General features: G+C 46.0%; 2 protein-coding genes across 2 annotated transcripts; one reads left to right on the top strand and one right to left on the bottom strand.

Moving 5' to 3' along the window:
• Nucleotides 1-39,511: 39,511 nt before the first annotated feature.
• LOC143807803 (uncharacterized) lies at nt 39,512-62,610 on the bottom strand. Its single transcript, XM_077289739.1, has 4 exons — nt 62,545-62,610; nt 42,549-42,690; nt 41,863-42,167; nt 39,512-41,077 (listed from the first exon to the last, which is right to left on the bottom strand). The coding sequence occupies exons 1-4, from the start codon at nt 62,584-62,586 to the stop codon at nt 41,075-41,077; spliced, it is 492 nt and encodes a 163-aa protein (XP_077145854.1). The 5' UTR covers nt 62,587-62,610; the 3' UTR covers nt 39,512-41,074.
• On the top strand, nt 62,561-107,237 carry PM20D2 (peptidase M20 domain containing 2). The gene is made up of 7 exons (XM_077289738.1): nt 62,561-63,151; nt 77,362-77,510; nt 79,655-79,797; nt 84,312-84,466; nt 87,573-87,708; nt 102,550-102,657; nt 106,757-107,237. Exons 1-7 carry the CDS (start codon nt 62,615-62,617, stop codon nt 106,957-106,959), a joined length of 1,431 nt encoding a protein of 476 aa, XP_077145853.1. The 5' UTR covers nt 62,561-62,614; the 3' UTR covers nt 106,960-107,237.
• Nucleotides 107,238-119,021: the final 11,784 nt, after the last annotated feature.

The following is a 119,021-nucleotide window of genomic DNA, read 5'->3' as shown; positions in this document are numbered from 1 at the left end:
ACATGCTGCAGATGTGCTAGAAGTACAAAGGCTGGGGCCTGAGCAGGTGTGGGCCTGCCGCCTCCTGCTGTGCTCCGCCACCATAGGGCCCCAGTCACACATCAGTATCTCCAGTACGTGTGGTGACAGGTTTCTCAGGCATCGGAGACATTGACACAGAGACCTATTCAAATGAACAGGTCTATGCACATGTCGGCGTGTTTCACTTTATGAGGTTATAACTCTGGAACGCTTTAACGGATCCCGCTGATTCTGAGATTATTTTTTCCTGACATATTGTACTTCATGTTGGTGGTAAAATTTCTTTGATATTACTTGCAATTATTTATGAAGAAAAAGGAAAACATTTTGCAATTTTCAAACTTTGAATTTTTATGCCCTTAAATCAGAGAGATATGTCACACAAAATAGTTAATAAATAACATTTCCCACATGTCTACTTTATATCAGCACAATTTTGGAAAAATTTTTTTTTTGTTAGGAAGTTATAAGGGTTACAAGTTGACCAGCGATTTCTCATTTTTACTACAAAATTCTCAAAACCAGATTTTTAGGGACCATCTCAAATTTAAAGTCATTTTGAGGGGTGTACATGACAGAAAATACCAAACTTGATACCATTCTAAAAACTACACCCCTCAAGGTGCTCAAAACCACATTCAAAGAAGTTTATTAACCCTTGACGTGCTTCACAGGAACTGAAACAATGTGGAAGGAAAAAATGAACATTTAACTTTTTTTTGCAAACATCTTACTTCAGAACCAATTTTTTTAGTTTCACAAGTGTAAAAGTAGAAAATGAACCGCAAAATGTGTTGTTCAATTTCTCCTGAATATGCCGATACCCCATATGTGGGGGTAAACCACTGTTTGGGCGCACGGCAGGGCTTGGAAGAGAAGGAGCGCCGTTTGACTTTTTCAATGCAGAATTGGCTGGAATTGAGATCGGACGCAATGTTGCGTTTGGAGAGCCCCTGATGTGCCTAAACAGTGGAAACCCCCACAAGTGACACCATTTTGGAAACTAGACCCCTTAAGGAACTTATCTAGATGTGTGGTGAGCACTTTGAACCCCCAAGTGCTTCACAGAAGTTTATAATGTAAAGCCGTGAAAATAAAAAAATTGCATTTTTACACAAAAATGATCTTTTCGCCCACAAATTCTTATTTTCACAAGGGTAACAGGAGAAATTAGACCCCAAATTTGTTGTGCAATTTGTCCTGAGTACGCCAATACCCCATATGCGGAGGTAAACCACAGTTTGGGCACATGGCAGAGCTGGGAAGAGAAGGAGGGCCGTTTGACTTTTTCAATGCAGAATTGGCTGGAATTGAGATCAAACGCCATGTCGCGTTTGGAGAGCCCCTGATGTGCCTAAACAGTGGAAACCCCCCACAAGTGACACCATTTTGGAAACTAGACCCTTTAAGGAACTTGTCTAGATGAGTGGTGAGCACTTTAAACCCCCAGGTGCTTCACAGAAGTTTATAACTTAGAGCCTTGAAAATAAAAAAATCGCATTTTTTCTACAAAAATGATCTTTTCACCCCGAAATCTTTATTTTCACAAGAGTCACAGGAGAAATTAGACCAAAAAAGTTGTGCAATTTGTCCTGAGTGCGCCGATACCCCATATATGGGGGTAAACCACAGTTTGGGCGCATGGCAGAGCTTGGAAGAGAAGGATTTCCGTTTGACTTTTTCAATGCAGAATTGGCTGGAATTGAGATCGGACGCCATGTCGCGTTTGGAGAGCCGCTGATGTGACTAAACAGTAGAAAGCCCCCACAAGTAACCCCATTTTGGAAACTAGACCCCCCCAAGGAACTTATCTAGATGTGTGATGAGCACTTTGAACGCCCAAGTGCTTCACAGAACTTTATAATGCAGAGCAGTGAAAATATAAAATTAATGATTTTTTAGCTCGCAATTTGTTATTTTCTCAAGGGTAACAGGAGAAATTAGACCCCAAAATTTGTTGTCCAGTTTGTCCTCAGTACGCTGATAACCCATATGTGGGGGGGAACACTGTTTGGGCACACATCTGGGCTCGGAAGGGAAGTAGTAACGTTTTAAAATGCAGACTTTGATGGAATGGTCTGCGGGCGTCATGTTGTATTTGCAGAGCTCCTGCTGTACCTAAACACTAGAAACCCCCCACAAGTGACCCCACTTTAGAAACTAGACCCCCCAAAGCGCTTATCTAGATGTGTGGTGAGCACTATGAACCCCCAACTGCTTCACAGAAGTTTATAATGTAGAGCCATGAAAATAAAAAAAATCATATTTTTTTCCACAAATATGATCTTTTCACCCCCAGATTTTTACTTTCACAAGGGTAACAGGAGAAATTGGATCCCAAAATTTATTGTGCAATTTATGCTGAGTACGCTGATACCCCACATGTGGGGGGGACCACTGTTTGGGCGCATGGCAGAGCTCGGAAGGGAAGGCGCGTCGTTTTGGAATGCAGACTTTGATAGAATGGTCTGCGGGCATTATGTTGCGATTGCAGAGCCCCTGATGTACCTAAACAGTAGAAACCCCTCACAAGTGATCCCATTTTGGAAACTAGACCCCCCCAAGGAACTTATCTAGATGTGTGCTGAGCACTTTGAAGGCCCAAGTGCTTCAAGTAGTAGCTTCAAGAAGTTTATAATGCAGAGTCGTGAAAATATATTTTCTTTTTTCCACAAAAATTATTTTTTTAGCCCCCAATTTTTTATTTTCCCAAGGGTAACAGGAGAAATTGGACCCCAAAATTTGTTGTCCAATTTGTTCTAAGTATGCTGATATGCCATATGTGGGGGGACCACTGTTTGGGCACACATCAGGGCACGGAAGGGAAGTAGTGACGTTTTAAAATGCAGACTTTGACGGAATGGTCTGCGGGTGTCATGTTGCATTTTCAGAGCCCCTGATGTACCTAAACAGTAGAAACCCCCCACAAGTGACCCTATTTTGGAAACTAGACCCCCCATGGAACTTATCTAGATATGTGGTGAGCATTTTTAACGCCCAAGTGCCTCACAGAAGTTTGACGCAGAGCCATGAAAATAAAAAATCATTTTTCCCCCACAAAAATGATTTTTTTAGCCCTCAATTTTTTTTTATTTTTGCAAGAGTAACAGGAGAAACTGAACCCCAGAAGTTGTTGTCCAATCAGTCCTGAGTACACTGATACCCTATATGTGGGGGTAAACCACTGTTTGGCCGCACGGCAGAGCTCAGAAGGGAGGGAGCACCAACTGACATTTTGAACGCAAAATTGGCTGTCGCGTTTGCAGACCCCCTGATGTACCTAAACAGTGGAAACCCCCCAATTCTAACTCCAACCGTAATCCCAACACACCCCTAACGCTAATCCCAACCCAATCCATAACCCTAATCAAAACCCTAACCCAAAACACCCATAACCCTAATCCCAAACCTAACCATAGCCCTAATCACAACCCTAATGCCAAAACACCCCTAACTCTAATGCCAACCCTAACCAAATCCCTAAGCCCAACATACCCCTAATCTTAATCTCAACCCTAACCTCAAACCTAACCCCAACCCTAACCTTAACCCTAATCCCAAACCTAACCCTAATCCCAAACGTAACCCTAATGCCAACCTTAACCCTAATGCCAACCTGAACCCTAATCCCAACCATAACCCTAATCCCAACCCTAACTTTAGCCCCAACCCTAACCCTAACTTTAGCCCCAACCCTAGCCCTAACCCTAACTTTAGCCCCAACGCTAACCCTAACTTTAGCAACAACCCTAACCCTAACTTTAGCCCCAACCTAACCCTAGCCCTAACCTTAACCCTAGCCCTAACCCTAATTGGAAAATAGAAATACACACTTTTTTTTATTTTATCATTTTTTCCTAACTAAGGGGGTGATAAAGGGAGTTATTTACTATTTTTTTTATTTTGATCACTCTGATAGGATCTCACAGTGACCAAAATAAAACAAGACGAAGAATCTTCCTCTGCCGGCCGGCACATCACGGCGGGCGCACTGCACATGCGCCCGCCATTTTCTTCCCGGAGGAAGAAGCCGGCGGCCAGGAGGGGACGGAGGAGGACTTAGGGACACCGGTAAGTATGATAGGGTCCCCGAATCCCCCTATGGCTCTGTCCACTGATGTGCGATCACATCAGAGGACAGAGAATGACACGCCGTTTTTTTTTTCTTTTTGTGGTCGCTGGTAAACAGTTATTTACCGGCGATCACAAAACAGGGGTCGGTAAAAAACGACCCCGATCATGTCCTTTGGGGTTTCGGCTACCCCCGGCAGCGGAGACCCCAAAGATCTTCCGGGTGCCGACCGGTGGGCGCACTGCGCATGCGCCCGCCATTTTTTTTCCTGGACAAAGATGGCGGCGCCCATCGAGAGCCATGTGGAGAACCGGGGGAGATTGGTGAGTATCAGGGGGCTATCTTGGACCCCATTTCTCTGTCCTCTGATGTGCGATCGCGTTTTTTTTATTTACCGGCGATCGCAACCCGGGGGTCAGTAAAAACCAACCCGAATCATGTTCTCTGGGGTCTTGGCTACCCCCGGCAACCGAGGCCCCAGAGAAATTCCAACTCTGGGGGGCACTATACACTTTTTCCACAGCGCCGTTAATTAATGGTGCTGTGGTTTAAGTACCCTTAATTGCCGCCGTTAAATGGCATATCGGCGGTCGTTAAGGGGTTAAACCAACCCAGAAAAACTCACAGGTTTCTGTTCTTCCCACTTGCCCTGTAGTCCGGGCAAACGGGTAATGAGGGGTTAATGTCACCTTCCTATTGTAAGGTGACATTAAGCCAGCTTAGTAATGGAGAGGTGTCAATAAGACACCTATCCAATACTAATCCTATAGTTGGTAAAGGGTTCATTAAACAAACCACACAGTAAGAATAAAGTATTTTAATGAAATCATACACAACAAAGTTTCCCATGTTTATTAGTCCGGCGTCACAATCAGCGTAGGGAAATACGGTCTGTATTTTACAGGCGTAATGCTCAGAAATTATCCAAAAATAGTGATCCGTATGTCATCCGTAGGCAGGGTGTGGCTATGTATTTTGCGCATGTAAACCTCCGTATGTAATCCGTATGGCATCCGTACGGCGAGATTTTCTGCCAGCTTGCAAAATGGACATAGAATGGATCCATGGGCTCAAATATTCGTGAGAACATATATACAGTCTATATATACATACATATATCTATCTATATATATACACTCACCGGCCACTTTATTAGGTACACCATGCTAGTAACGGGTTGGACCCCCTTTTGCCTTCAGAACTGCCTCAATTCTTCGTGGCATAGATTCAACAAGGTGCTGGAAGCATTCCTCAGAGATTTTGGTCCATATTGACATGATGGCATCACACAGTTGCCGCAGATTTGTCGGCTGCACATCCCAAAGATGCTCCATACAAGGCAGGATGGATCCATGCTTTCATGTTGTTTACGCCAAATTCTGACCCTACCATCCGAATGTCGCAGCAGAAATCGAGACTCATCAGACCAAGCAACGTTTTTCCAATCTTCTACTGTCCAATTTCGATGAGCTTGTACAAATTGTAGCCTCAGTTTCCTGTTCTTAGCTGAAAGGAGTGGTACCCGGTGTGGTCTTCTGCTGCTGTAGCCCATCTGCCTCAAAGTTCGACGCACTGTGCGTTCAGAGATGCTCTTAGGCCTACCTTGGTTGTAACGGGTGGCGATTTGAGTCACTGTTGCCTTTCTATCAGCTCGAACCAGTCTGCCCATTCTCCTCTGACCTCTGGCATCAACAAGGCATTTCCGCCCACAGAACTGCTGCTCACTGGATTTTTTTTCTTTTTCGGACCATTCTCTGTATACCCTAGAGATGGTTGTGCGTGAAAATCCCAGTAGAGCAGCAGTTTCTGAAATACTCAGACCAGCCCTTCTGGCACCAACAACCATGCCACGTTCAAAGGCACTCAAATCACCTTTCTTCCCCATACTGATGCTCGGTTTGAACTGCAGGAGATTGTCTTGACCATGTCTACATGCCTAAATGCACTGAGTTGCCGCCATGTGATTGGCTGATTAGAAATTAAGTGTTAACAAGAAGTTGGACAGGTGTACCTAATAAAGTGGCCGGTGAGTGTATATATATATATATATATATATATATATATATATATATATATATATAGATATGTCATTGAGACACACACACACATAAATATATATATTTCATACAGCTCAAGATAGCAGAAAAGCCGGTAATTCAATTGCCGGCTTTTGCTATCTCCTTCCCAAACCCGACAGGATATGAGACATGGTTTACATACAGTAAACCATTTCATATCCCTTTTTTTTGCATATTCCTCACTACTAATGTTAGTAGAGTCTGTGTGCAAAATTTGGGGGCTCTAGCTGTTAAAATAAAGGGTTAATTCACGGAAAAAAATGGCGTGGGCTCCCGCGTAATTTTCTCCGCCAGAGTGGGAAAGCCAGTGACTGAGGGCAGTTATTAATAGCCTAGAAAGGGACCATGGTTATTGCCCCCCCCCACTGGCTAAAAACATCTGCCCCCAGCCATCTCAGAAAAGGCACATCTGTAAGATGCGCCTATTCTGGCACTTAGCCTCTCTCTTCCCACTGCCTTGTAGTGGTGGGATATGGGGTAATAATGGGTTAATGCCACCTTACAATAGCAAGGTGGCATTAACCCTTTATTACCCCATATCCCACCGCTACACGGGAGTGGGAAGAGAGTGGCTGTTTCTGGCGTGCTCAATGCAAGTTTATTGTGCAAGGCCAGAAACTATGTAGTTGGATTGTGGCCATTCCCGGCACCGCAGAATCCTCACCGCATACTGTGCGTGCACTGGGAGGATTCACATCTGCAATCACATACAGTGACTACAGACCCGTCATTTCAAATACATTGAATGTTAGAGTTAGAAGTTGGTTGTGGCCAGCATGTACACTACCGTTCAAAAGTTTAGGGTCACTTAGAAATTTCCATATTTTTGAAAGAAAAGCATAGTTTTTTCCAATGAAGCTAACATTAAATGATTCAGAAATACACTCTGTACATTGTTAATATGGTAAATGACTATTCTAGCTGAAAACGTCTGGTTTGTAATGCAATATCTTCATAGGTGTATAGAGGCCCATTTCCAACAACCATCACTCCAGTCTTCTTATGGTACTTTGTGTTTGCTAACTGTGTAAGAAGGCTAATGGATGTTAGAATACCGTTGAAAACCCTTGTGCAAGCATGTTAACACAGCTGAAATCAGTTTGGCTGATTAGAGAACCTTTATGTCATGGGGTTACCGCGACAGAGCAGAGCCAGAAGACCGCAGTGTCTGATGGCTCCTGCTTCGCCACTGAGAAGAAGCACTTCTCTGGTGTATTAAATGTGTTTGTTTTCTTTCAGCGGTACAAGGGTTATTCGGCCATGTGGAAATCCCTGCATTCTATTGTGCTCGGTTAACCACTCCTCTCTCCTATAAAAGCTAGGCCTGGTGGGCAGGTCCTTGTCTGAGTTAGCACTTGCTACAAAGATCTTGAGAGGGAGAAGCTGGTGTTTGGAGAGCTGGAGAAGTTTATTGTGCGACTGTTGCTTGGTTTGTTCGCTTGGAAATTCCTCGTCCTTACCTGCCTTATTTTCTTCCCCCCTTCCTACACACCCTGGTGAATACCTCTGTTATATGTGAGTGTATATTTTGTGTGTGTGGAGTTTTCTTTATACCCTTGTCTCCACTTGTCTTTCGGGTTGGTGTACTGTGGTACACAGTAGCGCCTCTGTTCCCCAAGTGGGGGAAGGGGACAGACGTAGGGCTGTTGTAGTAGATAAGGCAAGGGCAGAGGCCCCAACATCTTCACCATCTGAAGTATCACGGGGAACAGGGCGAGATAGGGCCCCCTCTTGTGTTAGGGCCAGGAAAGGTGCCCCCTGGTCCCAGGTCACTTGTCAGTTGAATTGTGACAGGCCTTTTTTAGAGCATACTAGAATACTGCAAAAAAAAAAGTCCCCAAACCGTTCTGCAGATCCTAAAAAATACTTTTTATTATACTCACAGACAGTGCGGTCTGGTCTGATGGGTGATTCTGGTCTTGACCTGGGTTCCTCCTCTCTGGTTGCAAATGCCGTCCTCCTTTCCTACTTCATCTGGATGACGCATCCTACATCATTCACACAGTGGCCCTTAATCGCGTTCCTGCCCAGGCACACATCTCTGCTGAGGGCAGAGCAAAGTACTATAGTGTGCATGTGCCTGTTTTACTTTCGGTTCATATGCATCCTTTGGCCTTCCCAGTACATGCATATTACTGTACTGTGCTCTGCCCTTGGCAGCTTGGCAGAGCAGAGAGAAGTACGCTTCAACAGCAGCACCAGTGGCGTATCCAGGGGGGGGCAGCCGGGGCATGTGCCCCGGGCGCAGCCGACAGGGGGGCGCCAGCGGGCCGCCTGATGATGCGGCGGTCCAAGGAGGGGATTGGCAGGGCCAGGGAGCGGGGGCTGTCTAATTATACTCACCTACTCCTGGCGCGGTCCCTGCAGGTCTCTGGCTGCCCGGCGCCCCGGCTTCTTCCTGAACTGAGCGGTCACATGGTACCCCTCATTACAATAATGAATATGCGGCTCCACCTCCCATAGGGGTGGAGCCGCATATTCATTACTGTAATGAGCGGTAACGGTGACCGCTCAGTACAGGAAGAAGCTGCAGCGCCGGGGAAGCAGGGACTGCACCGCGCCAGGAGCAGGTGAGTATACGGGGAGGGGAGCGCTGCGCTGCATGATATTCACTTGCTCCTCGTTGCAGCCGCCGGTCCGTCTTCTGCAGTGACGCTGATGTCAGAGGGTGCGATGACGTAGTTAGTGCGCGCCCTCTGCCTGACCGTCAGTGCAGAGGAGGCGGAAGATGGAGCGGCGGCTGGAACGAGGAGCAGGTGAATATTGAAAGTGCCGGGGGCCTGAGCGACGGAGAGGTGAGTATGTGATTTTTTTTTTTATCGCAGTAAGAGCAAATGGGGCAAATATCTGTATGGGGCATCTTATGGGGCCATAACATTTGTGCAGCGCTATATGGGGGCCATAACATTTGTGCAGCACTACATGGGGGCCATAATGTTTGTGCAGCACTATATGGGGGCCATAATGTTTGTGCAGCACTATATGGGGGCCATAATGTTTGTGCAGCACTATATGGGGGCCATAATGTTTGTGCAGCACTATATGGGGCCATAATGTTTGTGCAGCACTATATGGGGGCCATAATGTTTGTGCAGCATTATATGGGGGCCATAATGTTTGTGCAGCACTATATGGGGCCATAATGTTTGTGCAGCACTATATGGGGGCCATAATGTTTGTGCAGCACTATATGGGGGCCATAATGTTTGTGCAGCACTATATGGGGCCATAACGTTTGTGCAGCACTATATGGGGGCCATAACCTTTGTGCAGCACTATAACGGGGCAAGTGTCTGTATGGAGCATCTATGGGGCCATAACATTTGTGCAGCACTATAACGGGCCAAGTGTCTGTATGGAGCATCTTATGGGGCCATAACCTTTGTGCAGCACTATAACGGGGAAAGTATCTGTATAGAGCATCTTATGGGGCCATAACGTTTGTGCAGCACTATATGGGGCAAATGTGTCTATGGAGCATCTTATGGGGCCATTATTAACCTTTATGCAGGATTATATGGGGCTCCTTATTCAATATGGAAATTCAAAAACACTTAACCTACTGATGTCTCAATTAATATTACTTTTATTGGTATCTATTTTAACATTATGGAGATTCAGGAATGTACCTTGGCTTGGTCATACAGTTTCAATAGAGTTAAGGTTCAAATGAGGGAGGGTTTGGGGGGGGAGGGGGCGCCAAACTGATCCTTTGCCCCTGGTACTGGAAAGGCTAGATACACTTCTGAGCAGCACGATTGGGGGACACTGTGTGGGTAACAAAGGACACATCATCCACATGAAGCAGGGAACGACTGTGATCATATGAGACGAGGAGCCGATATCAAGCCCAGAGATGCACATCTGACCGGACCGCGCCTGAGACACCTGGTGACAGGTTCTCTTTAAGATAGGCCGACAATCATGAAGATTGGTGTCATGGCCGCTGCTCCCTCCGCTTCTGCCGCTACTTACCTCTCCAGGCGTCGCGCTGTCTTCGCTCCTGTCGCGGTCGCTCCTTCTGCTCCAGGGTCCGCTCTCCCGCTTCCTCCTCCCCGCTCTGGACGCCTCGCCGCCATCTCCGCTGCTGCAGTCTCTGCCGCCACTGTCCCCGGGGGTTATGCTCCGCCTCCTTCTTTCCAGCACCGCGCTCTTCCTCCGTCCTCCTTTGCAGCTACTAGGGGGCCTCAGCATGGTGCACGTCCCCATCCTTTCTCCCAACTTTTGTCTGCTCCTTGCAAACCCCTTAGGTCGCGGGCGCGCGCTCTTCCCTGCAGTTAACCCCTTTAGTTTCTTCCCAGCAGCCCTTGCCTCCCAATCAGCCTTCAGCACAGGATATATCAGGCTGTTCAGCCATTATGGCGGCGCCTGATTATCGTGTGCATTCCATACGTGCTTCTGGCCCGTTCCCTGTTTCGTCCTGTTTATTTGGCAGTGCTTGTATTCCTGTTCCTCTGTGACACTAGCATCGCTGTTACCCTGTCCTGTGCTTTTTCTCTCCTGAGCCGTCCCTCTTGGTTCCAGCTGTAGCGGCATCTGACTCCCTCAGGGCTGCACCTCACAGTCCCTGTATAGGGGTTGTTCGCAGGTTCACTCGTCCATTGGAGCCTCAGTGCCATGACCAAGAGGGTCCACTCTTGTTTCACATCTTCCCGACGTCATAATTGGTTTTAGTCATAAACTGCACAGGGGACTTGGGACTATTGTGTGTGGGATTTTTATTTGTGCAATTTCCTAAATCTTTGATTAAAACCAGCCACATACATTAGTTGGCTTTCAGGCATCTTTTCTCACTCTCAAACACACTTTAACCCTCGTTCGGCTAAGTACTTCTGTGTTCTCTATGAGAAATCACTGGCGACGGCTTATTTCCAAGAGAACAAAACAAACTGAAGATATGGAACTCTTTATACATCAAATGGCCAAGTTCTCCAAAAAATCTGACAAAGTGGTCATGGGAGATTTCAACTATCCAGACAATTATTGGGAATCTCAGGCAAAACTAACAGGTCATGCAAATTCTTATCCTCTCTTGCTGACAACTTTAGCTTTCAAAAGGTAGGGGAGAAAACAAAGGGATCTGCTACCTTGGATCTAATTCTTATAAACAGGGAGGAAATGGTTGGGGAGGCAAGAGTGGCTGGGACCCTAGGAGGTAGCGACCTTGCTATTTTAGAATTTTGGATAACTAGAGGAGACCTCTGAAGACTCAGACTTCAAGGTAAGATTTCAGAAAGGCAGATTTTAATGGACTCAGAAAGAGAATCAGAGGGATCCAATTTCTGGATATTCTTAAGGATGGGACATCTTGAAAAATGAGATTCTCAAAGCATAATCATTAACAATTCCAAAAAGAGGGAAGAATACGAAGCATTTAAGGAAACCAGGATGGATAAACACAGAACTTAAACACATGCTAAAAAGGAAGAAATAAATGTTTATCAAATGGAAAGAGGGAGGCATATCTAAACAGGAATATAATGATGTCTGCAGAACCTGCAGGGTAGGAATCATATTATCTAAAGCTGACAATGAATTAAGGCTTACAAGAGACGTTAAAAGCAATAAAAAGGATTTGGGGGATATGTCAAAAGTAATAGAAAAATCAAATATTCTATAGGATTTTTACAGGATGAAAATGATGAAATGGTAACAAAGGATGTTGAGAAGGCCGAACTTTTAAATTCCTATTTTGCACATGTTTTTTCTCAGAAAGGAAATGTAACATCAACTGATCTTCACTGTCCTATTAAAGAAATAGAAGAATCCAGGATATCTATAAACAGAAAGATAGTGAGGAAACACTTAGCTAACATAAATGAATTCTAGTCTCCAGGTCCAGATGAATTATACCCCAGTTTACTGAAGGAGATAGCAGAAGAAACTTTTGAACCACTCTGTTATGATCCCTAGTGGCTGAGGATCACAAATAGATAAGCAAGTGATTAATCTAAGGACGAGCTCTAGGGAGATGGTAACTGGACTGATCGCAAATCTGAACCTATCCAAAACAACTAGAGGTAGCCGGTGAACGTGCCTAAAAAAATTCCTAGACGTCTCGAGCCAGCCTGAGGAACTAGCTACCCCTAAAGAGAAAGAAAGACCTCGCTTGCCTCCAGAGAAATAATCCCCAAAGATATAGAAGCCCCCAACAAATATTAACGGTGAAGTAAGAAGAAGGCACATACATAGGGATGAAATCAGATTCAGCAAAAGAGGCCCACTAGTACTAGAAAGCAGAAAATAGAGCAGGGGTATATGCGATCAATAAAAAACCCTTACAAAATATCCATCCTGAGATTTCAAGAACCCACACACCAACTGACGGTGTGTGGGGAGAAACTCAGCCCACTAGAGGATGGACTGGGAGCAAGGTAGTCAGAAGGAATCTGAGTAGCACTGATTACATTGACAGCCGGCAACAAGTGAAAGAAAAACAGAGCTATATAGGAACCTCCCAGAGGATAACGAACCAGCTGATAGCCAGAGACCAGCAGGATAACAGACAAAGCCACCAGGGGGAGCCCAAAGCAAAAGTCACACCATACCACCAATGACCACAAGAGGGAGCCTGAACACAGAGTTCACAACAGTACCCCCCCCTTGAGGAGGGGTCACCGAACCCTCATGAAAACCACCAGGGCGATCAGGATGAGCCACATGGAAGGCACGAACCAAATCGGCTGCATGAACATCAGAGGCGACAACCCAAGAATTATCCTCCTGACCATAGCCCTTCCATTTAACCAAATACTGGAGCCTCCATCTAGAAATACGAGAATCCAAGATCTTCTCCACCACGTATTCCAATTCTCCCTCAACCAGCACCGGGGCAGGAGGCTCAACCGGAGGAACCACAGGCACCACATACCTCCGCAACAACGAGCGATGGAACACATTATGAATAGCAAATGATGCTGGGAGGTCCAGACGAAATGACACAGGGCCAAGGACTTCCAGAATCTTATAAGGACCGATAAACCGAGGCTTGAACTTAGGAGAGGAGACCTTCATAGGAACGAAGCGAGAAGACAACCACACCAAGTCCCCAACGCAAAGTCGGGGACCCACACAGCGACGGCGGTTGGCAAAGAGCTGAGCCTTCTCTTGAGACAGCTTCAAATTGTCCACCACATGATTCCAAATCTGATACAACCTATCAACCACAACATCCACTCCAGGACAGTCAGAAGGCTCCACCTGACCCGAGGAAAAATGAGGATGAAACCCCGAATTACAAAAGAAAGGAGAAACCAAAGTAGCAGAACTAGCCCGATTATTAAGGGCAAACTCGGCCAACGGCAAAAAAGTAACCCAGTCGTCCTGATCAGCAGAAACAAAACATCTTAAATAAGTCTCCAAGGTCTGATTAGTTCGCTCGGTTTGGCCATTCGTCTGAGGATGGAAGGCCGACGAAAAAGACAAATCAATGCCCAATTTAGCACAAAAGGTCCGCCAAAATCTAGACACAAACTGGGATCCTCTGTCAGAAACAATGTTCTCAGGAATCCCGTGCAAACGAACCACATTTTGAAAAAACAGTGGAACCAACTCGGAGGAGGAAGGCAACTTAGGCAAGGGCACCAAATGGACCATCTTAGAAAAATGATCACACACCACCCAGATGACAGACATTCTCTGAGAGACAGGGAGATCTGAAATAAAATCCATGGAAATGTGCGTCCAAGGCCTCTTCGGGACAGGCAAAGGTAACAGCAAACCACTGGCTCGAGAACAGCAAGGCTTAGCCCGAGCACAAATTCCACAAGACTGCACAAAGGAACGCACATCCCGCGACAAGGAAGGCCACCAAAAAGACCTGGCCACCAAGTCTCTGGTACCAAATATTCCAGGATGGCCCGCCAACACCGAAGAATGAACCTCGGAGATGACTCTGTTGGTCCATCTATCCGGGACAAACAGTCTCTCCGGTGGACAGCGATCAGGTCTATCCACCTGAAACTCTTGCAGCACACGTCGCAAATCTGGGGAGATGGCAGACAAAATCACCCCTTCTCTAAGAATACCAGCCGGCTCTGAATCTCCAGGAGAGTCAGGCACAAAACTCCTAGAAAGAGCATCCGCCTTCACATTCTTCGAACCAGGCAGGTACGAAACCACAAAATCAAAACGAGAGAAAAACAACGACCAACGAGCCTGTCTGGGATTCAGCCGCTTGGCCGACTCGAGATAGATCAAATTCTTGTGATCAGTCAAGACCACCACACGATGCTTAGCTCCCTCGAGCCAATGTCGCCACTCCTCAAATGCCCACTTCATAGCCAACAACTCCCGATTACCGACATCATAATTCCGCTCGGCAGGCGAAAACTTTCTTGAAAAGAAAGCACATGGCTTCATCACAGAGTCATCGGAGCTTCTCTGCGACAAAACAGCCCCTGCTCCAATCTCGGAAGCATCAACCTCCACCTGGAAGGGAAGTGAGACATCTGGCTGACATAAGACCGGAGCCGAAGAAAACCGGCGCTTCAGCTCCCGAAAGGCCTCCACAGCCGCAGAGGACCAATTAGTCACATCAGAACCTTTCTTGGTCAAATCCGTCAAAGGCTTAACAACACCAGAAAAATTAGCTATGAAGCGACGGTAAAAATTAGCAAAACCCAAGAACTTCTGAAGACTCTTAACCGATGTAGGCTGCGTCCAGTCATGAATAGCCTGAACCTTGACTGGGTCCATCTCAATAGTAGAAGGAGAAAAAATGAAACCCAAAAAAAAAATCTTCTGGACTCCAAAAAGACATTTTGAGCCCTTCACAAATAAAGCATTGTCACGCAGGACCTGAAAGACCATCCTGACCTGCTTAACATGAGACTCCCAATCATCCGAAAAAACCAGAATATCATCCAGATACACAATCATAAACTTATCCAGATATTCACGGAAGATGTCATGCATAAAGGACTGAAAGACTGAAGGAGCATTAGAAAGTCCAAAAGACATCACCAGGTACTCAAAATGGCCTTCAGGCGTATTAAATGCAGTTTTCCATTCATCACCCTGTTTTATACGCACAAGGTTATACGCACCACGAAGATCTATCTTGGTGAACCAACTAGACCCCCTAATGCGACCAAACAAATCAGTTAACAATGGCAAAGGATACTGAAATTTGACCGTGATTTTATTCAAAAGGCGATAATCAATACAAGGTCTCAGGGAACCATCCTTCTTAGCCACAAAAAAGAATCCCGCACCAAGAGGGGAAGAGGACGGGCGAATATGTCCCTTCTCCAAAGACTCCTTTATATAACTCCGCATGGCAGCATGCTCCGGCATAGATAAATTGAAAAGTCGTCCCTTAGGAAACTTACTACCAGGAATCAAATTTATAGCACAATCACAGTCCCTATGAGGAGGTAGAGAACTGAGCTTGGGCTCCTCAAATACATCCTGGTAGTCTTACAAAAACGTAGGGACTTCAGAAGGAGTGGATGAAGCAATTGACACCACAGGAGCGTCACCATGAATTCCCTGACCACCCCAACTTGACACAGACATAGCTTTCCAATCCAGGACTGGATTATGAGTCTGCAACCATGGTAGACCCAACACGACAACATCATGCAAATTATGCAATACAAGAAAGCGAATCACCTCCTGATGAACAGGAGTCATGCACATGGTCACTTGTGTCCAGTACTGAGGTCTATTCGTAGCCAATGGCGTAGAGTCAATTCCCCTTAGTGGAATAGGGAATTTTAAAGGCTCCAAATCAAAACCACAGCGCCTGGCAAATGACCAATCCATCAGACTCAGGGCAGCACCTGAATCTACAAAGGCATTAACCGGGTAAGATGACAGGGAACAAATCAGGGTAACAGACAAAATGAACTTAGGCTGTAAAGTACCAATGGTGACAGATTTATCAACCTTTTTTTTGCGCTTAGAGCATGCTGAGATAACATGAGCTGAGTCACCACCGTAAAACCACAACCCATTTTGCCGTCTATAATTTTGCCGTTCACTTCTGGTCAGAATTCTGTCACATTGCATAGATTCAGGTGTCTGTTCAGAAGACACCGCCAAATGGTGCACAGGTTTGCGCTCCCGCAACCGCCGATCAATCTGAATGGCCAGAGTCATTGACTCATTCAGACCTGCAGGCGTAGGGAACCCCACCATGACATTCTTAATGGTACACCTCCAAAGTGTGTGGAAACTTCCTGAAGAAGAAGCCATGAGCTTCGAAACGCGTTGAATAAACCACCCGAACACCTTATAACTATATCTGGATTCATTATTTGTCACAGCAGCGCAGATTTGATCCACATTCATCTATTATAACGTCTCTAAGAGGTCGCAGCGCCGACCTGTGGATCTGCAGCAGCTGACAAATTACACGCCTTTACTTTGCACCATCAGGTGAGCAGTTCTCTCATAATTCTTTAAGAGCAGTCCTGAGGATAAGACCCTATTTGCGCTTTTTTGTCTCCTATTTCTTCTATACTAAAAAAATTCCTAGACGTCTCGAGCCAGCCTGAGGAACTAGCTACCCCTAAAGAGAAAGAAAGACCTCGCTTGCCTCCAGAGAAATAATCCCCAAAGATATAGAAGCCCCCAACAAATATTAACGGTGAAGTAAGAAGAAGGCACATACATAGGGATGAAATCAGATTCAGCAAAAGAGGCCCACTAGTACTAGAAAGCAGAAAATAGAGCAGGGGTATATGCGATCAATAAAAAACCCTTACAAAATATCCATCCTGAGATTTCAAGAACCCACACACCAACTGACGGTGTGTGGGGAGAAACTCAGCCCACTAGAGCAACCAGCAAGCGAGGGAATTACATTTTAGCAAGCTGGAACAGAAAACATGATAAACACTGCTGATCAAAAAATGAGCAAACAAAACTTTGCTTATCCTGGATGGACTGGGAGCAAGGTAGTCAGAAGGAATCTGAGTAGCACTGATTACATTGACAGCCGGCAACAAGTGAAAGAAAAACAGAGCTATATAGGAACCTCCCAGAGGATAACGAACCAGCTGATAGCCAGAGACCAGCAGGATAACAGACAAAGCCACCAGGGGGAGCCCAAAGCAAAAGTCACACCATACCACCAATGACCACAAGAGGGAGCCTGAACACAGAGTTCACAACACCACTCTCCATAATCTTTGAAAATTATTGGAGAACAGTAGAAGTCCCAGAAGACTGGTAAAAAGCAAATGTTGTTCCTGTCTTTAAAAAGGGGAAGAAGGTGGACCCAGGGAACTATAGGCCAGTGAGTCTGACTTCTATACCAGGAAAGATCTTTGAACAAATTATTAAACACATGTATGTAAGTTCCTGGATAAGAATGAAGTGATTAACCAAAGTCAGCATGGGTTTGTAACTAATAAGTCATGTCAGACTAACCTAATTTCCTTCTATGACAGAATCACTGACTGGGTGGATCAGGGAAATGCTGTAGATATAGTATATCTTGACTTCAGCAAAGCATTTGACAAAGTATCTCACACCATCCTTATTGAAAAAAATGACTGTATAGAATGGACAAGGCAACTGTTAGGTGTTATCGTAATTGGCTTAGTGATCGGACCCAAAGAGTGTCCGTAAATGGCTGCACATCCAGTTGGAAGAATGTCTCAAGTGGGGATTGATTTAGATGAAAGAATTGAGGGTACACTGATTCAATTTGCTGATGACACAAAGCTAGGAGGGATAGCTAATATTAGAGGAGAGAGAGAGGATTGAAAAAGATACAAATAAACTGGAGCAGTGGGCAGCAACTAACAGAATGGTTTTTAACAGGGAAAAATGCAAAGTACTACATCTGGGCAATAAAAATGAAAAAACCATATACAGAATGGGAGGAATAGGGCTAATGAACAGCACATGTGAAAAAGACTTGGGTATATAATAGATCATAAACTGAACATGAGTCAACAGTGTGATGCAGCAGCAAAAAAGACAAGTGCAATTCTGGGATGTATTAAAAGAAGCATACATTCTAGATCATATGAAGTCATTATTGCCCTCTACTCCTCTTTGGTCAGACCTCATCTGGAATTCTGTGTCCAGTTGTGGGCACCACATTTTAAAAAATACATCAACAAACTGGAGCAAGTTCAGAGAAGAGCGACCAGAATGGTGACCGATCTGCAAACCATGTCCCATGAGGAGCCGTTACAGGATTTGGAATGTTTAGCTTGCAAAAAAGAAGGCTGAGAGGAGACTTAATAGCTATCTACAAATAACTCAAGGGCTGTCACATTGTAGAAGGATCATCTTTATTCTCATTTGCACAAGGACAGACTAGAAGCAATGGGATGAAACTGAATGGGAGGAGACACAGATTAGATATTAGAAAAAACTTTTTGACAGGGTGACCAATGAGTGGAACAGGCTGCCACGAGAGGTGGAGATTTCTCCTTCCATGGAAGTGGATCGCCATGGGGTACTCGGTACCGGGTCCTTCGGTTCTCAAGGGGGATGTCACGGTGGCTGACCCGGTCCGTGGCCCTAGGGACATCCGTTGAAAATGGGGAAAGGTCTTTAAAGGGATAATGTTCGTGACACCACCTGTGGTATTCAGTCAAGGTGACCGACGCTGCTTGGAGGGGTCCGCTGGGGTGATGGTATGGCAGCTAGATGGTATACCTTCCCACAGGTGAAGTGTATCCCCAGGGCTTCCCAGAGTGTAGATGGTGGATGGTGTAAGGCGCAGTGAAGAACGAGGACACAAGGTTGCAGTCTCTTTACCTTTACTGGATACTTCAGCATCCACAGTCCAGAGCACCAGATCACAGGGCAGACAGAGTCCGGCCGGTCTGAAGGCAAATCCAGAGTCCCCTTATCCAGGTGGAAATCAGTAGCCTTCCTCTAGCGCCTGGGAGTTGTAGTACCTTACTGCTGAGCCTCTCATAAGGTCCTCACAACTGTTGTAGATGTTCTAGATGTTATGTCTCTTTCTCTGTCCCCCAGATGGATAGGAATAAACCCGTATGACTGATGGCCTGAGACTTTTTACAGGACTCTAGCATGCCCCGGCCCCCACAAGCTGCCACCATGCCTCCTGGCTATAGTGCGGATCAGTAACTTGGAATTAGCTGTCCTGCCGGTCTCTGGAGCAAGGCATAGAGACTATTGCTCCCTCAGTGTTCCGGCTACCGGATCCTGCGCCTCAGAAGGAGGCAGCCTTTGCAGGGCAGAACTCCTTCTGGTTTCCTCTCCTTTTGCTATGACTTCGTTTCTCACCCTCTACAATACAATTCGTTGTTCATGTCTCTTTCTTAGGATGCTGCCGCACGTCGGGCAGGCGCAGCTCCGTGGCCTTCTGTTTAGGCCTCTGACAGGATCCCACCCCTGTCAGGGACCCACTCTGTCAGCAGCTATTCGATGTTCCTCCTTCCTCTCTGTCTGCCTGACAGGAACTGCCTAACTTCCTATTCCTATCCAGGCCACCAGTTTTACCTAATTGTGAAGAGTGCCCTAATAAATAGGAGCATAGCTCCCCCTGGTGGACTGGAGTGTGATGTGTGTTGCATGGTTTGTGATACCTGGTAAAGAGATCTCCTTTATTGCCTTCAAACATAACATCACTCCCCCCTAGAAGAGAATGACATTACTGCAACGACCAGGACCCTGGGGCGCTGCAGAAGTCTTCAAACAGAGGCTGGACAGACATCTGTTGGGGATGATTTAGAGAATCCTGCTTTGAGCAGGGGGTTGGACCAGATGACCCAGGAGGTCCCTTCCAACTCTACCATTCTATGATTCTATGATTGATTGGTAGTCCAAATTTGAACATGCCTGATCAACATCTCAGTTGTCTGGAGCCCCCATACACATTAGACTGTTGTGCAAAATGATCAATATCGGAGGGTTCACTACATTAATGTGTATGGGGTCCTTAAGACCAGACAGAGCAACTGAGATGAGACTGAAAAGTGCAGCATATGATTAGCATGTGATGTGCAATGACACCTAAGGTGTCACTGGTGCTGCCCAGGGGGCACGTGAATGAGCACAGGCAGGGCCGCCATCAAGGTATTACTGCCCTCACTGGTGTATGGGGCCCGGTGGGCAGAGGGGGCCCGCAGTGGGCCCCATCTCATCTGCTCACCAGGCCCCTACCGGCAGGCTAAATCGGGCCCTTAGCGGCGCTGCGGCAACAATATTCACATGCGAGCCCGCGCCCACACGTCAATAGTTAACAGCCGCCAGCTGTCATGATTCCCAATGGCAAGGGAAAGTCAGAGAACATAAATAACAGAACAGCTCTTGGGTGATGGAATCTCGAGCTGACCGTGAGCTAAACCTACCACACAACTAACAGTGGCCGGGTGGCGTACCTACGTTTTATCCCTAGACGCCTAGCGCCAGCCGGAGGACTAACTAACCCTAATAGAGGAAAAGACAGACCTGGCTTACCTCTAGGGAAATTCCCCCAAAAAGGAGACAGAAGCCCCCCACATATATTGACGGTGAGACATACGCAGTATGAAGGTAGGTTCAGCAAAGCGAGGTCCGCTTACTAGATAGCAAGAAGATACAATAGGGAACTTCACGGTCAGCTGAAAACCCTATTAAAATACCATCCCGAAATTACTTTAAGACTCATGTGTCAACTCATGACACCGGAGTGGCAATTTCGGCCCACAAGAGCTTCCAGCTACAGAAAAATAACATAACTGTGAACTGGAACAAAAATGCAAAACAAACTTAGGACTAAGAGTCCAACTTAGCTGATAGTAGTCTAGAAGCAGGAACATGCAACAGAAAGGCTCTGGTTACATTGATGGCCGGCACTAGAATAACTGAGCAGCAAGGCTAAATAGGATACTCCCCTATCCTGATGGAAACAGGTGAACAGAGAAAGTGAAGCACACAAGTCCAGTACCACCAGTGACCACCGGGGGAGCCCAAAAACCAAATTCACAACAGTACCCCCCCCTCAAGGAGGGGGCACCGAACCCTCACAAGAACCACCAGGGCGATCAGGATGAGCCCTATGAAAGGCACGGACCAAATCAGAGGCATGAACATCAGAGGCTGTCACCCAAGAATTATCCTCCTGACCGTAGCCCTTCCACTTGACCAGATACTGAAGTTTCCGTCTGGAAACACGGGAGTCCAAGATCTTCTCCACAACGTACTCCAATTCACCCTCAACCAACACCGGAGCGGGAGGCTCAACGGAAGGCACAACCGGTACCTCATACCTGCGCAATAATGACCGATGGAAGACATTATGGATAGAAAAAGATGCTGGGAGGTCCAATCGAAAGGACACAGGGTTAAGAATCTCCAAAATCTTATACGGGCCGATGAACCGAGGCTTAAACTTAGGAGAAGAAACCCTCATAGGGACAAAACGAGAAGACAACCACACCAAGTCCCCAACACGAAGACGAGGACCAACACGACGACGGCGGTTAGCAAAATGACGAGTCTTTTCCTGGGACAACTGCAAATTGTCCACCACCTGTCCCCAAATCCGATGCAACCTATCCACCACAGTATCCACTCCAGGACAATCCGAAGACTCCACCTGACCGGAAGAAAAACGAGGATGAAACCCCGAATTGCAAAAGAAAGGAGAAACCAAAGTGGCAGAACTAGCCCGATTATTGAGGGCAAACTCCGCCAACGGCAAAAAGGCAACCCAGTCATCCTGATCCGCAGACACAAAACACCTCAAATAAGTCTCCAAGGTCTGATTAGTTCACTCAGTCTGGCCATTAGTCTGAGGATGGAACGCAGACGAAAAAGACAAATCAATGCCCATCCTAGCACAGAACGCCTGCCAAAATCTAGATACGAACTGGGTCCCTCTGTCAGAAACGATATTCTCCGGAATACCATGCAAGCGAACCACATTTTGAAAAAACAGAGGAACCAACTCGGATGAGGAAGGCAACTTAGGCAAGGGCACCAAATGAACCATCTTTGAAAAACGGTCACACACCACCCAGATGACAGACATTTTCTGAGAAACAGGGAGATCAGAAATAAAATCCATAGAGATGTGAGTCCAAGGCCTCTTCGGAATAGGCAAAGATAACAACAATCCGCTAGCCCGAGAACAACAAGGTTTGGCCCGAGCACAAACATCACAAGACTGCACAAAAACTCGTACATCTCGAGACAGGGAAGGCCACCAGAAGGACCTAGCCACCAAATCCCTGGTACCAAAGATCCCGGGATGACCTGCCAACACAGAAGAATGAACCTCCGAGATGACTCTACTGGTCCAATCATCAGGAACAAACAGTCTACCAGGCGGGCAACGATCAGGTCTATCCGCCTGAAACTCCTGCAAAGCCCGTCGCAGGTCTGGGGAAACAGCAGATAATATCACCCCATCCTTAAGGATACCTGTAGGTTCAGAATCACCAGGGGAATCAGGCTCAAAACTCCTAGAAAGGGCATCCGCCTTCACATTTTTAGAACCTGGTAAGTATGAGACCACAAAATTAAACCGAGAGAAAAACAACGACCAGCGCGCCTGTCTAGGATTCAGGCGCCTGGCAGACTCAAGATAAATCAAATTCTTGTGATCGGACAATACCACCACCTGATGTCTAGCCCCCTCAAGCCAATGACGCCACTCCTCAAAAGCCCACTTCATAGCCAAAAGCTCCCGATTACCAATATCATAATTTCGCTCGGCGGGCGAAAATTTTCGAGAAAAGAACGCACAAGGTCTCATCACGGAGCAGTCGGAACTTTTCTGCGACAAGACCGCCCCAGCTCCGATCTCGGAAGCATCGACCTCAACCTGAAAAGGAAGAGTAACATCAGGCTGACGCAACACAGGGGCGGAAGAAAAGCGGCGCTTAAGCTCCCGAAAGGCCTCCACAGCAGCAGGGGACCAATCAGCAACATCAGCACCCTTTTTGGTCAAATCAGTCAAAGGTTTAGCAACATCAGAAAAACCAGTTATAAATCGACGATAAAAATTAGCAAAGCCCAAAAATTTCTGAAGGCTCTTAAGAGAAGAAGGTTGCGTCCAATCACAAATAGCCCGAACCTTGACAGGATCCATCTCAATGGAAGAGGGGGAAAAAATGTACCCCAAAAAAGAAATCTTTTGAACCCCAAAAATACACTTAGAACCCTTCACACACAAGGAATTAGCCCGCAAAACCTGAAAAACCCTCCTGACCTGTTGGACATGAGAATCCCAGTCATCCGAAAAAATCAAAATATCATCCAGATACACGATCATAAATTTATCCAAATATTCACGGAAAATGTCATGCATAAAGGACTGAAAAACTGAAGGGGCATTTGAAAGACCAAAAGGCATTACTAAATACTCAAAATGGCCCTCGGGCGTATTAAATGCGGTTTTCCACTCATCCCCCTGCTTAATTCGCACCAAATTATACGCCTCACGGAGATCAATCTTAGAGAACCACTTAGCCCCTTTTATTCGAGCAAACAAATCAGTAAGCAGTGGCAGAGGATACTGATATTTGACTGTAATTTTATTCAAGAGTCGATAATCAATACACGGCCTCAAAGAGCCATCTTTTTTAGATACAAAGAAAAAAACGGCTCCTAAGGGAGATGAAGAAGGACGAATATGTCCCTTTTCCAGGGACTCCTTAATATATTCTCGCATAGCAGCATGTTCAGGTACAGATAGATTAAATAAACGACCCTTTGGAAATTTACTGCCCGGAATCAGATCTATGGTACAATCGCAATCTCTGTGAGGAGGTAGTGAACCAAGCTTAGGCTCCTCAAAAACATCACGATAATCAGATAAAAATTCCGGAATCTCAGAGGGAATAGATGACGAAATGGAAACCAAAGGTACGTCCCCATGAGCCCCCTGACATCCCCAGCTTAACACAGACATTGCTTTCCAGTCAAGGACTGGGTTATGAGATTGTAACCATGGTAATCCGAGCACCAAAACGTCATGTAGATTGTACAACACAAGGAAGCGAATCATCTCCTGATGGTCTGGATTCATACGCATAGTCATTTGTGTCCAGTATTGTGGTTTATTACTAGCCAATGGTGTAGAGTCAATACCCTTCAGAGGTATAGGAACTTCCAGAGGCTCTAGATCAAACCCACAGCGCCTGGCAAAGGACCAATCCATTAGACTCAAAGCGGCGCCTGAGTCGACATAGGCATCCGCGGTAATTGACGATAATGAACAAATCAAGGTCACAGACAGAATAAACTTAGACTGTAAAGTGCCAATAGAAATAGACTTATCAACCTTTTTTGTACGTTTAGAGCATGCTGATATAACATGAGTTGAATCACCACAATAGAAGCACAACCCATTTTTTCGCCTAAAATTCTGCCGTTCGCTTCTGGACAGAATTCTATCACATTGCATATTTTCTGGAGCCTTCTCAGAAGACACCGCCAAATGGTGCACAGGTTTGCGCTCCCGCAAACGCCGATCAATCTGAATAGCCATTGTCATGGACTCATTCAGACCTGTAGGTGCAGGGAACCCCACCATAACATCTTTAATGGCATCAGAGAGACCCTCTCTGAAATTCGCCGCCAGGGCGCACTCATTCCACTGAGTAAGCACAGACCATTTACGAAATTTTTGGCAGTATATTTCAGCTTCATCTTGCCCTTGAGATAGGGCCATCAAGGCTTTTTCAGCCTGAATCTCTAAGTTAGGTTCCTCATAAAGCAACCCCAAAGCCAGAAAAAACGCATCCACATTGAGCAACGCAGGATCCCCGGGTGCTAATGCAAATGCCCAGTCTTGAGGGTCACCCCGCAGCAAGGAAATTACTATCCTAACCTGCTGTGCGGGATCTCCAGCGGAGCGAGATCTCAGGGAAAGAAATAATTTACAATTATTTTTGAAATTCAGGAAAAGAGATCTATCCCCGGAGAAAAATTCTGGTATAGGAATTCTAGGCTCAGATATAGGAGCATGAATAACAAAATCCTGTAAATTTTGAACCTTCGTAGCAAGATTATTCAAACCTGTAGCCAAACTCTGAGGATCCATTTTAATCAGGTGAGATCAGAGCCATTCAAGGATTAGAAGGAGAGAGAGAGAGAGGCTGCAATTAGAGCAGAAATGCAACTAAGTCAACTATAGAGCAAGCTCAGAGGGAAAAAAAAAAAAAAAGAATCTGCAGACTTCTTTTTCTCTCCTTTCTTCTGCCAACGGTTTTAACACTGGGCCGGCCATACTGTCATGATTCCCAATGGCAAGGGAAAGTCAGAGAACATAAATAACAGAACAGCTCTTGGGTGATGGAATCTCGAGCTGACCGTGAGCTAAACCTACCACACAACTAACAGTGGCCGGGTGGCGTACCTACGTTTTATCCCTAGACGCCTAGCGCCAGCCGGAGGACTAACTAACCCTAATAGAGGAAAAGACAGACCTGGCTTACCTCTAGGGAAATTCCCCCAAAAAGGAGACAGAAGCCCCCCACATATATTGACGGTGAGTTCAGAGGAAAAGACATACGCAGTATGAAGGTAGGTTCAGCAAAGCGAGGTCCGCTTACTAGATAGCAAGAAGATACAATAGGGAACTTCACGGTCAGCTGAAAACCCTATTAAAATACCATCCCGAAATTACTTTAAGACTCATGTGTCAACTCATGACACCGGAGTGGCAATTTCGGCCCACAAGAGCTTCCAGCTACAGAAAAATAACATAACTGTGAACTGGAACAAAAATGCAAAACAAACTTAGGACTAAGAGTCCAACTTAGCTGATAGTAGTCTAGAAGCAGGAACATGCAACAGAAAGGCTCTGGTTACATTGATGGCCGGCACTAGAATAACTGAGCAGCAAGGCTAAATAGGATACTCCCCTATCCTGATGGAAACAGGTGAACAGAGAAAGTGAAGCACACAAGTCCAGTACCACCAGTGACCACCGGGGGAGCCCAAAAACCAAATTCACAACAGCCAGCCAATCGGAGGCTGGCAGCTGACTTCAGTCGCAGCGCGCACTGGAGGCTGAATGCTGGACACACTGGGGGCAGAATGCTGGACACACTGGGGGCAGAATGCTGGACACACTAGGGGCAGAATGCTGGAGCACTGGGGGCAGAATGCTGGACACACTGGGGCTGAATGCTGGAGCACTGGGGGCAGAATGCTGGAGCACTGGAGGCAGAATGCTGGAGCACTGGGAGCAGAATGCTGGACACACTGGGGGCAGAATGCTGGACACAATGGGTGCAGAATGCTGGGTACACTGGGGGCAGAATGCTGGACACACTGGGGGCAGAATGCTGGACACAATGGGCGCAGAATGCTGGGTACACTGGGGGCAGAATGCTGGACACACTGGGGGCAGAATGCTGGACACAATGGGTGCAGAATGCTGGGTACACTGGGGGCAGAATGCTGGACACACTGGGGCAGAATGCTGGAGCACTGGGGGCAGAATACTGGAGCACTGGAGCAGAGTTGCTGTACACACTGGGGGCTGAATGCTGGAGCACTGGGGGCAGAATGCTGGACACACTGGGGCAGAATTCTGGAGCACTGGGGGCAGAATTCTGGACACGCTGGGGGCAGAATGCTGGACACACTGGGGGCAGAATGCTGGACACACTGGGGTAGAATGCTGGAGCACTGGGGACAGAATGCTGGAGCACTGGTGCAGAGAGGCTGTAATAATTATAGGGGATAACTCAGGAGACTCTGCGTGGAACAAGACAACTACAGGACACAGTTTTATAAGTGGAAAAGTCTATATTATCACACGGTGATTCAAACAGGTGCAGAGAGAAACTCAAGTCCACAACACTTGGTGTAAATATTAAACACAGCTTAGCAGTCTATAGGAAGCTTCAGAGGAAAATGCAATCAAGGAGAAAGTCTCTGAAGCACAGTTATTCTTGAGGATACTTGACACGAATAAATCCTTGTCTTAGTCCAAACACAGATAGATAAGCTTATAAGGCAGTTCAAATCATATCTTAGCTCAACCAGGGAGGCCTGGTTAATAGTCTCAGGTTTATGCAGAGCAGAAACAGCTTACATGTCCAGCAAATGCAGATGGAAGTAAACACGAGCAGAAGATGAAGGAGGATTACTGGAACTGGTGTATGCAGCAGATACTCAGAGCAGAGTAGCAGGATCACCACACAGGTTCACAGGAGGAGGTATATAGACAGGGGCAGAATGCTGGACACACTGGGGGCAGAATGCTGGAGCACTGGGGGCAGAATGCTGATGACACTGGGGGCACAATGGTGGACACACTGGGGGCAGAATGCTGGACACACTGGGGGCAGAATGCTGGAAACACTGGGGGCAGAATGCTGGAGCACTGGGGGCTGAATGCTGGACACACTGGGGCAGAATGCTGGACACACTGGGGCAGAATGCTGGATACACTGAGGCAGAATGCTGGAGCACTGGGGGCACAATGCTGGACACAGTGGGGCAGAATGCTGGACACACTGGGGCAGAATGCTGGTGCTCTGGGGGCAGAATGCTGGAGCACTGGGGGCAGAATGCTGGACACAATGGGGAAGAATGCTGGAGACACGGGGCAGAATACTGGAGACACTGGGGGCAGAATGCTGGAGACACTGGGGGCAGAATGCAGGAGACACTGGGGGCAGAATGCTGGAGACACTGTGGGTAGAATGCTGGATACTGGGGACAGAATGCTGGACACACTGAGGCAGAATGCTGGAGCACTGGGGGCAGGACTAGAGACACTGTGGGCAGAATGTGGGACACACTGGGGGAAGAATGCTGGACACACTGGGGCAGAATGCTGGACACACTGGGGCAGAATGCTGGAGCACTGGGGGCAGAATGCTGGACACACTGGGGCAGAATGCTGGAGCACTGGGGGCAGAATGCTGGACACACTGGGGGCTGAATGCTGGACACACTGGGGGCTGAATGCTGGACACACTGGGGGCAGAATGCTGGACACACTGGGAGCAGAATGCTGGACACACTGAGGGCAGAATGCTGGACACACTGGGGGCTGAATGCTGGACACACTGGGGGCTGAATGCTGGAGCACTGGTGGCAGAATGCTGGAGCACTGGGGCAGAGATGCTGTACACACTAGGTGCTGAATGCTGGAGCACTGGGGGCAGAATGCTGGACACACTGGGGCAGAATGCTGGAGCACTGGGGCAGAATGCTGGACACACTGGGGGCAGAATGCTGGACACACTGATGGCAGAATGCTGGACACACTGGGGGCAGAATGCTGGAGCACTGGGGGTAGAATGCTGGAGCACTGAGGGTTGAATGCTGGACACATTGGGGCAGAATGCTGGACACACTGGGGGCAGAATGCTGGAGCACTGGGGCAGAGATGCTGGAGACAATGGGTGCTGAATGCTGGAGCACTGGGGGCAGAATGCTGGACACACTGGGGCAGAATGCTGGAGCACTGGGGGCAGAATGCTGGACACACTGGGGGCAGAATGCTGGACACACTGGTGGCAGAATGCTGGACACACTGGGGGCAGAATGCTGGAGCACTGGGGGCAGAATGCTGGACACACTGGTGGCTGAATGCTGGACACACTGGGGCAGAATGCTGGAGCACTGGGGGCAGAATGTTGGAGCACTGGGGCAGAGATGCTGGACACACTGGGTGCTGAAAGCTGGAGCACTGGGGGCAGAATGCTGGACACACTGGGGCAGAATGCTGGAGCACTGGGGATAGAATGCTGGACACACTGAGGGCAGAATGCTGGACACACTGGGGGCAGAATGCTGGACACACTGGGGCAGAATGCTGGAGCACTGGGGGCAGAATGCTGGACACACTGGGGGCTGAATGCTGGACACACTGGGGCAGAATGCTGGACACACTGGGGCAGAATGCTGGACACACTGGGGCAGAATACTGGAGCACTGGGGGCAGAATGCTGGACACACTGGGGGCAGAATGCTGGACACACTGGGGGCTGAATGCTGGACACACTGGGGGCTGAATGCTGGAGCACTGGTGGCAGAATGCTGGAGCACTGGGGCAGAGATGCTGGACACACTAGGTGCTGAATGCTGGAGCACTGGGGGCAGAATGCTGGACACACTGGGGCAGAATGCTGGAGCACTGGGGCAGAATGCTGGACACACTGGGGGCAGAATGCTGGACACACTGATGGCAGAATGCTGGACACACTGGGGGCAGAATGCTGGAGCACTGGGGGAAGAATGCTGGAGCACTGGGGGCAGAATGCTGGAGCACTAGGGCAGAAATGCTGGACACACTGGGGGCAGAATGCTGGACACACTGGGGGAGAATGCTGGACACACTGGGGGCTGAATGCTGGACACACTGGGGGCTGAATGCTGGACACACTGGGGGCAGAATGCTGGACACAATGGGGGCAGAATGCTGGACACACTGGGAGCAGAATGCTGGACACACTGGGGGCAGAATGCTGGACACACTGGGGGCTGAATGCTGGACACACTGGGGGCTGAGTGCTGGAGCACTGGGGGTAGAATGCTGGAGCACTGGGGGCAGAATGCTGGACACGCTGGGGCAGAATGCTGGAGCACTGGGGATAGAATGCTGGACACACTGGGGGCAGAAGGCTGGACACACTGGGGCAGAATGCTGGAGCACTGGGGGCAGAATGCTGGAGCACTGGGGCAGAGATGCTGGACACACTGGGTGCTGAATGCTGGAGCACTGGGGGCAGAATGCTTTACACACTGGGGCACAATGCTGGAGCACTGTGGGCAGAATGCTGGACACACTGGGGGCAGAATGCTGGACACACTGGGGGCAGAATGCTGGACACACTGGGGGCAGAATGCTGGACACACTGGGGCAGAATGCTGGACACACTGGGGCAGAATGCTGGACACACGGGGGAATAATGCTGGAGCACTGGGGGCACAATGCTGGACACACTGGGGCACAATGCTGGACACAGTGGGGCACAATGCTGGAGCACTGGGGGCAGAATGCTGGAGCACTGGGGCAGAGATGCTGGATCCACTGGGGGCTGAATGCTGGAGCACTGGAGGCAGAATGCTGGAGCAGTGGGGGCAGAATGCTGGAGCACTAGGGCAGAAATGCTGGACACACTGGGGGCAGAATGCTGGACACACTGGGGGAGAATGCTGGACACACTGGGGGCTGAATGCTGGACACACTGGGGGCTGAATGCTGGACACACTGGGGGCAGAATGCTGGACACAATGGGGGCAGAATGCTGGACACACTGGGAGCAGAATGCTGGACACACTGGGGGCAGAATGCTGGACACACTGGGGGCTGAATGCTGGACACACTGGGGGCTGAGTGCTGGAGCACTGGGGGTAGAATGCTGGAGCACTGGGGGCAGAATGCTGGACACGCTGGGGCAGAATGCTGGAGCACTGGGGATAGAATGCTGGACACACTGGGGGCAGAAGGCTGGACACACTGGGGCAGAATGCTGGAGCACTGGGGGCAGAATGCTGGAGCACTGGGGCAGAGATGCTGGACACACTGGGTGCTGAATGCTGGAGCACTGGGGGCAGAATGCTTTACACACTGGGGCACAATGCTGGAGCACTGTGGGCAGAATGCTGGACACACTGGGGGCAGAATGCTGGACACACTGGGGGCAGAATGCTGGACACACTGGGGGCAGAATGCTGGACACACTGGGGCAGAATGCTGGACACACTGGGGCAGAATGCTGGACACACGGGGGAATAATGCTGGAGCACTGGGGGCACAATGCTGGACACACTGGGGCACAATGCTGGACACAGTGGGGCACAATGCTGGAGCACTGGGGGCAGAATGCTGGAGCACTGGGGCAGAGATGCTGGATCCACTGGGGGCTGAATGCTGGAGCACTGGAGGCAGAATGCTGGAGCAGTGGAGGCAGAATGCTGGAGCACTGGGGGCAAAATTCTGGACACACTGGGGGCAGAATGCTGGAGCACTGGGGACAGAATGCTGGAGCACTGGTGCATAGAGGCTGTACACACTGGGGGCTGAATGCTGGAGCACTGGAGGCAGAATGTTGGACACACTGGGGCAGAATGCTGGAGCACTGGGGGCAGAATGCTGGACACACTGGGGGCAGAATGCTGGAGACACTGGGGGCACAATGGTGGACACACGGGGGCAGAATGCTGGAGCACTGGGGACAGAATGCTGGAGCACTGGTGCAGAGAGGCTGTACACACTGGGGGCTGAATGCTGGAGCACTGGGGGCAGAATGTTGGACACCCTGGGGCAGAATGCTGGAGCACTGGGGGCAGAATGCTGGACACACTGGGGGCAGAATGCTGGAACACTGGGGGCAGAATGCTGGAGACACTGGGGGCACAATGGTGGACACACGAGGGCAGAATGCTGGACACAGTGGGGCAGAATGCTGGACACACTGGGGCAGAATGCTGGAGCACTGGGGGCAGAATGCTGGAGCACTGGGGGCAGAATGCTGGACACACTGGGGAAGAATGCTGGAGACACGGGGCAGAATACTGGAGACACTGGGGGCAGAATGCTGGAGACACTGGGGGCAGAATGCTGGACACACAGAGGCAGAATGCTGGAGCACTGGGGGCAGGACTAGAGACACTGTGGGCAGAATGCTGGACACACTGGGGCAGGGCTGGAGACACTGGGGGCAGAAGGCTGGACACACTGGGGGCAGGACTGGAGACAGGTGGGGCAAGAATGGAGGTACGGAGCATGATTGGAGACACGGGGCAGAATGAACGACATGGGGCAGGACTGGATCATGGTGCAGGATGTATACGATGGAGACAGATGGGGCAGGATGGGGAGATCATATGGGGCAGGATGGATACTCATGAGGGCAGGATGGGAGAACATATGGCTGAAGCCAAGAATGAGACACACGGGGCCCAGGATAGGGGATATTAGTGCCATAGGGGCTAATTACGGGATATTACTACTGCAGTGATGTATTTATTTTATTTTTTGAGGATACTGTTTTAAATGGGGGGTGGTCCTGTTACTGTGTAGAGTGACACTATGTCGCCTTTTTTCTTCATGTTGTGTAAAGTAGAAGTTGGGAAAAATTAAGTAATGTGTTCTGCAAGCGGAGCTCTAGATAGCTGTGTTATTTCCTGTAGAGACGAGTCCTGGCTGGAAGAAGTGACCGCAACACCATGTCCAGACCACATATTACCACCACATAGTGACTGAATACTACAATAAAAAAACACGATACTATCACCATCAGTGCCATTATACACAGGAGATCTGTACTTAGTATGCAGTGTCTGTGTACAGGTAATACAGTGATCACCAGTGACATTATACACAGGAGCTCTGTATATAATGTATAGGTAATACATTGATCACTGGTGACATTATACACAGGACCGCTGTGTATAGTATACAGTGTATAGCGTCAGTGTACAGGTAACACACTGACTCACCAGTGATGTCTCTAGGTGACGTCCTTCATCTTTGCTTTTAATCTTCATCCAGCACAGACTGCCGTCACTTCATCCAGCCAGGGCTCCTCCCTGCAGGAAATAACAGTTATCTAGAGCACGGCTTGCAGAACACATTACTTATTTTTTTCCCAAATTCTAAACTACAACAGATGAAGAAAAAAAGTGACAGTGTTGGTCTGCACAGTAACAAGACCGCCCCACCCCCATTTAAAACAGTATCCTCAAAACATAAAATAAATACATTACTGCAGTAATAATATCCCTTAATTAGCCCCTATGGTAACAATATTCCCCATCCTGGCCCCCGTGTGTCTCATTCCTGGCTCCAGCCATATGTTCTCCTATGCTGCCCCCATGTGATGTCCCATCCTGCCCCATATGATCTCCCCATCCCGCCCCATGATCCTGCCCCATCTGTCCCTTGATCCTGCCCCATCTGTCTCCATCCTTCACCATCTGTCTCTATCCTGCCCCATTTGTCCGATGATCCTGCCCCATCTGTCTCCATCCTGCCCCATGATCCTGCCCCATCTGTCTCCATTCTGCCCCGTGTCTCCATTCTGCCCCGTGTCTCCATTCTGCCCCGTGTCCGCATTCTGCCCCCGTGTCTCCATTCTGCCCCAGTGTCTGCATTCTGCCCCATTGTCTCCATTCTGCCCCACAGTCTCCATTCTGCCCCACAGTCTCCATTCTGCCCCAGTGTCTCCATTCTGCCCTTGTGTCTCCATTCTGCCCCACAGTCTCCATTCTGCCCCAGTGTCTCCATTCTGCCCCACTGTCTCCATTATGCCCCCGTGTGTGCATTCTGCCCCGTGTCTCCATTCTGCCCCACAGTTTCCATTCTGCCCCGTGTCTCCATTCTGCCCCAGTGTCTGCATTCTTCCCCGTGTCTGCATTCTGCCCCAGTGTCTCCATTCTGCCCCAGTGTCTCCATTCTGCCCCACAGTCTCCATTCTGCCCCAGTGTCTCCATTCTGCCCCACAGTCTCCATTCTACCCCGTGTCTGCATTCTGCCCCAGTGTCTGCATTCTGCCCCAGTGTCTCCATTCTGTCCCAGTGTCTCCATTCTGCCCCTGTGTCTCCATTCTGCCCCAGTGTCTGCATTCTGCCCCACTGTCTCCATTCTGCCCCACAGTCTCCATTCTGCCCCAGTGTCTCTATTCTGCCCGTGTCTCCATTCTGCCCTTGTGTCTCCAATTCTGCCCCCTTGTCTCCAATTCTGCCCCCGTGTCTCCATTCTGCCCTTGTGTCTCCATTCTGTCCCAGTCTCCATTCTGCCCCAGTGTCTCCATTCTGCCCCACTGTCTCCATTCTGTCCCCGTGTCTGCATTCTTGCCCCGTGTCTCCATTCTGCCCCAGTCTCCATTGTGCCCCAGTGTCTGCATTCTGCCCCCGTGTCTCCATTCTGCCCCACAGTCTCCATTCTGCCCCGTGCCTGCATTCTGCCCCAGTGTCTCCATTCTGCCCCAGTGTCTCCATTCTGCCCCACAGTCTCCATTCTGCCCCGTGTCTGCATTCTGCCCCAGTGTCTGCATTCTGCCCCAGTGTCTCCATTCTGTCCCAGTGTCTCAATTCTGCCCCACTGTCTCCATTCTGCCCACGTGTCTGCATTCTGCCCCAGTGTCTGCATTCTGCCCCACTGTCTCCATTCTGCCCCACAGTCTCCATTCTGCCCCAGTGTCTCTATTCTGCCCCAGTGTCTCCATTCTGCCCTCGTGTCTCCAATTCTGCCCCCTTATCTCTAATTTTGCCCCCGTGTCTGCAATTATGCCCCCTTGTCTCCATTCTGCCCCGTGTCTGCATTCTGCCCCTGTGTCTCCATTCCTGCCACCTGCCGCTGGGGCCCGGGCCCGGTGAGCAGAAGAGACGGGGCCCGATGCGGGCCCCCTCTGCCCATCGGGTACCGTCCAGGTTCTCGTAATAGGAAGGCTGATGCTTTCATCCATGCTGCGGATTCCGTACCTGCAGCCCCGTTCAAGACCATTCTATCTGATGCCAATTTCATCGGAGTTATTCACGATCAGGACTTGTGGAAGGAGTGCAGAGAGGCCTATGAAGGTGATGTATTTCTGGCCAACCCACCTGTGGATATTAATCTTGTCTTTAAGGGTGGCATGTGGTTCAGAGATCGACGTATCTACGTCCCGGAGGTCGTCCGTCTGCAGATCCTCAAGTTGGTACATGACTCCAAGTTGGCTGGTCACAGGGGGGTACAGAAGACACAAGAGTTCCTGAGCCGATTCTTCTGGTGGCCAACTTGCCTGAAGGATACCAAGGACTATGTTCTCTCTTGCGAGGTATGTGCCCATTACAAGACTCCTCATGTGGCACCTACGGGTCTTCTACAACCATTACCTGTTCCGTCCCGCCCTTGGGGGTGTATATCAATGGACTGCCTACAATGTGGAGCTGCCTACATCGGGGGGCATGAATACAATCATGGTGGTAGTTGATCGCCTGACTAAAGCTGCTCATTTTGTTCCGTGCACCGGCCTCCCCTCAGCTAAAGATACAGTGAACTTGGTTATACAGAATGTCTTTCGGTTCCACGGGGTTCCGGATGAAATCATCTCTGGAGTACAGTTCACTTCAAGATTCTGGAAGGGGTTTTGCTCTGCACTCAATATTACTGTCTGTCTCTCTTCTGCTTACCATCCCCAGACAAATGGTCAGACTGAGCAGACCAACCAGACGCTGGAACAATATCTAAGATGTTATGTCAGCCATCTCCAGGTTGATTGGTTGGAGTTGTTGCCGTTAGTCGAATTTTCATATAATAATTCTCAGAGCGCCTCCACTAAATTTACACCTTTCTTTGCCAATCTGGGTTATCATCCATGTATTTTACCTAGGTCTCCAATTAATTCTCGGGTTCCGGCAGTGGAGGAAAGGCTGACTGCGATGAGACAGAATCTGGAGGTTCTGAAGAAATCCCCGGCCCACAGCTCAAGAACGTTATAATAGATCGGCTGATAGATTCCGTATACCTGCACCCATGTTCAAGGTAGGAGATTCCGTGTGGTTAGCAACTAAGAATCTGAAGTTAAACGTTCCTTCACAAAAACTTGGACAGAAATTCATTGGCTCTTTCAAGATAAATGGTATTGTGAGCTCTGTGGCCTGCCGGCTGAAGCTGCCTAGGACAATGAAGGTACATCCAGTTTTTCATGTATCTTTACTAAAGCCTGTATCTCCTAATAACTTCCAGGGACATGTTGTGCCACCTCCGCAGCCTGTGGTGATTGATAGGCAAGAACAACTTGTGGTGGAGGAAATTATTGATTCCAGGATTCGCAGGAATTGGCTCCAATATTTGATAAGATGGCAGGGATATCCCCCTGAGGAAGACTCTTGGGAACCTGTGGAAAACATCAATGCCCAACAGAAGATTTCTCGCTTTCATCAGAGATTCCCTGAGAAACCAGGTCCAGGATCGTCCTGAGGCCGCTTCTAAGGAGGGAGTAATGTCAGGACTCTGAACATTTTTTACCTTTTGTGCATTACTGCCCTTTTTCAAGATGGCGTCTTTGGTCTCATGTGCACTGTGTCTTCCTGTTATAAAACTCCACCCCAGCCTTCAGTCTGTGCTAGAGTATTCTGCCTTGCATCCAGCTCCTGACCTCTGATTACTCCCTGGCTATACACCTGCTCCTGTGAACCTGTGTGGTGATCCTGCTACTCTGCTCTGAGTTCCTGCTGCATACACAAGTTTCCAGTAATCCTCCTTCATCTGCTGTTCGTGTTTACTTCCATCTGCATTTGCTGGACATGTAAGCTGTTTCTGCTTTGCAATAACCTGAGACTATTAACCAGGCCTCCCTGGTTGAGCTAAGATATGATTTGAACTGCCTTATAAGCTTATCTATCTGTGTTTGGACTAAGACAAGGATTTATTCGTGTCAAGTATCCTCAAGAATAACTGTGCTTCATAGACTTTCTGCTTGATTGCATTTTCCTCTGAAGTTTCCTATAGACTGCTAAGCTGCGTTTAATATTTACACCAAGTGTTGTGGACTTGAGTTTCTCTCTGCACCTGTTTGAATCACCGTGCGATAATATAGACTTTACCACTTATAAAACTGTGTCCTGTAGTTGTCTTGTTCCACGCAAAGAGTCTCCTGAGTTATCCCCTATAATTATTACAGCTTCAATCCCAACCCTCGTGGGCATTCTGAATTGAAAATGGCGCAAAATTCCGTCTAGCAGAGACAGTGGATCAGGCCTGAGATGCATCCCCCAGTGAGCAGTGTCCACCCATTGTGGGCGTGATGGAATAAAAGAAAGCCTCACGCCTTGCAGCAGATTCATGAAGAAAGGGTGGAGTCCGATGCCAAACAGGTGGCGCAGCCAGAAGCGGCTCCACCCTGGAACGGGTGGGGTCCAGAAGAAAACCCCATGTGCAGCTACGTGGCGCCATTACGAGATACGGCACCGGCAACGATGGACCACTCCTGCACATGTTGCTGTGGCGGCATAGGCTGCATTGAGTGGAGGAGGCGACAAAGAGACAAAGACCCTGCCCGGAAGACTGAGTGGAGCGGCAATGGATATTGACCTAATGGGTTTCTCGTCCCTACGGAGGAGCGGAGCTGATGGCTGCCAGATCCAAAGTGTTGACGCAAGCTGGAAGAGGCCGGTGAAGCAGAACCTGCCTCGGAGGAGCCAGTGAGCTTCGGCCCCAGGCCTCAGAACCCAGGTCCATGCTCAGCGGCACCCCGTCCCTCGGCCCGTCACGTTATCACCAGACTGAGGGTCCCTTCCCATCCCCCTGGCAGGCCGCATGGAACTCTCGGGTGATTGAAAAGAAAAAGCAGTGGGAGATGGAGATCTGGGCCGAGCTCCGCTTACCAGGAGGGGGCGCCATGGCTGGACGGCGTACCAGCGAGCAGCTGGTCTACACTGACTCCTCTCACGGGTATGGCTTCATCCGTGAGGTAGACACTGATGCTAAAGTGTATGTCAACACCAGTTTGGTCAAATTCGGAAGGCCCCTGTGGGAAGGAGGTTGGGTCTCCTTCATAAAGAGGATAGTCCAGAGGACGACCTGAAAAAATATGCGGACCCTGAACAGTCCCAATCAGCCCCCTGTTCCCTGGTGGCCGAACGACCAAGTCCTGCACCTCTCTTATCAGTGCGGCAGGAGAACACAACACCTGCGGCTGCAGAGCTGTTGCCAAATACTGGAGCACGGGCGCAGAGCCCGTTGTGGAATAGAACGGTACGGGATGCGTGTCGCTAGAATGATGACTGAACTCTTAAAGGAGGAGTAGTGATTGTTGCATCGGAGTAGAAACGGGACTGTTCCGCATTCCTGTGGGCAAAGGAGCCCTGTAGCACCAGAGTCGGGTGCAGTGTGGCCGATACGGGCCACGGTTGAACGTTGAACATTGTTTTCCTTCCCCTCCCCAAGTTTTGTTGCGCCTCCCCTGCTGGATTGCAGGACTTTAACCCTGCAGGGTTACGGGCCCTTAGACTGTAAATGGACTGCGCGTGACTGCTGCTGCACATGACTGTATTTTAAAAGTTGATATGTGTAACCTGCATTTTATTTCTAGGAAAACGCAGCACACATGTGCTTAGAGGGCCATACTACATGCAAAGGAGGGAGGGGGAAGAACCCCAAAGGTATCTTGATGGCAGTGCAATATGGATTGTAGCTGCTGGGACTGTGTTGAAACTCAAAATGGACTGAGAACGTGCTTGGGTCCTGGACATAAAAAGGACTGGAGACAATTGGACTTGAGATGCTAGCTGGAGGACTGTGACCAGGCACCTGTTCTAGGCCCTTGAATAATAAACGGACTCCTACGAGGAGCCAAAAGACTTTCTCCGGATGTAAAAAGTTATATAAGAACTAAACATGTGTTTTATATTAGAATGGCATTCTACCAGCACTGCATATTTGGGGACAACCATATTTAAAGGAGGGAGGTGAGTAAGGGTGTACAGAGACAGGTTCATGCCCCCCATTCCTTACATACGTCCCTGAAGGACTGGTGTATTTCTTCTGGTAATGTTTTTTTAGGGGCTTGGGAAAGAGAAATTTTCATTAATAACCATCCCGATGGCATTGAACATGTGCAGGGTTGGATCCAATTTATTGATGACGTCTGGTTTGTTTGGGAAGGAACGTCAGAACAGCTAACTTCCTTCATGCATAATTTGAATTGCAATTACCTAAATATAAAATTAACCTATAAAATGGGCCGAAAATTGGATTTTTTAGATTTACAAATCTCCAACCTTGAAGATGGTACCATTGTAACTGATGTCTTTCGAAAACCCACTGCCACAAATTCTCTTCTACACGCATCCTCGGCACATCACAATTCCACCATAAATGGAATACCAATTGGACAATTTATGATGATCTGTAAAATATGTACAGAAGAGAATGACTTTTTAAATCAAGCATCCGATCTCTCTAGACGCTTTGAAGAGAGGGGATATAGTAGGAGACAAATAAAAAGAGGCTTCACAAGAGCTTTTTCTAGATCACGCGAGGAATTACTGTATGGTCAGAAAGAAAAGCAAATTGAGAGTAAACAACCAATTAGAATGATAATGGACTACAATAAACAGTGGAAGGAGATGTCCTCTATCATGAAGAGGCATTGGAATGTGCTTTAAACAGATCTTACGTTGAAAAAGATTTTACCAGATCAACCAGCTATGGTTGCAAGACGTTCAAATAATTTAAAGGATTTATTAGTCCGTAGTCATTTCAGATCTCAGCCGGTCAGACCAATGTCCTCTCTTAAAGGCTTTTTCCCTTGTGGCAGTTGTAAAGCGTGCAGCAATTTGGTTAAAAGTAAATCTTTTTGTAACTTTAATGGTACCAGAGAATATGAAATTTGTAAAACTCTCACTGTTCATCCAAAGGCGTGATATATCATGCTGAGTGTCCCTGTGGTAAGGTCTATATAGGCCTTTTTAAAGAGAAAGGTACATGCAAATAAGGTAGGAACACCACAAGTATATAGGCAAAAAATGTACAAAAGTTTATTTCCACACAAGAATATTACACACAATTTTTAAAAACATCTAAAAAATACAGTCCACTTGGTGGAGTGCATATCCACTCCAATCTATCATGGTACAATATTTGAAGGTATATAAATGTACATATAGAATACCTGGCTTATAAACAATGGTGCACCATAAATAAATTGTATCACAATATTGCTGCATAAATTACATAAATAGTATGTAGGTTCTAATATGTGGACTCATTAGGTGGCGATCCTGTGACCAATATACACTGCACGCTCTATTATGGTATACTCCAGTACGTAGTAGAAGGCAATAGGTCTATATAGGGCTCCTACTTTAGGTGCTGTTAGTCCAAAAGATGGAAGTACATACTGGAGATTAAATGCCAGACCTCTTTAAATAGCGTCTACAAACATGCTCATATACAAATAGGTGCCCTGTGTCTCCCTCTTATCTGTATCAAAGTATAGTTTGCCTGATAGAATGAGGAAAAAAGGCACGTGCTATATACTTAGCCCTGTCAGTCCACTAAGGTCGCCCCCTCGTCCCATGTGCAGCGGTGCAGCCAGGATAGAATGGAGTGTGGAGTTTGGAGACCCACGCGTTCCGACACACCAGGTGTCTTTCTCAAGGTGAGTATATCCAATGTGCAGGAATACATTCTTTTTATAGTATCTAGATTACTTTACCATTGAAGCAGCTGCGGGAAGCAGATTACGGCTGTAGCGCCAGCGTGTGTGGCTGTTGACCCGGAAGCTGTAATAGCAAGGTCATAACATACAGAGCGCCTGCGCGTGTGTTTTTTTGCATGATCCTCTGCTTAGTTTCGTATGCGCCTGCGCGTTTAGGGAAAAAACCCCCTTGGGATGCGCTTGCGCATCCGGTGCACTGCGCCTGAACCCTTCACATGCCATGATTTGCGTCTGCGCATTGTATGTCATACCGCAAGACGCTGGTGTATTCAGTGTAGGCAAAGGAATGGATATATTGCATACAAATTTATCTCCTTATATATCCCCGCTAATTTGAGAATATTCAAATAAGGTACCTCCTACAAATACATGTCCCAGTTGATGCTGTATATCCTAGATCCCGTACTCCATGTACATTTCATTCATCATGTGCTATGAGGAGATTGTGTCACGTGACATACATTATTCTTTAGTCTCTGAGCCTGTGCAATACCAGTTATATATCAATCTGTCATACAATGTTTTTTATAAACAGCATTTTTTATATATACCCTAATTTAAACTGTACTCAATGGAACTCTATGCCCATACTGAATGTGTCTTTTTGGGAGGCCATGTAGACTAGAACACAAATAGCTCTACATAACCCCCAGGGGTTTACACCTAATGCCTCTTTCAAGGCCCATTAGTCGATAACTGATCTCAATTGGTATACGCATACCTCAAAGGTAATTAATATATAGACACATTGTAGTCCATAAGCATAATTTGAACAAATATCTTTAGGCATCACTGTTTTTGAAGACTGGACCCAAAAGTTGCCTTTTCTTTATTGTTGTTCATGATTTCTTTGATTTCTACTGTAAAGGAAGAAGGGAAAGAAAAAAGTGCATGAAGACATGCAGAGCCTTTATATAGGTGCACATGCATATATATAAATTTTTGGGACCCCCCTTGTAAGTACAACTGAATGTGCACAAATGTGTGCGAACCAGGAGGAGGAGTTGTTAGATTACTTCTTTTTATAGAAGCCTGAATAAAGCAACTCTTCGTTCAGGCCATCCGGTGCTAGACTACCCAGTAGGTAAATCCATCTAGCCTCCCGACGTAAGAGCTCCTCCGTTATATCACCCCCTCTTATGTTTGGATTTACCCCCTTCCCTTTGGATCTATCTGATCTAGCCATTGCTATATTTGACAAGTGTTGTTGTGTTCTCCGTCGTATCTCTTGTGTCGTATGTCCGACATAAATTTTGTCGCAACCACAGATCAATGCGTAGACTACATTGCGTGTTCGACAGTTGAAGTACGCTTGAGATTGTATCTGTGTGGACAAATGTCGGACTGAGATGCCTCTATTTGCGATCATTCGTGGGCAAATTGAACAGTTGCCACAAGGGAAGGATCATTTGTTTGAATGGCCTGTTCTTAATTTTGTAGTGGGGCGTCTAAAATGGCTATTGGATAGATAGTCTTTTAGGTTCTTTGCCCTTCTTGCCACTAACTTGGGTCGATCCCCAATGAATGATCTTAATCTTGGTTCACTCTTCAGAATCCCCCAGTTCGCGTTTAGGATGCGGTAAATATCATTCCACTGATTATTATATTTTGTGATTAAATTAATTGTATTTACTGTGGGTCTTACCCGTAGTAAAAGTGCCTCCTCTCTTGTTTTCCCTCTTGAGAATTCAAATGCTCCTGAGATGACTCTATGGGGATATCCTCGTTCACGGAATCTGTGGGTCAGTTGTCGAGATTCTTCCAAAAAGTCCTCTGTACGACTACAATTCCTTCTGAGTCTGAGGAATTGTCCTTTCGGAATGCCTTTTCTCAGATGTGTTGGGTGGAAGCTCTCGAAGTGCAGAAGATTATTTGAGGCCGTCTGTTTCCGGAATAATGTGGTGATGATCCGATTCTGGACTATCGTTAATTTTAAATCCAGAAACTCCACTGAAACAGGGGAGAAAAATGATGTTAATTTAATATTCCAACAGTTGTTACTGAGCCCTGCAACAAAGGAGACAAGTCCTTCTGAAATCCCTGACCAGATTAAGATGATGTCATCTATATAACGTAGCCATTTTACTACGTAAATGGAGAAGTCTTCTAGTTTTTGTACATGAGTCTCCTCCCACCACCCCATAAAGAGGTTGGCATATGAGGGCGCACATTTAGCCCCCATAGCTGTGCCAGAGACTTGCTTGTAAAAAGTTCTATCGAACACAAAATAGTTTTTCTCGAGTACGAATTTGAGCATTTCCAAGATGAATGTGTCATGGGCCCTGTCCCCTGTGGATTGCTTACTTAAAAAGTAAGATGTTGTTATCATACCTAGTTCGTGTCCGATGTTCGTATACAGGGCCTCCACGTCTAGCGTTGCTAGAATTGCGTTGTCCGGAACTTCCAAAGTCTCACAAAGTTCTATAAGACGAGAGGAATCTCGTACATAAGAGTCCAGGGATTTCACTATTGGCTGCAAAAAATAATCAGGGTAAGAGCATGGTTTCTCATATAGACCCCCCAACCCAGAGATAATAGGTCTACCTGGCGGCTTATTGATGGACTTGTGAATTTTTGGTACCAGATAGAATGTTGGAATCACTGGGTGGGTTGTTAGCATGAAGTCCCTTTCTTTTTTGTTTATGATGCCAGAGGAGAAGACCCTTGAAATAAGTTTGTCCAATTGCATTTTGAAAATTGGAGTTGGGTCAGTTGGTAATTTTTGGTAATATTGAGTATTCTCCAATTGGCGTCTTGCTTCCTGGCAGTACATATCTTTGGGCCACAATACGATGTTCCCGCCCTTATCTGCCTCCTTAATTTCTATTAGGTCATTGTTTTTCAATTTAGATAGTGCCCGTTTTTCTTCCTGTGTCAGATTATTTTGACCATTCCTATCTAGTTGAAGTCCTTTTATGTCTCTACATGTGGTTTCAAAAAATATCTGAATAGCTGGAAACATAGAGAACTTAGGGGTTGCCTGAGATGGTAATCTGCCACTAAATCTTTTTCTGCTTTGATTCTCATCATTCTCCATAAGCAAGTCCAATAGATCCCTAAATGTTTGTCTATCCTGATCTGGCAGGTCATCTACTAGTGATGGCTGATGGTATAAAATTTTAAAGGTCAATTGTCTGCAGAAAAGATAAAGGTCTTTAGTTAGTTCGAATTTGTCTAGGCCACTCATAGGTGAAAAGGACAGGCCTTTCATGAGTAAATTAGTTTCTGTTTCTGATAGTTGATATGTGGAAAGGTTGATGATACGTAACCCTTCCTTGTCCTCGCCTATATTATCTAGGGGGGGTGAATGTTCAAAACCGTTTCCGATTGTTGAAGCGTGTTGTTCGCTTCGTATTCGGTGACCAGGCCCTCAGATTGTAGTTTTTCTTTCTGGCGCGATTGTTTGGGTTTTCTTCTCCCCCTTCTACACTGCTTTCTCGGTCGCTTGTGTCTGTAGATAAAAAATCACTACTAGCACTGGGTCCTGCTTCATTATTAGTTGGTCTCGCCCCCTTCTCTGTTGTCCTAGTGAATGCCCTCCTATTGCCTTGATGAGTCCATCTGTACATCCTCTGTCTCTCCATGTCTAGTTTGTCCCGCTGGAATTTAATCTTCTTACCCTTAATGATGTCTTTCTCATATTTATCAATCAATTCCTGTAAATGAGTCTTAAACGGATCTATTTGTGTCTTACTATCGAAGGTATCTAGTTCTATTTCCTTCTTTTTTATGTCTTCTTTTATTTTAGCTAGCACCAATTTATCCTGTTCTACCAGCATATCAATGATAATATATGAGCATCTTTGAAGACCATTTTCCCAAGTATTTTTGAACTCTTGATCCACTTCCCAAGCTGGGAATATTTGGACCCTAAGATCGCGGGGCACCAGTCCCAATCTTTTGTATTCAACCAAACTGGTCATATTCCACCATGTTTTAGTCAATTTTTTATGCAAATTAGTCAAATCTGTGGTTAAGTTTTGAAATTCTCCATCATTGGTACAACTGCTCACACTTGCTGCACTATCTGTACAACCGAACACATCTTTCATTTGTGCTTGCCAAGCCGCTTCCCTGGCTCTTAAATCCATTTTGTAACTGAATCCAATGTGCCTCCACTTATAGAAAAAACCCTTAAACAGGGTCCAACACCAAATGCCAAGAAAAACCTTTTTAAGTGGGCACCATAGAGTAATATCCAATAGATAACCTGGGTTCACTACCAAGCATGTAGAACGTATACAAGAAATTTTAAAGAGAAAGGTACATGCAAATAAGGTAGGAACACCACAAGTATATAGGCAAAAAATGTACAAAAGTTTATTTCCACACAAGAATATTACACACAATTTTTAAAAACATCTAAAAAATACAGTCCACTTGGTGGAGTGCATATCCACTCCAACCTATCATGGTACAATATTTGAAGGTATATAAATGTACATATAGAATACCTGGCTTATAAACAATGGTGCACCATAAATAAATTGTATCACAATATTCCTGCATAAATCACATAAATAGTATGTAGGTTCTAATATGTGGACCCATTAGGTGGCGATCCTGTGACCAATATACACTGCACGCTCTATTATGGTATACTCCAGTACGTAGTAGAAGGCAATAGGTCTATATAGGGCTCCTACTTTAGGTGCTGTTAGTCCAAAAGATGGAAGTACATACTGGAGATTAAATGCCAGACCTCTTTAAATAGCGTCTACAAACATTCTCATATACAAATAGGTGCCCTGTGTCTCCCTCTTATCTGTATCAAAGTATAGTTTGCCTAATAGAATGAGGAAAAAAGGCACGTGCTATATACTTAGCCCTGTCAGTCCACTAAGGTCGCCCCCTCGTCCCATGTGCAGCGGTGCAGCCAGGATAGAATGGAGTGTGGAGTTTGGAGACCCACGCGTTCCGACACACCAGGTGTCTTTCTCAAGGTGAGTATATCCAATGTGCAGGAATACATTCTTTTTATAGTATCTAGATTACTTTACCATTGAAGCAGCTGCGGGAAGCAGATAACGGCTGCAATATATCCATTCCTTTGCCTACACTGAATACACCAGCGTCTTGCGGTATGACATACAATGCGCAGACGCAAATCATGGCATGTGAAGGGTTCAGGCGCAGTACACCTGACGCGCAAGCGCATCCCAAGGGGGGTTTTTCCCTAAACGCGCAGGCGCATACGAAACTAAGCAGAGGATCATGCAAAAAAACACACGCGCAGGCGCTCTGTATGTTATGACCTTGCTATTACAGCTTCCGGGTCAACAGCCACACACGCTGGCGCTACAGCCGTAATCTGCTTCCCGCAGCTGCTTCAATGGTAAAGTAATCTAGATACTATAAAAAGAATGTATTCCTGCACATTGGATATACTCACCTTGAGAAAGACACCTGGTGTGTCGGAATGCGTGGGTCTCCAAACTCCACACTCCATTCTATCCTGGCTGCACCGCAGCACATGGGACGAGGGGGCGACCTTAGTGGACTGACAGGGCTAAGTATATAGCACGTGCCTTTTTTCCTCATTCTAATGTTCAATGTTCAATGCCATCGGGATGGTTATTAATGAAAATTTATCTTTCCCAAGCCCCTAAAAAAACATTACCAGAAGAAATACACCAGTCCTTCAGGGACGTATGTAAGGAATGGGGGGCATGAACCTGTCTGTTATTATTTTTATTTATTTGTTTTTGTTTATTTTCATATTTTATTTTCATATTTTCTATATTGTTATTATCATTATTATATTATTTTTATTATTATTATATTATTTTTGTATATGTAATATACACAATATATTTGTATATAGAATATACACTTATATTATTCTTTGTTTATTTATTTTCACTAATTATTCTCACTATTTATTGTATGTGTATCTGTTCATATACTGATATGTCTGGTTATGCAAGCTTGTACAAGTGTGCACAGTAATATTATTATTAAGATTATTTTTAGGATCACTATTTATCTTGGGTGTATTTATTTAGGTCACTTACATTATTTGTATTATTGCATCAATATGTCGCTCTACACACCCCATTATTGATGTATGCATTATTAATATTAGGTCACATTTTCTTTAATAAGTATGCCCTTTAATTATGCCTTTTTGACACATCCCCTTATTTGATTCACACATCATCAGCAGTAGGTCACATTTTCACTCATCAGCTTCTTTTTTTATTTCATTTTCTTTTCGTTCCGTAGTCTTCATTGAAGGGAGGTGGGAGTGTGTTATGAACTGGTGGTTTAGGAGCAACATGGGACGAGCTCTGGAGGAGGTGGTACCTGTACTAACCGCAGTTCCTGAGCTTATCACAACACTAGAAGTAGCCGTGGGATGTTCCTGTCACTCCCTAGACACCTCGTCACAGCCGGAGGACTAACTACCCCTAAAGATGGAAACAGAAAAGCTATCTTGCCTCAGAGAAAATCCCCAAAGGAAAGGCAGCCCCCCACAAATATTGACTGTGAGTGGAGAGGGAAATGACATACGCAGAATGAAATCAGAATGTAGCAAAGGAGGCCAGTCTTGCTAGATAGATAGAACAGGACAGAATACTGTGCGGTCAGTATAAAAAAACTAGAAAAATCCACCACAGAGTTTACAAAAATCTCCACACCTGACTAAAGGTGTGGAGGGTAAATCTGCTTCCCAGAGCTTCCAGCTTAACTGAATAAATCCATATTGACAAGCTGGACAAGAAAAAACATAGAAAGAGCTGAACGATAAAGTCCACAATATGTGGACAGCAAAAGAACAAGCAAGGACTTATCTTTGCTGAACTGGTCAGAATATCAGGGAAATCCAAGCAGAGATGTGAATCCAACCAGGAACCATTGCCAACTGGCCCAGGCTGAAGGATGGAGCCAGGATAAATAGCCGAGCCAGAAAGACGATCAGTGGAAGCAGCTGTGACTGCTAAATCCAAGGAGCAGCAGTTCCACTCAAAACCACCTGAGGGAGCCCAAGAGCAGAACTCACAAAAGTGCCACTTACAACCACCGGAGGGAGCCCAAGAGCGGAATTCACAACAGGTGTGCTTCTACTCTGAGTCAGCCCTGACTTTCCGGTCCTGCGCAGACGGTCCTACATGCGTCTCTGCCTGTGTTCCAGCGCGGAGACCGGAAGTCATTTTTTCATTATCCGGCTAGACAATTACTAGTGGAGAATCGCCCACTTCTGCCCACCAATTAAATTTTCAGTTTCATTTTACCTCTGGTATTTATACACTTCCTTTTGCCATGTAAAGCTACGCCCCCATAGAGGAAGCATTTAGCGAAACGGCGCTGTCGGGGTGAGAGCACACGTGCAGTTGGGACCTTACACCCTTACTTACATTCAGGTATGATCATGTGTTCACGTCAGTCCTCCATTTAGTGGCCACATTTGCAGTCTTTGTCGCATTTAACACACTTGTGTAAAGATTTATAGACCGGTTTTTGCAGACTATAGCATTTGCACTTTTTGTATTGATATACATGTGTTACATTATATAAAAAAAAAATTTTGCACAAAGCACAAGGCACTTTCTGTAAGCACTTGCTAGGTTGTTATACATATTATTTCTTCAAGTTATTAGTCTAATCATGGTTTGTTACCTAGAAAATTGAGGACGCTTTATTATCATATATTACTGATTCTTATATCTGCTGTGTTAGGCTATATATGCGCACATGATTTGGTAACTTTTAAGTTATTTAGTTGTCATTTGTGTAATTGGCATATTTATAGCACCTTCTTTATATATACATGCAGCCTTTTGTTTGCACTATGCACTAGGCACTTTTTGTTGCCTTTTTCAGTATTCTGAGGGTGCATTGGTATTGTTATCATTATTTCTAGGCTGATTATTTATCCATGTATAGGTGCGTAAGTTAGCATTATTATTTTTTGACACGTTTTTCATACCTGGAATACATATACTTTTTTGGCATTTTCCATAGGTCTCGTCTCTTGTGTGTTCTTCTTTTTGTGTGGCTCTAGTAGCTTGTTTTGGTGTTTTACATGATTTTAAAATTACATTTAATAAAATGTATTATGTTTTAATATTTGCTTGTATCGTCTTTTCTACACTTTATTGAAGTGGTAGTGTGTACTCAGTATTGTAAATGGACTGCGCGTGACTGCTGCACATGACTGTATTTTAAAAGTTGATATGTGTAACCTTCATTTTATTTCTAGGAAAACGCAGCACACATGTGCTTAGAGGGCCATACTACATGCAAAGGAGGGAGGGGGAAGACCCCCAAAGGTAACTTGATGGCAGTGTAATATGGATTGTAGCTGCTGGAACTGTGTTGAAACTCAAAATGGACTGAGAACGTGCTTGGGTCCTGGACATAAAAAGGACTGGAGACAATTGGACTTGAGATGCTAGCTGGAGGACTGTGACCAGGCACCTGTTCTAGGCCCTTGAATAATAAACGGACTCCTACGAGGAGCCAAAAGACTTTCTCCGGATGTAAAAAGTTATATAAGAACTAAACATGTGTTTTATATTAGAATGACATTCTACCGGCACTGCATATTTGGGGACAACCATATTTAAAGGAGGGAGGTGAGTAAGGGTGTACAGAGACTGGTTCATGCCCCCCATTCCTTACATACGTCCCTGAAGGACTGGTGTATTTCTTCTGGTTATGTTGTGTAATGTCCTGTATATATATATATATATATATATATATATATATATATATATATATATATACATATTTCCTCATATGTCTTATAATGCTGCTATAATGTCTAATGTAATGTACATACGGTATATTCCTTGTATTGTAGTATTTATATATATATATATATATATATATATATATATATATATATATATATATATATAATGTATTTAGATTAGCCCACTAGAGGGGAGCATAATAGGATAAGATAGACTAATAGGATTTGGTTAATTAGGAGGGGCCAACTGGGTGCAACCTGGGGGAACTTCCTGGAGTTTGTCAGAGAAGGCTGGGAGCCAGGACAAAACAGTTGTGTCCCGCAATGTTTAAGCTAGGGAGCCCAGCCGTCCAGGGCCTATGGGCTGACAGCCACACGGTGGTGGAGGAATATGGGGCAGCATCAAAATGGTAGCAGCTAATGTCATGGAAACTATCCTAAATGTCTGGGGCGAAATGGACGGAGAACTCCTGAAGCGAGTTAGGCTGGCCAGTCAGGAAGCTGTGGTACCGAAGGCGATGGTACGACCGTGCGATATTCCTGGAGGAGTGAGGGACAGCACAGGAAAAGGGAAGGTTATCCTTTGTAAAGAATCTTGTGTTACCTCTGTGACTAAACTGGACGAGCTGTGTAAAGAAATGAGTAAAGTTGTTTTGTTGGAACTGAATGCGGACTCTGCCTGTCATTACGTGGTGCTTAAAGGAACGAAGCCCCAGCAGCCCGGAGAGGACTCTGATGTGCAAGAAAGTGAACCACCAAATGCACAACAGAAGGAACAATGTGTTTATGAGATGGAGGGCCAGGGTGTGTCAGTCCTGCCACCCTCAGGAACGACTACCCCCCCTGGCCTCCATTTCACGCTTATGGTCATGTGATTGCATGTATGTGATTTGCATACTTCTGATCACATGCCGACTAGTCTCACACAGCTACTCTCAATATAAGTGAATTGAGATAAGCCGGACACGTCCAGTCAGCATGTGACCGCAAGTATGCAAGTCATATACATGCAGTCACGTGACTCACACAGGGAATACCTGAAAATTGTCATAGTGTGCGCACCACATACAGCAATGATTCAGCAGTTTGCAGTCACATAGAGTGACTAGACTTTTGTCCCAAGCCTACATAACCTTTTTAATTAGTAATGTTCCCATATAGTAAAGACTGAAATTGATGCCAATTTTGAATCTGGTTTGTTTGTGGCTTTTTTTTACAACTGTACATTCAGCTTCATTAACCCCTTTACGACCAATAGCGGACATGGCATGTCATGATGTAATATGTCCTTTATGACTTTAAACTGTCATTGTGTGTAAACACGCAATGACAGTTTTTTGCCGGCAGCTGTCGCTGACAGCCGAGTGGCACGGGAAGAAGTGCGGGGACCCATCACGTCGGTCCCTGCACTCAGTGTGTTGTGATCTGTCAATCCGTTCAAAGCAGGAGATTGATGCTGCTAATGACCGAGCTCCTGCTGTGACAGACAGGGATGGTGCCAGTGTAGCGCACACTGGAGCGCAGGGTGATGTGATAACCCTCCAGTACGCCGGGCATGGGTTGGATCCTCTCTGTCCCTCGTTACGGCGGTGGCCATGCCCAATGCCTGGCGAAGCCATGGAGGAGGCTGAGGCACATGTACTTTTCAAACAGATGGAACTTTTACTTGTTTGAAACAGCCAAGAAGGGCTTCACAGCTACAGATGGTGTAGAGAAGATATGCGCAGAACGATGTAGTCCCTCAGATGGAAGTTTAGCAACAGATACAGGGAAAAAGGCAAATGAGGTGTGACATTCGGCAAGTGTGAACAGAGCCTATCCTGTTCTCCAAACTGACACAATAGAGATTCTCCCAGTGAGTTGGTATTCCCCAGCAGACCCCTACATTCCTGTTTCCTCAGACCTTAATTATTTTGTAGGACTCCTGTTCTCCAACATGGGGAACCAATCTCCAGGCCCGTACTTCTGCATCCACAGCGTAGCATCTGTGTAGTCTAAGGGTGCTGTGCAGACCAGGAAATTCCATCTGCCTAAAGGGTTTTAGTCCTCAGGATATCCTACGAGTTCTCCTTCAGTCAGTCCATCGCTATCCAGCCAGCTGGCAGGGGAAGAAACGGCAATCCCTTCAAATACTCCTCTGGCTGTACCCCTTTTGGTCCTCTCAGGATGTTTCTTGCAAATCTGCAACTCTAGAACTCCTTTTCCCTTCTCACTAGAATTATATTTGTATCTAACTTTTGGACAATCGGTGACTCCAGCCACTAAGCTACTTGCCTAGCAACTGCACTAGTGAGAGGATTTAGGAATTACTGTACTAACAGTGCAACAGAAAACCATAAATAGACATATTAAGAATAACTTACACAGAGTTTACCTAGTAATACAACTCAGACTGTTTAACCCACTAAATGCTGTCTGTGATTGAGTGCGTGGGCTAAGATGCTTGTGTATAAGTATAATGCATTGCAATGCATTATACCTGTGATCAAAGTCAAAAAAGGTGAAAGGGAATAAGGAAAAAAGTTAAAAAATATACATATATATATTTTTTAAATGACATAATAATAAAAATGCTGGTAAAAAAAGTGTAATAACAAGCAATCAAAAAGACGGATTTAAATAAAAATTGCTGAAAACATCATCTTGTCCCACAAAAAACAAGCTACCAGTTCCATCGGCAGAAAAATTTAAAAGATATAGTTCTCAGAATACAGCGATGCAAAAATAATTTTTTTCTATAAAATAGTTTTTATTGTGTAAAAGTGCCAAAAAATTAACAAATTACATAAATGTGGTATTGCTGTAATTGTACAGACCTGAAGAATAAAGCTGTCTTAACACTTTTACCACACAGTGAATGGCAAAAAAAACAAAATCCAGTTCCTGAATTGCTGTTTTTTGTTCATTCTAACAAAAGTTGGAATAGAAAGCAATAAAAAAAGTCATGTGTCCGAAAATGGTACCAATAAAAAAAAAGACAACTCGTCCCGGAAAAAAACAAGCCCTCACCTGACTCTGTCGACAGAAATATGGAAAAATTATCGCTCTCAAAATATGGCAATGCAAGAACTAGTTTTAGCAAAAAACGCGTGTTTTAGTTTGTGACAGCAGCTCCAAAAAAAAAAATAAAACATCTGGTATTTTTGCAATCACCACAACTGAAATAACAAAGTCGTCTAATCATTTATACCGCACAAGGAACGGCGTAAAAAATAAATAAAAACAATTCTTGACTTACTACAGACTTTTTCATTCTGCCTCTCAAAGATCGCAGAAAGGCTCGGCTCACATCCTACGCTCTGCACTGAGCTCTTTCAGCGGGATTTCCGTGTAAATCTATGAAATATGTGATTCAGACGGAACCCCCGGCAGAAGATTCAGCATAGTAAGGCAGATGGAGGCACTGTGGCCTCGTCTACCTATGATCTGGCAGCGTCCATCTTTTTAGGCATGCATAAAAATGCGGTCAGCCACAGTTTTGTGCATATCTGAAAAGAAGGACACTGCTGAACAGAGGCCAGGCAGAGTCTGTAGCTACTCTTCTGCCGCATTATAGTGAATGGATCCCTTGGGGGTTTCATCTGAATCATGTCACTTCCCCGCTGGTGTCACGCTGGGTGCAGGATAAGGATAAGGGCACAACAATGGGAATAGGGAAGGGGGAGCCGAAACACTATGGAAGGGGGGAGTGGAGACCCCTAGGTAGATCTAAAATCACCCTGTCTGCCCTAAATGTCCCTATATAGGTTCTGCACCTATCGCCGTGCAGGAACCTAATCCCTGCCTGACCCTAGAGATAGGCACTACATAGGGAGGGGACGGGGTGCGCTAGTCACTCCCCACAAATACTAAAGCCAGAGAGGGAAGACAGATGGGGGGAAAACACTTAGCTTGAGAAGACAACCGAGATATCACGCCAGCAATCCTCCAAGGGTTCTCAGGGAAAGACACTAGCCGACTGCTAGAACTTCCAACAAGACTGAAGCAAGCATGAGCTAACACCCACACCAGGCTGCAGCAAGTATATGTATTTAAACCTTCAGCCCATGTGTGTGTTTAGCAGCAGAAGGTGGAGGCAACTTTTGGGAAGAAGGAGAAGACTATCGCTTCATAACAGAGACGCAAAAATTAAGAAGGTGCTTGAGCTAAACGCAAAGACCTTCTATAGCTGAATCCAGGAAGGTTGTCTGTCACACCTGACACACCCGTGACAGTTGGATGGTAACCCTGATGTAAGGCTAAGTTCACATTTGCGTATATATGTGCGCAGGGTATCATCCGCATGCGCAAATGCATGTAAAAACGGATGCAAACGCATCATTTTTTATCCGCATCATCTTACGCATGATGCCAAAAACCCCGCAGCGTTTGCATGCGTTTTTACATGCGTTTGAGTTATTTATGCGGATGCATTCGATAGGACAATGCTTTTCCAGGGGTATTTCTTTTGACACAAGCCACGTCCAATGGGTGTGTCTCATGGAAATTCTCTATATAGACCCCTGTACAGATGAAATCCTCATCTTTTGCTGCTGTATCCTGCTGCATGGAAAGCTTATATCGTAATCTGGATTTGGATTTCAACTTGGCTTATGCCTTTGCTGTTGCTTGCTATGAAGAAAGAAAAAGAGAAAGACGGAGATGTCATCGTCGCTACTGGCAACACCCCATCGTTGAAGTCCGAGAGAGCCGTGGAGCCTATCACTCCTTGTACACCGAGCTGCGTGCAAACCCTCAGAAGTTTATCGACTACACCAGGATGTCACAACTGAGCTTTGATGACTTGCTACAATGTGTGCGAGGATCTATCACCAGGCACGACACACAGCTACGGCGAGCAATTCCTGCTGAGGAACGTCTGTTGGTGACCATAAGGTATGTAATTTTGAAAAAGAAACCTGTCATTAATATTATTGTTCTAAAAGCCATGTACTGATTTTTTTTCCCATTTTCTTTTCCATAGATTCCTGGCTACCAGAGAGACCTTAAGATCTTTACATATTCAATTTCGGATAGGACTGTCCACCCTTTCTGGGATTGTTGGAGACACCTGCTGTGCATTGTGTGACGTTCTGCATGCAGAATTCCTCCCCAACCCACAACTGAACTCTGGCTGAAAAATACCAGAAAAATTAAGTGAAATTTGTAATTTTCCAAACTGTGTGGGGGCTATGGACGGCAAACACATTTGGATTCTGAAACCTGCTGGAAGTGGATTTGAGTACCTCAATTATAAAAAATACTTTTCCATTGTTCTCATGGTGATTGCGGATGCTGAGTGTGGATTTGTCGCCTTTGACGTTGGCTCATTTGGACGAGGAAATGACTCACAGACTTTCAAAAACTCTGACATGGGACAACATTTGTATGGTAATAATTTTAATTTTCCACCACCACAACCACTTCCGAACACTGAAGGACCGCCAATACCGTTTGTTGTTATTTGGAATGAGGCGTTTCAAGTGTGTGCCAACCTCATAAAACCATACTTGAGTCGGGACTTGATTCACACAAAAAGGATTTTCAACTACAGACTATCAAGGGCACGAAGAACTGTGGAGTGAGCCTTCAGTTTGCTGGCAGCTAAATGGCGCATTTTGGGAACACCAATCAATCTTAAAATAGAGACAATTGTTGAGGTTGTGAAAGCATGTGTTGTTCTGCATAATTACATCCTGTCAAAAGAGCAACCCCACTTCGAACTTGAGGAACCTGTTAATACAATATTGCCGGATTACCATGCTCACCCTCTGAGGATTGCAGTGGAAGTTTCCCAAATGAGGGATAAATTGGCTGCCTACTTTGTCTCTGATATTGGACGTGTGGCATGGCAAGATGAAATGGTTTAAGCTGTAAATAAGTCAAGATTAAGATGTAAGATTAAAACCCTGGTTACCATACAGAGTTATTTTTTTGTCTTACTGAAAGTACGGTATATCTAATTAAATTCTAGTTAACAGTGATCTGCCTTGTGGTCTTTTTTTGAATGGTATTTTGGTGACACTATTTCTATATGAATTGTATCGGACAAGTGTCCGTTATTGAAAATTAGTCATCACCCTTGAGCACTTATTTTAAATCCATCGATCTTCTTTACTTCACCTTTCCTAAATCACCCCTTTCATAGTGTTCTCTGTTGACTATTAACATTTTAGCCCTAGTGGCTATGACCAGACATCATTTCTGGCTAGACAGGGATTAACAGGGCATATTTAGGGGGAGCCGTCGTTGAGCGAGGGCACTAATATTGCGTTCAAGTTAGGGTGCCAACCTCCGCATTAGGTAGGGGCAAAGTAGGAAATTATAGGGGAAAATAAGGCCTGTGATATAATTTTTTCTGGCTACCATCAAAACAATTTATGACCGGTGCCTTTTGGCCTGTTGAAGTGTAGTGTAGTAGAGTAGTATATTATTTTGTATATTTTTATTGATGATAATTAAAAGTTATATTATATAACAGTAGCTACCAGTCCTGTAGAACATGTAAATGATTACGGTTCAGGTCTATATAATATAGTCACTTACAGCTGACATTATTTCTGATGGGGTTTGGCCACTTTTCTCTTCCTTTCTATCTGGGCCTCACCGACCTAACGATATCTTCCATCTACAACTTGTATCTGTAGTGTGTATAAGAAAGACACATTTGACTTCTCACATTTCCAGTACCATCCCCACCTATTCTCAGCTTACAAAAACTCCCCATTCTGTATGCAATTCTGTCGTAGAACAGTGACTTCAATACTTCAAAAATTGTGTCATTACTATGATTACCCATTCCCCAAAAAATTAAATAATAGTGTCCCATATAAAGTATTAATGCCCCATAAAAAGTAATAATACCCTGTATGGTCTTTTGAATGTTATAATATCCAAAGTGTTCCCTTCAAGCAGCAAATATAATTAAGGGCCCCCTTAAAGTAACAATGCCCACCAAAAAGTAATAATGCCTCGAGTGCCCCAAGCAAAACTAATAATGCTCCCATTTAAATCAAATAATGTCCTAGGGATACCGACATAACTCCATACATACAGTATGATGGCTCCACAGCCCTCTATATACAATATAATGTCCCCACAGCTCCCTATATCCAGTTTAATGGCCCCACAGCCCCCTATATACATGATGGCCCCGAAAGCTCTCTATATACATTATGAGGCACTCAGACCCTCCTATATACAATATGATATCCTCACAGCTGCCTATATAATGAGGCCCCCTATATACAATATGATGGTCTGCCAGCTGCCTAGATCTAGTATGATGACCCCCACAACCCATTATATATAATGTGATGTTCCCACAGGCCCTTACATACAGTATGATGGCCCTACACACCCTCCATATGTAGTATGATGTCCCCACAGCCCCTTTTATATAGTATAATTGCCCCATAGCTCCTCTACATATAGCATGATGTTTCCACAGCCCCCTATAAATACAGTCATGGACAAAAGTGTTGGTACCCTTGAAATTGTTCCAGAAAATGAAGTATTTCTTCCTGAGAATTATTGCAATTACACATGTATTATTAAACACACGTTTATTTCCCTTGTGTGTATTGGAACAACACACAAAAACAAACAGAGAAAAAAGGCAATTTGAACATAATTTCACACAAAACTCCAAAAGTGGTCTAGACAAAATTGTTTGCATTTTCCCAAAATTGTGGGTAAACAACTTTGTTTCAAGCATGTGATGCTCGTTCAAGCTCACCTTTGGTAAGTAACAAGTGTGAGCAATATAAAAATCACACCTGAAACCAGATAAAAAGGGGAAAAGTTGACTCAGTCTTTGCAGTGTGTGTCTGTGAGAACAGAAAGAGAAGAGAACTGTCTGAGGACTTGAGAACCAAAATTGTTAAAAAATATTAACAATCTCAAGGTTATAAGTCCATCTCTAGAGATCTTGAGGTTCCTTTGTCCATGTTGCGCAACATAATCAAGAAGTTTACAGCGCATGGCGAACCGATGGCCGGGGGACCACCACGGTGCAGGAGACTACTGTACACAAGATGAGGTGCAAACAACAAAGGGTAGATTTACTGGAAGGCAAGGAATGAAGTGGATGTTGAAGATGCAAACAGGGGTATGCAATGGCAAAAGATATTTTACAAGAGTTATATTCTTTAGCTTGTCCGAAAAATAGCACAGTGCTCCAATCTGTTACAGACTCAATATACATCACACAAGTAAATGCAAACAATAAACAAAGAATGATGCTACTCTACGTATAACTTCCCTGGCCTTTACCAAGTACGCCTCACGGCTGCCGTTTTCTGACTGTTGAAGCCTACACTAGGCCCTGACGTGCACAAAACAGGAACAAACTCACGGTGATGTTGGGGACTCAGATCCAGTCCCGGGGGGCCCCCAACAGTCTAGTATGGTGGTACGCACGGCTTTCTGCCAGCTCTGTGAAACGTGGTCTTCTCCTTGCTTCTGGGTCCTGGAGGTGCTCCTGGAAACTGTAAATCCCTTTCTCGTATCTTTGTGGCTCCTCGAACCAACACAGGACAGCCACCCTCGCATCACCCGGAAAAGTCTGTCAAATCTCACAAGTCCACTCCGTTACAGGCTGGGGGTCCTCTCTTGCAGCTATATTAGGACACAGTTCTCCTCTCTTACAGCTATCAGCACAAAGTTCTCTCTACAGCAGCCTCAGATCACACAGCTGTTCAGGCTCCACCCCTGCCATCTGCACAGTCCAGTTCATTCACACAGTATATCCCAGGAGAGAAGCAGAACATTCCATCCTGCCAGACAAGGGGATGCAGTCTCTTAAAGTAACAGCATGTTCCTTACTGTCCATAACAGCACCACCCTCCTACAATGGCACTGTAGCTAATCTCCCTGGATGTGGATGGCAGAGAAAAACCGATGAAAGGTTGTGACACAGGATAGTCTGGATGATGAATAAGCAACCTCAATCAAGTTCCAAGGAAATTCAAGCCGTCTTGTAGGCTCAGTGTAATCTCAAACTATCTATAAAAATATGAAATGAAACACTATGGCAGGAGACCCTGGAAGACCCACTGCTGACAGAAACATAAACCTAGACTGCACTTTTCCAAAATATAGGCCAAAATCCTTCTGGGAAAGCATCTTGTGGACAGATGAGACCAAGATAGAGCTGTTTGGTAAAGCACATTGTTCTACAGTCAAATATGGTGGAGGTTCAAAGATGTTTTGGGGTTGTTTTGCTGCTTTTGGCACTAAGTGCCTTAAGTGTGTGCAATGCATCATGAAATCTTGTCACCTCCTCTTGCCCGACTTAAGCAATGCACTGATCAGTTGAGGCACATCCACCTCTGCTGTGGTAGCACTAGTAAATGAAGTCAGACTGCTACCTCACCAGCAGTCAGCAGAGGTGTCAGTATCAGTGACAGCTTATAGAGGTGCCAGTCTGACTTCATTTACTAGGAATAGCACAGCAGAGTAAGGACACAGTGCACTAAAGGGAAAGTGGCTCTACCACACCCTTTCCCTCCCCACACAGAATACAGAAGCCCTAACCAGGTACGGACTGGGGCTGAAATTCAGTCCTGGCATTTGCAATCAAACAGGCCCATGTTATCCCCGTCCCCATGGACCAGATGGGATATATTAGTAATATTACCATGGATAGAGGAAAGGAAGATTTACTACAAGACCAATATTTCTAATGATACCCGTGGCCTCCATCCGGAGGTAAGTGACTGAGTCAGCGACTTTGGGCTCCATCACAACTCTTAACAGTATGGGTGTCTTGAGAACACCGATTCTGTTAACAATGTTGCAGACAAGGTGGCCCATGACCAAACAGGCCCTTCTGGCATTTGCCAGAATTGCCAGATGGCCAGTCCGGCCCTGGCCCTAACCATCATATTTACCAAGCAGCAAGATGATCTGATGATATGTTGTCACTTGTGAGCTGTGTAAGCGCTGGAGCCATTTTTCCCCATTCATGAGCCCTACCTTGTGACCTGAAGGTGCTCCCAGCCCTTCTCCTATCACCTTGTAGTTTAGCTACTGTGAGGAGGAGGAGACCATATGCTGATGCTGGAGTTCACTGAAGGGCAATGGTGGAATTTTTCTGTGAGAAAACTGCCCAAGGACACAGAACTGTTTCCTAGACTATCCAAAGAATATCCGTATATGCAAAAAAATTAGCTCCTTAACGACTTATGATATACTATGTCCGTTCTAAGTTTTCTCCCTGACTTTGATGCAGGGTCGCACTCGTAGCCTGCATCTTTCCCGGCAGATGATGGCTGTGATATTTGGCCATCATCTGCTTCTATCAGCCGAGAGTGAAAGCGAACACTAATTGACTGCTGGGCTCTTGTGACATTATGCCACGCGAGCATTGCAACCAATCAGCCCGGTGAGACCCAGTGCCGACATCACTGGAACAGCGCCAGCCTCAGAGGTGAGTGTAGGCGTTATTATTTTATGTGGGGGAAATATGATTGACAACGAGCAGTGGACAACCCCTTCAATATTGTAATTTTGTATTTCATTACACCGTGCTCGTCCCCATAAAGTTTTTTTTTTTTTTTTAAAGACGGACATAGTGCTCAACTGAAAAAAAAAACATTCTTTGTTTCTTAGTTAAAAGCCCTTTTGATGTAGCACAGTGCACGACACGGTTCTGTTTTGCAAGCTGTAGTGTCTGCTAAAATTCTCCCATATATGTTCAAGTAAGACTCCATACTCAGTAGCAGCAGGGTGGGCCCCCCCGGAATCCATTCTACCTGTGGGCCCCCCGGAATCCATTCTACCTGTGGCCCCCGCCCCGGAATCCATTCTACCTGTGGGCCCCCTGGAATCCATTCTAACTGTGTGCCCCCTGGAATCCATGCTACCTGTGGGCCCCCTGGAATCCATTCTACCTGTGGGCCCCCTGGAATCTATTCTACCTGTGGGCCCCCTGGAATCCATTCTACCTGTGGGCCCCCTGGAATCCATTCTACCTGTGGGCCCCCTGGAATCCATTCTACCTGTGGGCCCCCTGGAATCCATTCTACCTGTGGACCCCCTGGAATCCATTCTACCTGTAGGCCCCCTGGAATCCATTCTACCTGTGGGCCCCTTGGAATCCATTCTACCTGTGGGCCCCCTGGAATCCATTCTACCTGTGGGCCCCCTGGAATCCATTCTAACTGTGGGCCCCCTGGAATTCATGCTACCTGTGGGCCCCCTCAAATCCATTCTACCTGTGGGCCCCCTGGAATCCATTCTACCTGTGGGCCCCCTCAAATCCATTCTACCTGTGGGCCCCCTCGAATCCATTCTACCTGTGGGCCCCCTGGAATCCATTCTGCCTGTGGGCCCCTTGGAATCCATTCTACCTGTGGGCCCCCTGGAATCCATTCTACCTGTGGGCCCCTTGGAATCCATTCTACCTGTGGGACCCCCGGAATCCATTCTACCTGTGGGCCCCCCGGAATCCATTCTACCTGTGGCCCCCCCGGAATCCATTCTACCTGTGGGCCCCCTTGGAATCCATTCTGCCTGTGGGCCCCCCGGAATCCATTCTACCTGTGGCCCCCGCCCCGGAATCCATTCTACCTGTGGGCCCCCTGGAATCCATTCTAACTGTGTGCCCCCTGGAATCCATGCTACCTGTGGGCCCCCTGGAATCCATTCTACCTGTGGGCCCCCTGGAATCTATTCTACCTGTGGGCCCCCTGGAATCCATTCTACCTGTGGGCCCCCTGGAATCCATTCTACCTGTGGGCCCCCTGGAATCCATTCTACCTGTGGGCCCCCTGGAATCCATTCTACCTGTGGACCCCCTGGAATCCATTCTACCTGTAGGCCCCCTGGAATCCATTCTACCTGTGGGCCCCTTGGAATCCATTCTACCTGTGGGCCCCCTGGAATCCATTCTACCTGTGGGCCCCCTGGAATCCATTCTAACTGTGGGCCCCCTGGAATTCATGCTACCTGTGGGCCCCCTCAAATCCATTCTACCTGTGGGCCCCCTGGAATCCATTCTACCTGTGGGCCCCCTCAAATCCATTCTACCTGTGGGCCCCCTCGAATCCATTCTACCTGTGGGCCCCCTGGAATCCATTCTGCCTGTGGGCCCCTTGGAATCCATTCTACCTGTGGGCCCCCTGGAATCCATTCTACCTGTGGGCCCCTTGGAATCCATTCTACCTGTGGGACCCCCGGAATCCATTCTACCTGTGGGCCCCCCGGAATCCATTCTACCTGTGGCCCCCCCGGAATCCATTCTACCTGTGGGCCCCCTTGGAATCCATTCTACCTGTGGGCCCCCTGGAATCCATTCTGCCTGTGGGCCCCCTGGAATCCATTCTGCCTGTGGGCCCCCTGGAATCCATTCTACCTGTGGCCCCCTGGAATCCATTCTGCCTGTGGGCCCCTTGGAATCCATTCTACCTGTGGGCCCCCTGGAATCCATTCTACCTGTGGACCCTGGAATCCATTCTACCTGTGGCCCCCCTGGAATCCATTCTACCTGTGGGCCCCCTGGAATCCATTCTACCTGTGGGCCCCCTGGAATCCATTCTACCTGTGGGCCCCCCTGGAATCCATTCTACCTGTGGGCCCCCCTGGAATCCATTCTACCTGTGGGCCCCCTGGAATCCATTCTACCTGTGGGACCCCTGGAATCCATTCTACCTGTGGGCCCCCCGGAATCCATTCTACCTGTGGCCCCCCCCGGAATCCATTCTACCTGTGGGCCCCCTTGGAATCCATTCTACCTGTGGGCCCCTTGGAATCCATTCTACCTGTGGGCCCCCTGGAATCCATTCTGCCTGTGGGCCCCTGGAATCCATTCTGCCTGTGGGCCCCCTGGAATCCATTCTGCCTGTGGGCCCCCTGGAATCCATTCTGCCTGTGGGCCCCCTGGAATCCATTCTACCTGTGGGCCCCTTGGAATCCATTCTACCTGTGGGCCCCCTGGAATCCATTCTACCTGTGGACCCTGGAATCCATTCTACCTGTGGGCCCCCTGGAATCCATTCTACCTGTGGCCCCCCTGGAATCCATTCTACCTGTGGGCCCCCCTGGAATCCATTCTACCTGTGGGCCCCCCTGGAATCCATTCTACCTGTGGCCCCCCTGGAATCCATTCTACCTGTGGGCCCCCTGGAATCCATTCTACCCGTGGCCCCCCGGAATCCATTCTACCTGTGGGGCCCCTTGGAATCCATTCTACCTGTGGGCCCCTTGGAATCCATTCTACCTGTGGGCCCCCTGGAATCCATTCTACCTGTGGGCCCCCTGGAATCCATTCTACCTGTGGACCCTGGAATCCATTCTACCTGTGGCCCCCCTGGAATCCATTCTACCTGTGGGCCCCCTGGAATCCATTCTGCCTGTGGGCCCCCTGGAATCCATTCTGCCTGTGGGCCCCCTGGAATCCATTCTGCCTGTGGGCCCCCTGGAATCCATTCTGCCTGTGGGCCCTAGCAGCCGCCCTAGGCACCTCAGTCCGACCCTGGGGCCCTCTATGTATAGTATTATGTCCCAGCTGCATGTAGGTTCTCCTTATACGTCGGGTTTAGTAACTATGTGGATTTTCCATGTCAGTTTGTACACAGCTGCTAAAATCTAAGAAATAGAATCTAATCGCCTCTAGGCGCTGGGTTTCACTAAAAAAAATAACGGCACCTGTATTCTGAGACTGCGCCTAGGAGGCAGGCCGCGGGTCATCCTGGGAGCTGAAGTCCGGGCTGTGCTAATGCCAAGGGCAGTATACTGGGCAGCTGACTACACTACCCAGAAGACACCGCCTTCTCTGTCACACAGCCCGCTGCCAGCTTCCCCGTACTGGAGCGGAGCTGCCAGAGTCCAGACGTCGCCATCGCCTGCTGCAGGACGGACGTGTGAGATGGCTCTTCTCCAGCAGTGCAAGCAGAGGGCGAGCGACGTGATAGAGCAAGAGTCGGGGCAACTGCATGCCCTCAGCCGGGACATATGGGGGACGCCGGAGCTGGCCTACCAGGAGCACACGGCTCACCAGCGCCTCTGCAGCTTCTTCTCCAGCCGGGCATGGCAGGTGCAGCCGCGCTACCATCTGGACACTGCATTCCGGGCGCACTGGACCGCGGAGCCCACGGACTGCCCTCGCCTGCATGTGGGCTTTCTCTGCGAGTATGACGCCCTGCCAGAGCTCGGGCACGCCTGCGGGCACAACCTGATCGCTGAGGTCGGGGCAGCTGCTGCGTTAGGACTGAGGGGCGCGCTGGAGGAAGTGCGACCACCGCGGCATATCCAGGTCTGTAGGGATTGGGGGTCCTAAAGTAGGGGAGACTTCAGTGGCCCAGGCAGGCACTCGCCCATAAGAGTGAGCCAGCATCAACAACATGGTGTGGGGCAATTAGAGAGCCAGCCATTAGAAAGGGGTCCAGCATCAACAACATGGTGTGGGGCCATCAGAGAGCCAGCCATTAGAAAGGGTCCAGCAGCAACAACAACATGGTGTGGGGCAATCAGAGAGCCATCCATTAGAAAGGGTCCAGCATCAACAACATGGTGTGGGGCAATCAGAGAGCCAGCCATTAGAAAGGGTCCAGCATCAACAACATGGTGTGGGGCAATCAGAGAGCCAGTCATTAGAAAGGGTCCAGCATCAACAACATGGTGTGGGGCAATCAGCCATTAGAAAGGGGTCCAGCAGCAATAACATGGTGTGGGGCAATCAGAGAGCCAGCCATTAGAAAGGAGTCCAGCATCAACAACATGGTGTGGGGCAATCAGCCATTAGAAAAGGGTCCAGCAGCAATAACATGGTGTGGGGCAATCAGAGAGCCAGTCATTAGAAAGGGGTCCAGCATCAACAACATGGTGTGGGGCCATCAGAGAGCCAGCCATTAGAAAGGGGTCCAGCATCAACAACATGGTGTGGGGCCATCAGAGAGCCAGTCATTAGAAAGGGGTCCAGCATCAACAACATGGTGTGGGGCAATCAGAGAGCCAGCCATTAGAAAGGGGTCCAGCATCAACAACATGGTGTGGGGCCATCAGAGAGCCAGCCATTAGAAAGGGGTCCAGCATCAACAACATGGTGTGGGGCCATCAGAGAGCCAGTCATTAGAAAGGGGTCCAGCATCAACAACATGGTGTGAGGCAATCAGAGAGCCAGCCATTAGAAAGGGTCCAGCATCAACAACATGGTGTGGGGCAATCGAGAGCCAGCCATTAGAAAGGGGTCCAGCATCAACAACATGGTGTGGGGCAATCAGAGAGCCAGCCATTAGAAAGGGTCCAGCATCAACAACATGGTGTGGGGCAATCGAGAGCCCGCCATTAGAAAGGAGTCCAGCATCAACAACATGGTGTGGGGAAATCAGAGAGCCAGCCATTAGAAAGGGTCCAGCATCAACAACATGGTGTGGGGCAATCAGAGAGCCAGCCATTAGAAAGGGTCCAGCATCAACAACATGGTGTGGGGCAATCAGAGAGCCAGCCATTAGAAAGGGTCCAGCATCAACAACATGGTGTGGGGCAATCGAGAGCCCGCCATTAGAAAGGGGTCCACCATCAACAACATGGTGTGGGGGCAATCGAGAGCCCGCCATTAGAAAGGGGTCCACCATCAACAACATGGTGTGGGGCAATCGAGAGCCCGCCATTAGAAAGGGGTCCAGCATCAACAACATAGTGTGGGTCAATCGGAGAGCCAGCCATTAGAAAGGGGTCCAGCATCAACAACATGGTGTGGGGCAATCAGAGAGCCAGCCATTAGAAAGGGGTCCAGCATCAACAACATGGTGTGGGGAAATCCGAGAGCCAGCCATTAGAAAGGGTCCAGCATCAACAACATGGTGTGGGGCAATCGAGAGCCCGCCATTAGAAAGGAGTCCAGCATCAACAACATGGTGTGGGGAAATCAGAGAGCCAGCCATTAGAAAGGGTCCAGCATCAACAACATGGTGTGGGGCAATCAGAGAGCCAGCCATTAGAAAGGGTCCAGCATCAAAAACATGGTGTGGGGCAATCAGAGAGCCAGCCATTAGAAAGGGTCCAGCATCAACAACATGGTGTGGGGCAATCGAGAGCCCGCCATTAGAAAGGGGTCCACCATCAACAACATGGTGTGGGGGCAATCGAGAGCCCGCCATTAGAAAGGGGTCCACCATCAACAACATGGTGTGGGGCAATCGAGAGCCCGCCATTAGAAAGGGGTCCAGCATCAACAACATAGTGTGGGTCAATCGGAGAGCCAGCCATTAGAAAGGGGTCCAGCATCAACAACATGGTGTGGGGCAATCAGAGAGCCAGCCATTAGAAAGGGGTCCAGCATCAACAACATGGTGTGGGGAAATCCGAGAGCCAGCCATTAGAAAGGGGTCCAGCATCAACAACATGGTGTGGGGCAAACAGAGAGCCAGCCATTAGAAAGGGGTCCAGCATCAACAACATGGTGTGGGGAAATCCGAGAGCCAGCCATTAGAAAGGGTCCAGCATCAACAACATGGTGTGGGGCAATCGAGAGCCCGCCATTAGAAAGGGGTCCAGCATCAACAACATGGTGTGGGGCAATCGGAGAGCCAGCCATTAGAAAGGGGTCCAGCATCAAGCACATGGTGTGGGGCAATCGGAGAGCCAGCCATTAGAAAGGGGTCCAGCATCAACAACATGGTGTGGGGCCATCAGAGAGCCAGCCATTAGAAAGGGTCCAGCATCAACAACATGGTGTGGGGCCATCAGAGAGCCAGTCATTAGAAAGGGGTCCAGCATCAACAACATGGTGACATGGTGTTAGGCAATCAGCCATTAGAAAGGGGTCCAGCAGCAATAACATGGTGTGGGGCAATCAGAGAGCCAGCCATTAGAAAGGAGTCCAGCATCAACAACATGGTGTGGGGCAATCAGCCATTAGAAAAGGGTCCAGCAGCAATAACATGGTGTGGGGCAATCAGAGAGCCAACCATTAGAAAGGGGTCCAGCATCAACAACATGGTGTGGGGCCATCAGAGAGCCAGCCATTAGAAAGGGGTCCAGCATCAACAACATGGTGTGGGGCCATCAGAGAGCCATCCATTAGAAAGGGTCCAGCATATACAACATGGTGTGGGGCCATCAGAGAGCCAGTCATTAGAAAGGGGTCCAGCATCAACAACATGGTGTGGGGCAATCGAGAGCCAGCCATTAGAAAGGGGTCCAGCATCAACAACATGGTGTGGGGAAATCAGAGAGCCAGCCATTAGAAAGGGTCCAGCATCAACAACATGGTGTGGGGCAATCGAGAGCCAGCCATTAGAAAGGGGTCCAGCATCAACAACATGGTGTGGGGCAATCGAGAGCCAGCCATTAGAAAGGGTCCAGCATCAACAACATGGTGTGGGGCAATCGAGAGCCCGCCATTAGAAAGGAGTCCAGCATCAACAACATGGTGTGGGGAAATCAGAGAGCCAGCCATTAGAAAGGGTCCAGCATCAACAACATGGTGTGGGGCAATCAGAGAGCCAGCCATTAGAAAGGGTCCAGCATCAACAACATGGTGTGGGGCAATCAGAGAACCAGCCATTAGAAAGGGTCCAGCATCAACAACATGGTGTGGGGCAATCGGAGAGCCAGCCATTAGAAAGGGGTCCAGCATCAACAACATGGTGTGGGGCAATCAGAGAGCCAGCCATTAGAAAGGGGTCCAGCATCAACAACATGGTGTGGGGAAATCCGAGAGCCAGCCATTAGAAAGGGTCCAGCATCAACAACATGGTGTGGGGCAATCGAGAGCCCGCCATTAGAAAGGGGTCCAGCATCAACAACATGGTGTGGGGCAATCGGAGAGCCAGCCATTAGAAAGGGGTCCAGCATCGCATCAATAACATGGTGTGGGGCAATCAGAGAGCCAGCCATTAGAAAGGGGTGCAGCATCAACAACATGGTGTGGGGCAATCAGAGAGCCAGCTATTAGAAAGGGGTCCAGCATCAACAACATGGTGTTGGGCAATCAGCCATTAGAAAGGGGCCCAGCAGCAACAACATGGTGTGGGGCAATCAGAGAGCCAGCCATTAGAAAGGAGTCCAGCAGCAACAACATGGTGTGGGGCAATCAGAGAGCCAGCCATTAGAACGGAGTCCAGCAGCAACAACATGGTGTGGGGCAATCAGAGAGCCAGCCATTAGAAAGGAGTCCAGCAGCAACAACATGGTGTGGGGCAATCAGAGAGCCAGTCATTAGAAAGGAGTCCAGCAGCAACAACATGGTGTGGGGCAATCAGAGAGCCAGTCATTAGAAAGGGGTCCAGCATCAACAATATGGTGTGGGGCAATCAGAGAGCCAGCCATTAGAAAGGGGTCCAGCATCAATAACATGGTGTGGGGCAATCAGAGAGCCAGTCATTAGAAAGGGGTCCAGCATCAACAATATGATGTGGGGCAATCAGAGAGCCAGCCATTAGAAAGGGGTCCAGCATCAATAACATGGTGTGGGGCAATCAGAGAGCCAGCCATTAGAAAGGGGTCCAACATCAACAACATGGTGTGGGGCAATCAGCCATTAGAAAGGGGTCCAGCAGCAACAACATGGTGTGGGGCAATCAGAGAGCCAGCCATTAGAAAGGGGTCCAGCATCAATAACATGGTGTGGGGCAATCAGAGAGCCAGTCATTAGAAAGGGGTCCAGCATCAACAACATGGTGTGAGGCAACCAGAGAGCCAGCCATTAGAAAGGGGTCCAGCATCAATAACATGGTGTGGGGCAATCAGAGAGACAGCCATTAGAAAGGGGTCCAGCATCAACAACATGGTGTGGGGCAATCAGCCATTAGAGAGGGGTCCAGCAGCAAGAACATGGTGTGGGGCAATCGGAGAGCCAGCCATTAGAAAGGGGTCCAGCATCAACAACATGGTGTGGAGCAATCGGAGAGCCAGCCATTAGAAAAGGGTCCAGCATCAATAACATGGTGTGGGGCAATCAGAGAGCCAGCCATTTGAAAGGGGCCCAGCAGCAACAACAACAACAACATGGTGTGGGGCAATCAGAGAGCCAGTCATTAGAAAGGGGTCCAGCATCAACAATATGGTGTGGGGCAATCAGAGAGCCAGCCATTAGAAAGGGGTCCAGCATCAATAACATGGTGCGGGGCAATCAGAGAGCCAGCCATTACAAAGGGGTCCAGCATCAATAACATGGTGTGGGGCAATCAGAGAGCCAGTCATTAGAAAGGGGTCCAGCATCAACAACATGGTGTGGGGCAACCAGAGAGCCAGCCATTAGAAAGGGGTCCAGCAGCAACAACATGGTGTGGGGCAATCGGAGAGCCAGCCATTAGAAAGGGGTCCAGCATCAACAACATGGTTTGGGGCAATCGGAGAGCCAGCCATTAGAAAGGGGTCCAGCATCAACAACATGTTGTGGGGCAATCAGCCATTAGAAAGGGTCCAGCAGCAACATCATGGTGTGGGGCAATCGGAGAGCCAGCCATTAGAAAGGGGTCCAGCATCAACAACATGGTGTGGGGCAATCGGAGAGCCAGCCATGAGAAAGGGGTCCAGCATCAATAACATGGTGTGGGGCAATCCGAGAGCCAGCCATTAGAAAGGGTCCAGCATCAACAACATGGTGTGGGGCCATCAGAGAGCCAGCCATTAGAAAGGGTCCAGCATCAACAACATGGTGTGGGGTAATCAGAGAGCCAGCCATTAGAAAGGGGTCCAGCAGCAATAACATGGTGTGGGGCAATCAGAGAGCCAGCCATTAGAAAGGAGTCCAGCATCAACAACATGGTGTGGGGCAATCAGTCATTAGAAAATGGGTCCAGCAGCAAGAACATGGTGTGGGGCAATCAGAGAGCCAGCCATTAGAAAGGAGTCCAGCATCAACAACATGGTGTGGGGCAATCAGCCATTAGAAAAGGGTCCAGCAGCAATAACATGGTGTGGGGCAATCAGAGAGCCAGCCATTAGAAAGGGGTCCAGCATCAATAACATGGTGTGGGGCAATCAGAGAGCCAGTCATTAGAAAGGGGTCCAGCATCAACAACATGGTGTGAGGCAACCAGAGAGCCAGCCATTAGAAAGGGGTCCAGCATCAATAACATGGTGTGGGGCAATCAGAGAGACAGCCATTAGAAAGGGGTCCAGCATCAACAACATGGTGTGGGGCAATCAGCCATTAGAGAGGGGTCCAGCAGCAAGAACATGGTGTGGGGCAATCGGAGAGCCAGCCATTAGAAAGGGGTCCAGCATCAACAACATGGTGTGGAGCAATCGGAGAGCCAGCCATTAGAAAAGGGTCCAGCATCAATAACATGGTGTGGGGCAATCAGAGAGCCAGCCATTTGAAAGGGGCCCAGCAGCAACAACAACAACAACATGGTGTGGGGCAATCAGAGAGCCAGTCATTAGAAAGGGGTCCAGCATCAACAATATGGTGTGGGGCAATCAGAGAGCCAGCCATTAGAAAGGGGTCCAGCATCAATAACATGGTGCGGGGCAATCAGAGAGCCAGCCATTACAAAGGGGTCCAGCATCAATAACATGGTGTGGGGCAATCAGAGAGCCAGTCATTAGAAAGGGGTCCAGCATCAACAACATGGTGTGGGGCAACCAGAGAGCCAGCCATTAGAAAGGGGTCCAGCAGCAACAACATGGTGTGGGGCAATCGGAGAGCCAGCCATTAGAAAGGGGTCCAGCATCAACAACATGGTTTGGGGCAATCGGAGAGCCAGCCATTAGAAAGGGGTCCAGCATCAACAACATGTTGTGGGGCAATCAGCCATTAGAAAGGGTCCAGCAGCAACATCATGGTGTGGGGCAATCGGAGAGCCAGCCATTAGAAAGGGGTCCAGCATCAACAACATGGTGTGGGGCAATCGGAGAGCCAGCCATGAGAAAGGGGTCCAGCATCAATAACATGGTGTGGGGCAATCCGAGAGCCAGCCATTAGAAAGGGTCCAGCATCAACAACATGGTGTGGGGCCATCAGAGAGCCAGCCATTAGAAAGGGTCCAGCATCAACAACATGGTGTGGGGTAATCAGAGAGCCAGCCATTAGAAAGGGGTCCAGCAGCAATAACATGGTGTGGGGCAATCAGAGAGCCAGCCATTAGAAAGGAGTCCAGCATCAACAACATGGTGTGGGGCAATCAGTCATTAGAAAATGGGTCCAGCAGCAAGAACATGGTGTGGGGCAATCAGAGAGCCAGCCATTAGAAAGGAGTCCAGCATCAACAACATGGTGTGGGGCAATCAGCCATTAGAAAAGGGTCCAGCAGCAATAACATGGTGTGGGGCAATCAGAGAGCCAGCCATTAGAAAGGGGTCCAGCATCAACAACATGGTGTGGGGCCATCAGAGAGCCAGCCATTAGAAAGGGGTCCAGCATCAACAACATGGTGTGGGGCCATCAGAGAGCCAGCCATTAGAAAGGGTCCAGCATCAACAACATGGTGTGGGGCCATCAGAGAGCCAGTCATTAGAAAGGGGTCCAGCATCAACAACATAGTGTGGGGCAATCAAGAGCCCGCCATTAGAAAGGGGTCCAGCATCAACAACATGGTGTGGGGAAATCAGAGAGCCAGCCATTAGAAAGGGTCCAGCATCAACAACATGGTGTGGGGCAATCGAGAGCCAGCCATTAGAAAGGGGTCCAGCATCAACAACATGGTGTGGGGCAATCGAGAGCCAGCCATTAGAAAGGGGTCCAGCATCAACAACATGGTGTGGGGAAATCAGAGAGCCAGCCATTAGAAAGGGTCCAGCATCAACAACATGGTGTGGGGCAATCGAGAGCCCGCCATTAGAAAGGAGTCCAGCATCAACAACATGGTGTGGGGAAATCAGAGAGCCAGCCATTAGAAAGGGTCCAGCATCAACAACATGGTGTGGGGCAATCAGAGAGCCAGCCATTAGAAAGGGTCCAGCATCAACAACATGGTGTGGGGCAATCGAGAGCCCGCCATTAGAAAGGGGTCCACCATCAACAACATGGTGTGGGGCAATCGAGAGCCCGCCATTAGAAAGGGGTCCAGCATCAACAACATGGTGTGGGTCAATCGGAGAGCCAGCCATTAGAAAGGGGTCCAGCATCAACAACATGGTGTGGGGCAATCAGAGAGCCAGCCATTAGAAAGGGGTCCAGCATCAACAACATGGTGTGGGGAAATCCGAGAGCCAGCCATTAGAAAGGGGTCCAGCATCGACAACATGGTGTGGGGCAATCAGAGAGCCAGCCATTAGAAAGGGGTCCAGCATCAACAACATGGTGTGGGGAAATCCGAGAGCCAGCCATTAGAAAGGGTCCAGCATCAACAACATGGTGTGGGGCAATCGAGAGCCCGCCATTAGAAAGGGGTCCAGCATCAACAACATGGTGTGGGGCAATCGGAGAGCCAGCCATTAGAAAGGGGTCCAGCATCAAGCACATGGTGTGGGGCAATCGGAGAGCCAGCCATTAGAAAGGGGTCCAGCATCAACAACATGGTGTGGGGCCATCAGAGAGCCAGCCATTAGAAAGGGTCCAGCATCAACAACATGGTGTGGGGTAATCAGAGAGCCAGCCATTAGGAAGGGTCAGCATCAAAAACATGGTGACATGGTGTTAGGCAATCAGCCATTAGAAAGGGGTCCAGCAGCAATAACATGGTGTGGGGCAATCAGAGAGCCAGCCATTAGAAAGGAGTCCAGCATCAACAACATGGTGTGGGGCAATCAGCCATTAGAAAAGGGTCCAGCAGCAATAACATGGTGTGGGGCAATCAGAGAGCCAGCCATTAGAAAGGAGTCCAGCATCAACAACATGGTGTGGGGCAATCAGCCATTAGAAAAGGGTCCAGCAGCAATAACATGGTGTGGGGCAATCAGAGAGCCAGCCATTAGAAAGGGGTCCAGCATCAACAACATGGTGTGGGGCAATCAGAGAGCCAGCCATTAGAAAGGGGTCCAGCATCAACAACATGGTGTGGGGCAATCAGAGAGCCAGCCATTAGAAAGGGGTCCAGCATCAACAACATGGTGTGGGGAAATCCGAGAGCCAGCCATTAGAAAGGGTCCAGCATCAACAACATGGTGTGGGGCAATCGAGAGCCCGCCATTAGAAAGGGTCCAGCATCAACAACATGGTGTGGGGCAATCAGAGAGCCTTCAATTAGAAAGGGGTCCAGCAGCAACAACATGGTGTGGGGCAATAGGAAAGGTAGCCGTAAGAGATTGCCTCACACCATGTTATTGCTGCTGGACGAATCAGAAAGCCAGCCATAACGTGGTGTGGGGAAATCACTGAGCCCACACCACGTAAGGCTTCTTTCACACTTCCGTCGGTACGGGGCCGTCATGAAGCGTCGGCGCGACGTACCGACGGAAATGTTTGCTTTCACGCTTCCGTCTGCGTTGCTGAGAAGGAATGATCGTGAGAGTGATATTTCCTGCCGGGCATGCGCAGTCTGAAACACTGGATGTGACGTACGGAAAAACTTTCCCTTGAATGTTTTTCTGTGACGACGGGCCGCCAAAACCCGACGCATCCAGTGCACGACAGACACGACGTGTGGCCATACGTCGCGATCCGTCGGCAATATAAGTCTATGGGAAAATGCAGGATCCCGCATTTTCCAAAATCGACGGATTGCGACGTAAGCAGAAAGACGGAAGTGTGAAAGAGGCCTAAGAGAGTGAACTGGCAGCAATAAATGGTGTGGGGCAATCGGAGAGCCAGCGATAAGAGATTACCGGTCCAGCAGCAATAACGTGGTGTGGGAAAGCCAGCCATAAGAGACTTATCAATCCTGAAATTGTGAAGATATTGGGGCTTGATCACAGAACCATCAAAATTCTTGTTGGAAATAGTCAATAGGGTTGCAAAAGCGTTTAGAGAGAAAAGACACCTGAAATGTGAAGTGACCTGCAGCCCATTATCCTCCAGTTCTGTCACATTCCAGAATTGACACCTCCCCGGAGTGCCCAGAGGTACCTGATGTTCAGTGTTGAAAATTGGCCACCACTGAACAAGACCAGTTAAAACATCAAGACGTGGCCTAGAAATATCTGCAAAGGCTTTCTTGACTGATGAGATGAGAGTAAGGGTACTGTCACACAGCGCAATTACGATCGCTACGACGGTACGATTCGTGACGTTCTAGCGATATCGTTACTATATCGCAGTGTCTGACACGCAGCAGCGATCAGGGACCCTGCTGAGAATCGTACGTCGTAGCAGATCGTTTGAAACTTTCTTTCGTCGCTGGATCTCCCGCTGTCATCGCTGGATCGTTGTGTGTGACAGCGATCCAGCGATGCGTTCGCTGGTAACCAGGGTAAACATCGGGTTACTAAGCGCAGGGCCGCGCTTAGTAACCCGATGTTTACCGTGGTTACCAGCGTAAAAGTAAAAAAAAAAAAAACCGTACATACTCACCATGTGATGTCCGTCAGGTCCCTTGCAGTCTGCTTCCCGCTCTGACTGTGAGCGCCGGCCGGAAAGTGAGAGCAGATCACAGCGGTGATAACCGCTGCGCTCTGCTCTCACTGTACGGCTGCACTCAGTCAGAGCAGGAAGCAGACTGCAAGGGACCTGACGGACATCACATGGTGAGTGTGTACGGTTTGTTTTTTTTACTTTTACGCTGGTAACCACGGTAAACATCGGGTTACTAAGCGCGGCCCTGCGCTTAGTAACCCGATGTTTACCCTGGTTACCAGCGAACCTCGGCATCGCTCCAGCGCTGTGATTGCAAAGTGTGACCGCAGTCTACGACGCTGGAGCGATACTCATACGACGCTGCGACGTCACGGATCGTGCCGTCGTAGCGACGAAAATTGCACGGTGTGACAGTACCCTTAGGGTACTGCTATGGGCTGGTATTATTAACCCAATCCCATTTTTTTTAACCATGTTCACTAAATGCTAAAACTGACCTGCCATTTTGATTCTCCAGGTCATTACTAGTTCATAGGCACCAAACATGTCTAGGTTATTTTTTTTATCTAGGTGGTGAAAAAAAAATTCCAAAGTTTGTTTAAAAATAAATTGTGCCATTTTCCGATACTTGTAGTGTCTCCATTTTTCATGATCTCGAGTTAGGTGATGGCTTATTTTTTGCATGCCGAGCTGACATTTTAGTGATACCATTTTGGTGCAGATACGATCTCTTGATCACCCGTTATTGCATTTTAATACAGTGTTACAGCGACCAAAAAAACGTAATTCTGGCATTTTTATTTTTTTTTTCTCATTATGTCTTTTAGCGATCGGGTTTATTTTTTCTTTATTTTGAATGAGGCAAAAGGGAGTGATTTGAACTTTTATATATATTTTTTTAAAAACTTTTTTTTTTTTTTTTTTTTACTTTTGGCATGCTTCAGTAGTCTCCATGGGAGACTAGAAGCTGCGATAATCCAATCGGCTCTGCTACATACAGGCGCTCAAAGCAATCCGGCAGTGACAACCATAGAGTTCTGCTGGAGACCTCTGGTTGTCATGCCAGCCCATCGGTGACCCGCGATTACGTGACTGGGTCACTGATGATGAGGATTTCCGGCGCGCTTGCCAGAAGCACACTTTAAATAGCATTGTGAGAGTTTGACAGTGGCATTTAACTAGTTAACAGCCGCGGGTGGATCATGATTCCACCAGCGGCTGTTAGAGGCACATGTCAGCTGTTAAAAACAGGAGCTTGTCAGTACTATGCCTCGGAGCACTGTCAGTTGTGTTGGCAAACACTGAAGCGGCTCAATAAACACTGCTCTCGGTAAGTGTGTTTAGTTAGAGACAAGGTGTGCTGGTCACAGAGAATATGGCACTAATTGCCTAGCTATCTCAGGCTGTCCTTACCTCCGCTCGTTCTCTGATTGAGACGCAGGGATAGAGTGACAGGGATCGCGTGCGTACCTTCATTGCTGCAAGGTCTCTGCATATGAGACGTGTGCCATGAACGGAGATCAGTGCGGAATGTTGGCACACCTTGTCTCTAACAAACCACGCTTACAGAGAGCGGTGTTCATGATCCGCTTCAGTGCGTGCCAGCACAACTGACACAGTGCTCCGAGGCATAGCGCCGACGATCTGCATGATTTATATGTAACAGCTGATCGGGGACCGTAGGCATTTATTAATACACAGTGACTTTGCATACTGCATTTTGCCCTTATTTTTGTGGCCTTTGCTATAATAGTATGGCTGTAATGCTGACGTTCTCCCAAGTGCACACAGTGAGTTGGAGATCACCGACATTTATTTAATTAAGTCTTTACTTACATCTGCAAACTACCGTATGTGCTATTAGGTGTTATATACTGTTGTCGCATTCCACTTCCCCATGTATCACAATGGGAAAATTCTAATGATAGCAGTTTTGTTTTAGTGCACATATTAAATTGAAATCCAGCAGACTATTTAGGGTCATAAGCTGTGACACTATTTATGATATTTTTCTGGGACCTACCATTGGAGAATTAGTGGATCATGGTGGTGTCTATAACATAACAAATCACACACTATGATCCAATATACATCGATTGATGGATGAATATTTCATTTAAATTTGATAACTTTTTATATTTAATAAAGTTTAAATTTGTATTCCCTTTCTCTCTTTCTAATATCTAATTAGTGGTGTACATCTTGTGAATATGTACCATGAGTCTGGATTTCTTTTCTCCAGATACGGGAGAATTCTACAGGCCATCGGCTGCCATCACAACCAATTGGTTCTCCAAGATCACGTTTCAGAGGGCCGATGGGTGCTGGAGCGTATGCACTGCCAATGACGACATTTAAAGGAAGCCTATCATGTCACATAACGCAATTAACTTGCACACATATGGTTAATCTGCATGTTAATAGCTTTATAAAGATGCCCGGCCGCTGTAATGCAAGTGTGGCACCCGGGAGAAAATGAACTTTACTCCACTGGCTTTCAGGGACGCAGGCGTGGCAATGTAGCTACAGTCTTTACCCACTATACTGTGAGTTGGTTGTAAACGTGTGCTGGCAATTTGACAGCCGGCTATGCACTGCTGTGTGAGCTGCCAGTCAAAGTGCAGGAGCATGCTTACAGTCACTGCTCACAGTATAGTTGGTAATGACTGAGGCACACCTGCATGACTGAGAGCTTGTAACTCCCAGGAGGAATTAAAGGGTGTTCCCATCTCCAAAATCCTATCCCCCAATATGTAATAGGTGTAATAATAATAATATTAGCAAATACCTCCAAATAGAAATGTAGTATAGTTTTTCTGATTCGCTCTCTCTTCCCTCATGTGCAGGCATTGCAGGACCTTGGGTATCCATGGTAACAACCACTGATATAGTGACAGCTAGTTGCTAGTGGTCATGACCATGGATACCTAAGGTCTGTCCTGCAATGCCTGCACATAAGGAAAGATATATAGCAAATCGGTAAAACTATACTATGTTTCTAATTTAAAGGTATTGCTAATATTATTAATACACCTGCTACATATTGGGTTAGGATCTTGGAGATGGGAATACGCCTTTAAGTTAATTTTCTCCGGGGTTCCGTACTTTCAGCACAGCGGCCGGGTACCCTCATAATTATATTAACCTTCAAATTAACCCTATATTTCCAGGTTAATGGCATCATCTGACCTGACAGGTTTTCTTTGAATGTTGCTCTCAATGATTGACAGCTGCATAGCAGTGATCAAAGCTAGCTTCAGCCGCTGCTGCAACAGGCAGATGATGGCTGTGTTAGGCTGGTCTGCATATGGCTGCGTACATCCTCCGTTAAGCTCCGCATGCGTCCTGCGTACCTATCTTTAACATTGGGTACGCAGGGACATGCGTTGTATGCGGTCGACGGGCACGTCAAAATGCCACATGCAGACGCAACCACATACAACGCATGTCCCTGCGTACCCAATGTTAAAGTTAGGTACGTGGGACGTATGCGGAAGTAGGCGGAGCTTAACGGAGGATGTACGCAGACATATGCAGACCAGCCAATCGCAAGTGTGTACTTGGCCTTACACAGCCATCTGATACAGCGTCATTTTCTGACATCTTACTTACCTTCCCCGCACGCCCGTGCAGCATCTTGTTCCGGTGCCAGCATCTGTTGTGGCTGGCCGTCACGTGTCCCTGCTCATTAAGGGAATGAATATTCACCTCTCTCCACGCCTACGGGAATGGAGCGAGGTGAATATTCATCACTCTTAACGCACACCCATGGTCACCCGGCCGCTGCTGGAAGCCGGCAGCTCCAGCTGACACTGTGTGCGTTATAAGAGAAATGAATATTCATTGCTAGTGCAGTGAATATTACATTCTCTTTAGCAGCGGGCACAGGCTTTAGCCACAGCCGTCTCTTGCCTCCTGTGACCCTCTGCTCCGCCGCTCCCCCTCCCCCACCAGCTTCTGGGACAGTGACTCGTGTATAAGCCAAGGGGGGGCGTTTTCAGAAAGAAAAATGTGCTGAAGAACTCTGCTTATACACGAGTATATTATTATTATAGTATTTGATTACTAGTACAGATTTCTATTACAATTTTATATTTATACAAATACTTGTCATTTCTTAGATAACAGTATTAGGAACTCCTGCTGAGGAAGACGGTGGAGGAAAAGTTGACCTGATCAAGGCTGGCGCTTTTGAAGATATTGATGTTGTGTTTATGGCCCATCCTGCCCAAGACGATGCAGCTTATCTTCCAGATGTTGCCGTACATGAGTGAGTAACACAACAGTCAATGATAGTCTTGCCACTGTCAGTGTGGTCATGGTAAGGAAATTGCCCATCGGATAGCTATGACCTGCATTAAACACATTTGATGGATTATCTGGCAGAGGTTGCAGTTTACAAGAGCACCCTTCTCTTAAGCCCCCTATATACTTTATAGAGCTCTGTGGATTTTTCACCTGGCAGCTATTTTGCCCAACTCCCTCATGCACAGACACTCTCAGCCAAGACATCTCTGCTAGTGGCTTATCTCTGCGATAACAAAGGAATCGGCGGTGCGAAATTGGACATGCTGGATCCTTCTCTCCCCCGACAATCAACTGACAATCACAGACTGTCGATCTGTCGACCATCGATATCTTTTCGCCAACGTTATATCATATCTATGTGAGTTTGGCCAACGTTAGTCTTATGTGGGCGTTTAGTCTTTGCACCTTTAAAGTTCTAAGACTAAATTGATATTTTTGTTACAATTTTATCAATTATCATCTTCAATCTGGTTATCTGTGAGCCCCCACTTTAAAATAGTATAGTTCACTTTAGTTATAGTAAGTTGTAGGGACTTTGGTATTGTAAATTCTCAAACTGAATTAATTTTTTTTTCAGTTTTAATTTTTTTGGGGAAACTTCCTTATAGAACCCCCTTTCCCCAATAAAATACATAAGTTTGACAACTACCACCATTCTTCTGTTGCTCTAAAAAAGAAGAGACTTCCTGCAAATTCTCAATAAGTTGAAATCCATTTTAATTCTACAAAATTAATGCCTAGTGCTGAATCTTCAGGAAGTTTCCTTTTTGAACTCTACCATTACTCATTTATCCGTCATGGCATCATGTATTCTGTTATACTTGGTTGACATGATGCTGGTATGAGAAGAGCATCGAGAAGAAGGTCAATGTGCTGCCATTTTCAGAACCATTAAAAAATTAGACTAGGACAAGGAAGAACTTCTGTTTATTCTTATTTCTACTTGTGCATCCTTTGACTAAGAATATCTGATATGATTCTTAAAGGGGTTGTTTACTTTCATATTTTTAGTCCACAGGCACCCTTTTTAAAAAAAAAAAAAACTAGAAAAGCAGCTTAACTTACACCCTACGCTCAAGCGCTGCCTTTCCATCACTGCTGATCTTTGATGACTTTGCTGCAGCAGTGACATCACAACTACAGCACGTAACCTCTGCTGCAAATCATGGCTCAACACTGATTATACAGTTGTGATTTTAGCATCGCGGCTATGTGAACTTGTCAGTGGCAAAGACGCAGTGCCGGTGGGGCTGGGGTCTAAGTTAAAGGGAATATGTCACCCCAAAATTGGCCTATAAACTAAGGCCACCAGCATTAGGGGCTTATCTACAGCATTCTGTAATCCTGTAGATCAGCCCCCGATATGTCCTGAAAGATAAGAAAAACAAGTTAAATTATCCTCACCTGGGGGGGCGGTCCCGATCCGCTCCAATGGGCATCGTGGACCGGGTCCGGCGCCTCCCATCTTCATACGATGACGTCCTCTTCTTGACTTCCTGCCACGGCTCCAGCGCAGGCATACTTTGTGTGCCCTGTTGAGGGCAGAGCAAAGTACTGCAGTGCGCAGGCGCCGGGAAAGGTCAGAGAGGCCCAGCGCCTGCGCACTGCAGTACTTTGCTCTGCCCTCAACAGGGCAGACAAAGTACGCCTGCGCAGGAGCCATGGCAGGAAGTCAAGAAGAGGATGTCATCTGATGAAGTTAGGAGGCGCTGGACTGGACCGCGACGCCCATCGGACCCGAACCTGGACCTCCCCTGGGTGAGTATAATCTAACCTCTTTTTCTCATCTTTGAGGTAACATCGGCGGCTTATCTACAGCATTACAGAATGCTGTAGATAAGCCCCTGATGCCGGTGGACTTAGTTTATAGGCCTAAAATGGGGTGACAGATTCCCTTTAATCTGCTTTTGTTACTTTTGCTTTTGAGCAAAAAAATAAAATTAAAATTGGGCAGTCCCTTGAATTAATTTCTGCACAGTTTGTATGCACGACCAGTAATTTGATTAGGCAGTATGATTATTATTTTTTTTATACTATTTAATTTGTGTGCTGTTTAGATTTCAGAGAAAAGAGAAATAATTGTTAAGAATTGGCTTTATTTCCTAGTGTGACTGTGAAATATTATGGAAAAGCTTCTCATGCAGCTGCATACCCATGGGAAGGAATTAATGCTTTAGATGCTGCTATTCTTGCATACAACAATATCTCTGTCTTAAGACAGCAAATGAAACCCTCGTGGAGAGTTCATGGTGAGAAATGTCACGGATAACCTTCTATTGCTGTTTCTAATCCTGCAGAGATGGGGTCTTTGCACAACAATTGCTTCATTATTGTATACCCATGTAGCTACTACAGTTTGTGCTATTACAATACACTCACCCCTATTCCTTAGATCTGCACTACTCCTTTGATGAGTCCTTTCTGTAGAAACTCCTACTCTACATTTGGCCTTAGGATTCTATCATTTCAAACCAAAAGATCCTTTAGCCGACATGGTGTCCATTTGGGGGGGGAAAGCTTACATATTGGACAAGCAGCAAGCCAAATCCCTTGATCTCTGATGTAGTGTCTCAGAAGGGAGAGGGTGCACTAAGGAGCAGCAGCAGTGCTGTGACATGAGGACACAGTGAGTTATAAAATTACTTGAAGCGACATATAATAACATAAGAGAAATGAGCCTTTATAGTTTCAGACAGAATGTGGATGGAAATACGTTATCTCCCCAGAGTACCCCATTAATGTGTTAGATGTTAGAAAAAAAATGTGTGGCCCATGGTGTTTGCTTCACATGTAGCTCCATTTCTGAAGGTGCATTGCATAGCTAGTTATTTGTATACCCTTTTATAGTGTTCATATTCTTTAAAGCTGATCGGTCACCAGGTTTCTCAATACAGATTGCATGTATTATTAAATAGATCTCTTAGACCTCATAAGACTGATGTACTTTGAAAATCCATGTCAGAATGGCTTTATAATTCGGATATTATTTTGCGCTTTTAAGTCTAGTTCTAGATGAATTGATAAGATGTCAATTTTATTATCACTGGAGTAAACGTTATAAAAAGGATTTTTCAGCTTTTATGGTAGTAATTTTCAAAGTAAATACATCAGCCTCATCAGGTCTAAGAAATATATTTAATAATTATTACCGTATATACTCGAGTATAAGCCGACCCGAGTATAAGCCGACCCCCCTAATTTTGCCACAAAAAACTGGGAAAACTTATTGACTCGAGTATAAGCCTAGGGGGGAAAATGCAGCAGCTACCGGTAAATGTCAAAAGTAATAATAGATACCAATAAAAGTAAAATTAATTGAGACATCAGTAGGTTAAGTGTCTTTGAATATCCATATTGAATCAGGAGCCCCATATAATGCTCCATACTGTTCATTATGGCCCCATAAGATGTTCCATATTAAAATATGCCCCATATAATCCTGCATAAAGGTTAATAAAGGCCCCATAAGATGCTCCATAGACACATTTGCCCAATATAATGCTGCACAAATGCTGATTATGGCCCCATAAGATGCTCTATAAAGATATTTGCCCCTTATAGTGCTGCACAAACGTTATGGCCCTATAAGATGCTCCATACAGACACTTGCCCCATATGCCGTAGTGCCCTACAAACGTTATTTATGGCCCCATACAAACACTTGCCCCATATAGTGCTGCACAAACATTATGCCCCTATATAGTGCTGCAGAAACGTTATGGCCCCATATAGTGCTCCAGGAATGTTATGGCCCCATATAGTGCTGCAGAAACGTTATGGCCCCATATAGTGCTGCAGGAATGTTATGGCCCCATATAGTGCTCCAGGAATGTTATGGCCCCATATAGTGCTCCAGGAATGTTATGGCCCCATATAGTGCTGCAGGAATGTTATGGCCCCATATAGTGCTGCAGGAATGTTATGGCCCCATATAGTGCCGCAGGAATGTTATGGCCCCATATAGTGCCGCAGGAATGTTATGGCCCCATATAGTGCCGCAGGAATGTTATGGCCCCATATAGTGCCGCAGGAATGTTATGGCCCCATATAGTGCCGCAGGAATGTTATGGCCCCATATAGTGCCGCAGGAATGTTATGGCCCCATATAGTGCCGCAGGAATGTTATGGCCCCATATAGTGCCGCAGGAATGTTATGGCCCCATATAGTGCCGCAGGAATGTTATGGCCCCATATAGTGCCGCAGGAATGTTATGGCCCCATATAGTGCCGCAGGAATGTTATGGCCCCATATAGTGCCGCAGGAATGTTATGGCCCCATATAGTGCCGCAGGAATGTTATGGCCCCATATAGTGCCGCAGGAATGTTATGGCCCCATATAGTGCCGCAGGAATGTTATGGCCCCATATAGTGCCGCAGGAATGTTATGGCCCCATATAGTGCCGCAGGAATGTTATGGCCCCATATAGTGCCGCAGGAATGTTATGGCCCCATATAGTGCCGCAGGAATGTTATGGCCCCATATAGTGCCGCAGGAATGTTATGGCCCCATATAGTGCCGCAGGAATGTTATGGCCCCATATAGTGCCGCAGGAATGTTATGGCCCCATATAGTGCCGCAGGAATGTTATGGCCCCATATAGTGCCGCAGGAATGTTATGGCCCCATATAGTGCCGCAGGAATGTTATGGCCCCATATAGTGCCGCAGGAATGTTATGGCCCCATATAGTGCCGCAGGAATGTTATGGCCCCATATAGTGCCGCAGGAATGTTATGGCCCCATATAGTGCCGCAGGAATGTTATGGCCCCATATAGTGCCGCAGGAATGTTATGGCCCCATATAGTGCCGCAGGAATGTTATGGCCCCCATATAGTGCCGCAGGAATGTTATGGCCCCCATATAGTGCTGCAGGAATGTTATGGCCCCATATAGTGCTCCAGGAATGTTATGGCCCCATATAGTTCTGCAGGAACGTTATGGCCCCATAGATGCTCCATATAGACACTTGCCCCATTTGCTGTGATAAAAAAAAAAAATCACATACTCACCTCTCCGTCGCTCAGGCCCCCGCACTTTCAATGGTCACCTGCTCCTCGTTCCGGGCGCCGATCTGTCTCCAGCACTGACGTTCAGCAGAGGGCGCGCACTGACCACGTCACCGCACCCTCTGACCTCAGCGTCAGTGCTGGAGACAGATCGGCGCCCGGAACGAGGAGCAGGTGACTATCGCGCAGCGCTCCCCTCCCCGTATACTCACCTGGTCCTGCCGCTGTGTAGATCCCGCTTCCCCGACGCCGCAGCGCTTCATCCTGTACTGAGCGGTCACATGGTCCCGCTGATTACAGCAATGACTATGCGGCTCCACCCCTATGGGAGGTGGAGCCGAATATTCATTTACTGTAATGAGCGGGACCATGTGACCGCTCAGTGCAGGAAGACGCTGAAGCTGCTGCTGCCGGCGCTGGGGAAGACAGGGACCTGCAGGGACCGCGCCTGGACTAGGTGAGTATTTTTAGACAGCTCCCCCTCCCCTGCCGACCCCCGGTATGACTCGAGTATAAGCCGAGAGGGGCAATTTCAGCCCAAAAAAAGTGGGCTGAAAATCTCGGCTTATACTCGAGTATATACGGTATGCCATTTCTGATGACAGATCCACTTTAAATTAGGGGACTGCATGTGATATTCAAAAACTTGTAGTTACATGTCTATGTCTGACCAAATATCTTACTGTAAGTGCAAGTGAAGTGGATCTGTATACTAATGGGCTGCTGGAAAGCATTATAAGTTCTAAAGCTACTTAAAGGGATTGTGCCATAAACAGCATTTATCATGTAAACCTTCAGCAATAATTAAAGTTTGATTGCAGGGGGTCCAGCTTCTGAAACCTCCACTGATCCCATGAATGGGAGGCCCAAAGTGCCCCGTGTACATGAAGTGTTAGTAGACAGTGTTTGATTACTGGTTCATTCCCATAATGAAAAGCTGCCACCTATCAAAAGGATAGGTTATACATTGCAGACAGATTGGTGGATTCCAACTGCTTAGACCCCTAAAATACATATGAATGGGTCTTGGAAATTCCTCGTCGGAATGGCTTAGCATTTAGGGCCATGATTAACTTTTTCTGTAGTTCTCTAAAGAAAGAGACTGGACATTTTGGATCCCAGAGCCTCATTCTTGGGATCCATGAGGGACCCCCATCAATCGGCAAGTTGTCATCTATCCATTGGGTAGGTGTTAACTTCTAATGAAAGGAATAAGCCTTTAATTGTCTATTATTACTGTTTAATTGTCTGTTAGTCAGTTTATGGAACAGTGGGGTCTTTGGGGTCCTTCTTCTAATGACTGGTGGGATTCTCTGGAGCTGCACCCCTAGTGATCATACATTTCTCATCTATGCCGTGTATACGTTATATATGTTGTTAATTGGACAATCCCTTTAAAAGTGAAAATTGTTTAAAAATCTTTAAATTTGGGCTCACAAGACCAAAATAACTAACTGTGAACTGTTTTGTAATAGTGTTCTGGCCCTAATGTCCATCAGTGTGCCATGTACCCACATACAATGGTTACAGAGAAGGTCTAACTAAGGACATCATGTACCTTCAGTGGCCACATGACACGGCAGGGAGGCCAGGTATGGGGGACCAGGAATAAGGGTATGGCAATGTTTGCGATTTTGAGCCCAAATTGAAAGATTCTTCAAATTGATGGAAATGCCTTTAACAAGCAGTTATGTACATTGTCAGTATGCAGAGCACTAAAGTCTGAGCTTCAGCTATGAATATTTTTGTCTTTCAGGCGTAATAAAAAATGGTGGTGTGAAACCTAACATCATTCCATCATACACTGAACTAGAATTTTATTTGCGAGCGCCGTCACGCAAAGATCTTGCAGAACTCCTGGAAAGGGCTAGCGCTTGCTTTCATGCTGCAGCTACAGCGACTGGATGTAAGGTAAGCCACTGTGCGTGATAACTTGTCAATATGGGGAATTATGATATCCTTTTAGAAAAAAAAAAAATCACCTTATATTTGCATGCTGTGAGCAAGTGGGGATATTGACTATGAATCCGGGCCATTGACTTTAAACATGGTACTGTTATAGGAGTATACCCATCTTCAGGATCCTGATTGACAGAGGCCTTTAACTAGATAACAGCCGTGGGTGGATCGCGATTCCACCCGTGGCTGTTGGGGGTGCTTTGCTTCAATGTCACGTGTAAAGTCAAATGGAAAATTCAAGCAGAAAATGACCTATTAATTATTAAATCAGGTTTCCGGGTTTAATGTAATTTAAAAAATTATTTTCCAATGTTTGAGGCTTTTTTAGACTCCTATTTCCTTTTGTTCAGGAAATATCACAAGTACATTAGCCACAATGGTCAGATCCTGACCCTATCTTTTGTATTGAAGCATTGAATGAGCGTGTGCAAAGGTTGTGTTATCAGCTGTTTTATAGAGGGGTTATTTGTTGTAATACCGCCTCTTCTGGTAACAGAACTCCTGTAAACTCTTTGTGAAAGGACAGGAAGTAAAAGTCTAAAATATTCCCAGTAGCCAGTGTGACAATTGCAAGAATGTTAATTTCGTTTTAAACCCCTTTCCGACATGTGGCGTAATAGTACGCCCATGTAGGACTTCCTCTGTTTGGTGCAGGCTCCGGTTATGTGCTCGCACCTTTTCGGGCACGTCACAGCTGATCTATACAGCTGACATGTACCCCCAACAGCCACGGGTGGAATCGCGATCCACCCACGGCTGTTATCTAGTTAAAGGCCTCTGTCAATCAGGATCTTGAAGATGGGTATACTCCTATAACAGTACCATGTTTAAAGTCAATGGCCCGGATTCATAGTCAATATCCCCACTTGCCAGAGTCAGGCCATCCTGATTCATTAAAGGGAACCTGTCAGCAGCATTGTGAGTAACCTACAAAAGCCATCACGTCGGCGCCGTTATACTGATTACAATGATACCTTGGTTGATATCAGTCTTGTGGTTGATATTTAATCTTTATTTTCAGTTTTGAGTTAATGATATGCTCGTGCCCTGGGGCAGGCTGTGGTGGGGGTCTTCATGTGGTGCTCTGCTTAGGTATTCATCAGTATGGCTACTGACAGGTCACTGATCCCTCACTGACCAGCCCCCTATTTTACATATTGGATATTGTATATATTGGGGAAAAAAAACACCTTCTGCAGGCAGGCGCCTGCAGCAGGATCACATCTATAATGTGTATGTAATTTTTTTTTTTTTTATGTTATACATTAATTCCTAAAAAAAAAATCAGTCCAAAAATGGCGCCAGCTGTTCTTTTGCAGTAGGAAATAGCTACTACTGCTCATGCGCCGGCGGCGCCATCTTGCTAGAGAAAAAAAAAATTACCTCCTCCAAGATGGCACCGCCTGCACAGTGGCAGGTATCGGATCGCCATTCTCACTGATTTTTATTTTTTATTTTTTATAGGAATTAATGTATACTGTCAAAAAAAAAAAGAAAGAAGCCTCCCCCCCCCCCCACAGGCCGCCCCAGGGCACGGGCATATCATTTATTCACAACTGAAAATAAAGATTAAGCAACAACCGCAAGATGGATTTTATCACCCATGGTATCATTTTAATCAGTATAGCGGCACCAACCTGACACTGTAGGTTACTGTGCACAATCCTGCTGACCGGTTCACTTTAAGAGGCACATGCGTGTCTGAAAAGTGTCCTGCCATAAACTTCAGTCAGTTCTGGCATAAGGCATACCTCAGCTTTTCATGAATTAGGCGAGCTGTGGTGTCACACCTCTGTTCCACGAAAATACTGTGAAAATGCCAAAGGTCTCAAAAGACTTTAGTTGCTCAAAAATGTTGAGACTTATCAGTGTTTTCCACCAGAAATTTGGCGAAAACACTTTGATGAATGAGGGGGTCGGTTGAGGTCCTCAGTATGACCCACGCCACTGCCAACGTGTGGCTACAGAGATACTATGGTTGTGTGCTGGATTTGTGCACTTGTCCGGAATGGATGTGGCTGCAGCACCTAAACTAGCAGGGGTGTCCACATACTTTAGCCATTATCATATATCTAAGGATCAAGAAGTGTACGGCCGGTGGTGCAGTCTGACCTGCTAGCCACATTGTGTAGTGACTTTACAGGCAGGACATCTATCCTAATTGTCTATAGATCATTCTATCCTATGTCTATCAAAGTAACCTGTTGGGGTTCTAAGGCTACTTTCACACAAGCGTTTTTTTGCATATGTCGCAATGCGTCGTTTTGGCGAAAAACCGCATCCTGCAAAGTCGTCTGCAGGATGCATTTTTTCCCCATAGACTAACATTAGCGACGCATTGACACACGTCGCAACCATCGTGCGACGGTTGGGTCGTGTTGTGGCGGACCGCCGGCAGCAAAAAACGTTACATGTAACGTTTTTTTGTGCCGACGGTCCACCATTTCTGACCACGCATGACCGGCCGGAACTCCGCCCGCACCTCCCCGCACCTCACAATGGGGCAGCGGATGCGTGGAAAAACAGCATCCGCTGCCCCCATTGTGCGGCGCTTGCACAGTATGCGTCGGTACGTCGGGCCGACGCAGCGCGACTGCCCCGTACCGACGCTAGTGTGAAAGTAGCCTAAAGCCAGTGTTTTTATTCTACTTTTAATGAAAGTTCCACCCTTTAGCTGCAGCAGTGTGTGGCTGTATGCGTCAGTTGTATGCTGGCCAAACCTGTCAATTATGACTTGACATGCCATCTATTTGAAGTGTGTGGTGTGGCCTTCCAAATCATCCCTTATATCAGATGTTTGGGAAGGTAAGGATCGGGCAGTTGGATTCCAGCTGATCTGCCTGGTCCTCTTTGTTCTCGGAGAGGCGTCAGGGAATGGCTTACTCATGCCTTCCTGCTGAAAACATATGCACACTCGAACAAGCTGAGCATGCATGGGGATTTCAGGAGAGATATATCACAATCGGTTTTAGACCGGCAGTGTGTGGCTGGCCTGACAGTCCAGCATTGCTGCTATTGCTTTTTCTTCTTGCTGCTTATGATGATCTATCCTTTTTAGGTGGAGTTATGTTCTCCTAGTCACGATTACTATAATGTGCTTCCAAATAAAGCTCTTGCAAAAGCATATATAGAGAATGGCAAACAACTGGGGATGAAGTTCACGAACGATGACCTGGTGTTAAACGCTCTGTCAGGTAAGATCTGGGAGTGTATAAACTTTCAATAATCATTTTTATTTTATTTAAAAAAAAAAAAATAAAAATTTGAATTAAAGATTTTTACATTAAAAGGTATATCACTAGGTTTTGGCTACCCCCATCTGGGATCTGCATGATGTAGGGACAGAGACCCTGATTCCAATGGTGTCACTTACTTTACCCCCTTCATGGCCTTTGACATACTCATACGTCATAGATGAGGAGTTTCCGACGTTTTGATTTTTGGGTACATCATGGCGATCATGTGGGTCACTGCCCTTTGCATTTTAACCCCTAAATTCCGTGATTGATCTCAAAGCATTTAGAAGGCTGAGGAAGCCTCTCCTGTCAGATCAGCGCCCCGTGACATCATTGAGTTCGCCAGATTGTAGCCATGGGAACTCGAGGTCGTCATGACGACATTCGGGTCACCCAGCTACTGCAAGCCTGTTAGACTATGCTGAGAGCATGGTCTGAGGCTTCTGTCAGTGCAGCACTGACAGGTATTATGCATCACAGTTCTGGTGCATTGCAACGCATTACACCGGCGATCAGAGTGATAAAAGTTATAGTCCCATAGAAGGACTAGGTAAACAAAAAAAATTGTTAAATATTTTTTTTATATTTAAAATCCCAAAATGATGAGCAATAAAAATAAATTACATATTATACCAATAAATACACCCTTTTTTGTTAATAATAAAAAAAAAAAAAAGTAAAGTACAGATTTGGTTTTACGTCAGGATTGACCCGACCTATAAAACTGTCCCACTAGTTAACGCCGTCAGTTAACACTGAAATCACTGTATACACTCGAGTATAAGCCGACCCCCCCCTAATTTTGCCACATAAAACTGGGAAAACTTAATGACTCGAGTATAAGCCTATGGTGTGAAATGCTGCAGCTACTGGTAAATGTCAAAAGTAAAAATAGATACCAATAAAAGTAAAATTAATTGAGACATCAGTAGGTTAAGTGTTTTTGAATATTCATATTGAATCAGGAGCTCCATAAAGTTTATGATGGCCCATAAGATGCTCCATATTAAAATATGCCCCATATAATCCTGCATAAAGGTTAATAATGGCCCCATAAGATGCTTCATAGACACATTTGCCCAATATAATGCTGCACAAATGTTGATTATGGCCCCATAAAATGCTCCATAAAGATATTTGCCCCATATAGTGCTGCACAAACCTTGATTATGGCCCCATAAGATTCTCCATACAGACACTTGCCCCATATAATGCTCCACAAACGTTGATTATGGCCCCAGACACTTGCCCGATATAGTGCTGCACAAACGTTATGGCCCCATAAGATGCTCCATACAGACACTTGCTCCATTTGCTGTTGCTGCGATGAACAAAAAAAAAAAATCACATACTCACCTCTCCATCGATCAGGCCCCCGGCACTTTCAATATTCACCTGACTTCGTTCCGGCGCCGCTCCATCTTCAGCACTGACGTTCAGGCAGAGGGCGCTCACTAACCACGTCATCGCGCCCTTTGACCTGAGCGTCACTTCAGAAGACGCTGCAGACGGAGTGGCGCCCGGAATGCGGAGCAGGTGAATATCGCGCAGAGCAGCGCTCCCCTCCCCGTTATACTCGCCTGCTCCTGGCGCTGTGCAGTCCCTGGTTCCCCAGCGCCGCAGCTTCATCCTGTACTGAGCGGTCACCGTTACCGCTTATTATAGTAATGAATATTCTGCTCCACCCCTATGGGAGGTGGAGCAGCATATTCATTACTGTAATGAGCGGTATCATGTGACCGCTCAGTACAGGAAGAAGCTGGGGCTCCGGGCAGCCAGGGACCGCGCCGGGAGCAGGTGAGTATAATTAGACAGCCCCTGCCGACCCCTGGGTATGACTCGAGTATAAGCCGAGAGGGGGACTTTCAGACCCAAAAAAATGGGCTGAAAATCTCGGCTTATACTCGAGTATATAAGGTAAGTAAAAAAAACGTGGCAAAAAACTATGCTTTTTCATCATACCTCCCGAACAAAAAGTCGACTGGAAATAAAAATGGTAATGTGCCCGAAAATAATACCAATAAAAACCTCAATTTGTCCTGCAAAAAACAAGCCTTCACGTGACTGTCGGCATAAATATAGAACAATTATAGCTCTCAAAATTTGGCAATGCAAAAAGTTTTTTAGTTTGTGACAGCAGCAGAACATAACAAAATTGTGAATCTGGTAGAAGATTCCCTGTAATAAGGCAGATGGACACTGTGGACGCCGTCTGGCCTATGATCCAGTGGTGTTCATCTTTATCAGCGTTTTTATAAGTGCAGTCGTCTACAGTTTTGTGCACCTCTGAAAAAGACACCACTGAACAGAGGCCAGATGGAATCTAGAGTTAGGCCATGTGCACACGTTCAGGATTTTTAGCGTTTTTTTCGCGTTTTTTCGCTATAAAAACGTGATAAAAACGCGAAAAAAACGCTAACATATGCCTCCTATTATTTACAGTGTATTCCGCATTTTTTGTGCAAATGTTGCGATTTTTTCCGCGAAAAAATCGCATCGCGGAAAAAAAAGCAACATGTTCATTAAAAATGCGGAATTGCGGGGATTCCGCACACCTAGGAATGCATTGATCTGCTTACTTCCCGCATGTGGCTGTGCACAACATGCGGGAAGTAAGCAGATTATGTGCGGTTGGTACCCAGGGTGGAGGAGAGGAGACTCTCCTCCACGCACTGGGCACCATATATATAAGTGGTCAAAAATAAAGAATTAAAATAAAAAATAGTGATATACTCACCCTCGATGTCTTCCCGCCTCTCAGCTGCATGCTCCCGCTTCGGTTCCTGTAGCTGATGTGCGGTGAAGGACCTGCGATGACGTCACGGTCTTGTGACCGTCCTGTGATTGGTCGAGACCGGTCATGTGACCGCGACGTCATGGAAGGTCCTGCGCGCACACACCATCTATACGGAACGGACGCCGGTGAGGATATCAGCTGTCTGCGGGTGAGTTTAAGCATTTTTTTTATTTTTTTTATTATTTTTAAACATTCTCTCTTTTACTATAGATGCTGCATAAGCTGCATCTATAGTAAAAAGATGGTCACACTTGTCAAACAGTATGTTTGACAAGTGTGACCAACCTGTCAGTCAGTTTTCCAAGCGATGCTACAGATCGCTTGGAAAACTTTAGCATTCTGCAAGCTAATTACGCTTGCAGAATGCTAAAAAAACGCGAAAAAAACGGAAAAAAAACGCAAAAAAAAAATTGCGGATTTCTTGCAGAAAATTTCCGGTTTTCTTCAGGAAATTTCTGCAAGAAATCCGCAACGTGTGCACATACCCTAAGGGTAAGTTCACACAGGGCGTTTTTGCAGCATTTTTTTAATTCTAATTTTTAGCTGCTTTTTACAGTACCTCAAAGCCCATGAGATTTCAGAAATCTCATGCACACACTTTAAAGTTTAAGAATAGTAAATATAAAGTAATAAAATGCACATACTGGTTGGCATAAAACAGGCCACAGTGTTTTATTAAAGATATTGAATAAATTAGTCAATTAAATATCTAAAAAAATAAAATTAAAACATAACATAACTCAGTGTCAGTAAAGGCTCAGCCCTTAATTGGCTCAAGCCGATCGTCCAGTCAATTCATAAAAACACACAGTACGAGACCTGGATCTTATCTCCTACAAGCCATGACTCTGTGTAACGGCATGCCCCCCCCCCCCAGCATTGCAGCCTCAATAATATTTTGAATATCCAGACTAAACATCTAAGCCGATATCTGACAAATGAACCAGATCATCTCTGAATAAACCTGGAATGAAACCCTCCAAACGAATGTGATGATATGAAAAACTATTGATTTAAAAGGAGAGCGGGCATTCAGTAGGACGATACCTGGCCCAGCAGTTTCGGCTGGCGGACCATGGCGCCTGCTGACTCCACCTCCCCCTCCCACCCCGTGTCTCCGCAACACCATTTTCCATTCTAATTATAATCCTTGCAAAAAAAATATCGAAGGACTATACCTGCTGTGTGACACCAACTCTCCAATCCTAAACACTGCAAAAAAAGCAATAGAAAAAATTGCTTTAACCCCTTCATGACCCAGCCTATTTTGGCCTTAAAGAACTTGATCTCAAAATTTGATGAACATACTCCATCCAAAACACCTAACAATCTAAAAAAACAACTCGATGGTGATCGGGCGGCTCTTATCCACCACACCACTGACACTTGTTATATTTTTCAGCAACTGTTTTACTTAAAAAAAAAAAATAAAAAAAAAAAACCTGTATTCACTGGCCTAGTCACAAATAAGTTTTGGGGGAAAAAAACTGTGTAAAATATGGGCCAAAGATGAGTAAGAATAATTGCTACCAACCAAGCAGGAAACAGAATGAACCCCCAAAACCGAATCGGATGAATGCGCTTTACTACCAACACTTCAACAAAATGACGACCATTTAAGGTACCTTCACACTGAACAACTTAACAACGATAACGATAGCGATCCGTGACGTTGCAGCATCCTGGATAGCGATATCGTTGTGTTTGACACGCAGCAGCGATCTGGATCCTGCTGTGACATCGTTGGTCGGAGCTAGAAGTCCAGAACTTTATTTCGTCACTGGATCACCCGCTGACATCGCTGAGTCGGCGTGTGTGACGCTGATTCAGCGATGTCTTCACTGGTAACCAGGGTAAACATCAGGTTACTAAGCGCAGGGCCGCGCTTAGTAACCCGATATTTACCCTGGTTACCATTGTAAATGTAAAAAAAAACAAACACTACATACTTGCATTCCGGTGTCTGTCGGGTCCCCCGGCGTCCGCTTCCCTGCACTGTGTCAGCGCCGGCCGGCCGTAAAGCAGAGCACAGCGGTGACGTCACCGCTCTGCTTTAGGGCCGGCGCTTACACAGTGCAGGGAAGCGGACGCCGGGGAACGCGACAGACACCGGAATGTAAGTATGTAGTGTTTGTTTTTTTTACATTTACACTGGTAACCAGGGTAAACATCGGGTTACTAAGCGCGGCCCTGCGCTTAGTAACCCGATGTTTACCCTGGTTACCCGGGGACTTCGGCATCGTTGGTCGCTGGAGAGCTGTCTGTGTGATGCTCCATATTAAAATATGCTCAATATAACCCTGCATAAAGGGTAATAATGGCCCCATAAGATGCTCCATACAGACACTTGCCCCATATAATGCTGCACAAACGTTATGGGGCATAAGATCATCCATACAGGTCACTTGCCTCATATAATGCTGCACAATCGTTATGGCCCCATAAGATGCTCCACACAGTCACTTGCCCCATTATAATGCTGCACAATCGTTATGGCCCCATAAGATCATCCATACAGGTCACTTGCCCCATATAATGCTGCACAAGTGTTATGGCCCCATAAGATTCTCCATACAGTCACTTGCTCCATTATAATGCTGCACAATCGTTATGGCCCCATAAGATGCTCCGTACAGTCACTTGCCCCATTATAATGCTGCACAATCGTTATGGCCCCATAAGATACTCCGTACAGTCACTGCCCAATATGCTTTTGCTGCGATAAAAAAAAAAATCACATACTCACCTCTCTTCGCTCAGGACCCCCGGCACTTTCAATATTTACCTGCTCCTCGTGCGGCTCCGTCTTCAGCACTGACGTTCAGCAGAGGGCGCGCACTGACTACGTCACCGCGCCCTCTGACCTGAGCGTCACAGCCAGAGGACGCTGATGACTGAGCCGCACCGGAACGAGGAGCGGTAAATATCGCGCAGTGCTGCGCAGCGCTGTATACTCACCTACTGCTGGCGCTGTGCAGTCCCTGCTTCTTCCAGCTCTGCATCTTCTTCCTGTATTGAGCGGTCAGTTACCGCTCATTACCGAAACGAATATGCGGCTCCACCTCTATGGGAGGTGGAGCCGCATATTCATTGCTGTAATGAGCGGGACCATGTGACCGCTCAGTACAGGAAGAATATGCAGCGCTGGAAGAAGCAGGGACGCGCAGGGACCGCGCCAGCAGTAGGTGAGTATAATTAAATAGCCCCCCCCTCCCCTGCCGACCCTTGGGTATGACTCGAGTATAAGCCGAGAGCGGGACTTTCAGCCCCAAAAAATGGGCTGAAAATCTCGGCGTATATACGGTAACTTTTTTCACAAAAAAGTTACTTCAGCTCCAATTTATTTTATTTTACCAAGGGTAACAGGAGAAAATGGACCACAAAAGTTGTTGTACAATTTGTCCTGAGTACGCCGATACCCCATATGAGGGGGTAAACCACTGTTTGGGCGCATGGCAGAGCTCGGAAGGGAAGGAGCGCCATTTGACTTTTCAATGCAAAATTGACAGGAATTGAGATGGGATGCCATGTTGTTTTTGGAGAGCCCCTGATGTGCCTAAACATTGAAACCCCCCACAAGTGACACCATTTTGGAAACTAGACCCCCCAAGGAACTTATCTAGATGTGTTGTGAGAACACACTACAGTTTATAAAACAAACTATGGTTTTTTAGCCCCCAAATTTTTATTTTCCTAAGGGTAACAAGAGAAATTGGACCCCAACAGTTGTTGTCCAATTTGTTCTGAGTACGCTGATGCCCCATATGTTGGGGTAAACCCCTGTTTGGGCGCACGGGAGAGCTCGGAAGGGAAGGAGCACTGTTTTACTTTTTCAACGCAGAATTGGCTGGAATTGAGATCGGACGCCATGTCGCGTTTGGAGAGCCCCTGATGTGCCTGAACAGTGGAAACCCCTAACTGTAACTAAAACCCTAACCCAAACACACCCCTAACCCTGACACACCCCTAACACTAATCCCAACCGTAAATGTAATCCAAACCCTAACTGTAGCCCCAACCCTAGCCCTAACCCTAATGGGAAAATGGAAATAAATACATTTTTTAATTTTATTATTTTTCCCTAACTAAGGGGGTGATGAAGGGGGGTTTGATTTACATTTAGAGCGGGTTTTTTAGCGGATTTTTATGATTGCCAGCTGTCACACTAAAAGACGCTTTTTATTGCAAAAAATAGTTTTTGCATCTCCACATTTTGAGAGCTATAATTTTTCCATATTTTGGTCTACAGAGTAATGTGAGTTCTTGTTTTTTTGCGGGACGATTTGATGTTTTTATTGGTAGCATTTTCGGGCAAGTGACATTTTTTGATCGCTTTTTATTCCGATTTTTGTGAGGCAGAATGACCAAAAACCAGCTATTCATGAGTTTCTTTTGGGGGGGGCGTTTATACCGTTCCATGTTTGGTAAAATTGATAAAGCAGTTTTATTCTTCGGGTCAGTACGTTTACAGGAATGCCTCATTTATATCATTTTTTTAATGTTTTGGCGCTTTTATACGATAAAAACTATTTATTAGAAAAATAATTATTTTTGCATCGCTTTATTCTGAGGACTATAACTTTTATTTTTTCGCTGATGATGCTGTATGGTGGCTCGTTTTTTGCAGGACAAGATGACGTTTTCAGCAGTACCATGGTTATTTATATCCGTTTTTTTGATTGCGTGTTATTCCACTTTTTGTTCGGCGGTATGATAAAGCGTTGTTTTTTTGCCCCTTTTTTTTTTTTTTTTTAAACGGTGGTCACTGAAGGGGTTAACAAGTGTAACAGTTTTATAGGTTGGGTCGTTACGGACGCGGTGATATTAAATATGTGTACTTTTATTGTTTTTTTTACAAATTTAGATAAAGAAATGTATTTATGGGAACAATATATTTTTTTTTCTTTATTTAGGAATTTTTTTTTTTTTTTGTTACACATCTAAATATCTTTTTTTTTTTTACATTATCACATTGCCCCAGGAAGGGGGGGGAGGGGGGACATCACTACATAGTGACAGATCGCTGATCTGACACTTTGCAGAGCACTGTGTCAGATCAGCGTTCTATCGTGCACTGCTCCTGGCTTACCAATGCCTGCTCTGAGGAGGCACTTGTAAGCCACCTCCCTGCAGGACCCGGAAGTAGCCCTGCGGCCATTTTGGATCCGGGGCCTGCAGGGAGGAGACGCTCGGTACAAGGTGAGCACATCGCTTTGTACCGAGGGTCTCAGGGAAGCCTGCAGGGAGCCCCCTCCCTGCGCGATGCTTCCCTGTGCCCCCGGAACGCTGCGATCATGTTTGATCGCAGTGTCCCGGGGGTTAATGCGCGAGGAGCGGTCCGTGACCGCTCCTGGCACGTAGTGCCGGATGTCAGCTGCGATAGCAGCTGACACCCGGCCGCGCTCCCCCCGTGAGCGCGGCCGATCGCATATGATGTACTATCCCGTCACTGGGAATTAAGTCCCAGGTCACCTCGACGGGATAGTACGTCATATGGGATTAAGGGGTTAAAGACAATCCTTTCGAGAAGGATAAATGGTGAATAATCCTGAAACTATTACGTTCTTTCTCTGGGACAATTCCTAATAGCGAAAATGATAAAATCCCCAAATGGAGGATTAACAAAAGGATCAGCAATTTTACCTTCTTCTAAGTCATTGAATAACTTTTCCCTAACCACTGGAAAATGATTGTTAGTCAATTATAGTTTAACTTCCTTACAACCTTTTCCAGTAGACAGGGCTATGAAAAAACTGTCCCGAAAACTTGTAAACACCATTTTCACCATCTCCGTGTCAGGGGATGCTTCTAGTGAACATAACATTCTTTGCCTCGTCCCTGACGTCTTTGCTTTTTTGAACGTACTCCTTGGTACTTGGCTGTGACTGTGCGGTACTGCTAATCCTTTTGAAGCAATTAAATACCGGGTGATTACCATAACACAAGGAGCACTCATGCTTGTACCTACAGTTTTACATCCAATTACAATTTCAATCGTTAAGCATGAAGCATATTCCTTTGTGCATATCATTCTCGTTTAATGTCAGTGTTCTCTTGTCTAAATCAAGATGAAGGCCTCTGGGGAAGCATAAGGTTCAAGGAAAGGCAAACGCCCTTCACACTTATGAATGATTCTTGTGCACAGATAATTTTTGATGGAATTGCTCGTCATAGTTGAACCAAGCCATGTTGCCAAAATTTTTACATTCTTTTAATACAATTCCCAAATGTTGGAATAAACCGTTGCACTTTTCAGGAACTTTTTGTCCTATAATGGATGAAAAACAAAAGGCTTGCGGTCAATTATGAAAAGATCTGGGAATCCTCTTCATCGATCATCTTCATGATCAACTTTTTTTATCTTGTTAAAAATTCTTTAGCAGCTATAGTGATAATAGATCTATAAATTCACTCCTCCAAAGTTTTCTTTTATGTTTCATGAGAGGTGAAAAGCTAATGGAAATAAATCACAGGGCAATGCTTCTTTAAAGCGTGTCTGATTAATGCCAAGAGACATGGCCAAAGAAACATACCTATGTAATACAGGACTCACAGTATACACTTTATCCCAAATGCAGCAGTCATATAATTAACCTCTTAATGACCGCCAATACGTCTTTTAACTGACCTGAGATATAAGAGAATAGCCTCCCCATACAGGAGACAATCCAGCAGCTGTCGGCTGTACACTATAGTTGACAACGTGCTGCATCAGCCACGATCAGTGTTTGCACCGTCCATATCTGTTTAACCCCTTAGATGCTGCTGTCAATAGTGACTACATCATATAAATGGTTAACAGAGTGTGGGGGCTCCCTCTTTATCCCAATCAGTGCCCTCAGATCATGATTTTGTGACCCTGATGTTTACCATGGCAATTCATGACCAAATAGCAGCCTTAGAGTCTGACGGCTGTTGTAACCTGTTCAGAAATTAGAGGCATTTAGGTGGTAAAAATACACATTTTCATTCCTCTCATGCCACTTTGCATTAATTCCTGAAAATCACCTGAAGGGTTAATAAACTACCTGACTGCAGTTTTAAATATGTCAGGGGGTGCTGTTTCTAAAATTGTATCACTTTTGGGGATTTCCCAATATATGGGACCCCTAAAGGCACTTCAAGTATGGATAAGTCCGTAAAAAATAAATTTTGTAAATTTCCTTGAAAAAATGAAAAATTACTGCTACATTTTTAAACCACCTAACATGCTAACAAAATAAAATAACATAAATGGTGCTGATGTAAAGCAGACATGAGGGAAATGTTATTTATTAATGTTTTGCTGTGGTATGACTATCTGGATTAAAGGGATAATCATTCTCAAATTTCTGATAGGTTTTATGTTTATTTATAAAAAATGTCAACCTAAATTTACCATTAACATAAAGTATAATGTGTCATGAAAAAACAATCTCAAAATCACTGGGATTTGTTGAAGCTTTACAGAGTTATTACCACATAAATTGACACTGGTCAGATTTAAAAAATTTGGCTCCGTCACTAGTGTTGAGCATTCCGATACCGCAAGTATCGGGTATCGGCCGATACTTGCGGGTATCGGAATTCCGATACCGAGATCCGATACTTTTGTGGTATCGGGTATCGGTATCGAAACAACATTAATGTAATAATGTGTAAAAGAGAGAATTAAAATAAAAAATATTGCTATACTCACCTCTCCGACGCAGCCTGGACCTTACCGAGGGAACCGGCAGCGTTCTTTGCTTAAAATTCGCGCGTTTACTTCCTTACGTGAAGTCCCGGCTTGTGATTGGTCGCGTGCCGCCCATGTGGCCGCGACGCGACCAATCACAGCAAGCCGTGACGTAATTTCAGGTCCTTCAGGATTTTAAAATTACGTTCTGGCTTGTGATTGGTCGCGTCGCGGTCACATGGAAGTAAGGAAGTAAACGCGCGAATTTTAAGCAAAGAACGCTCCCGGTTCCCTCGGTAAGGTGCAGGCTGCGTCGGAGAGGTGAGTATAGCAATATTTTTTATTTTAATTCTTTCTTTTACACATTAATATGGATCCCAGGGCCTGAAGGAGAGTTTCCTCTCCTTCAGACCCTGGGAACCATCAGGGATACCGTCCGATACTTGAGTCCCATTGACTTGTATTGGTATCGGGTATCGGTATCGGATTGGATCCGATACTTTGCCGGTATCGGCCGATACTTTCCGATACCGATACTTTCAAGTATCGGACGGTATCGCTCAACACTATCCATCACTATTAAAACCATCATGTAAAAAAGGTTAGAAACATCCACAGGGCATAATGGGGCAGGCCCCACATAAAGCTGTCTGTCAATTCTTCAGCACTGACTGTCTCAGGGCCATGATCCCCTCGGCTGTGGGCAGTGATAAAACCAGCAGCTGATGATCCCCCGTACCACTAATGCAGGAGGGATTTCTTGGAAGAATGCCTAATGATCTCCCAGTCTAAGGGGAGGCTGCCCAGACTACGTGCCTCTCCGTACTGTGGCCAATAGATAAGATGCGCATTCTGCTGTTGTGGTGGTGCCAGCTGAACTGGAGAATTCCAACAAATCACAAAGAAAGTAATCAGCCACACTTGTAGAATTAGTGCGTAAAGGATTTCTGGTTTTGCGATAAAGATGTATTTTTTCATTTGCACGGCTCAATAATACGGCTTATAAAATTCTGTGAAGCATCTCTGTATTTGAAGTGCTCCACACATCTCTAAGTTCATTGAAGCATGTAGTTTCCAAAATAGTCACTTGTAGGGGAGTTTACACTATATAGGGACACCAGGGGCTCTCCAAACGCGACATGGCATCAGCTATCGATTCCAGACATTTTTACGTTCACAAAGTCAAACTGTGCTCCTTCCCTTCCGAGCTCTTCCAAGTGCCCAAACAGCAGTCATGAGTAAGACTGCCTAGTGCAGTTGAAACGCGTCGACGGGATCATGTCGACCATGTAAATTTTTGAGCCGAACTCCAATTTTTTTCTATTTTCCTTGATGTGAGGCCAGGGCAAGGCCGGTGTCTGAGCCCCAGGTGGGTGAGCATACAGCAATTGGGTGAGCTGGAATAAAGTTTCTATAAAAATGTAGCAGTAATTTTTTCCTGAAAATTTACAAAATTTTTTTTTTTTAGGGACTTGTCCAGGTTTAAAATTACTTTGGGCGTCTTATATATTGGTAAACCTCCAAAATCATACCATTTTAAAACGGCACCCCTTGACATACTGAGAACTCCTGTCAGGTAGTTTATTAACCCTTCAGGTGCTTTTCAGGAATTAATACAAAGTGACATGACAGGAATGAAAAAGTGTATTTTTACCACCTAAATGTCGTCAGACTCTAAGGCCATTATTTGGTCATGAATTACTATGGCAAACATCAGGACCACACAATCATGGTCTCAGAATGCCAAAGGGGATAAAGAGAGAGCCCCCACACTCTGTTAACCATTTATATGATGTAGTCATTGACAGCAGCATCTAAGGGGTTAAACAGATATGGACGATGACAACACTGAATATGGCTGATGCAGCAAATTGTCAGCTATAGTGTACAGCCGACAGCTGCTGGATTGTCACCTGTGTGGGGGGGCTATTCTCTTATATCTTAGGTCAGTAAAAAGACGTATTGGCGATCAATAAGGGGTTGAAGATTAAATGATCTCTAAAATGCCTAAAGTTAAAGACGATACATATCCTTTGTATTTTAGGAAAAAAAAATATTTTAATCTTTTATATTTTAAAAGTTCCAATAAGAAAAATGGACCAATTCAAAAGTTTGGGTACCCTGCATGGTTAGTACCCAGTAGCATCTCCTTTTGAAAGTAGCACAGCTTGTAAATGCATTTTGTAGCCAGCCAAGAGTCTTTCAATTTATGTTTGAGGAATTTTCATCCTTTCTTACTTAGGAATATCGCAGAACTGTAATAATTTTCGGAGTCATCTTGCATGCATTGCTATTTTGAGGTCTAGCCACAGATTTTCAATGATGTTCAGATCTGGGGATTGTGAGGGCCATTGTAAAACCTTCAGTTTGTACCTTTTTAGGTAGTCTATTGTGGATTTTAATGTATGTTTAAGATCCATTTTCCACTTGTAAAAGCCATCCTTTTTTCAACTCCAGCTTTTTTTTTACAGATGGTGTTATGTTTGCATCAATAATTTGTTAAAATTTAATTGAATCCATTCTTCTCTGTTCAATGTGTCATTGGTTGCAACACAACCCCAAAGTATGATTGATCCACCCTCATGCTTAAAGCACCACTCCATCATTATAATTTTTTCAGCGCCCGAGTGATGTTTTAAGTGTAAGCCACCTGCCCCTAAGTGATATACTCGCCCTCCAGCATCTTCCCTGGTTTTCAACACCACTCTAGTCCTGCAGCGCCGTCTTGTGAGTGCAGCTTCTGACAGCCGGAAGTCACAAGCTCTTAATATAAGTCTGAGAGCCAGAACAAGTCTGATAGACTTGCATTGAAAAGTGACTTCCGACGCGCTCCAGCAGAATCTGGTGCACGCCGACAAGTCTCTTTTTACAGGAGACGAACCGAAGCTGTGGGGAAAGTTAGTATATGATAGGTGGCAGGGGATTACTTTTTAAGGTACCACTCCAGGGGTGCAATTAAAATAAATGCTGGAGTGGTTCTTTAATGTTTGGCTAGATGTTCTTTTTCTGATATTCTGTGCCCTTTTTTTCTCCACACATACCTTTGATCATTGTGGCCAAAGATTTCCTTTTTAACCTCTTCGGTCCACAGGACTTGTTTCCAAAATGCATCAGGCTTGTTTAGATGTTTTTTTATACTTCTGATTCTGAATGTAATGGTGAGGACACAGGAGAGGTTTTCTTCTGATGACTTTCATGAAGGCCATATTTGTGCAGGTGTCTCTGATCAGTAGAACAATGTACCACAACTCCAGAGTCTGCTAAATCTTTCAGAAGGTCTGTTGCGGTCAAGCGCGGGTTTTGATTTGCCTCTCTAGCAATCCTATGTCAATGAAATTTTGCTTGGTCTTTCAGACCTTATCTTGACCTCCATTGTTCTTGTTAACTGTCATTTCTTAATTACATTTCGAACGGAGGAAAGGGCAACTTGAAAACGCTTGGCTATCTTCTTGCTTTCTTCTGCTTTGTGGGCCTCCACCATTTTCAGAGTGCTAGGCAGCTGCTTAGAAGAGAACCCATGGCTGCTGTTTTGGGTACAAAGTTAGAAGAGGTTTTTTTTTTTTTTTTATAAAGCTGGGAAATTTGCATCACCTGGCCTTTCCTAACAATGATGGTGAACAAGCCATAATCCTAATAGACTAATTAAGGTCTGAAACCTTGGTCAAAGTTATCTGAGCACACAAATTTCCAAACTTTTGCATTGGCCCTTTTTTGTTTTTGTAATTTTTAATATGAAAATGTACCACTAACATGAACTACAATATTTTGCAAAAAAAAAAAAAAGAATCACCAAATCACTGAAGCGTTCCAGAGTTATTTCCACATAGTGATACTGGTCAAAATTGTAAAATTTGGCCTGATCAGGAAGGTGAAAACAGTGTGGGTGGTGAAGGGTTTAATGATGCTGCAGCTTTGATTAAAAATTGATTTATCTTCTGCAGATCTATCAGTTCTCTGAAAACTGAGCTCAGTAGAACTACGCCCACACCACTGATTGGTGTATTGATTGTCACACTGTGCATAGGCAGAAAGTTGCTAATCGGTGGGGGTATGGCTGGATTACCTGGCAGCAGGCCAAATAATCCTCCAATGATAATTTTGTGTTGACTAATCAATGATTTTTTGAGAAGTACACTGAATAGCTCAGTAAGAGACAAATAGCTGAATTTAGGGTCTCTGTCTCTACAGTATGCTGCTATTAGATTAGGTAGAAACAACTTGGTGACAGGTTCCCTTTAAAAAGAGATGATAGCAGGTAATGTTAGAGCCATCAAATAAGGCAGCACACAGCATTATTAAATTTTACCAATGTATATTATATATTTATTTTTCTATGTCTTTCTAGGTTCAACGGATTTTGGGAACGTGACCTTTGAAGTTCCTGGAATTCATCCCTACTTTTTCATTGGTTCTGATGCTCTTAATCACACTGCAGAATATACCAAAGCGGCAGGTAAACATTTAAAAGTGTTCCATAAGGAAAGTAGCCTGCACAGTAGGGCCGTGTTTAGAGTTTCTCCTGCCCTAGGCACTTTTAGTGCTGCCTCCCCATTGTTGAGTATGACACTATCGACAGTGACTTTGGCAAAAATCTCTGATGTGAAAGTAGCCTTTTGCAGCAGATCCGGCAGTTTTCCCGCATCTGCTGCGTAACGGATCACTTACGGCGTTCAGCCTCAATCATTCCCTATGGGACTTGTGGACATGTGCGGCACTTGCGGTTTTGCAGCGATCCGTCAAATGCGGTACTTGCAGCAATGGAAAAAAACGCTTTTTTTTTTTTGTCTCACCGCAAGTGCAAAACCGCAAGTGCAGCACGTGTCCGCAAGTAGCCATCACTACCTGTCCCTGCACCTTGCTAGCTCATCCCTCCCTGACCTAAAACTACACTATAAAGCTTTAGAAAAACAATTTATTAACTGACATATTCCTATGATAATGAGGGCTCCATGCTACGGCGTAGACTGGGACGGGCAGTCTCCGGGTCTCCATTCTCTCTGTGCACACCCTCAGTCCCTGCCTCACTGCCTGTGCACAGACATCCCTCCACCGGACCCCTGTAATCACCACTCGCAGTAGCATACCGGCAGAGGTGTATCTAGGGTTTCTGGCACTCTGGGCAAGAATTCATTTTGGCACCCCGCCCCAGGACATATGCGATTTGCACACTTAGTTATGTACCCACGAGCTCATCTCCCTAATGCTGTCAATGTTCAGTGAAAAACAGAGAAGCTGAAGAGAAGCTCGTTGTCACAGGACCACAAATATGAAAGTCGCATATGAGTGAAGTGTCCATGTGACACCTACTGGAACCTGCAGAGCTGAATCCTGACATCGCAGTCTGAATTCTCACAACTATTGCACTGCACACTTTTAGGATTCTCCCTTGCCGGTGGACAGTCATGCCAGCACAAGTATGTGATTTGTATACTTCTGACCACATTCCGACTAGACGTGCCCGGCTTCGCTCAGTTCATTTTTATTGAGGCCACACATGTCTAGTCAGCACGTGACCGCATGTATGTAAATCGCCGGTACGAGAGAATCCTGATAGCGTGCAGTGCACACTGTGAGAATTCAGAAGTCTGCAGTCACAAAGAATGACTGCAGACTCCTCACAAACCTGGACATTCCCTTTAATGCTCCTAACATAAATAAAGACAAATTATCACAAATAACATTTACATCCAGGTACCTTTATAGATTACGTCGTTTTTGGAGTTGTTCTCCTTCTTTTCTTCATCTTGTCCAGACCTCATGATGAGTTTTCTCATCCACAGCCGTCTCTGCAGACTTCCATCTTCTCCGCTCTTTTGCAGAAAATCTCCACATGACGCCCTTAAAGATACAAGTGTCATTAAAATGCTCCTGAATAAAAAGTTGCCCCTCACTATATTGTCTGCACAAAATATGACCCCCACACTGTCCCTCTTATGGTACATGCTCTTCACACTGACCTCTCCTTTCCATACCGGCCCCCTCTTCACACTGTCCTCTCATACTGTGTCCCCCCTATAGGGCCCAGTATTTATACTGTCCTCTCTCATCACACTCCCCCTCCTTGGTAAACTGTCCCCTCCTGGCTGTGCCCTCACACTGTCCCTCCATGCTACGAACCCACTACTCAATTTCTATTCTGTGCCTCCTCCCTTTTCTCCCCCCATACTGTCTCCTCACACTATTCCCCTCCCTCCGTCCTCATACTGTCTCCTCTCACATCCCTCCTGTTCACCATACTGTCTCCTTATATATTTACCCCCTCACTTTCTATACTGCCTGCTCACCTGACTCCCCATTCTGTGTCTGCACACATCCATCACCCTCACTCCCCGTACTCTGTCCACATACATTTTTCACATCGCTACTCATACTGTGTCCACATACATTCCCCCGTCGCTCCCCATAATGTCTGCACCCATCCCCCCATACTGTTTCCTCATACATGCCCCTCATTCCCCCAGTACTGTTTCCTCATACATGCCCCCCTTCCCCTGTACTGTTTCCCCATCTCTCCCTTTGCTCTTCATTTTGTGTCCTCAGATCTCCTCACACACATTAAATCCCCCCCATCCCCACTACAAATCTCCCCACACACAATAAATAACCCCATCTCCACTCCAAATCTCACCCCACACATTAAAAACCCCCATCCCCACTCAAATTCTCCACACATAATAAATCTCCCCATCCCCACTCAAATTGAATAAGCCCAAATAAAAAAAAGGTCATTATTCACCAAGACTGGCGTTTCATACACACCAGTCTTGATAAATGGTGCGCTGGAATAAGGTGTGCCACGTTAATTAAAAGGCATGGATGAATTTGGAGCATCTTTCAGCTGTTTGTGCAAGAACTGTACTCCAGTCAGAGACCAGTTTTGTAGCGTAAATTACTATGAATTTTTCCAACGCACTTGGCCATGCCGCCTCCCTTCAATGTTTGGCCAACTACTCAAAAAGTTGGAGGAGCTGGCCATTACTGGCGTAAAAAATGCTAAATTCTAACAAGAATTGCTTTGTGAATCGGTCCCTATATGTCTGTTTTTATGAGGGTACTCCTCCACTTCTACATTTGCAGATGTAGATTAAAAAGAAAAAGCAAAATAATGACTGATTGAAAGTAAAAGTCTTATTATATAAACTTGAGTACCACTGTCTGAAGCTCTGGGTGGATCCAAGTTACTTTGTATTCATTATTTTTGACAAATATAAATTTACCTTTTTATTTTTTATCCCTATAAGCATGATGGCCAAACTGGTACTAGTATATATAACCCATCTACTATTCTAGTGTAATGTTGGGCGTATTCCACAGTAACACTGCAGTGATCCTGGTGCCGCATTAATTAAGTGTCCTTTTCCCTTCAGAACAGTAATGCAGTAATTGTTGTGATTTTCTTGAATGTGAACAGTTGCGATGTCGCCTCCGCTTGTCAACTTCATTCATAAGTAGCAATCCATTTTTCTCTGACCATATGCACTCCTCTCCCAGTCACCAACAACTAGATCAGTTTCGTGCCCAAGATGAAGCCTACCTAGGTGAAACTCTAGGTGGGTGGAAGTTTTTATTGATGTGACTTGCACATTTTTATATATGAAGTTTATTAGCATAATAAATCTACTTCAGCATAGTCTATACTGCATAATATGTTATTACATTATTGGTTTGGGTTCATCCCTTACACATAGACCGTGATGTCCATGTTAACAGGTACTGGAGTGCGTGTGGTCAGAGGCAGAGGAATATGAATTGCCTCTTATAACTGGAGTCAAGGAGAGGAGCAGACATGTCATCGGTGCACACTTAAAGAGATATTCCCATCTCCAAGATCCTATTCCAATATGTAGAAGGTGTAATAGTAATATTAGCAAATATCTCCATTTAGAAATGTAGTATAGTTCTTCTGATTCGCTGTCTTTCTTCATGTGCAGGCATTGTAGGATGTTAGGTATCCATGATTATGCCCACTACCAACTAGCTAACTGTCACTATTTCAGTTGTCACAACCATGGATATGTCCTGGAATGTCTGTACGTGAGGAAAGAGACTTGGCGAATCAGAAAAACTTTACTTTTCTAATTGGAGGTATTTGTTAATATTATCACTATTACACCTACTGAATATTGGGATAGCATCTTGATGATGGGAATAGTGAGCTTGTCTGTCACAAATACTGTATTACTGTCAAGCGCGAAAATGTCTATTACTGGTGTATAAAGCTTGATTCACTGTCAATCAAGCAACTGTGGGTGGCGCCTGGAGGGGAGAACTGACGAGGAGCTGTGGACCACAAGTGCGCTTCCAGTCTAATTTACATATGGATACAAGTATGGATTTCTCTGCAATGAAGTGAGTTGATGTAGGCTGACCTATACATCACCACGTTTAGTTGCTTTCTTAAAATTAACTAGTGTGCAGAATCTTCGAAGACGTTTTCTAAACTAAAATACACCTGTTGCGTACAGAATATTTGGTCATTGGACCGATATCATTCACTTGTCTGTAAATCAATATTCATTCATTCTTTGGCATTGTCTTTGCCATTTTAACAGGCTCAGAAGAAGCTCAGTATTACACACTTCGGACTGCAAAATCATTGGCAATGACTGCATTAGATGTGATTTTCAACCCGGATTTACTGGAAAGTGTTCGCCATGACTGGAAGATGATGAAAGAAATGGAGGAAGAGATGAATTCAGGAGCCGTTAATAAAGCCAGAGAACCAAGTAGCGGAGCAGGATGTGCTTCATGCTGAGCAGTGAAGATCTCTGATGGGGACCGTCCCACCCTGGTTCATAGAAACATTTCTGGTTCCTGATCACATTGTGAACACAGCACAGAATAATGATTATGAGATTACTAGAATTATTACTCTATGTAATGCTTGATAGTAGACTATTATGGACAGTGTTCTCCACCTTTTCCACTGCATTGTATATGTGATTTTGATTGTATTTGCTACCACTTGCAGTTTTCTATGTATGAATGTAATTGGCACATCTGTAAAATAAATGTATGACCCTTTTACACACATTCTGATACTCCGTGTCATTTGTGTCCTGACGGAATGACTACATCGTGATCCCGATAATATCAGAAATGTGGGTATAAAAGTATCTCACTAATATACTCATTAAAAAAAAAATATTGGCAGGACTTTCCTTATCAATTCATCATGAAACTTTGTTTGAACCCCTTCTCGACATATGACATTTAGCTACTCTTTAACCCTTTGACCACAACCTTTTGACGTTGGGCTATGTGTACACACTGCGGATCCGCAGCAGTTTTCCATGAGGTGTACAGTACCATGTAAGCCTATGGAAAACAAAATCCGCAGTGCACATGCTGCAGAAAAAAACGCACGGAAACGCAGCGGGTTACATTCCGCAGCATGTCAATTTTGTGCGGATTCCGCAGCGGTTTACACCTGCTCCACAATAGGAATTTGCATGTGTAAAACCGCAGGTGGAATCTGCAGGAAAACCGCAGTAATTCCGCGGTAAATCCGCAGTGCAGTTTACCTACGGATTTACCAAAAACTGTGCGGAAAAATCTGCACACCATTCCGCAAAGTGTGCACATAGCCTTACTTTCCTGACTTTCCCAGCAGATAATGGCTGATTTAATCAGCCATTGTGTGCCTTTAACAGCTCGGATCTACTTGCGGCTGTTAGGGTACCGTCTCACAGTGGCACTTTGGTCGCTACGACGGCACGATCCGTGACGTTCCAGCGATATACATACGATCTCGCTGTGTCTGACATGCTACTGCGATCAGGGACCCCGCTGAGAATCATACGTCGTAGCAGATCGTTTGAAACTTTATTTAGTCGCTGGATCACCCGCTGTCATCGCTGGATCGGCGTGTGTGACGCTGATCCAGCGATGTGTTCGCTTGTAACCAGGGTAAATATCGGGTTACTAAGCGCAGGGCCGCACTTAGTAACCCGATGTTTACCCTGGTAACCATTGTAAATGTAATAAAACCAAAAACAGTACATACTCACATTCCGGTGACTGTCACGTCCCTCGCCGTCAGCTTCCCGCACTGACTGTGAGCGCCGGCCGTAAAGTAAAAGCAAAGCACAGCGGTGACGTCACCGCTGTGCTGTGCTTTACGGCCGGCACTGACAGTCAGTGCGGGAAGCTGACGGCGAGGGACGTGACAGTGACCGGAATGTGAGTATGTACTGTTTTTGTTTTTATTACATTTACAATGGTAACCAGGGTAAACATCTGGTTACTAAGCGCGGCCCTGCACTTAGTAACCCGATGTTTACCCTGGTTACCCGGGGACTTCGGCATCGTTGGTCGCTGGAGAGCTGTCTGTGTGACAGCTCTCCAGCGACCACACAACGACTTACCAACGATCACGGCCAGGTCGTATCGCTGGTCCTGATCGTTGGTAAATCGTTTAGTGTAACGGTACCCTTAGTTTGTTAAATGGCACTGTCAATCTCTGACCTGGAATATAACATTCCACTCTCCTATCAGGGCTTCTCAGACGTGATCACTGGGTGCTAATGGTTTGCCATAACAGCTGGGGTCTGCTGAAGATCCCTGTGTCTCAGCCTGTAGCTGGCATTCATAGGAGACCGTGGTTTTTGCTGTAAATACCAGTGCTGTAGCATATAGCACAAGCCATCAGACAATCGCAGCTTCAAGTCACCTACCGGGACTAGCAAATACAGTAAAATATGGACCAATATATATATTTTTTTTTTTACAAAAAATGAAAAAAGAGAATTTGAAATCTTTATCACCCTTTTACCCCATTAAAAATAAGGCAATTAAAAAAGCATGTATTTGGTGTCGCTGAGTTCGTAAGAGTCTGATCTATCATAATATAAGAGAAATCAATCTGATCAGAAAACGGCATAACAAGAACAAAAATTCAAGCTCCAGAATTGTTTTTTTAGCCACTGCAACATTGCAATAAAATGCATTGAGAGGCTATGTTCACACGATCCTTTTTTTGATCCTTTTTTTTTCAGGTCCTTTTTCCATGCAGGGTACAGTCCAATGTTACTCTATGGAAAACAAAAACCGCTGTGCCCACTATCCTTTTTTTCTCAGGCAAATCCGCGAGGATTTGCCTGCAGAAAAAAAGAAGTACCATGTCACTTCTTTCTGCGGATTCAGCTCCTGTTTTCAACAGGCACCAATAGGAAAGTGCTGTTGAAAACCCGCAGAGGAATCTGCAGAAGAAACTGCAGGAAAATCAGCAGTGCAGTTTTGCACTGCGGGTTTTCCAAATCAGGACCTGAAAAAAAAAGGATAAAAAAAAGGATCAAAAAAAGGATCGTGTGAACATGGCCAGAGGCGACCAAAATGTCGTATGAATCCCAAAATAGTATCGGGGAATTGTCACCTCTGGGCTCGAATAATAAGCCCTCGCGTAGCCCCATATCCCAAAAATTTAAAACTAGGAGTCTTGGATAATGGTGACACAAGCAAACATTTTTTTTCTCACCCCTTACATTAAAAATATCTGTAGAGGTTTAGTATCTGCTTAATCGTATTGACTTGAAGAATCATATTGCCAGGTCAGTTATTCTGTATAATGAACATAGAAAGAAAGTAAAAAAAAAAAAAAAATTGTAAGCGGAAAAATAAAAAGGTTATGGCTCTTGGAAGGTGGGGAGGAAAAAACGAAAACCGGAAAATTGCCCATGGATGAAGGAGTTAACCCATCTGTTCTTTACAGTAGAACACACTTTGAGTTGACCATAAGGGTATGTTTTCCACTGTCAGGAACGGATCCGTATTTGGTCAGGATTTGATTCAGGTAAAATGTGCACTAAATCTGCATCGAAGGTCACCTGCATTTTTGATGAGTTTTTTCCGCATGCATTTTTGACACGTTTTTTTCATTACATGCTTTTTTTTTTTTCTTGTCGCTTGAAATAAAGCTAATTCAAAGTTGGCTTCTGAGAAGGAGAAAAAAAGTGATTTCCTGTTTGCAGATATATTGGAATATGTTTCCACTGTCAGTAAACGCTGTGGGTTGGACGCTGCGAACATCTGCAGCGTCCAACCCGCAGCATCCAGCTGTTACAGCATAGTGGATGGGATTTCAAGAAATCCCATGCCCACTGTGTGCACCAATGCCTGCAGCTCACCCACATAGACAGACTTGCGGCGTGTCTTTCAAGACCGCAGCATGTCAATTTATGTAGTGGAGGCGCTCCATCTCTGCTGCGTAATTTACCCATATACTTTCATTAGATGCGGTTAAACCGCATTATCTTCCTAGTCACATGCGTATTAAGAGCGGGAACGCAGCTTACTACGCATGTGAACTAATTTACATAACGGTGAATATTGCGACACAGCCAGACATGTTATGACCCCAGTGGACAGGGTCTCAGAGGAACGTGTAAGTCTGCAAGATACAAAAATCCAGCTCATAGGGCTGTGGTAACTGGGTTGACCAAATAGCTACTCCTAACGCCAACACTAGAAGTAGCCGGGGATCATGCCTACGGTGATCGCTAGATGACTCGCGCCAGCCGGAGAATCTAACTACCCCTAGGAGAAGAAAACAAAGACCTCTCTTGCCCCCAGAGAAAGGGACCCCAAAGCAAGATACAAGCCCCCCACAAATAATAACGGTGAGGTAAGAGGAAATGACAAACACAGAAATGAACCAGGTTCAGCAAAGAGAGGCCAGCTTACTAATAGCAGAATATAGCAAGATAACTTATCTGGTCAACAAAAACCCTATAAAAATCCACGCTGGAGATTCAAGAACCCCCGAACCGTCTAACGGTCCGGGGGGAGAACACCAGCCCCCTAGAGCTTCCAGCAAAGGTCAGGATACAGATAGGAACAAGCTGGACAAAAATACCAAACAAAACAAAAGCAAAGAAGCAGACTTAGCTTGAAAAACAGGAACCAGGATCAGAGGACAAGAGCACAACAGATTAGCTCTGATTTCAACGATGCCAGGCATTGAACTGAAGGTCCAGGGAGCTTATATAGCAACGCCCCTGAACTAACGGCCCAGGTGAGGATATAGAAAAAGACAGACGCTCCAGAGTCAAATCACTAATGACCACTAGAGGGAGCAAAAAGCAAAATCACAACAGTACCCCCCCCTTAGTGAGGGGTCACCGAACCCTCACCACGACCACCAGGGCGATCAGGATGAGCGGCGTGAAAGGCACGAACTAAATCGGCCGCATGAACATCAGAGGCGACCACCCAGGAATTATCTTCCTGACCATAGCCCTTCCACTTGACCAGGTACTGAAGCCTCCGCCTGGAGAGACGAGAATCCAAGATCTTCTCCACCACGTACTCCAACTCGCCCTCAACCAACACCGGAGCAGGAGGCTCAGCAGAAGGAACCACAGGCACAACGTACCGCCGCAACAAGGACCTATGAAACACGTTGTGGATAGCAAACGACACAGGAAGATCCAGGCGAAAGGATACAGGATTAAGAATTTCCAATATCTTGTAAGGACCAATAAAACGAGGTTTAAATTTGGGAGAGGAAACCTTCATAGGAACAAAGCGGGAAGAAAGCCACACCAAATCCCCAACACGTAGTCGGGGACCCACACCGCGGCGGCGGTTGGCAAAGCGCTGAGCCCTCTCCTGTGACAACTTCAAGTTGTCCACCACAAGATTCCAGATCCGCTGCAACCTATCCACCACAGAATCCACCCCAGGGCAGTCAGAAGGTTCCACATGACCCGAAGAAAAACGAGGGTGGAAACCAGAGTTGCAGAAAAACGGCGAAATCAAGGTGGCGGAACTAGCCCGATTATTAAGGGCAAACTCCGCTAACGGCAAGAAGGTCACCCAATCATCCTGATCAGCAGAGACAAAACACCTCAAATAAGCCTCCAAAGTCTGATTAGTTCGCTCCGTCTGTCCATTAGTCTGAGGATGGAAAGCAGACGAAAACGACAAGTCAATGCCCATCCTACTACAAAAGGATCGCCAGAATCTGGAAACGAACTGGGATCCTCTGTCTGACACAATATTCTCAGGGATGCCGTGCAAACGAACCACGTTCTGGAAAAACACAGGAACCAGATCGGAAGAGGAAGGCAGCTTAGGCAAAGGAACCAAATGGACAATCTTGGAGAAGCGATCACATATCACCCAGATAACAGACATGCCCTGAGACACCGGAAGATCAGAAATGAAATCCATGGAGATATGTGTCCAAGGTCTCTTAGGGACAGGCAAGGGCAAGAGCAACCCGCTGGCACGAGAACAGCAAGGCTTAGCTCGAGCACAAGTCCCACAGGACTGTACAAATGACCGCACATCCCTAGACAAGGAAGGCCACCAGATCTCTGGTGCCAAAAATTCCTGGGTGACCTGCCAACACCGAGGAATGAACCTCGGAAATGACTCTGCTGGTCCACTTATCAGGCACAAACAGTCTGTCAGGTGGACAAGAATCAGGCCTATCAGCCTGAAATCTCTGCAACACACGTCGCAGATCTGGAGAAATAGCTGACAAGATAATACCATCCTTAAGAATACCAACAGGTTCAGCGACTCCAGGAGCATCAGGCACAAAGCTCCTGGAAAGAGCATCGGCCTTCACATTCTTTGAACCTGGTAAATACGAGACAACAAAGTCAAAACGGGAGAAAAACAATGACCAGCGGGCCTGTCTAGGATTCAGGCGTTTAGCAGACTCGAGATACATCAGATTTTTGTGATCAGTCAAGACCACCACACGATGCTTAGCACCCTCGAGCCAATGACGCCACTCCTCAAATGCCCATTTCATGGCCAACAACTCCCGATTGCCCACATCATAATTTCGCTCCGCAGGCGAAAACTTCCTAGAGAAAAAGGCGCAAGGTCTCATAACAGAGCAACCAGGGCCTCTCTGCGACAAAACGGCCCCTGCTCCAATCTCTGAAGCATCCACCTCAACTTGAAAGGGAAGCGAGACATCAGGCTGGCACAAAACAGGCGCCGAAGTAAACCGACGTTTCAACTCCTGGAAAGCCTCCACGGCAGCAGGAGCCCAATTAACCACATCGGAGCCCTTCTTGGTCATATCCGTCAAAGGTTTCACAATGCTAGAAAAGTTAGCGATAAAACGACGGTAGAAGTTAGCGAAACCCAAGAACTTCTGAAGACTCTTAACTGACGAGGGCTGAGTCCAATCAAGAATAGCTCGGACCTTGACTGGGTCCATCTCCACAGCAGAAGGGGAAAAAATGAACCCCAAAAAGGGAACCTTCTGTACACCAAAAAGACACTTTGAGCCCTTGACAAACAAAGAATTTTCACGCAAAATTTTAAAGACCATCCTGACCTGCTCCACATGCGAGTCCCAATTATCAGAAAAAACCAGAATATCATCCAGATAAACGATCAGAAATTTATCCAGATAGTTCCGGAAAATGTCATGCATAAAGGACTGAAAAACTGAAGGGGCATTAGAGAGCCCAAAAGGCATCACCAAGTACTCAAAATGACCTTCGGGCGTATTGAATGCGGTTTTCCATTCATCCCCTTGCTTAATGCGCACAAGGTTGTACGCACCACGAAGGTCTATCTTGGTAAACCACTTGGCACCTTTAATCCGGGCAAACAAGTCAGACAACAGCGGCAAAGGATACTGAAATTTGACAGTGATCTTATTTAAAAGCCGATAGTCAATACAAGGCCTCAAAGATCCGTCCTTTTTAGCCACAAAAAAGAATCCCGCACCAAGAGGGGAAGAAGACGGACGGATGTGTCCTTTCTCCAGAGACTCCTTGATATATGAACGCATAGCGGTATGTTCAGGTATCGACAGATTAAACAGTCTTCCCTTAGGAAATTTACTGCCTGGAATCAAATCTATTGCACAGTCACATTCCCTATGAGGAGGCAATGCACTGGACCTGGACTCGCTAAAGACATCCTGATAATCAGACAAGTACTCCGGAACTTCCGAAGGCGTAGAAGAAGCAATAGACACAGGCAGGGAATCCTCATGAATACCACGACAGCCCCAACTAGACACTGACATAGCCTTCCAGTCAAGGACTGGATTATGGGTCTGTAACCATGGCAGCCCCAAAACAACCAAATCATGCATTTTATGTAGAACGAGAAAACGTATCACCTCGCGGTGTTCAGGAGTCATGCACATGGTAACCTGTGTCCAATACTGCGGCTTATTTTCTGCCAATGGCGTAGCATCAATACCCCTAAGAGGGATAGGATTTTCTAATGGTTCAAGAATAAAACCACAGCGCTTAGCAAATGAGAGATCCATAAGACTCAGGGCAGCACCTGAATCTACAAACGCCATGACAGGATAAGATGACAGTGAGCAAATCAAAGTTACAGACAGAATAAACTTAGGATGCAAATTACCAACGGTGACAGGACTAACAACCTTAGATATACGTTTAGAGCATGCTGAGATAACATGTGTAGAATCACCACAGTAGTAGCACAAGCCATTCCGGCGTCTATGAATTTTCCTCTCATTTCTAGTCAGGATTCTATCACATTGCATCAAATCAGGTGTCCGTTCAGACAACACCATGAGGGAATTTGCGGTTTTTCTATCACATTGCATCACATCAGGTGTCTGTTCAGACAACAACATGAGGGAATTTGCGGTTTTGCGCTCCCGCAACCGCCGGTCAATTTGAATAGCCAGGGACATGGTATCATTCAGACCTGTGGGAATGGGAAAACCCACCATAACATTCTTAATGGCCTCAGAAAGGCCATTTCTAAAATTAGCGGCCAGTGCACACTCGTTCCAATGTGTCAGCACGGACCATTTCCGAAATTTTTGGCAATACACCTCAGCCTCGTCCTGGCCCTGAGACATAGCCAGCAAGGCTTTCTCTGCCTGAATCTCAAGATTGGGTTCCTCATAAAGTAAACCGAGCGCCAGAAAAAACGCATCAATATCAGCCAATGCCGGATCTCCTGGCGCCAACGAAAAAGCCCAATCCTGAGGGTCACCCCGTAAGAATGAAATAACAATTTTTACTTGTTGAGCAGAGTCTCCAGACGAACAAGGTTTCAGGGACAAAAATAATTTACAATTATTCCTGAAATTCCTAAACTTAAATCGGTCTCCTGAAAACAGTTCAGGAATCGGAATCTTGGGTTCAGACCTAGGATTTCTGGTAACATAATCTTGTATACCCTGCACACGAGCGGCAAGCTGGTCCACACTTGTAATCAAGGTCTGGACATTCATGTCTGCAGCAAGCTTAAGCCACTCTGAGGTAAAGGGGAAAAGAAAAAAAAAAAAAAAATGAGAGAGGGAAAAAAAACCCTCAAAATTTTCTTTCTTATAATCCCACTTCTGCAATGCATTAAACATTTAATACTGGCCTGGCATACTGTTATGACCCCAGTGGACAGGGTCTCAGAGGAACGTGTAAGTCTACAAGATACAAAAATCCAGCTCATAGGGCTGTGGTAACTGGGTTGACCAAATAGCTACTCCTAACGCCAACACTAGAAGTAGCCGGGGATCATGCCTACGGTGATCGCTAGATGACTCGCGCCAGCCGGAGAATCTAACTACCCCTAGGAGAAGAAAACAAAGACCTCTCTTGCCCCCAGAGAAAGGGACCCCAAAGCAAGATACAAGCCCCCCACAAATAATAACGGTGAGGTAAGAGGAAATGACAAACACAGAAATGAACCAGGTTCAGCAAAGAGAGGCCAGCTTACTAATAGCAGAATATAGCAAGATAACTTATCTGGTCAACAAAAACCCTATAAAAATCCACGCTGGAGATTCAAGAACCCCCGAACCGTCTAACGGTCCGGGGGGAGAACACCAGCCCCCTAGAGCTTCCAGCAAAGGTCAGGATACAGATAGGAACAAGCTGGACAAAAATGCCAAACAAAACAAAAGCAAAAAGCAAAGAAGCAGACTTAGCTTGAAAAACAGGAACCAGGATCAGAGGACAAGAGCACAACAGATTAGCTCTGATTTCAACGATGCCAGGCATTGAACTGAAGGTCCAGGGAGCTTATATAGCAACACCCCTGAACTAACGGCCCAGGTGAGGATATAGAAAAAGACAGACGCTCCAGAGTCAAATCACTAATGACCACTAGAGGGAGCAAAAAGCAAAATCACAACACAGACATACATGATACAGAAAGTGGACAAAAGCACAGAGAGAGGTCTCCTCCTTTTTTTTAATAAATAATAATAAAAAAAAAAAATAGTGTGGGGTCCTCCTAGATATGTTAACCAGCCAGAGTAAAGCAGACTACTGAGACTGGTATTTCAGGCTGGTAAGGATCCAATATCCATGAACCTTACCAGCTTGATGATACCAGGCCGCAGCAGTCTGCTTACCTTGGATGGTTAGCAAAAATAGTGGGATCGCCTCCAAAGAAACAGCATGTGTCCCCCTATTTTTGTTAACCAGCCAAGGAAAAAGCAATCTTCTGCGGCCTGGTATTCTCAGGCTGGCGAGGCCCATGGATTTTGGCCCTCATCAGCCTAAAAATAGCAGCCGGCAGCCGCCCCACAACTGGCACATCCAAAGATGCGACAATTGTGGCACTTTACCCGGCTCTTCCCACTTGCCCTGTAACGGTGGCAAGTGGGGTAATATTTGTGGGGTTGATGTCACCTGTGTATTGTCAGGTGAAATCAAGCCCACGGCTTAGTAATAGAGAAGCGTCTATAAGATACCTATCCATTACAATTCCTATAGTTATATTGTCAATAAACACTCGGCCAGAATAAAGTCCTTTATCCCCTTAGAGACATAGCCAATTTGGTACTTAATGACCGAGCCAATTTTCACAATTCTGACCACTGTCGCTTTATGAGGTTATAACTCTGGAACGCTTTAACGGATCCCTCTGATTCTGAGATTGTTTTTTCGTGACATATTGTACTTCATGTTAGTGCTAACATTTCTTCGATATTACGAAAAATTTTAAAATTTTGCAATTTTCAAACTTTGTATTTTTATGCCCTTAAATCAGAGAGAGATGTGACACAAAATAGTTAATAAATAACATTTCCCACATGTCTACTTTACATCAGCACAATTTTTGAAACAAATTTTTTGTTGTTAGGAAGTTATAAGGGTTAAAAGTTGACCAGCGATTTCTCATTTTTCCAGCAAAATTTACAAAACTTTTTTTTTTTTTTTGGGACCATCTCACATGTAAAGTTACTTTGAGGGGTGTACATGACAGAAAACACCCAAACTTGACACCATTCTAAAAACTACACCCCTCAAGGTGCTTAAAACCACATTCAAGAATTTTATTAACCCTTTACGTGCTTCACAGGAACTGAAACAACGTGGAAGGAAAAAATGAACATTCAACTTTTTTTTGCAAACATTTTACTTCAGAACCAATTTTTTTTATTTTCACAAGTGTAAAAAGAGAAAATTAACCACAAATTTTGTCGTGCAATTTCTCCTGAATACGCCAATACCCCATATGTGGGGGTAAACCACTGTTTGGGCGCACGGCAGGGCTTTGGGTGCCTAAACAGTGGAAACCCCCCACATGTGACACCATTTTGGAAACTAGACCCATAAAGGAACTTATCTAGATGTGTGGTGAGCACTTTGAACCCCCAAGTTCTTCACAGAAGTTTATAACGTAGAGCTGTGAAAATTAAAAAATCACATTTTTTTACACAAAAATGATCTATTCGCCTACAAATTCTTATTTTCACAAGGGTAACAAGAGAAATTAGACCACGAAAGTTGTTGTGCAATTTCTCCTGAGTACGTCGATGCCCCATATGTGGGGGTAAACCACTGTTTGGGCGCACAGCAGAGCTTGGAAGAGAAGGAGTTCCGCTTTACTTTTTCAATGCAGAATTGGCTGGAATTGAGATCGGACACCATGTCTCGTTTGGAGAGCCCCTGATGTGCCTAAACAGTGGAAACCCCCCACAAGTGACACCATTTTGGAAACTAGACCCCCTATGGAACTTATCTAGATGTGTGGTGAGCACTTTGAACCCCCAAGTGCTTCACAGAAATTTATAAAGTAGAGCTGTGAAAATAAAAAATCCTTTTTTTTTTCCCTCAAAAATGATTTTTTAGCCTGGCAATTTTATTTTCTCAAGGGTAACAGGAGAAATTGGACCTGAGTACGCTGATACCCCATATGTGGGGGGGGGGACCACTGTTTGGGCACACATCGGGGCTCGGAAGGGAAGAAGCGCCATTTGGAATGCAGACTTTGATGGGATGGTCTGTGGGCGTCATGTTGCATTTGCAGAGCCCCTGATGTACCTAAACAGTAGAAACCCCTCACAAGTGACCCCATTTTGGAAACTAGACCCCCCCAAGGAACTTTGAATGCCCAAGTGCTTCACAGTTTATAATAGTCGTGAAAAAAAAATAATTTTTTTTCCGCAAAAATTTTTTTAGCCCCCAAGTTTTTATTTTCACAAGGGTAACAGGAGAAATTGGACCCCAAAAGTTGTTGTCCAATTTGTCCTGAGTACGCTGATGCCCCATATGTGGGGGTAAACCACTGTTTGGGCGCATGGCAGAGCTCAGAAAGGAGGGAGCACCATTTGACTTTTTGAGCGCAAAATTGGCTGTCGCGTTTGGAGACCCCCTGATGTACCTAAACAGTGGAAACCCCCCAATTCTAACTCCAACCCTAGCGCCAACACACCCCTAATCCCAACCCGATCCATAATCCTAATCACAACCCTAACTATAACCCTAATCACAACCCTAACCCCAAAACACCCCTAACCCTAATCCCAACCCTAACCATAACCCTAATCAAAACCCTAAGCCCACACACCCCTAATCCTAATCTCAACCCTAACCTCAAACCTAACCCTAATCCCAACTC

The sequence above is a fragment of the Ranitomeya variabilis genome, chromosome 2 (genome assembly GCF_051348905.1).
Source record: "Ranitomeya variabilis isolate aRanVar5 chromosome 2, aRanVar5.hap1, whole genome shotgun sequence".
NCBI classification, from domain to species: domain Eukaryota; kingdom Metazoa; phylum Chordata; class Amphibia; order Anura; family Dendrobatidae; genus Ranitomeya; species Ranitomeya variabilis.
The sequence above is the reverse complement of the archived record's forward strand: the minus strand, read 5'-3'. Positions and strand labels throughout refer to the sequence as shown.

Coding starts and splice junctions, on each gene's coding strand:
- PM20D2 (XM_077289738.1), top strand. CDS start 62,615: ATGCCAAGGGCAGTATACTGGGCAGCTGACTACACTACCCAGAAGACA. Junction 79,798..84,311: donor ACCCTCGTGGAGAGTTCATG/GTGAGAAATGTC, acceptor TTTGTCTTTCAG/GCGTAATAAAAAATGGTGGT. Junction 87,709..102,549: donor GGTGTTAAACGCTCTGTCAG/GTAAGATCTGGG, acceptor ATGTCTTTCTAG/GTTCAACGGATTTTGGGAAC.
- LOC143807803 (XM_077289739.1), bottom strand. CDS start 62,586: ATGACCCGCGGCCTGCCTCCTAGGCGCAGTCTCAGAATACAG. Junction 42,691..62,544: donor GGCGCAGTCTCAGAATACAG/GTGCCGTTATTT, acceptor TATTTTTTGCAG/CCAATAGTGAAATCCCTGGA. Junction 42,168..42,548: donor GAACATCGGACACGAACTAG/GTATGATAACAA, acceptor CCCCTGTTTCAG/TGGAGTTTCTGGATTTAAAA.